The 144,179-nt window shown below is 43.9% G+C and overlaps 1 pseudogene; it reads left to right on the top strand.

Moving 5' to 3' along the window:
• Positions 1–31,254: 31,254 nt before the first annotated feature.
• On the top strand, positions 31,255–126,393 carry LOC128774158 (cytochrome c oxidase subunit 1-like; annotated as a pseudogene).
• The last annotated feature ends 17,786 nt before the right edge of the window (positions 126,394–144,179 follow it).

The following is a 144,179-nucleotide window of genomic DNA, read 5'->3' as shown; positions in this document are numbered from 1 at the left end:
ACTAACTTGGAAATGTGTGAAAACACAGGTGGGGCCTTGTCGGATAGTGCCATACACTCAACTTTGTGAAACAACACTGCAGGGAAAGCATCTTTCAACTAACATCTTGTTTCAACGTGTTGGAAATGTTTGGAAGACGTTGCCGGGAACGATGGTTGAAGTGACAAACACTCGACTCTGTGGAAACATACTGTGCAGAAACCATCTTTCAACTCACATCTGCTTTCCCTAAGTTAGAAGCGTCTGAAAACGTGTGCAGGGCCTAGGCGCAAATGCCCTACACTCCATGCTGTGAAACAACACTGTAGAGAAACAGTCTTTCAACTAATATCTGGTTTCGCTAAGTGGGAACTGTTTGCAAACCAATGCCGGGCCTACAGGGTAAGTGCCATAGACTCAACTCCGTCAAAGTGCACTTTCAGGAAACCATCTTTTAACTGACATCTCGTTTCACCGAGTTAGAATTGTTTGAAAACCACCCACTGTGTAAGAATCTTGTGCAGAAACCATCTTTAAGCATCCCTTTTTTCCAGCAAGTTAGAAGTGTTTGAAAACCTATGTGGGGTCTATGAGGATCGCGCCATATACTCACGTCTATCAAAGTGCACTTTGGGGAAACAATCTTTCAAATCACATCGTGTATCCCTAAGTTAGAATTGTTTGAATCCTATGAGGGGAACCGTGTGGAAAGTGACATTTACTCGACATTGTGAGAGAGTACTGAGGAGAAACCATCATTCATCTGACATCGTGTTTCAATACGTGAGAACTGTTTGAAAACCTATGTGGGGCCTACAAGGTCAGTGCCATACACTCACGTCTGTGAAAGAACACTGGGGAAACCACCTTTTAACTACTGTCTTGTTTCCCTCAGTTACAAGTGTTTGAAAACCTACGTGGGGACTCAGAGGAAAGGTGCCATATGCTCACTCAACTCTGTCCAGCTGCACTTGGGGGAAACCATCTTGTAACTAATATGCAACCACACAACCCACCAATTACAGACAAACACCACACATATATCACACACCACAATACACATACCCACAACACACAAACACAAAACATGAAAAATACACCACACACGAACACCTGTACATTACACTCAAGGCATGCATAACACACATACACGCACACCTTGCACATACCACACACCTTGCACGCCGCACTAGCCACGTTAACACTGCATGCACACCTACCTCACACATACACCATGTGCACAACCATACATTACACACACCACAGAAACACCACACACTCACCATGCATAGGCCACAACATATCCAACACAGATCCCACAAGCCCCAAACACCCACAGTTACAACCCTCCCACAGTATTACCACATTCAACACATACACACAATTTCCAAACAAACCACCTCTCCTATATCACACAAACACACTCCACTTACACACCACAGACACCAAACCTACACCACATATCCAGAAGACAGATGCCACTTCCTCTACCCACATAACCTACACATACGCCACACATACCCTGCCCATATCGCTGCAAATGTGACTCCTATACCATACAGCTACATCACTCTTACACCGAACACACAGCAACACCTACTACAAACACATCCCTCGCATGACACACGAATGCCACACAAACACCTCACCCCTTCACCACATACACACCACATACACATCACACAGATATCTTCCACACACCGTTTACTACACGCAATACACATTCCACACATACCCACACACATACACACATGCCCTACACCCGTAAGACACACAAACACACTCCCTAGGTACACCACACACACATGCCAGACCTACACCACACACAACACACGTACACTACGCAGATACCACATCTGCAATAAACACAGCATGATAATCCATACATGTATGACACAAAGACACCACAAACACCACACACACCACACTTATATATCACACATTCTTCACCTGTATGCCACACGCCAACACCACACCAGGCAGCACGTACAAAACACACACGCCATACATAGGTGGCACGCAAACATACATCATAAGTCTAGCATGCACACATGACATATATAGTACCATCCCAACACATATCCCACACCCAGAGCACACAGAAAGACACATCCACCACCTATAAACCACCCACACCAGGCACACACCACACTCACCACACCAATGCGATACACAGACACACAACACATATAGAACATACATACCATCCGTAAAGAACAGGATCATGCACCCAACCACAACCACTCCAAACGTACACCACACACGTACCCCTCGAGAACCCACCAGACGCCGCCCATGCATTGTGTTTTACTGCCTGAAACGACACTGCTCATGTGTCTTTCACATAAGCTTTCACATACATCTCAGACGCAGTTTGTTGAAACCTTCCTTATTAGTGTGTGTTGGGAGAGGTAGCACGGTAGGCCTGTAGTCTCATCCCTTGAACATAGCTAGATGACCAGCAAATCATTCCGAATACCCCAGAAAGCAACCAGAAGATGGACAGAACCAAGACCACAGCTACAGGAGGAGAAGAAGGCACATCAAAGAAAGGGAGGAAGTGCCAACAGGGCGTTTGGGGGAGAAATATATCGAGGGTGCTGCCGAGGAGACGAGCCCTCATTGAGGAAAGTGTGGGAGGGAGAGGAACACACAGGGGAACACACAAGGTGAAACTTTCCTCAAAGACACATGAAAAGAGTCTCCACATCAGTCATCATCAGGGAAATACAAATCAATACTACAGTGAGAGGCCACCACACGTCTGTCAGAAGGGCTAAATTTCACGACACAAGGAACTGGTGTTGGCAAGGATGTGGAGAACGGGAAACCCTCTGCCACTGTGGGTGGGAATGGAAACTGCTGTGGCCACTCTGGCACACAGTACAAAGTTCCGTCAAAAGTTTGCCAATAAGATGGCCCTGGGGCACCTGGATGGCACAGTTAGGTGACTGACTCAATATCCACTCAAGCCTGGATCCCACAGTCATGGGACAGAGCCCTCATTGGGCTCCTCACTGGCAGCATGGAGTTTGCATCGGAATCTCTCTCTGTCTCTCTCTCTGCCCCTCCCCATATCTCCGTCTCTCCCTCTCTCCCACTCAAATCAATTAACTAATGAAAACACTCACCACTTAAAACGTGGGGTTGCCCTATGATCCAGCACTTGCACTGCGAAGTATTTACCCAAAGGATACAAAAATACCGATTCAAAGGGATATAGGCACGCCAGTGTTTTTAGCAGCACAATGAAAACTAGCCAAAGATGGAAAGGGCTCACATGTCCACTGGCTGAGGAATGGATGGAGTTGTGGCATATGTATAAGTATACATACACACAAAAGAATATTGCGCAGCCAGGGAAGAGAATGTAATTTTCCTTACAACGATTTGGCTGGAGCTCGAGATTATAACGCCCAGTGAAATAAGTGTTAGAGAAAGGATGATACCGTATGATTTCACTCCTATGTGGAATGGAAGAAACAAAAGAAATATATAATCGTGGAGGAAAAAGAGAGTGGCAAAACAAGACACAGACTGTTAACTATAGACAACAAACTGATAGTTAAGAGAAGAGATGGGTGCGGGGATTGGGTTCTATAGGAGATGGGCATGGAAGAGTACACTTTGCGATGTGCACCGGGTGCTGTGGGGAAGGGTGCAACAACTGAAATCTACACTTGAAACTGTTATTGCACTGTGTGTTAACTACGTAGAACTTCCATAAAACACTTTAAAAAAACATTCTGTATTAACATTGGGAAAGTCCCCGTGCTGAAGTGCTCAGAGCATTACTGTGCTTCAACATTCTTTGTGACTCATAGAGAAATAGAGTAAGACTTTCCTCACCACCTCTCTGTGTAGACCCTTGTGCTTTACTGCTGAGAAGTAGCCTTTGCTCCCAGAGGGTTTTAGAAAGCTTCTTGGGGATCTGTAGTCAGAAGTATTCTTAAACCCTGGTGTAGAAGCACCAGGAAATGGCCTAGCGCCAGGTGCCTAAAAGTACAGTGTGACACACTGTATCGGACCTACACCACCGAGATCCCTGGTGTGTAGGTGAGTTTCCAAGCCATTTCTGACCCAATGCAGGGCTGTCGGGGTCTGATGTCCCAGAGGATGCCTAGCCCCCATGTCCCTGCTCCCCTGGCACTGGGCAGGCAAAAGTATTGTAGGAATGGGAGCCATGTGAACCCCTGCCTTATGGATGGGGCTAGCCTCATTCGGAAGAGCAGACAGTCTGCAAAAATATACCATGCTCCATGACGTGATCAGGGAACTAAAAGGCTTTTGCATAAATAGCGCACCAAGCTTCACTCCAACATCTTGATCATCATATGGAAGCACATTCTTCAAATGGCAGAGCCAGTGCTGACCTTCTCTACCAATACAACGGGCTGAAACACACGAGAATTCAAAGTTCTGCTCAATGTCCTAGGCGAGAACGTGGGCCTCTTGCTCACAGGGCTCCAAAGGGCATCCTGTGGAACCCTCCTGTAGTCAGAGACCCCAAAAGTTCTTTTGATACGTCGACTAGCCAGATCGTGAATATATTGTGCTGGTCAGACTCTTCTACACATGAAGAACACTGGCCCTGGGTGTATCCACTTTCAGCAAATTTCTTGATCATCTGTCAAGGTCCGTCTTGGAGTCCATAAAAAGTGAGTCCTAAAAGACTCTAAAAAGTTCTCTATCCGGCTGCAGATATCCCATGGGGACCAGCCATTGTGACTGCGTGACAAGTGGAGCTAGAGTCCCTGTCCTTGTGGTTTCAGGGACTACCTGAACATCCAGAGCCCTAGGGCATCAGAACGGGTCCAGCCGAGAACTGTGCACGGGGAGGATCCAGCAGCCATATAGGACGGGAGCTGGCTCCCTTGCTGGGCCTTGGGGAAACGAAGATAAACATCTCCATTTCACATTGATCGCCTTCCCATTGGATGGAAATATTGAGTGGCCTTTGCCTAGCTGCAGCCATCTCCACTGCCTCCTTGTGTTTCCAACTGCCTCTTGATTCACCCTTAGGAGCCATGGAGATGACACTCAGCCGGCACCCAAGGACGGACATCGGGTTCCCACTCCATCCTGAGCTCTGTTAGAGGCACCAGCATCGCATATCCCAAAGGAGGACACTCCTCCTAGCCGTGAGCTTGGTGTTTGGCTGTTTGCAGCAAGGGGTGGGGGATTGGAGCCAGCTCGCCTCCTTGCTCTGTCTGATTGAGGTGCCTTCCTCCTGAAAGGCAGACAGTTCACACAGGGCTCCAGAAGTAGGCTCCCGAAGTTGGTCAGCGGAGGAAGAGCCCTTCCTGTAGGAAGAGGGCACCAGTGTCCCTCTCTACCTTTTGGAGCCACCGCTGGTGGCACCTCCCAGGTACAGCATTGTCACTGCTCAGTCCATTCAATGATGCAAAAAGCAACAAACGCCGACCACGTCCCAGGGCTCTCTAGGTCCTTCTGAAGGAAGAAGGCAGATCTGGTGCTGACAGGGCTCCCAGATGGAGACTCTCCAGAGTGCTTTCGTTTAAGCCCACTGTAGTGTCTTCTCACAGCCAGCCAGGTTGCCAGGGGTTGGTGCTGGGCACTGCTTTCTCCATAGAATTCCCCTTCCAAGCTCTGAAGACCTGTGGCCCACCGTATCGACCTTATCTTTGCTCTCTTGTGGAAACAAGGCTCTTCCCGCAATCCCTTCAGAATCAGTGTCCCAAGAGTCTATCCTCCGTCTGCCACCTGGGAGTCGGATCCAGTCCTTCGGACTACAGGAGAGAGATTGCCACAGGGCTACTTCTTCATTAATTCACTGGGTTTCAGAAGTATGCAGCCATTCAGAGCTCAGGGATGTGAAGGGGACCAGTGGAGGATGTCTCGTGTTTAGGCTAAGCTGGAGATTTGGTCAGAGAGCAGGACTCCTTCTGGCCAGAGACAAATGAAGGAAGCCTTTTCTCCAAGTGGATCCACGTTCCCACCATAAATGTGGAGCTTTGGCCCACGTGGCACCCATTTCCTTTCCCTTGCTGTGTGTCTGACATTGTATTATTTTTTCTCCCTTAGGCGCCAAGGAGCCATCACTAACTCAGCTGGCAAACCTGGCTAGGCTGCAATCTCCCACTCTGCTCTTGTGTTCAGTCAGAAGTATCAGGTTCTGCTCTACCAAAGGAAAGCAGGCCTTGAGTGCCTGGTTGCTTAGTGCTTGGTCGGCTGTGCTATGGAGGGTGAGGAGGGCCAGCTTACCTCACTGACCCGGATGACTCAGTTGCCTTTACTCTGAGAAGCAGTTTGCACATGGGCAGTAACAATGAGGAGGGGGTCAGCATTGGGAGAGGCTTTGCCAGGAACGAGGGAACCAAGTCCTTGTTGCAGATTCCTGAGCAAGAGCCCTCAGAGCCTCAGAGCTACAGCTCAAACGCTGCTGCCTCCCTCAAGGGATGGGAAACGTGGCAGCGATCGACCAAGTCAGAAATCCCTGGCTCCTGAAGAAAGAAGGCAGGCTTCTTGCTGAAAGGCCTCCCAGGTGTAGTCCTTCAGAGGGCCCTTTGGCCTAATCCCACAGGCTTTTCTTACTCCGGATACAACCTGGTTGATAGGAGAGTGCGTTGGCTTCTTCACTGTCAACTTTCTCCAAATCTGTGTGGTGAAGAACCTTGGCAGTGTGTGTCTCCATTGCCACTCCTGAACATTGCAGATGAAAGAGGGCTTCGGTGAACACTGTTCCGGGACAGTGTTCCAGGGTAACATCCTTGTTTGGTGGTGTGCTTGTGATGGTGATATCGGTATTCAATTGGGCCCTTCTCAGTTTGGTTTCAGAATGATATGGGCATGCCTATACCAAGTGTGTGTGAGGATGCCCAGGGAGAATGCTCGTGGGTAGGCTAAGCCTGAAGTTAGGGGTGGATCCCACCTGCTTGCTGTGTGGGTCAAGGGGAAGGGAAAGTCATGGTCTCTTTCCTCGGTTCTCCCCGTGCCCACTTGCATGCACAGCTTTGACTCACCCTGGAATCAGTCTTCTCTAATTGCTGCTTTCTTAACTTGTTGTCAGTTATCACATGGAGACCCTGTGTCTGTCCCCTACAGCAACCCAGGTCCCCGATTTGCGGGTGACTTTCCAAGGCTTCCCTGACCTGACGTGTGGCTCTCAGAGTCTGATGTCCCAGAGGACATCTATTCCCCCTGTCCCTGAACGTTAGCTGGTGGGCAGGTTATAGGATCATGGGAATGGGTACCAACCGGGACCCCCTCCCTAAGGGGTAGGATTACCCTCAATCAAAAGAACAGAGCGTCGGGCAAGTGCAGTATGCTCCACAACCTGATCAGTGCACAAAAAGCCCTTTGAATAAACAGTGGACCAAGACCTCGTTCCCACCTCTTGATCGTTGCATGGAAGCACATTCTTCATTTCTCAGATCCAGTGCTGACCCTCTCGATGGATATGATGGGCAGAAATGCACTAGAAGCCAAAGTTCCCCTCTGTTTCTTAAGGGAGAATGTGGGCCTCCTGCTCACAGGGCTCCAACGTGTTTCCTTGGCAGAGCTCCTGGAGCCAAGCACACCAAAGTTGCTCGTGATTCCTGAGCAAGCCGGCTTGCAAATACATCGTGCTAGTCAGGTTCTTCTAAACAGGAAGAACTCTAGCCCTCGTTGTGTCCAGTTTCATGACGTTGCTTTATCATCCATCCAGGTTCGTCTTGGGGCCCATACAAATCCAGTCTTTCAGAGTACTCTTTCCGGCTTGCAAAGGTCCCACGGGAACAGTCCTTGTGACTGTGGGATAAGTGGAGCTAAAGTGGCTTTGGCCTTTTGGCTTCAGGTCTACACGGACATCGGAAGGGCATCGGAAGGTGTCCAGCCGAGAGGTATGTGTGGGAATGGCTCTTCCAGATGTATTAGCAGGGAACTGTCCCCCTTGCTGGGCCGAGTGGAAATGAAGAGAAACATCTCCATTCCACATTGATTGCATCCCCACTGGATGGAAATATTGAATGCCCTTTGGTCCTGGCTGTAGCCATATCCTCTCCCTTCCTGTGTTTCTGACTGCCTCTTCTTTCACCCTTAGGAGTCTCAGAGCTGGTACTCCCTCAGCAGGCACCGTTGGATGGGCATCGGCTTCCCACTCGGTTCCAGGCTCACTTATAGCCATCAGCACCTGATAGATATCCTAAAGTAGTTGTGCCTCCATACCCTGACCTTGGTGCTTGGCTGTTTGTAGCAAGGGATGGGTGGGTGGGTGGGTGGGTGGAGACAGCTCAACTCTCTACTCTGCCTGATTGATGTGCTTTCCTTCTGAAAATCAAAGAGTTCACACAGGAGCCGAAGGTTCCAGAAGTTGGTCTGCACAGGAAGAGCCTCTTACAGTTAGAGGGCACCAATGCCCCTCTCCACACTTTGGAGCCACAGCTGGGGGAACGTCGCAGCTAGAGCACAGTCACTGCTCACTCCATTCAATGTTGCAAAAACCACCAAAAGCTGACCAAGACCCAGGGTGCCCTAGGTCCTTCTGAAGGAAGAAGGCAGGCCTGGTGCTGAGTCGGCTCCCAATGGAGACACTAGGTGGCGCTTTTGCATAAGCTGTCTGGGGCTTCTTCTTCTAGCCAGGTTGCCAGGAGCTGGTGCAGGGCACCGCCTTCTCCATAGAATTCCCCTTCCAAGCTCTGAAGAGCTCTGGCCCTCCTCATCCCGCTTGATGCATTGTTGCTGTCTTGTAGAGACAAGGGTCTTCTCACAATCTTTTCAGAATCAGTGTCTCCAGAGTCCTATCTTCTGTCTTCGACCTGAGAGTGTGGTCCAGGGCCTGTGACTGTGGGAAGGTTTTTGCCACAGGACTGCCTTCCTCATTAAGTCACTGGGTTTCAGAAGTGTGCATGCGTTCAGAGGTCCCGGGCATTTGGAGGGACCCAGCAGAGGATGTTTGGTGTGTATGCTGGCCAGAGATTTGGGCAGGGAGCTGGTCTCCTTCTGGCCTGAAGGCAAATGAAGCAAAACATCTCTGCAAGGGGATGCCCATTCCCTTTTGAAAGGTGGAGCTTTGGCCCACCTGGTGCCCATTCCTATCGCCCTGCTGTGTTTTAGAGAATGTATTTTTTTCTCCGTTAGGCGCCATGGAGGCATCCCTCAGTCACTTGGCACCCCTGGGCAGGCCACAAATTCTCACTCTGCTCCTGTGTTCAGTGAAGAGCGATCAGGCTCTGCTCTACCAAAGGAAAATGGGCCTTGAGTGGCTGGGTGCTTGGTGCTTGGCCTGCGGTCCTATGGAGGGTGAAGGGGAGCCGGCTTGCCTCACTGTCCTGGATGACTGAGGTGTCTTCATTCTGAGAAGCCGACATTTGCACATGGGCACTAAGAACCGAGAGGGGGACAGCATTAGAAGAGCCCTTGCCAGGAATGAAGGAACCAAGTCCTTGCTGCAGATTCCTGAGCAAGAGCCCTCAGAACCCTATAGAACCCTCTGCTCAAGCACTACTACCTCCCTCAACTAAAGGGATAGGTGGCGGGGATGGACCAAGCCAGAAATCCCTGGCTCCTGAAGAAAGAAGGCAGGCTTCTTGCTGACAGGGCTCCCAAGTGTAGTCCTGCAGAAGACGCTTTTTGTCAAAGCCCACAGGCCTTTCTTATTCTGTGTACAACCTGATTGGAAAGAGACTGTGCTGGGTCCTTTGTTCTCTAGTTTCTCCAAATCATGTGTGATGAAGAACTCTAGCAGTGTGTGTCTTCTTTGCCACCCCTGAGCCCTTTGGATGAAAGCCTGTTTGTGGGGAAAGTATTCTGACACATTATTTCAGAGTACCATCGTCTTCTTCCGGCTTGGAGGTTTGGTTGGTGTTTTAGTGGTGGTGATAAAGATGGTGTTTAGTTGATGGTTTCATTGGGCAATTTTCAATATGGTTTCAGATGACGAGGCCCTTCCCAAAAACAGGGTGTGTGCAGGTGTCCAGAGACACTGCCTTGTGGGTAGGCTATGGCAGAGGTTGGGGGTGGATCCCGCCTCCTTTATGGGACAAGGGGAAGGTCGTGGTCTCTTTTCTCATTTTCCTCCATGCCAATTTGAAGGCACAGCTTTGACTCACCTATCGTCATTGCTGTCCCATTGCTGCTTTCCTAACTTGGTCTCAGTTCACACACGGAGACCCTGTGTCTGTCCCCTACAACAACCAAGGTCCCTGCAGGGAGATGCGTTTCCAAGCCTTTCCTGAACCAATGCAGGGCTCGCAGAGTCTGATATCCCAGAGGACACCAAGGCCCCCTGTCCCTGAGCCCTTGGTGCTGGCAGGCCACGGTATGAGAATGCGTAGCCATGTGGACCTGCCCCAAATGGATGGAGCTACCGTCTTTCGGAAGAATAGTCTGTGCGTGTGCAGCATGCTCCATGACCTGATGAACACACGAAAAGCCTTTTGAATATACACTGCACCAGGCCCTCATTCCCACCTCTTGGTCATCATATGGAAGCACCTTCTTCATATCTCAGAAGCTCTGCTGCCGCTCTCGATGGATACAAAGCACCCCAGAAGACATACTTCCTGTGTATGCCTTAAGGAAGAATGTGGGCCTCTTCCTCTCTGGGCTCCAACGAGCATCCTTGGCAGCACTCCTGTAGCGAAAGCACACAAAAGGTCCCTGTGATTCCTCAGCATGCCAGCTTGTGAATACATTGTGCTACTCAGGTTCTTCTAAACATGATGAACTCTGGCCCACGTTGTATCCAGTTTCAGGACATCTGTTAAGGTTCACCTTCTCCGTACAAAGTGAGGCTTTGAAGACTACTATCTCTGGCCTGCAGGTGCCTGATGGGGAAAGCCCTTATGAGTGCGGGAAAGGTGGAGACAAAGGAGTCCAGTCCTTTTGGTTTCAGAACTGCAAGGACATCCAGAGCCCTAGGGCATCAGAAGGGGTCCAGCGGAGAGCTGTTTTGGGGGAGGCTGGGCCAGATGGATTAGCTGGGAGCTGGCTCCCTTGCTGGGCCTCAGGGACACGAACATGTACATCTCCATTCCACACTGATGGCATTCCCATGGGATGGATTACTGAATACCCTTTGGTCCTGGCTGCAGCCATTCCCCTGTTTCTGACTGCCTCTTCATTCCTCCTTAGCAGCCATGGAGCTGACACTCACTTGGCAGGCATCCAGGGAGGGTTGTCGCGTTCCAACTGGGTCCCCTGGTCAGTAACAGCCATGAGCATCGGATATCCCAAAGGAGAACAGTCCTCCTATTCCTGACCTTGTTCCTTGGTGTTTGTAGCAAGCCGTAGGGGGAAGGGGGGTTCTTCTCAGGATCAGTTCAAATTCAGGGTCTCAAGAGTCCTATTCTCTGCCTTCCACCGGGAAGGCGGGTTCAATCCTGTGACTGGGCGTTCGGTATTGTCACAGTGCTGCATCTTCGCTAATTCACTGAGGTTCAAAAGTTTGTGGTCATTCAGAAGCCCAGGGCATTTGAAGCAGAGCAGCAGGGAGTGTCTGGTGTGTAGTTGGGCCTGCGATTTGGGCAGGGAGCTGGCTTCCTTCTGGGCTGAGGGCAAATGAAGCAAAGCATCTTCCGAATGTCGAGTTTTGGCCTATCTGGAGCCCAGTTCCTTCCTCTTGCTGTATTTGTGACAATTTATTTTGTCTCTCCTGGAGTGGCCATGGAGCCATCACTGAGTCAGCTGTCACCCCTGGGTTGCCTGCAAACTCCCACTCTGCTCCTGTGCTCAGTGAGAGCTCTCAGGCTCTGCTCCACCAAAGAATAGAAGGTCCTTAGTCCCTAGAGCTTGGTGCTTGGCCTGGTGGGCTATGGAGGGTGAAGTGGAGCCAGCTTGCCCCACTGACCTGATGAGAGAGTTGCCTTCATTCTGAGAAGCAGACAGTTTGCACATGGGCAGTATGAACCGGCAAGGGTCAGCACTGGAAGAACCCTTGCCAGGAATTAGGGAACAAAGGCCTCGTTGCAGATTCTCGAGCAAGAGCCCTCAGAACCCCATAGCTACAGCTCCAACACTGCTACCTCCCTCAACTGATGGGAAATGTGACAGCGATAGAACAATCCATAAATCCCTGGCTCCCCAAGAAAGAATGCAGGCTTTCTTGCTGACAGGGCTCTCGGGTGTAGTTGATCAGGGGACTCCCGTGCCTAAACTCACAGGACTTTCTTATTCCAGATACAACCTAGTTAATAGGAGACGGCCTTGGGTACTTCTCTCTCAACATTCTCCAAATCTGATGTGTGATGAACAACTCTGGCAGTGTGTGTCTCCACTGCCTCCCATTAGCCCTTTTGGTGAAAGTGGGTTTGCCTGGAGACAATTCCAAACAGAGTCTTCGAGTAGTGTCCTCTTTTTTCAGTGTGAGGGTTTCATGGTGTCCTTGTGATGGTAACAGAGATATTGCATTGGGTCCTTCTCAATTTGGGTTCAGAATGATGTGGCCTTCCCCAAACCTAAGGTGTGTGAAGGTGCCCAGGGAGAATGCTTGTGGGTAGGCTAAGCCAGAGGTTAGTGGTGCATCCCGCCTCCTTTGTGGGACAAAAGGAAGAGAAAGTAGAGGTCTCCTTCCTCAATTTCCCCCATGCCCATTTGAATGCATAGCTTTGACTCACCCTGTAGTCATTCCTCTCCCATTGCTGATTTTCTAAGTGGGTCTCACTTCACACCCTGAGACCATGTGACTCTCCCATACACAACTGAGTTAGAAGGATTGGAAGTGAGTTTCCAGTCAGTTCCTGAGCCAGTGGAGGGTTCTGAGGGTCTGATGTCCCAGAGACAATTGGTTGTCATGTCCCTGAGCTCTTGTTGTTTGCTAGTCTTTTATACTTTCCTGCTTCCAAGACCTGCTTCCGAACACTGCCATCATCGGGAACACAGCCCTCCTACAGCTGTATCACTGCTACCCCCACGTACCGATGGCAAGGGCAGGGCGCATACCCAGAGCCAGGTCTTTCCCTCTGATTCTGAAGGAAGAATCTGGGCAGGCTTCTTGATGAGGCCTACAGGGGGAACTTATGAATGCCACCATTTGCCAAAGCCCACAGGTACTTCTACCTGAGTCAGTCAGCGAGCTGCAGAAGACTGTGCCAGTCACCTCACGTCATTATCTCTGATACAGAACTCTGGCCCTCCCTCTCTCCATTCTCACCCCTTTGCTCTATTTTAACTCTTACTGTCATACCCTGAGCCCTGACCTGGGATTCTGGTCTAGTCATGGTGACTGTGGCAGATGTTTGGCCTAAGGGACCCTGGCTCTTTAGCAGGATAGTTTTCCCTGTATGATGGTTCATCTCTGCATGGGTCTCACAGAACTCTGACTGCTGGCCAAGTAGGCCTGTGTTGTTGTTTTTGTTTTTGTTTTGCCACGGAAGATCCTCAGAGCTTCTTGGCTTTCAAGCATCTTTGGAAGACAAGAATCACTATAAAATAGGAATTTGTTACAGTATCTGAATGATGCTCAGGGCAAGAAGTATATATTTTAAACCCGTGCAACCCTAATGATAGTTGAATAGACAAGGCAACTCAGCCCTAGTACCAACCTCTGCATTTCTTCCAGGCCTATTGTACACTGGCCAGGATCTTGACTCAGAACATCCTCATTTTAGGTTATCCTTGGCTTTCTTCCCTCCATCATATCATGCTTATCCGTTTCATCTGAGGGTACATATGTGAGAGCACGTTCATCTTGCAAACCAGGGCTGGGAGAAGTCAACTGGTAAGGAGACAAACACCAGGATCTGTTCTAATGGGTTCCACCCTATGTGCCAGGCCCTGCCTTCTGCCACGATCCTTTGAGCTGTTGAGAGCCTAGTCCTGCGAGCCAGGACGCTCAGTGTTGCTACTATGGAGAATGCTGAAGGAGGACAGCACTGCACAGGCCAATGCCATGCTTGCCACACCATGAACACAGGTGGTTTTTCTGGGCCAGTGAAGCTGTTTTGCCACTGCCTGATGCACAGGGCCCTCACACCTGACCGAGGAATCTCTATTGGTGGTGACAGGCACCCACTAATGATACCTGTGGTCCTGCGGCCCATCTGTGCCCCAGATGGAAGATCAATCCAAGACTGGGTAAGTGCAAGTGTGTCATTACTAGTGGGTGGGCTGCCTTGCTTGGGCCCCACCTACAACATGCACAGGCTGGTGTGATAATCTGTCCCTGGGCATGGGTTGAGTGAGTGACAGCTCTATGGCTCCTATGCCCAAACAGGGAAAGAGTTAGATAAAGAACTATGAGAGGGCCATAAACAGGGCCCCAGTTCCACATATCCAATGGCAATGGGAACAATTTGGAAAGGGGCTGTGTGATTCCTGTCCCGTCAGCCAAAAAAGATGTCTAGCTCCCTTTCCCAGTCATCTGGCCCAGCCTACGTGCAAATGGTTTAACCTGGGTGCTCCCAATGCCTTTGGCCTCTGAATGCCTGCCTGGTTTTGCCACCAACTTGCCAGGGTCCTGTGGCCAAACCAGTCACAAGGATGACACAGGAGTGTCCAGCTGAACTCCACGGATATTCCTCTGAGTGACTACAAGGAATGGACCTGAGAGAGGACCTATTGTGAAAATAGAGCAAGGGGGTGAAAATGGATCCACGGAGGGCCAGAGTTCTTCAATAGGAATGGCAATGGGATCATGTGGAGAATGAAGTGACTAGGGCCATCTCCTTGCATGCTGGCTCTCACAGGAATCAGCAGGACATGTGGACTTTGGTGAAGGGAACCCCTAAAGGCTAACCCACCCACCCACCCCCCACCTGGAGCCCTGTCAGCAATGGGTTTGCATTCTTCCTTCAGAAAAAGAGGGAAAGCCCTGGCTTGGGTCTGTTTCTCACCCTTTCCCAATAGAGGACAGGGGCGGCAGTGATTCACTTGTGGCTGTTTGGGGCTCCTGACTGATGGTCAAATGGTCAGCACCTTGTCTGCGTCCAATCCAATACTCACTTCAAAACCCTTTGGGCATTAACCACAGCCTGAATCGGAGGGCACATGCATGAACCATCTACCCTGCAGGATGAAGGCACCTCGTCAGCTAGGGGAGGGAGGCCAGCTGGCTACCCATTCCTGCCATGACTCTAGCTGACTAAGCATCAAGTCCTCAGAGAAAGAGGGACCTGCTTACCTCTGGGATACCAGACACTGAGTGCTGTCAATAGGCTCCGGAACTGACTGGGAGCTCCACACCAATATTTGCACCTGGGCTGTGTAGCTGACACAGACCTGTGGATCCTGCAATTTTCTAGTTCAAACAGAGTACATTCTTCGGAGGCTCGTGCTCTCAATGGCTCCCAGGTCGAAAGTACCTTGAAAACAAGAGCAATACAAAGCCAATAGGCAACCTGAGCACCAAAGGTCTTCATTACAGAAGAGAATGGGCTAAAGTTAGAATGAAGTGCCTACTCCTATCTCCTACCAGAAATGCTGTCTGGGGAGTGAAAAAGACCCGAGGGCTAGTGTACAAGGAAGTCTCCATTGGCGACACCCACGAGTGAAATTCTGCGGGAGGTCTGCATTGTTCATTAAGAAACAGGAAATGCTGGATTCGGTGGTTTTTCCTATCTTCCTCTCAGGAAAGAGAAGCACCACTGATTTGGAGGTAAGGGGTTCCTACACCTAGCTGGTGATCAAGTGTTTGGAGCCTCGACCAGATGACCTAGTTCTGGAAAAGTCCCTTTTGATTCCGACCAGATCATAAAGCATATTGTGCACATGGGAATCATGTTTGACTCAGGATGAAGGCATGTCTATCCTTCACTGCAGTTACCAGGGCTGGCCAAGCACCAAGCACTCAGGGACAAGAAGGCCATCCTTCCTTTGACTTGAAGTTATTGTTTACTGTCACAAAGCAAAGGACCAGGGTGGGAATTTAGCACCAATCCTTGGGCTCTGCTTGTGTGAAGTGAGTGGAAGCCCATCTGTCCATGAATGTGACCAAGGACTTTGAAAAGAGCAGGTGGGTGGGAATGGCTACAAGGGAGGTCAGGATCTACATGACAGATGGGAAGCGGGTAATGCTGGGCATGTATATGTACCTTAATTTCTCATTGCTTCATGTGTAAGGCCTGTCCCTCCCCAAACTTCAGGGATGTGCTACACCCATCCACCCATAGCCAACTAGGCACCTTCATATGCCCTAGCCCTCGCATTGTGAACACAGTTCTAATAGGAAGTTTCAAGAGGTCATGTTGCCAATCTATGCCAGAGTCACCAGGACTCAGAGTCCCCAGTTGGAAGTGGAGAATATTGCTCTGAGGCAGTGATTCTCAATGGGCTCCAGCAAGATCCTCATTTGAATTTTTTTTTACGTTTATTTATTTTTGAGAGACAGAGTGAGACAAAGTGAGCACGGGGGAGGGGCAGAGAGAGAGGGAGACACAGGATCGGAAGCAGGCTCCAGGCTCTACGCTGTCAGCACAGAGTCCGACGCGGGGCTCGACCCACACACCGTGAGATCATGACCTGAGACGAAGTCGGACGCTCAACCGACTGAGCCACCCAGGCGGCCCGCAAGATCCTCATTTGAACAAAAGAGCAAAACGAGGGAAATAAATAGACAGAGGGCCCGAATGCTTCATTACAAAGCAGAGCAGAATGAAGCTGACAAGGACGAGCCTAACACAATCTCTGGAGAAGGTGTAGTCTCTATAAGAAACACCTGTGGGCAGGGGAAAAAGGAAACATCCATTGCCTACACCGGGGTGCCCATTTGGCAAAAGCTTGCACTTTTCTTTCAGAAAGAGAAGGAAGGTTCCTGACCTTGGCTCCTTTCTAGGCCCTAAACTTCACGGAAGCAATTCACTGTTAACAGTCAGTGCTCTCGAGGGTGCTGTAGGTTTTTAAACCGAGTCCTGGTGCAGTATTCCTTGTAAGGCTTTCTTGGGTTGAATTGTATTGCAGTCTACTATGCATGCCACATCCTTCTGCCTTAGACAATGAAGACAATTCAATCAGCCGAACAAGTGAGGCAAGTGGCTACCATCCAAGAGATTACCTGGACCAGTAAATAACAAGAGGTCATGGACAGAAGGGTCATTCTTAGGTTAGACAGTAGCTACAGAAGAAACGGCTTCAGCGTTCTCCTGTAGAGTGCTGGGTTTCTGCAGAGTTCCATCTGATCATAATGGGTCAACTGGCCTGGGCTCTCCCTCAACGACTTATACCTCCATCACCCCTCCAGAGCCTCTCAGGTTTTCAAGCATCTGGAAGAGACAAGAACCAGTGTAAAATGGGAAGTTGTTACACTCTCTGAATGATGCTCAGGGCAAGATCTATTCATTTTAAACCAGAGCACCCTTAATGATATGTGAACAGACGAGGCAACGCTGCTCTGCATTTCTTGCAGGCATAATGCACACTGGCCAACAACGCGACTCAGTACATCCTTCTTACAGGTTAATGGTGGCTTTGTTCAACGCATCGCACCAAGCCTATCCATTTCCTGTTAAGAGACACATGTGAGAGCACTTTAATGCTCCAAATGGGGGCTGGGAAAAGTGACCTGGAGAGGAGGCAAACATCAGGTGCTGCACCAATGGGTTCCAACCTAGGTGCCAGTCCTGCCTTCTAGCACAGTCCTTGGGGCTGCTGTGGACCTAGGCCTGCCAGCCAGAACTCTCAAGGTGGCTATCGTGGAGTATGCTGAAGGAGGACAGCAGTGCACAGGCCAATGCCATGGTCGCCATACCATGAGCATCGAATGGCTTTGCTGGGCCATTGAGGTTTCTAGAGCACTGCCTTGATGCACAGGGCTGTTCGTGCCTTGGCACCTGAGCCAGGAACTTCCTTGTGCTGGTGACCTGCACCCACCACCAAATGCCTGTGGTCCCACTGGCCCCTCTGTGCCCCAGATGGAAGGTCAACCCATGTCTGAGTCAGTGCAAGTGCTGCCAATAGCAGAGGCTGGGCTGCCTGGCTTGGGGCCCATGTCCAACATGCACAGGCTGGTGTGAAAATCAATCCCTCATCGTGGGTTCAGTGAGTCACAGCTCCATGGCTCCTAAGTCTACACGGGGACATAGTTAGACATAGAGTCATCGGAAGGGAGTGGCCATAAGGAGGGCCAAAGTTCAATATTTCGATGAAAATGAGACCAATTTGGAAAGGGGCTGTGTAAGTTCACGTGCCCTCCGACAAGAAAGGAGGCCAGCCCCCTTCCCAGTCCTCTGGCCCTGGCTAAGTGCAAAGGTTCTAACCTGGGCTTTTACAAGGCCCTAATCCCCTGAATGCCTGCTTGGTTTTGACACCAACTTGCCAGGTGCTGGAAGCTGAGCTATCCCAGCCTGAGTGGCAAGGCCCGGGCTGTGGACGGATTGGTGACTGCAAGGAGGCCCACCAACAGTGAAGCTTCTTGTACTCCCGCTTTTAGGTAATTTGGCCTTAAAACTGCCTGGGGCATTGTCTGTTGGGGAATTGCCCTTGACAGGCCCCCTGGGAAAAGAACCATTAGGAAAGAAAATAAGGTTCCGTAAGAAATTGTGCAGCCTTACATTTAGCCCTTGCCATCCCCTATGGAGACTCCTCTACTTACAGGAAGGAGAACCTCACACATTTGCCAGCAAAGAGGGCCTGTAGAGGCGAGACATATGGATTTGAAAGTCTCACTCTAGCAACTGAGGAGTGTATCTCTGGGCACAGGTGACTTCAACCTCTAGGCCCACCTGGTCCCCCGGAGGCATTCCAGATGATGACTGAACCTAGTCGGTTAAGGTACAGAATGGTCCATTCGTTCCTAGGTGCATTGTCTCTCTGAGAATGTATGAGGCATGGGTTTCTAAGATCCTTTCGGCCCCTTCCTGGCACCTTGGACCAAGGCAAACACATTGTTCTTCTGGCCTCAGGTGGTTCGGTGGTCATGTCCCTGTAAGTGTTCCACTTGAGGTGTTGAGAAATGGAGGGCCTTTCATGCGAACAGCAAGGCGAATGTTTCATAGACTGTAGACAATTACTGAAAAACACAGATGCATAATGGAACAACGTAAGAAATGAATCAAATAATCAAAGGGTATGCGGGAACATTACGAGAAAATCGCCATGTTATTTCTTAAAGGTTGATTACACATAGGAACATTTTTAAAATTAGGTAATGTTAGAAAAACATAGATGACGTATGCTACAAGGAAATCACTAGCAAATATAATGCCACGTTGGCTACGATAAATCGGCCAGATCAACTCACAGCTCTTGCCTGTGTCCATTTTTATTTTTGTTTTTTATTGTACTTTTGTTTTATTTTCACTTTTTCACCGATGCCGTTCATCCTTCGACAACCCCTGGACCTGCTGGAGCTGGACTCTGGCAGCCAGGGGCCCTGTGACCAAACCTATGGCACAGTCACAAGGACGGGACTAGGATCCCCAGCTGAACACTGAGGATCGGCCTCTGAAAACATGGAAGATGGAATGCACCATGCTGGAAGCAGAGCTATCCAACCAGCTTGATGGCAGGGCCTGGGCGGTGGACAGATCAGGACTGCAGGGCGGCCAACCGACAGGGAAGCTTCTTGTACTCCCGCTTTTATGTAATTTGGCCTTAATAAAAGTACCTGGGGAATTGTCTTTGGGGGATTTGCCCTCAACAGGCGCCCGGGGAAAAAAAGCCATTGGGGAAAGAAAATAAGGTTCCACAACGAAATTGTGCGGCCCTACATTTAGGCCTTGCCACCCCTTATAAAGACTCCTCTACCTAAAGGGGGGATAGCCTCATACATTTGCCAGCAAAGGAGGAATAAATGGATTTAAAAGCCCCACTCCGGCAACAAAGGAGTGTATCTATGGGCACAAATTACTCCTACCCCTAGGCCCCCTTGGCCCCCAGGAGGCATTCCAGATGATGACTGAACCTAGGTGGTTAAAGTACAGAATGGTTCATTAGTTCCTAGGTGCATTGTCTCTCCGAGAAGATATATGGTGTGGGTTCCTAAGGCCCTCTTGGCCCCCTCCTGGCACCTCGCACCCAGGCGAATACTTTTGTTCCTCAAGCCACAAATGGTTCAGGGAAACAACTAAGAGGTCATGTCCCTGTAATTGCTCCACTTGAGGTATTGACAGATAGATGACCTTTCATGAAAACAGCAAAGCAAATGCTTTCTAGATTATAGATAAACGTAGATACATAGTGAACATAATATAAGAAATTAATCAATAAGCAAACGGCAGGAGGAAACGTTATGAGAAAATAACCATGTTATTCCTACAAGGGTGATTACACATAAGAACATTTATAGAATTGGGTAATGCCAGAAAACATAGATGATGCACGATATAAGGAAATTGCTCACAAATATAATGCCACCTTTGCCACAATAAAGCGGCCAGTTCAACACACTACTGTTGTCTGTGTCCCTTTCATTTTTAATTTTTATGTTTTTCACGTTTTCACTGGTGCCATTCCTCCTACGGGAACCCCTGGACCCGCTGGAGCTGAACCCTGGCAGCACGCCAAAGAGGAACTACTTTGAAAATAGAGCAAAGGGGTGGAAATAGATTCAGAGAGGGCCAGAGGCCTTCACTAAGAGTAAGAATTGGTTGATGTGGATAATGCAGGAACTAGGGCCAAATGCTAGCAAGCTGGCTCTCTCAGGAATAGGCGACACCTGTGGGCTTGGGTGAAGGGAGCCCTTTACAAGCTACACCCAGGAGCCCTGTGTGTAAGGGGCCTAGGTTCGTCCTTCAGAAAGAGAGGAAAAGCCCTGGACCTGGGTGTGTTTCTTCCCCTTTCCCATCAGAAAAGAGGGGCGGCAGTGATTCAGCTATGGCTCTTTGGGGCTCCTGGGTGATGCTCAAGTGGTTAGAACCAGGCCTGGCTCCAAGATTCACTTCAACGTCCCTATGGGCACTATCCAGGGCCTGGGGAAAAGTGCACATGCAAGAACCATCTAATCTGCAGGAGGAAGGCACGTCTGGTAGCCAGGGGAGGAATGCCAGCTGGCTACCTATCCCTCCAATGACTCTAGGTGAATAAGCACTAAGAACACAGGGACAGACGGGACTGCTTTCCTCTGGGATACCACACACAGAGTGCTGTTAATTGGCTCAGGAACTCACTGGCAACTCCACACCAATGTTTGGATGTGGGCTGTGCACCTGACACAGACCCATGGATCCTACAATATTCTAGTTCAGAGTATATTTCAGAGGCTCTGGCTCAGAATAGCCCCCAGGTAGAACTTAGTCTGAAAACAAGAGCAATAACATGCAAGTAGTCACCTTGAGGCCCAAAGGTTTTCATTGCACAAGTCAATGGGTAGAGTCAGAATTCAGGCCTCCTGATATCTCCTGGCACGCTGACTGGGAAGGAAGAAATACTTGAGGGCTGTGGTAAAAGGAAAACTTCATTGTCTAAAAGTCTAAAATTCTGAGAGGAATCAGGCTCACTTGTTGTCCATGTGCGGTCATTTTACTATCCAGTTTACTATCCCCACACGTGCCTTGGCACATACATACTGATGATGTTTTCAAGAAAAAGTAGACCCTAGGGAAGTGACAAGGGAGAAAGAAGCAAAGGGGTAGAGAGAGCTCTGCCAAGGGGCAGCCGCATCCATTTGCTTGGCTGCATGCTCAATGGCCCAAACATGGACAAGGAATGCCTGAAATGAGTAGGTGTCTGCTGGACCCAGGGCCATCCTTGGCGCAGCCTCCAGAAGAAAGGAAGAGGGTGCTCTGGGGGCACCTCGAATTATGATGAGCTAACTCTCCTTAGTTAGACAACAGCTACAGAACAAAAGCTTTCAGTGTTCTCCTGTAGAGTGTTGGGATTCTCCAGAGTTCCATCTAATCATAATGGGTCAATTGGCCTTGGCTCTCCCACAATGACTTATATCTCCGTCACCCCACCAGAGCCTCTCGCATTTTCAAGCCTCTGGAAAAGGCAAGAACTAACGTAAAATGGGAAGTTGTTACACTCTCTGAATGATACTCAGGGCAAGATCTATTCATTTTAAAACAGGGCAACCTGAATGATATGTGAACAGACGAGGCAACGCTGTGCTGCTACCAACCTCTGCATTTCCTGCAGGCATATTGCACACTGAACAACACCACGACTCAGTACATCCTTCTTATAGGTTAATCCTGGCTTTCATCAACACAACGCACCATAACAATCTATTTCCTGTGAGGGTACACTTGTGAGAGGCCTTTAATGCTCCAAACAGGGGCTGGGAGAAGTGAACTGGTAAGGAGGCAAACACAGGTGCTGCCCCAATGGGTTCCACCCTAGGTGCCAGTCCCTGCCTTCTACCACAGTCCTTGCAAGGGCGGCTGTGGACCTAGTCCTTGCAGCCAGAACTCTCACTATGGCTATTGTGGAGAATGCTGAAGGAGGACAGCAATGCACAGGCCAATGCCAAGGTTGCCACACCATGAGCACCGAATGGCTTTGCTGGACCACTGAGGTTGCTCGGGCACTGCCTTGATGCACAGGGCTGTTCATGCCTTGGCACCTGTCCCAGGAACCTCCTTGTGCTGGGGACCTGCACCCACCACCTATGCCCCCTGGGTCCCACTGGCCCCTCTGTGCCCCAGAAGGGAGGTAAACCCAAGTCTGAGTCAGTGCAAGTACAGCCATTAGCAGGGGCTGGCTTGCCTTCTTGGGGACCATGTCCAACACGCTTAGGGTGGTGTGAAAATCAATCCCTGGGTGTGGGCTCAGTGAGTCACAGCTCCAACGGCTCCTAAATCTACACGGGGACATAGTTAGACATAGAGCCTTGGGAAGGGAGTCGCCATAACCAGGGCCTCATTTTTCAATATTTCAATAGGAATGGGGTCAATCTGGAAAGGGGCTGTGTAGCTTCGTGTTCCCTCCACACAGTGGGTGGCCAGCCCCCTTTCCATCCTCTGGACCAGAAAAATTGCCAATGTTCTAATCTGGGCCTTTCCAATGGCCTAGGCCCCTGAATGACTGCATGGTTTTGACAGCAACTTGCCAGGGACCCTGTGACCTAACCTAGACACAGTCACAAAAATGGGACTAGGATACCCAGCTGAACACCAGGGACCAGCCTCTGAAAACATGGAAGATGGAATGCACCCAGCGAGGAACTACTTTGAAACTAGAGCAAAGTGGTGAAAATAGATTCACGGAGGGCCAGAGGTCTTAAGTAGGAATCAGAAAGGGCTGTGGTGGTAATGCAGTGACTACAGCAAAAGGCTAGCAAGCTGGCTGTCTCGGGAATAAGCAACACCCGCGGGCTTTGGTGAAGGGGCCCTTTACTGGCTATACCCGGGAGCTCTGTGAACAAGGGGCCTGCCTTCCTCCTTTAGAAAGAGAGGGAATTCCCTGGACCTGGGTCTGTTTCTTGCCCTTTCCTTCAGAGGACAGTGGCAGCAGTGATTCAGCTGTGGCTGTTTGGGGCCCCAGGCTGATGATCAACTGGTTAGAACCTGGCCTGGCTCCAACATTTACTACAACGTCCCTTTGGGCACCATCCAGTGGCTTAGGCAGAGTGCACATGCATGAACCATCTACTCAGCAGGAGGAAGGCACCTCTGGTAGCCAGGGGAGGGTGACCAGCTGGCTACCCATCCCTGCCATGACTCTAGCTGACTAAGCACCAAGCCCCCGGGGACAGACGGGCTACCGTGTGGGATACCAGACACTGATCGTGGTCAATTGGCTCAGGAACTCACTGGCAACCCCACACCAATTTTTGGACCTGGACTGTGTACCTGACACAGACCCATGGATCCTGCAAAAATGTAGTTCAGAGTACATTTCTGAGGCTCTGGCTCAGAATGGCCCCCAGACAGATCCTAGTTTGAACACAAGAGCAATAACATGCAAGTTGACACCCCGAGGACCAAAGCTTTTCATTACAGAAGTGAATGGGTAGGGTTAGAATTCAGGGCCTCCTGCTATTGCCTGGCAGGCTGACTGTGTGGGCAGGAAGAAACCCGTGAGGGTGTGGTAAAAGGAAACCTCCACTGGCTACACCTGAGCATGCAATTCTGCAGGAGGTGTGTTTTCTTCCTTCAGAAAGAGAGGCAGAAAGGGATTTGCTGGTTTGTCCTGTCCTTCCCATCAGGAAAGAGATGCACCATTGATGCAGAGGCAAGGGGTTCTGCTGCTAGATGTTTGGCACGTGTTTGGAACCTGGACCTGATGCAGTGGTCCTTGAAGGAGCCCCTTCTGTGCTGCCCAGGTCCAGAAGCATAGTGTGCCTAGGGGAACCATCTGTGAGTCGAAATGAAGGGAGGTCCACCCTTCACTGCCCTTACCCAGAGCTGGCCAAGCACCAAGCACTCAGGGAGAGACAAGAAGGACATCCTTCCTTACACTGGAAGTTACTGTTTGCTCTCACATAGCACGGGACCAGAGCAAGAGCCCAACCTTTGGGCTCGGCTTGGGTGAAGGCAGTGAAAGCCCAGGCATCCCTCAATATGTCCCAAGACGTAGAAACAGCAAATTGGCGGAAATGGCCCCAACGGAGACCAAGGCTCTACATTTCAGATGGGAATGGGATACTGCTTGGCCTGGACATCTACCTGATTTATCCTTGCTGCATGTGTAAGTCCTGTCTGTCCCCCAACATCTGGCACTGCCTCAAGACATGCATACATATCCTGTGTGGCAACTCCATATGCGCTAGGCCTCTCTTTGGGACAAGAGTTCTAATGGGGAGTAACAAGAGGTCCTGTTGGCAATCTGTGACTGAGTCACCAGGACGCACCCAGATCCCCCAGGTTAATGTGGAGGATATTGCTCTGAGACACTCAATGTGAATGCGGGCCAGCGAGATCCTCGTTTCAAAAAAAGAAGGCCAAAGAATGGTGATAAATTGACACAGGGACAAAGAGCTTCATGACAAAGGAGAGGAGAATGAGACTGAGAAGGACACACCTACCTCAATCTCCGGAGAAGTTAAATGTTGTCTCAGAAACACTCATGGGCAGAGACGAAGGAAGATATCCATGGCCTACACCTGGGTACTCAGCATTCGGCCTCCATCTTTCTTTTAAAGGAGAAGCAAGGCTCCCGACCTTGGTTCCTTTTATGCCATACCCCTCAGATCACAGAGAGCAGTGATTCAGTGGTAGAAGTTTAGGGGTCCAGTTTAGGCTTTAGGTGTTGTAACCAAGTCATGGTGCCCTATTGCTTCTAATCGCTTTTTTGGGCTGAAGCCTCCTGCAGTGTCTTGTGTAAGCCTGATCCACCCGCTGTAGAGGATGATGACATTTCTCTTGGCCACGGAGGGAGACAACTTGGCTCACCATCGTTTGTTTTATCAGCCAGCCAGATGGCAAGTACTCTCAGAAAGGCAATCTGTGCTTTCAGAATTTAAAAACTAGTTGTTCTTGGTTAGCACAGACCAGAGTGAGAACTCCTTAGGAATGGTTGGGAACTCACTATGTGGGAAACAACCTCATTAGCCTTGCCTGGGACCCAAATATAGTTATCATTGCAGCCAGGGAATTGGAATGGCTACACACAGGGCCAAAGGTTTTCATTTCAGCTGAGAATGGGATAAAGCTGAGAAGAAATTGCCCAGCTCCAAGTTCCTTTTGTCCCGGAAGTCAATATAGCTCCCTCCTGATACCTTTGACCCTGACTACACACAAGCAATCCTCGGGGCAGTGTGAATTGCCCTGGCCTTATCTTTGCCAACAGAGTACTTGAAGGCAAATCTGAGGACTCAGGGTATCCCAGAGTGACAAGACCTTGGTCAGACTGAAAGTTGGAATTGAAAGAGACCATTCAAGAACTACTGAACAACAGTCCAGTTCAAAACACTTGAGCACAAACTCACTGCCCTGGAAACGCTGCTGCCACTTTCCACTCATTGGATGGGAAGGGAAAACAGTGAACACCCGAAACTTTCCTTCTCTTTCTCAAGTAAGAATACAGGCATCTTGCCATGAGGGATCCCAGTATAAACACTGGAGGTTTCCCTTTGCCCTAGCCCATATGTGTTTCTTATTCCTGAGACAGTCATAACATCCTCAGACTTATCCCACTCACATGTCTGATAGGAACTCTGTCCCTCTGCGTATCTATTCCCACTGTGTTCCTCTTTTTGTGTTTATTTTTATTTCAGATTAAGAAGGAGGTAGAGACAAGAGACAGAGAGAGAGGAGAACGAAAGAGAAAGGGAGAGAGGGAGCGAGCCTGTGGTGAGTAGTAGAGAGGGACAGATGATCCCAAGTAGGCTCCCTGCTCACAGGAGAGAACCTGATGTGGGGGTTGAACTTGCAAACCATTAGATGATGACCTTAGTGATGAAACGATACTTAACCAATTGAGCTACCAAGAGCCCCATTAGCCTCATCCTTTTTCTCTTTTAATTTTTTAAAATATGTATTTAATTGTGTGTGTGTGTGTGTGTGTGCGTGCATGTGAGAGAGAGAGAGAGAGAGAGAGAGAGAGAGAACAGAGGAAGGGTTGAGAGAGATGGAGACACAGAAGTGAAGCAGGCTCCAGGCTTCGAGCTCTCAGCACAAAGCCCTACATGGGACCCAAACTCAAGGACTGTGAGACCATGAACTAAGCAGAAACTAAGAGTTGAGGTTTAGGCGAGTGAGTTACCCAGGTGCCCCATTTTACTCTTTTGAAAACCAGAATCTGTCATGGACACATCAGGGCCATGGTTCAGAGCAATTCCCTCTGACTGTATGTAATTGGGGATTCTGACTGAGTTCTTGTGATAGCAGAATAGGTTTGGCCCTAGGAGCCTTGCAACATGCCTTTCAGATCTATATTGACAACATTAGATGTAGGTCAGGGGAAAGTACCCAACAGAGAATATTTGTGTATAGTTAGGGCCAAAAGGTGTGGGGAGGCAGCTGACCTCACTTCTGGCACAAGGGCAATGGCACAACACATTTCCCTCTCAGCTTTCTCCCATTCTCATCTGAATGAAAATTTTGGCTGTCCTCAGAGCCATTCCATGCCCATGCTAGTTGCTAACTAGCACTTGGCTTGTAGGCTGTGTAGTCCAGTGAGGCTGTCAATCACTCAGTGAGCTCCCAGGCATGCATGGTGAGTTCTCAAGCTGATTCTGTGCCCACCAAGAGTAATTATTTTCTGACAACCCACAGGAAAGATAGCCCTGCTCTCAGAGAGCACGTACTTCTCGGCCTCAGATTCTGAGGAGAACATAATCCACGCATACGAGCTACATTCCAAGACCTAGCCAGTGGAGACAGTGGCCCTTTACAACCTAATGTGCCACAGGAACGGTTCCAAACACTTGAGCAACAGCCTGGAGCATTGACCCACTACCCGTGAATCCCTGCTGCCTCTATCTCCTGATGAGAATGGCAGGGAAAACATCCAAGGCCGGAAGCTGTCCCTCGCTTGCAGAACCATATTGGCAGACCCCTTGCAGACTAGGCTTTCAGGAGGTTTTCCCTTAGAGATTTAGTTTTTCTTTGGCCTCAGGTGTTGCTTCCTTCTTAGATAGGACATTGGGGGAAATTGTCATTCTGGACACTTCATTCTACCTTCATTCTGACCTACCAGGGTCAATAATAATGAACCACTTTGGCCTTCGGCATTTCCCTTTCAATGAATCTCTTTTGGTCTGTTTGCAAAGTGGTTTCTCCCTGGGTGCCACTCAGAGCCAGTGTCCCAGAGAAATATCCTTTCCTTAAGGGGGGAATCTGGCCAAGTCTGATGTCTCTGGCCTAGGTGGGACACAGGGTCCCTCATCATGTGCCTTTCAGACGCGTGTGGACAATGGGAGGCATATGGCCCTGGAAGGTGCCCAGCAGAGTGCCCATTGGTAGGCAATGCCAGGGTTTGAGGGGGAGCTGGCCTTCCTTCTGGTTGGAGGAGAAGCTATGTTAGTCTTTTCATTTCCCCTTTACCCTCATGTCCTGTGTCATGTAGAAACTTGGCCTTCCTTATAGCCCTTCCAATCCATTTTCTGTTTTCATAACTAGGTCATGGCTCATAACCAGGTGGACTTGGTCTGTCAGCCACATAACCAACATCCAGGATTAGTGATGGCTCTGTGCTAGGTCAGAAATACCAGTTTCTTAATCCCAAGAAGTAGGACCCTCCTGTCCATGAGTGCCTGTTCCTTGACTGGCCCAGTTATCTCTGTGAAGGGAAGCCAGCTTGCCTTTCTCCCCTGGCTGATTGAAGTGTCTTCACCCTCTAAGACAGATGGATCACGCATGCACAGTAGATTGCAGGTCAATTCAACCAAAAAAGCCCTTACAAGGAACCCTGCACCATGACTTGGTTACCACACCTAAAGCACCAGCGGAACCCATACCGTGCTACCACCGAATCACTGCTCTTTCTGTGTCCTGAGGGATAGGGCATACAAAGGAGCCAAGGTAAGGAGCCTACCTTCTCTTTCTAAAAGAAAGGTAGAGGCCTCATGCTGAGTACCCAGGTGTAGGCCATGGATGTTTCCCTTTGCCTCTGCCCATAGTTGTTTCTTACGATAGACGACAGTTAGCTCCTCGGGAGATTGTGCTAGGTGTGTGCTTCTCAGCCTCATTCTGCTCTGCTTTGTCATGAAGCATTTGCCCTGTGTCGATTTCTTTCCATTCTTTTGGCCTCTTTTTTTGAAACCAGGAAATCGCTGGCCCCCATTCACATTGAGTGTCTCAGAGCAATATCCTCCACTTTAACCTGGGACCCTTGGGTGAGTTTGGGTGACTCAGGCATAGATTGGCAGCAGGACGGCTTGTAACTCCCCATTGGAACTCTTGTCCAAACGAGAGGCCTAGCTCATATGATGTTGCCAAGCAGGATACATATGCATGTCTTCACGCTGTGCCAGAGTTTGGGGGACAGACTGGCCTTACACATGCAGCAAGGATAAATGAGGTAGATGACCATGCCAGCAGTATCCCATTCCCTTCTGTAATGTAGAGCCTTGGTCTCCCTTGGAGCCATTCCCACCAATTTGCTGTTTTCTACTTCTTGGGACACATTGAGGGATGCCTGGGCTTTCACTCCCTTCACACAAGCCGAGCCCAAAGATTGGTGCTAAACTCTCGCTCTGGTCCTGTGCTATATGAGAGCAAACAGTAACTTCCTGTCTAAGCAAGGCTGGGCTACTTGTCCCTCCCTGAGTGCTTGGTGCTTGGCCAGCTCTGGGTAAGTGGAGTGAAGGGTAGACCTCCCTTCATTCTGGCACACTATGCTTCTGGACCTGGGAAGCACAGAAAGGGCTCATTCAAGGACTACCGCCTCAAGTCCAGGTTCCAAAAACGTGACAAACTGCTGGGAGCAGCACCCCTTTGCCTCTTCATCAATGGTGCATCTAATTCCTGATGGGAACGACAGGAGAAACCTCCAAATCCCGTATTGTCTCTGTTTCTGAAGAAAAAAAAACACACCTCCTGCAGAATTACATGCTCAGGTGTAGCCAATGGAGGTTTCCTTTTACCACAGCGCTCACGAGTTTCTTCCTCCCCACACAGTCAGCCTGCCAGGAGATAGCAGGAGGCCCTGAATTTTAACTCTAGCCCATTATCTTCTGTAATGTAGAACTTTGGCCCTCAGGGTGCCTACTTGCCTGTTATTGCTCTTGTTTTTATACTAGGTTCTAACTGAGAGAGCCAGCGCCTCAGCAGAGTGTACTCTGTTTGAAGTAGAATATTGCAGGATCCATGAGTCTGTGTCAGGTACACAGTCCAGGTCCAAACATTGGTGTGGAGTTGCCAGTGATTTTCTGAACCAATTGACAGCACACGGTGTCTGTTGTCCCAGAGAAGAGCAGGCCTGTCTGTCCCTGGAAGCATGGTGCTTAGTCAGCTAGAGTCATGGAAGGGATGGGTAGCCAGCTGGCCTCCCTCCCCTGGCTGCCAGAGGTGCCTTCCTCATGCAGATTGGATGGTTCATGCATGTGCATTCTGCCCCCAGTCTTTGGATAGCGCCCAAAGGGACCTTGAAGTGAATCTTGGAACCAGGCCAGGTGCTAGCCACTTGACCATCAGCCAGGAGCCCCCAACAGCCACAGCTGAATCACTGCCACCCCTCTTTTCTGATGGGAAAGGGCAAGAAACAGACCCAGCTCCAGGGCATCCCCACTGTTTCTGAAGGAAGAATTCAGGCCCCTTCACAGCACTTCACAGCACAGTGGGGATGCAATCAATGTGGAATGGAGATGTTTCTCTTCATTTCCACTCGGCCCAGCAAGGGGGACAGTTCCCTGCTAATACATCTGGAAGAGCCATTCCCACACATACCTCTCGGCTGGACACCTTCCGATGCCCTTCTGATGTCCGTGTAGACCTGAAGCCAAAAGGCCAAAGCCACTTTAGCTCCACTTATCCCACAGTCACAAGGACTGTTCCCGTGGGACCTTTGCAAGCCGGAAAGAGTACTCTGAAAGACTGGATTTGTATGGGCCCCAAGACGAACCTGGATGGATGATAAAGCAACGTCATGAAACTGGACACAACGAGGGCTAGAGTTCTTCCTGTTTAGAAGAACCTGACTAGCACGATGTATTTGCAAGCCGGCTTGCTCAGGAATCACGAGCAACTTTGGTGTGCTTGGCTCCAGGAGCTCTGCCAAGGAAACACGTTGGAGCCCTGTGAGCAGGAGGCCCACATTCTCCCTTAAGAAACAGAGGGGAACTTTGGCTTCTAGTGCATTTCTGCCCATCATATCCATCGAGAGGGTCAGCACTGGATCTGAGAAATGAAGAATGTGCTTCCATGCAACGATCAAGAGGTGGGAACGAGGTCTTGGTCCACTGTTTATTCAAAGGGCTTTTTGTGCACTGATCAGGTTGTGGAGCATACTGCACTTGCCCGACGCTCTGTTCTTTTGATTGAGGGTAATCCTACCCCTTAGGGAGGGGGTCCCGGTTGGTACCCATTCCCATGATCCTATAACCTGCCCACCAGCTAACGTTCAGGGACAGGGGGAATAGATGTCCTCTGGGACATCAGACTCTGAGAGCCACACGTCAGGTCAGGGAAGCCTTGGAAAGTCACCCGCAAATCGGGGACCTGGGTTGCTGTAGGGGACAGACACAGGGTCTCCATGTGATAACTGACAACAAGTTAAGAAAGCAGCAATTAGAGAAGACTGATTCCAGGGTGAGTCAAAGCTGTGCATGCAAGTGGGCACGGGGAGAACCGAGGAAAGAGACCATGACTTTCCCTTCCCCTTGACCCACACAGCAAGCAGGTGGGATCCACCCCTAACTTCAGGCTTAGCCTACCCACGAGCATTCTCCCTGGGCATCCTCACACACACTTGGTATAGGCATGCCCATATCATTCTGAAACCAAACTGAGAAGGGCCCAATTGAATACCGATATCACCATCACAAGCACACCACCAAACAAGGATGTTACCCTGGAACACTGTCCCGGAACAGTGTTCACCGAAGCCCTCTTTCATCTGCAATGTTCAGGAGTGGCAATGGAGACACACACTGCCAAGGTTCTTCACCACACAGATTTGGAGAAAGTTGACAGTGAAGAAGCCAACGCACTCTCCTATCAACCAGGTTGTATCCGGAGTAAGAAAAGCCTGTGGGATTAGGCCAAAGGGCCCTCTGAAGGACTACACCTGGGAGGCCTTTCAGCAAGAAGCCTGCCTTCTTTCTTCAGGAGCCAGGGATTTCTGACTTGGTCGATCGCTGCCACGTTTCCCATCCCTTGAGGGAGGCAGCAGCGTTTGAGCTGTAGCTCTGAGGCTCTGAGGGCTCTTGCTCAGGAATCTGCAACAAGGACTTGGTTCCCTCGTTCCTGGCAAAGCCTCTCCCAATGCTGACCCCCTCCTCATTGTTACTGCCCATGTGCAAACTGCTTCTCAGAGTAAAGGCAACTGAGTCATCCGGGTCAGTGAGGTAAGCTGGCCCTCCTCACCCTCCATAGCACAGCCGACCAAGCACTAAGCAACCAGGCACTCAAGGCCTGCTTTCCTTTGGTAGAGCAGAACCTGATACTTCTGACTGAACACAAGAGCAGAGTGGGAGATTGCAGCCTAGCCAGGTTTGCCAGCTGAGTTAGTGATGGCTCCTTGGCGCCTAAGGGAGAAAAAATAATACAATGTCAGACACACAGCAAGGGAAAGGAAATGGGTGCCACGTGGGCCAAAGCTCCACATTTATGGTGGGAACGTGGATCCACTTGGAGAAAAGGCTTCCTTCATTTGTCTCTGGCCAGAAGGAGTCCTGCTCTCTGACCAAATCTCCAGCTTAGCCTAAACACGAGACATCCTCCACTGGTCCCCTTCACATCCCTGAGCTCTGAATGGCTGCATACTTCTGAAACCCAGTGAATTAATGAAGAAGTAGCCCTGTGGCAATCTCTCTCCTGTAGTCCGAAGGACTGGATCCGACTCCCAGGTGGCAGACGGAGGATAGACTCTTGGGACACTGATTCTGAAGGGATTGCGGGAAGAGCCTTGTTTCCACAAGAGAGCAAAGATAAGGTCGATACGGTGGGCCACAGGTCTTCAGAGCTTGGAAGGGGAATTCTATGGAGAAAGCAGTGCCCAGCACCAACCCCTGGCAACCTGGCTGGCTGTGAGAAGACACTACAGTGGGCTTAAACGAAAGCACTCTGGAGAGTCTCCATCTGGGAGCCCTGTCAGCACCAGATCTGCCTTCTTCCTTCAGAAGGACCTAGAGAGCCCTGGGACGTGGTCGGCGTTTGTTGCTTTTTGCATCATTGAATGGACTGAGCAGTGACAATGCTGTACCTGGGAGGTGCCACCAGCGGTGGCTCCAAAAGGTAGAGAGGGACACTGGTGCCCTCTTCCTACAGGAAGGGCTCTTCCTCCGCTGACCAACTTCGGGAGCCTACTTCTGGAGCCCTGTGTGAACTGTCTGCCTTTCAGGAGGAAGGCACCTCAATCAGACAGAGCAAGGAGGCGAGGTGGCTCCAATCCCCCACCCCTTGCTGCAAACAGCCAAACACCAAGCTCACGGCTAGGAGGAGTGTCCTCCTTTGGGATATGCGATGCTGGTGCCTCTAACAGAGCTCAGGATGGAGTGGGAACCCGATGTCCGTCCTTGGGTGCCGGCTGAGTGTCATCTCCATGGCTCCTAAGGGTGAATCAAGAGGCAGTTGGAAACACAAGGAGGCAGTGGAGATGGCTGCAGCTAGGCAAAGGCCACTCAATATTTCCATCCAATGGGAAGGCGATCAATGTGAAATGGAGATGTTTATCTTCGTTTCCCCAAGGCCCAGCAAGGGAGCCAGCTCCCGTCCTATATGGCTGCTGGATCCTCCCCGTGCACAGTTCTCGGCTGGACCCGTTCTGATGCCCTAGGGCTCTGGATGTTCAGGTAGTCCCTGAAACCACAAGGACAGGGACTCTAGCTCCACTTGTCACGCAGTCACAATGGCTGGTCCCCATGGGATATCTGCAGCCGGATAGAGAACTTTTTAGAGTCTTTTAGGACTCACTTTTTATGGACTCCAAGACGGACCTTGACAGATGATCAAGAAATTTGCTGAAAGTGGATACACCCAGGGCCAGTGTTCTTCATGTGTAGAAGAGTCTGACCAGCACAATATATTCACGATCTGGCTAGTCGACGTATCAAAAGAACTTTTGGGGTCTCTGACTACAGGAGGGTTCCACAGGATGCCCTTTGGAGCCCTGTGAGCAAGAGGCCCACGTTCTCGCCTAGGACATTGAGCAGAACTTTGAATTCTGGTATTTCAGCCTTCGTATTGGTAGAGAGGGTCAGCATTGGCTCTGCCATTTGAAGAATGTGCTTCCATGTGATGATCATGATGTTGAAATGAACTTTGGTGTGCTATTTACACAAAAGCCTTTTAGTGTGCTGATCATGTCATGGAGCGTGGTGCATTTTCACAGACAGTTCTGAATGAGGGTAGCTCCATCCATTAGGGCAGGGGCTCACATGGCTCCCATTCCTACAATACAGTTGCCTGCCCAGCACCAGGGGAGCAAGGACATCGGGGCTAGCTGTCCTCTGGGACATCAGACCATAAGAGCCCTGCATTGGGTCAGGAATGGCTTGGAAACTCACCTACAAACCAGGAATCTCGGGTGGTGTAGTGGACAGATACTGGGTGTCACACTGTACACACTTTAGGCACCTAGTGCTAAGCCATTTCCTCATGCTTCTACACAAGGGTTTAATAATACTTTTGACTACTTATCCCCAAGACGCTTTCTAAAACCCATTGGCAGCAAAGGGTACTTTTTCATTGGTAAAGCACGAGTCTATACAGAGAGGTGGTGAGGAATGTGTTACTCTATATGTTTATCAGGGACAAAGAATGTCATGGAAGCACAGTAATACTCTGGACACTAAGGTACAGGGCCTTTCCCCATACTAATACAGAATTTTTTTAAGTGTTTATGTAAATTCCAGATCATTATCATCCAGTGTAAAAATAGTTTCAGGTGTGGATTTCAGTTATTCCACCCTTCCCCACAACACCCGATGCACACCATGAAGTGTTCTCTTTCATTTCCATCTCCTATATAACCCAATCCCCGCACCCATCTTTCCTCTGGTAACTATCAGTTTGTTGTCTATAGTTAGTCTCTTGTTTTTCCACTCTCTTTTTCCACCATGATTACATATTTCTTTTGTTTCTTCCATTCCATATAGGAGTGAAATCATACAGTATAAGCCTTTCTCTGACAGATATTTCACTTAAAATGAAACTCTCGAGCTCCAGCCAAATCATTGCAACGGAAAATTTCATTCTCTTTCCTGGTTGTGTAATATTCCTATATATGTACTACATCTCCATCCATTCTTCAGCCAGTGGACATTTGAGCCCTTTCAATCATTGGGCTAGTTTTCATTGTGCTGCTAAAAACACTGGTGTGCCTATAACCCTTTGAATTTGTATTGTTGTATCCTTTGGGTCAATACCTCGCTGTGTAAATGCCGGATCATAGGGCACCTTCAAGTTTTAAAGGATAATTAGTTAATTAATTGATTTAATGGGAGAGAGGGAGAGAGGGAGAAATGGAGAAGGGCAGAGAGAGACAGAGAATCTCACATGAACTCCATGCTGCCAGTGCAGAGCCCAGTGAAGGCTCAGTCCCATGACAGCGATCCTGACTTGAGTGGATATCAAGAGTCACCTGACTGTGCCACCCAAATGCCCCAGGGCCATCTTATTGGTAAGATTTGATGAAACATTGTACTGTTTTCCAGAGTGGCTGCACCAGATTCCATTCCCACCCACAGTGGCAGAAGGTTTCCCGTTCTCCACATCCTTGCCAACACCAGTTATTCCTTGTGAAAATTAGCCCTTCTCACAGACATGTGGTGGCATCTCACTGTAGTATTGATTTGTATTTTCCTGATGATGAGTGATGTGCTGACTCTTTTCATGTGGTTTTGAGGATAGGTTCACCTTCTATGGTCCCTGTGTGCTCCTCTCCCTCCCACACTTCCCTCAATGAAGGTTCCCTCTCCTCTGCAGCACCCTTGATATACTTCTCCCCCAACTCCCTGTCTGCACTTCCTCCCTTTCTTTGATGTGGCTTCTCTCCGTGTAGCCCTAGACTTGGTTTTGTCCATCTTCAGGGTATTTTCTGGAGTATTTGGCATAGCTGGTCATCTAGCTATGTTCAAGGGATGAGACTGCATGCCTGCCATGCTACCTCTCCCAACACACACTAATGACGAGTATTTCAACAAACTGCGTCTGCGATGTATGTGAAAGGCTACATGAAAGACACTTGTGCAATGTCATTTCAGACAGTAAAGCACAAGGCGTGGGCGGCGTCTGATGGGTACACGAGGGGTTAGTGTGTGGTGTGTGTGGTGTACGTTTGGAGTGGTTGTGGTTGAGTGCATGATCTTGTTCTGTATGGATGGTATGTATGTTCTATGCATGGCTTGTGCCTGTGTATGGCATTTGTGTGGTGAGCGTGGTGTGTGCATGCTGTGGGTGGTTTATAGGTGGTGGATGTGTCTTTCTGTGTGCTCTAGGTGTGGGATATGGGTTGGGAATATACTACCATGCATATATGCCCCTCCTATAATGTAAGTTTTCATGCCGTCTATGTATGGTGTTTGTGTTTTGTATGTGGTGCATGTGTGGTGTTAGCGTGTGACATACAAGTGGAGAATGTGTAATATATAAGTGTGGTGTTTGTGGTGTGTGTGTCATATATGTATGGATATCATGGTGTGTTTATTGTAGAGATGCTATCTGTGTAGAGTGCGTTTTGGGTGTGGTATACGTTTGGCGTGTATGTGGTGTATATATGGAGTGTGTTTAATGTGTGTAGGGCTTGTGTGCATGTGTGTGTGGGGTGTGTGTAATGTGTATTGTATGCAGTAAGCGGTGTGTGGAAGATATCTGTGTGATGTGTATAGTGTGTATGTGGTGAATAGGTGAGGTGTTTTTGTGGTATTTGTGTGTCATGGAGGGATGTGTTTGTAGTATCTTTTTCTGTTGTTCGGTGTAAGAGTTGTGTAACTGTATGGTATATGTTTCACATTTGTATGTATACGTGCAGGGCTTATGTGGTGTATGTGTAGTTTATGTGCAGAGGAGGTAACATCTGTCTTCCTCATATGTGGTGTAGGTTTGTTGTCTGTGGTGTGTATGTGGAGTGTGTGTGATTTGGGAGAGGTGGTTTGGAAATCGTTTGTATGTGTTAAATGTGGTAATACTGTGGGAGGGCTATAACTGTGGGTGTTTGAGGCATGTGGGATCTGTGTTGGATATGTTGTGGCCTATGCCTGGTGTGTATGTGGTGTGTGTAATGTATGGACGTGTACATAGTGCATGTGTGATGGAGGTGTGCATATAGTATTAACCTGGCTAATGCAGTGTGCAAGGTGTGTGGTATGTTCAGGGTGTGCTTGTATGTGTGTTATGCGTGCCTTGAATGTAATGTATGGATGGTCATTTGTGGTGAATTTCTCATGTTTTGTGTTTGTGTGTTGTGTGTATGTGTATTGTGGTATGTGTGATATATGTGTGGTTGTCTGTAATTGGTAGGTTGTGTGGCTGCATATTAGTTGCAAGATGGTTTCCCCAACGTGCATTTGGACAAAGTTGAGTATATGGCCCTTTCCTCCTAGTCCCTACATAGGTTTTCCAACACTTGTAACTGAGGGAAACAAGATGTTAGTTAAAAGATGGTTTCCCCAGTGTTCTTTCACAGAGTTGGGTGTATGGCATTTACCTTGTATGCCCTGCATAGGTTTTCAAACAGTTCTCGCTTATTGAAACATGATGTCAGATGGAAGATGGTTTCTCAACAGTACTCTCTCACAATGTCAAGTGAATGTCACTTTCCTTATCGTTCCCCTCATAGGATTCAAACAATTCTAACTTAGTGATACACAATGTGATTTGAAAGGTGGTTTCCCCAAAGTGCACTTTGACAGGCTTGAGTATATGGTGCTTTCCTCATACATAGACCCAACATGGTTTTCAAACACTTCTAACTTGCTGAAACAAAATGATACAGATGGTTTCTGCACAAGATTCTTACACAGCGGGTGGTTTTCAAAGACTTGTAACTCAGTGAAATGAGATGTCAGTTAAAAAATTGTTTCCTGAAAGTGCACTTTGATGGAGTTGAGTCTATGGCACTTACGCTGTAGGCCCCGCATTGGTTTGCGAACAGTTCCCACTTAGTGAAACCAGATATTAGTTGAAAGACTTTTCCCTACAGCGTTGTTTCACAGCATGGAGTATAGGGCATTTCCGCCTAGGCCCTGCATAGGTTTTCAAACCCTTCTAACTTAGGGAAAACAGATGTGAGTTGAAAGATGCTTTCTCCACAGAGTTGAGTATATGTCACTTTACCCATCATTCCCAGAAACGTCTTCCAAACATTTCTAACATGGTGAAACGATATCAGTTAAAAGATGCCTTCCCCCACAGTGTTTCACAAAGTTGAGTGCATGGCACTTTTCTACCAGGTCCCACATGGGTTTTCACACACTTCCAATTTAGTTGAACCAGATGTTATTTGAAAGATGGTGTCCCCAAGTTCAATTCCACAGGGTTGATTATATGGCACTTTGCCCATAGTCCCCACAGTTTTCAAAGCATTCTGACTTAAGCCAGATGTTAGTGAAAAGATGATTTACCCAGATGATCTTTCCCACAGTTGATTAAATGATGCTTTTTCTGCCCCGCATAGGTTTTCAAACAGTTCTCCCTTGAAACAGCTTTGATGAAAGACTCTTTCATCACCGTGTTGTTTCACACGAGTATATGTCACTTTCTGCCTACGCCCTGCATAAGTTTTCAAACAGAGAAAACAGATGTGAGTTGACACATGGTGTCTCCACAGTATGTTTTCACAGAGTTGAGTGTATGTCACTTTCCTCATCGTTCCTAGTAAAGTGTTTGAAACAGTTCTGACAATGAAACAAGATGTTAGTTGAAAGATAGTTTGCCCACAGTGTTTCAGAGTATATGGCACTTTCCTCCTCAGCCCTGCATAGGTTTTGAAAGACTTCTAGCAGTGAAATACTTGAACATCTAAATGTTTGAAGGAGTTTAGGGAAAGACACTTTCCGTCTAGGCCCCACATGGGTATTCAAACACTTCCAAGTTAGTTGAATTAGATTTTACTTGAAAGGTGGTTTCCACAAAGTGCAGCTTGTCAGAGTTGAGAATATGGCATTTTCCACATAGTCTCCCCATGATTTTTCAAACCTTTCTAAATTAGTGAAACGATGTTAGTTAAAATATCTTTTAACCAGGGTTCTTTCACATAGTTGACTATATGGCTTTTACCTTGTAGGCCCAGCATTGGTTTTCCAACAGTTTTCACTTAGTGAAAGATTACGTCATTTGAAAGACTGTGGTTCACCACAGTGTTCTTTCACACAATTGAGCACATCGCGCTTTCTGCATAAGTCCCCATAGGCTTCAAACACTACTATCTTAGTGAAACGAGAGTGTAGATGCAAGATGGTTTCCTCACAGTGTTGTTTCATAGAATTGAGTAACTGGCACTTTCTGCATAGGCCCCTATACTTCGGGTTTCCAAATGTTCTCACTTTGTGAAACAAGATGTTAGTGGAAAGATGGTTTCTACACAGTATTTCTTCACAGATTCGAGTAAATGTCACATTCCACATCGTTGCCTGCATAGGATTTCAAGCAATTCCAGCCTAGTAATGCAAAATGTGATATGAAAGATGGTTTCCTCAAATGCAGATTGACAGAGGTGAGTGTAAGGCACTTTCAGTATAGGCCTCATAATTTTTCAACCTCTTCTAACTTAGCGAAAGGAGTTATTTGAAAGATGCTTTCCCCAGTGTTGTTTCAAACACTTGAGTATATAGCACTTACTGTATATTTTCGCATATATATTCAAACTCTTAACTTAGTCGAGATTTTTGTTGCAAGATTTTTTCTCTGCAGTATTCTCTCCGAGTATTGATTACATGTTACTTTCTACATCACTCCCCTCATAGGTTTTCAAACACTTCTATCTTAAACAAGATGTTATTTGAAAGTTGGTTTCCCAACTTGCAGTTTGAGAGAGTTGAGTATATCACCCTTTCTGCCTAAGCCCCACGGAGTTCTTCAAACACTTCTCACCTAGTGAAACATGATTTTAGTTGAAAGATGGTTTCTCCACAGTGTTTTTTCACAGTGGCTGGTATATGTCACCTTCTGTATTGTTCCCCACATAGTTCTTCAAACACTTCCAAATGAGTGAAACAAGATGTTAGTTAAAAGATGGTTTCCCCATCTTTTACAAATTTCTTCACAAATTTGAGTATAGGGCAGTTTGTAAGCCCTGTATAGGTTTTCAGACAGTTCTCAATGAAACAAAGTGTCAGTAGAAAGATGGTTTATCCCCAGTGCTCTCTCACAATGTCGAGTACATGTCACTTTCCCCATCGTTCACTGCATAGGGTTTCAAACATTTTTGACTTAGTGAAACGAGATGTTTCTTGAAAAATGGTTTTCCCACAGTGATCTTTCACAGAGTGGCTGAGCCCCTCATGGGCTTTCAAACACTTCCAAGTTAATTGAATCAGATGTTACTTGAAAGGTGGTTTTCCCAAAGTGCAGTTTGACAGAGTGGAGTATTTGTCCCTTTCAACATCATTCCCTGAATATGTTTTCAAAGAGTTCTATCATAGTGATACAATTTGTCAGTTGAAAGATGACTTTGCCAAACTGCAGTTTTACTGAGTTGAGTATATGGTACTTTCTGCATTGTCCCTGCATAGTTTTTCAAACGTAGTGAAACAAGTAAAGGATGCTTTACCCAGAGTGCTCTTTCACACAGCTGACTATATGGCACTTATCTTGTAGGCACTTCCTAGGTGGTAACACAGTTCAGTCTTAAACAAGATATTAGTTGAAAGACTGTTTTACCAGTGTTTTTTCTTTCACACAATTGAGTATATGCCACTATCTGCATAGGCCCCACTTAGGTTTTTACACAGTGTTTTTACACAGTGCATATAAGTGAGTATATGGCGTTTACCATGTTGGCCCTCAATAGTTTTTCAGAGTTGCCACTTATTGAAACCAGATGTTAATTGAAGGATAGTTTCACCAGAGTGTTACACAGAGTTGAGTATATGGCACTTTCGGCATAGGCCCCACATAGCTTTTCAGACACTTCTTAGTGATACAAGATGTTAGTCGAGAGACTTTTTGTCCAGAGTATTCTCTCTCAGTGTCGAGTATAAATCACTTTCCACATCGTTCACCACATATATTTTCAAAACACTTCTAAGTTGACACAAGATGTTAGTTGATGATTTCCACAAAGTGCAGTATGACAGAGTTGTGTACATGGCAGTTTGAGCATAGAACCTGCAGAGTTTTTCATACACTTCTCGTGAAACGAGATGATCGTTGAAAGGTTGTTTCACCACAGTGTTTCTTGGCAGAGTGGAGTCTATGGCACTTTATGTGTTGGTCCTTTAAGGGCTTTCAAGTACCTCTAACAAGAATAAAGCCAGATAGTGTTTGAAAGATTGTTTCACCACGTTGTTTCACAAATTTGCCTGTATTGCACTATCTTCCTAGGTTCGGCATGTGTATTCAAACACCTGACTTAGTGAAACTAGATTTTAGGTAAATGATGGTTCCCCCAGAGCGTAGTTTCACAGAGATGCGTATATGGCATTTTCCTTGTAGTTCATGCATAGATTTTCATACTATTTTAACTTTGTGAAACTCGAAGTTAGGTTAAAAAGTGCTTTCTCTCCAGTGGTTTTTCAGAGTTGAGTATATGGCACGTTCCCCATTAGCCACGCATAGGTTTTAAAACAATTGTAACTTATACAAGATTTTAGTTGAAAGATGGTCTCCCCACTGTGTTGTTTCACAGATGTGAAATAAGATGTTAATTGAAAGATTTGCCGCAATATTTTCTCACAGAGTCAAGAAAATATCACTTTCCTCATCGTTCCCTGCAGAGATTTTGTAACATTTTTAACTCATGTAAACAAGATGGTGGTTGAAAGATCGTTTCCCCACAGTGTTGTTGTTCCACAGATGTCTGTATGTGGCACTTTCCGCACAGGTCCCGCATAGGTTTTCAAATATTTCTAACAGTGATACAAGATGTTAGTTGAAAGATGGTTTCCACAAAGACCAATTTTACAGAGTTGAATCATGGCACTGTCGTCATAGCCTGTGCATAACTTTTCAGACACTTGTTAGTGAAACGAGATGTTAGCGGAAATATGGTTTGCCCACAGTGTCAATTCACAGAGTTGAGTGTATGACACTTACTCTGTAGGCCCTGCATACATTTTCAAAGACTTCTCAGTGAAACCAGAGGTTAATTGAAAATAGTTTCACCACAGTGTTGTTTCACAGAGTTGGCATTTTTAACATAGACTACACAGAGTTTTTCAAACTTCTAATTTAGTGAAACGAGATGTTATTGGAATATGGTTTCCCCACAGTGTTGTTTCACAGAGCACACGGTACTATCTTCCTAGGTCCCTCATGTGCATTCAAACACAGAACATAAACCAGATTTTAGGTGCAGGATCGTTTCCCCAGAGTGTTATTTCACAGAGTTGAATATATGGCACTTTCCTTGTAGGTCATGCATTAGTTTTTAAACTGCTTTAATTTTGTGAAACCACATATTAAGTGAAAGATGATTTCTCCACAGTGCTTTTTTCAAAGCATAGTGTATATGGCACTTTCCGCATAAGCCGCGCATAGCTTTTCAAACACTTCTTAGTGACAAAAGGTAGTCGAATGATGGTTTGTCCACTGCATTTTCTCACAGTATCCAGTATGTGTCACTTTCCTCATCGTTCCCACATAGGGTTTCAAACACTTCTAACTTGATACCAGATGTTGGTTGAAAGATGGTTTCCACAAAGTGCATTTTACAGAGTTTAGTATATGGCACTGTTGGCAGATGGACGGCACAGTTTTTGAAACACTTCTAGCTTAGTTAAATGAGATGTTAGTTGAAAGATCGTTTCAGCACAGTGTTGTTTTTCCACAGAGTTCAGTGTATGGCATTTTCGGCATAGGCTCTGCGTGGTTTTTCAAACAATTCTAACTTAATGAATAAGATGTTGGAGGGTTTCCCCAACAGTGGTGTTGGCCAAGTGGTGATATGGTCTTATTCACACAGGACCCGCTTGTAGTTTCAAACTCTTCAATCTTAGTGATACAAGCTATTAGTTTAAAGATGTTTTGCCCACACAAGATTTGTTCACAGAGTCGAGTATACAACACTTTCCCCAGAAGCTGAACATAGGTATTCAATCACCTCAACTTAGTGACACAAGATAGTTGAAAGATAGTTTGTCCACTCTATTTTCTTACAGTGTCTGGTATAAGTCGCTTTCCACATTGTTCCCCACAAAGGTTTTCCAACTCTTCTAATGTAGTGACACAAGATGTTACTTTAAAGATGGCTTCCTAAAAGTGCAGTTTGACAGAGTTGATAATATGGCACTTCTGGCATAGGTCCCGCATAGCTTTTCAAACACTTCTAACTTAGGGAAATGAAAGTTTAGTTGAAAGAGCATTTCCTCACAGTGTTTTTTCACAGAGTTCAGTATATGGCACCATGTATGTTGCGCATATGTTTTCAAAAGAGTTCACCCTAGGTGAAATCAGATGTTAGTTGAATCAATATTTTACCACAGTGTTGTTTCAGACTTGGGTACATGGCACTCGGCATGTAGGTCATGCATAGGTTTTCAAACTATTTTAAATTTATGAAACCATATGTTATTTGAAAGAAACTTTGTCCACAGGGTTTTTTCACAGAGTCGAGTATATGGCACTTTCCCCATAAGCCCATTGGTTTTCAAACACTTCTAAATTAGTTATCCAAGATGTTAATTGAAAAATGATTTCCCCACGTGTCACAGTTGAGTATATGGCCCTTTCTGCATAGACCCTGAATAGTCCTCAATTTTCAATTAGTGAAACCAGATGTTAGTTGAAAGCTCGGTTCACCACACTGTTGTTTCACACAATTGAGTATGTGGCCCTTAGTGGTTAGGCTTCTTATAGGTTTTCAAACACTCCTAACTTGAATGATATGGTAAGTGAAAGGTGGTTTCCCCAGTGTTGTTTCACAGCATTGAATATATGGCACCATCTGTCCACATAAGGCCTGTATGTGTTTTCCAACACTTGCAACTGAGTGAAACCAGACGTTAAGAGAAAGATTGTTTCCCGAAATTGCTGTTTCACAGAGTTGAGTATATGGCACTTCTCTCCATAGTTCCCTGCATAAGTTTTCCATCACTTAAATTAGTGAAACTGAATATTTGTTGAAAGATGGTTCCCCACAGTGTGGTTTCACAGATTTGAGTATAAGGCACTTTCTGCATAGGCCCCAACCTGGTCTTCACACAAGTCTAACTTCGTGAAACCACGTGTTAGGTGAAAGGTTGTTTCCCCACAGTGTTGTTTCATAGAGTTAATGTATGACACTTTGTACATCCTGCATAGGTTTTCAACCTCTTCAAACTTTGTGAAACGAGAGGTTAGTTGAATGATGGTTTCAGTTAGACACAATTGCGTGTATGGCACTTTCAGTATAAGCTCTGCATAGGTTTCCAAACACTTTTATCTGAGTGAAACAATATTTTCATGGAAGATGTTTCCCCACAGTGTTTCATACAGTTGTGTACATGGCACTTTCAGTGTTGGCCCCACATGGGTCTTCAAACATTTCTAACTTAGTGAAACTAGATGAAAGTTTCACCACACAGTTTTTTCACAATGTTGAGTACATGGCACTTTTGTTGTCGGCCCTGAATGGGTTTTCAACACTTCACATTTCCTAGTGAAATAGGATGATTGAAAGATGATTTTTGCACAGTGTTATTTGCAAGAGTTGGGTATACAGCACTTTATACATAGCCCCCCATAATGTTTTCAGATACCTGTAACCTAGCAAAACCTGATGTTAGTTGAAAGATGGTTTGTCCACAATAATTTTTCAGCGTTGAGTACAAATCGTCTTCCTCATAGTTTCCCTCATAGGTTTTTCAAACACTTCTCAGTGAAACAAGACGGTAGTTGAAAATGGTATACTTATGGAAAATGCCTCATACTCAATGCTCTGTAAAATTACTATGGAGAAAAATCTTTCAACTAACAACTTGTTTCAGTTAGAAGTGTTGAAATCTTAGACACAGAAGTATAACAAAAGTGCCCTTTACTTACCTTCTCAAACATAATTGTAGACAAACCACTTTTCAAATATCTGGTTCAGCTAAGTTAGAAGTTTTTGAAAACGCTTGCAGGACCAACACCAAAAGTGCCATCTACTCAACCTTGTGAAACACCAGAGTGGTGATGCCCTCTCTCAACTAATATCTGGTTTCACTATGTTAGAAGTGTTTGAAATCCCATGCGGGGACAAAACCGAAAGTGCCATACACTGAAGTATGAAGCACTGCAGGGAAACCATCTTTCAACTAAAATCTTGTTTCAGTAAGTTAGAAGTGTTTGAAAAGCTATGCGGGGCTTATGAGGAAATGCTTATACTCAACTCTGAAATAACCATGTGTCGATAGTATCTTTCAACTAACATCTTGTTTCACTAAGAAGAGTCTGAAAACATATGCAGAGCCTATGTGGAAAGTTCAATATATTCAACTTTACCAGGCAGCACTTTAGAGAAACTTTCAACTAACAGCTCATTTCACAAAGTTAGAAATGTTAGTAACATAAAGTGCCAATACTGAACACTGAAAAAAGAGTGCAGTGAAACTGAGTGAAAATTGTTTGCAAACTATGTGGGACCTATGCGGAAAGGGCCATATAGGCAACTCTGAGACCACTGTGGGGAATCCATCTTCCTACTCATCTCTTGCTTCACTAAGAGGTGTTTCAAAAACATGCGTGGCTTAAACTGAAGTGCAACATACTCTGTGAAAGTGCACTGTTGGAAAACAATCTTCCTCCTAACATGTGGTTTCACTCAGTTACTAGTGCTTAAAACACATGCTGGGCTTGTGTGGACAGTGCCATACACTCAATTGTGAGAAACAGTACTGTGGGGAAACTGCTTTTCAACTACCATCTGGGATCTCTGAGGTAGAAGTGTTTGAAAATCTATGAGAAAGCCTAACTAGGTGCCACATACTTAACTGTGGGAAACAACAGTGTGGGAAAAGATCTTTCAACTAACATCTGGCTTCACTAATTGAAAAGGGTTTGAAAACTATCAAGGTCTATGAGGAAAGTGCCATATACTCAACTATGTGACACAAGACTTTGGGGAACCATCTTCTAACTAACGTGTTGTTTCTCGAAGATAGAAGTGTTTGAAAACCAGGGGGAGACTACACCAAAAGTGCCATATAGTCAACTCTGTGAGTCACTGTGGGGAAACCATTTTTCAAAAACCATCTCTGTTCTCAAAGTCTGAACACCCATGCAACAGCTGCATCAAAAGTGTTGTGTAGTCAACTCTGTGAAACAATACTATGGGGAATCCACGCTTCAAGTAACGTCTTGTTCCATTAGTTAGAAGTTTTTGAAAACCTATGCCAGTACTATGCAGAAAGTGCTATAGTCTCAACTCGGTAAAAAACGTGGTGAAGCCATCATTCAAAGGACATCTGGGTTCATTTGTTAGAAGTATTTGAAAACCTATAGGGGCTTATGCGGAAAGTGCCTTATACTCAAGTCTGTCAAGAAGATTTTGGGAAAAACCACCTTTCAACTAACATCTTGTTTCACCATGTTAGAAGTGTCTCAAACACTCTGCTAGGAATGATGAGGAAAGTGACATATACTCGACAGTGAAAACATACTGTGGAGAAACCATCTTTCAACTCACGTCTGGCTTCTTTAAGTTAGAAGTGGTTGAAAACCTAAGTGGGGCCTATGCAGAAAGTAGCATATAGTCAATTCTGTGAAAAAAAAGTGGTGAAAGTCTTTCAACAGATATCTTGTTTAAGTGCGAACTGTTTGAAAACCTAATTTGTGCCTATAAGTGCCATATAATCAACTGTGTGAAAGAGCACTATGGGTTAAGCATCTTTTAACATCTAGTTTCACTAAGAAGCATTTGAAAAACAATGAGGTGTTGTGCAGATAGTACCGGATACTCAACTCTTTCAAACTGTACTTTGGGGAAACCATCTTTCAAGTCACATCCTGTACCACTACATTGGAATTGTTTCAAATCCTATGCGGGGAACGATGTAGCAAATGATATTTCTTGATTCTGTGAAGGAATACTGTGGAGAAACAATCTTCCAACTACCATGTTGTTTCACAAAGTTAGAACTGTTTTGAAAACTTTGTATACACAGGAGCCTATGCAGGAAGTGCCATATATTCAACTCTGTGAAACAGCACTTTCAGGAAACCATCTTTCAACTAACATCTCATTTCACTAAGTTAGAAGTGTTTGTAACCTACGGGGACTTATGCAGAAACCACCATATGCTCAATTATGTGAAAAAACTATGTGGTGAACCACAGTCTTTCAATAATATCTTGTTTCACTATGTGAAAACTCTCTGAAAACCAATTCGGGGCCTGAAAGGTAAGTGCCATATAGTCAACTGTGTGAAAGAATTTAGTTTCACTGAGAAGTGTTTGAAAAGCTATGTGGGGACTATGTGGAAAGTGCCATATACTCAACTCTGACAAACTGCACTTTTGGAAAACCACCTGTCAAGTAACATCTGATTCAACTAACTTGTGTTTGAAAACCCATGTGGGGCCTAGGTGGAAAGTGCCTTTCCTTCAACTCCTTCAAACAACACTTCGGGAAAACCATCCTTCAACCAACATCGTATTTCACTAAAGTTAGAAGTCTTTGAAAACCTATGCGGGGCCTAGGAGGAAAGTGCCATATATTCAACTCTGTGAAACAACACTGTGGGCAAACCATCTTTCAACTAACATCTTGTTTCACTCTGTCAGAAGTATTTCAAACACTGCTAGGAACGATGAGGAAAGTGACATATACTGGACTCTGTGAAGTACTGTGGAGACACCATGTTTCAACTCACATCTGGTGTCTCTAAGCAGTAGAGTTTGAAAACTTAGGCGGGGACTAGGGGGAAAGTGACATATGCTCAGTTATGTGAAAAAACACGGTGATGAAACAGTCTTTCAATTAGGCTTTTGTTACACTAAAGGAGAACTGTTTGAAAATCTATACGGGGCTGACAAAGTGTCATTTAGTTAACTGTGTGAAAGAACGCTCTGGGTAACTAACATATGGTTTAACTAAGGCAGAAATGCTTGAAAAACTGCAGGGACTGTGAGCAAAGTGGCATATACTCAACCCTGTCGAACTGTATTTGGGGAAACCATCTTTCAAATAACATCTTGTTTGAGGTCCTATGAGGGTAACAATGTGGAAAGTGACATATACCAGCCACTGTGGAAGAATCCTGTGGAGAAACCATCTTTCAAGTAACATCTTCTACAAGTATGTTAGTTCTGTTGGAAGCCCTAGGCAGTGCCTATGTGGAAAGGGCCATATGCTCATCTCTGTCATACTGCACTTTGGGGAAACCACCTTTCCAAAAATATCTGGTTCAAATAATTTGGAAGTGTGTGAAAACCCATGTGGGGCCAGGACAGAAAGTGCCATACACTCACCTTTGTGAAAAAAAACTGCGGGGAAAGCATCTTTCAACTAACATCTTGTCTCAACGTGTTGGAAATGTTTGGTAGACGTTGCTGGGAACGATGAGTGAAGTGACATATACTCTGTGGAAACATACTGTGGAAAAACCATCTTTCAACTTACATCTGCTTTCCCTAAGTTAGAAGGGTTTGAAAACCTATGCAGGGCCTAGGCGCAAATGCCCTTACTCCATGCTGTGAAACAACACTGTAGAGAAACAGTCTTTCAACTAATATGTGGTTTCACTAAGTGGGAACTCTTTGCAAACCAATGCGGGGCCTACAGGGTAAGTGCCATAGACTCAACTTCGTCAAAGTGCACTTTCAGGAAACCATCTTTTAACTGACGTCTCGTTTCACTGAGTTAGAAGCGTTTGAAAACCACTGTGTAAGACTCTTGTGCAGAAACCATCTTTGAGTATCATTTTGTTTCAGTAAGTTAGAAGTGTTTGAAAACCTCTGTGGGGTCTATGAGGAAAGTGCCATATATTCAAGCCTGTCAAAGTGCACTTTGGAGAAACCACCTTTCAAATCACATCGTGTATCACTCAGAATTGTTTGAATCCTATGAGGGGAATGGTGTGGGAAGTGACATTTACTCGACATTGTGAGAGTACTGTGGAGAAACCATCTTCCATCTGACATCATGTTTCAATAAGAGAACTGTTGGAAAACCTATGAGGGGAGTACAAGGTCAGTGCCATACACTCAATTCTGTGAAAGAACACTGGGGAAACCACCTTTTAACTACCATCTTGTTTCCCTCAGTTACAAGTGTTTGAAAACCTACGCAGGGACTAGGAGGAAAGTGTCGTATACTCAACTCTGTCCAAATGCACTTTGGGGAAACCATCTTGCAACTAATATGCAACCACACAACCCACCAATTACAGACAAACACCATACATATATCACACATACCACAATACACATACGCACAATACACAAACACAAAATATGAAAAATACACCACAAACGACCACAGTACATTACACTCAAGGCACGTATAACACACATACACGTACACGCTGCACATACCACACACCTTGCACGCCGCATTAGCCACATTAATACTACATACAAACCTACATCACACATACACCACGTACACGTCCATACATTACATACACCACATACACACCACACACCATGCATAGGCCACAACATATCCAACGCAGATCCCACATGCCCCAAACACCCACAGTTATAACCCTCCCACAGTATTACCACATTCAACACATACGCAAAATTTTGAAACATACCACCGCTCCCAAATCACACAAACACACTCCACATACACACCACGGACACCAAACCTACACCACATATCCAGAAGACAGATGCCACTTCCTCTGCACATAATCTACACATACACCACATATGCACTGCACATATAGATACAAATGTGACACATATACCATACAGCTACATCACTCTTACACCGAACAATGAAACAGATACTACAAACTCATCCCTCACATAACACACGAATACCATACAAATACCTCACCCATTCACCGCATACACACCACATACACATCACAGAGATATCTTCCACACACCATTTACTGCATACAATACACATTCCTCACACACCACACACATACACACACGCCCTACACCCATAAAACACACACACTCCATTATAGGCACCACATACACGGCAAATGTACACCACACACAACACATGTACACTACACAGACACCACATCTACAATAAACACACCATGATAATTCATACATATATGACATAAACCACAAACACCACACACACCACACTTTTATATTACACATTCTCCACCTGTATGTCACACGTTAACACCACACCAGGCAGCACGTACAAAACACACGCCATACATAGACAGCATGCAAACATACATTATAGGTGGGGCATACATGCATGATATATATAGTATATTCCCAACATATATCCCACACCTAGAGCACACAGAAAGACACATCCACCACCTATAAACCACCCACACCATGCACACACAACGCTCACCACACAAATGCCATACACAAACACAACCACATATACAAATGCATGCCATCCATACAGAACAGGAACATGCACTCAACAACAACCACTCCAAACATACACCAAACACACCACACGTGTAACCCTCACACACCCACCAGACGCCATCCACACTGTGTGCTTTACTGCCTGAAATGACACTGCTCAAGTGTCTTTCATGTAACCTTTCACATACATCTCAGAGGCAGTTTGTTGAAACTTCGTTATTAGTGTGTGATGGGAGAGGTAACATGGTAGGCATGTGGTCTCATCCCTTGAACATAAGCTAGATGACCAGCAAATCATTCCAAATACCCCAGAAAGCAACCTGAAGATGGACAAAACCAAGTCCACAGCTCCAGGGAGAGAAGAAGGCACATCAAAGAAAAGGAGGAAGTGCCGACAGGGCGTTTGGAGGAGAAATATATCGAGGGTGCTGTAGAGGAGAGGGAACCCTCAATGAGGAAAGTGTGGGAGGGAGAGGAGCACACAGGGGAACACACAAGGTGAACATTTCCTCAAAGACACATGAAAAGAGTCTCCACATCACTCATCATCAGGGAAATACAAATCAATGCTACAGTGAGATGTCACCACACATTGTCGGAAGGGCTAAATTTCACAACACAAGGAACAGCTGGTGTTGGCAAGGATGTGGAAAATGGGAAACCTTCTGCCGCTGTGGGTGGGAATGGAATCTGGTGCGGCCACTCTGGCAAACAGTACAAAGTTTCGTCAAAACTTTCGCCAATAAGATGGCCCTGGGGCACCTGGATGGCACAATTAAGTGACTGACTCGATATCCACTCAAGTCTGGATCTCACAGCCATGGGACTGAGCCTTCGTTGGGCTCCTCACTGGCAGCATGGAGTTTGCATCGGATTCTCTGTCTCTCTCTGCCCCTCCCCATATCTCCGTCTCTCCCTCTCTCCCACTCAAATCAATTAACTAATGAAAACAATTACTTACCCTTTAAAACCTGGAGTTGGCTATGACCCAGCATTTGCACTGCGAGGTATTTACCCAAAGGATACAAAAATACCAATTCAAAGGGATATAGGCCTGCCAGTGTTTTTAGCAGCACAATGAAAACTAGCCAAAGATGGAAAGGGCCTAAATGTCCACTGGCTGAGGAATGGATGAAGTTGTGGTGTATATATATATATAATAGACTATTATGCAGCCAAGAAAGAGAATGAAATTTTTCTTTGCAATGATTTGGCTGACACTCAAGAATATTATGCTAAGTGAAGTAAGTCTGTCAGAGAAAGGCTGATACCGTACGATTTCACTCCTATGTGGAATGGAAGAAATAAAAGAAGTAATCATGGTGAAAAAAGTGGCAAAACAGGAAACAGACTCTTAACTATAGAGAACAAACTGATAGTTACCAGAGGAGAGATGGGTGTGAGGATTTGGTTATATAGGAGGTGAGAATGGAAGAGTACACTGTGTAGTGCACCACGTGTTGTGCGGAAGGATGGAACAACTGAAATCTACACCTGAAACTATTACACTGTATGTTAGCTATCTGGAATTTACATAAAGACTTTAAAAAACATTCTGTATTAGCGTAGGGAGAGGCCCCTTGCTGAAGTGCCCAGAGCATTACTGTGATCCAAGTGACATCCTTTGTCCCTCATAGACATATAGAGGAACACTTTCTTCAACACCTCTCTGTGTGGACCCTTGTGCTTTACTGCTGAAAAGTACCCTTTGCTGCCAGAGTGTTTTTGAAAAAGTCTTGGGGATAAGTAGTCAGAAGTAATCTTAAACCCTTGTGTAGAAGCACGAGGAAATGGCCTAGAGCTAGGTGTCTAAAAGTACAGTGTAGCACACTGTATCCGTCCCCTACACCACTGAGATCCCTGGTGTAGGTAAGTTTCCAAGCCATTCCTGACCCAATGCAGGGCTCTCAGGGTCTGATGTCCCAGAGGAAAGCTACCCCCCATGTCCCTGCTCCCCTGGTACTCGGCAGGCAACAGTATTGTAGGACGGGAGCCACATGGACCCCTGCGGTAATGGATGGAGCTACCCTCATCCAGAAGAACAGGGTGTGAAAATACACCATGCCCCATGACATGATCAGCATGAAAAGAGGATTTTGCATAAATAGCACACCAAGGTTCATTCCAACATCTTGGTCATCACATGGAAGCACATTGTTCATATCACAGAGCGACTGCTGATGCTTTCTACCAATACGACGGGCTGAAACACACCAGAATTCAAAGTTCTGCTCAATGTCGTAGGGGAGAATGTGGGCTTCTTGCTCACAGGGCTCCAAATGGCATCTTGTGGAACACTCCTGTAGCCAGAGACCCAAAAATTTCTTTTGATTCCTGGGCTAGCCAGATTATGAATACATTGCGCTTGTCAGGTTCTTCTACACATGAAGTACACTGGCTCTTGGGGTATCGAGTTTCACAAAATTGCTTGATCATCCATCAAGCTCCATCTAGAGGTCCATAAAAAATCAGTCTTTTAGAGTACTATATCCTGCTATAGAGTACTATATAAACTGCTGCAGTTTTCCCATGGGGACCAGCCCTTGTGACTGTGTAACATGTGGAGACAATGTCCCTGGCCTTGTGGTTTCAGGACTACCTGAACATCCAGAGGCCTAGGGCATCAGAAGGGGTCCAGCCAAGAGCTGTGCATGGGAAGGTTCCAGCAGACATGTAGGCATGGATCTGGCTCCCTTGCTGGGCCTCAGGGAAATGATAAACATCTTTCCACATTGATCGCATTCCCATTGGATGGAAATACTGAATGTCATTTGGTCCTGGCTACAGCCATCTCCTCTGCCTCCTTGCGTATCTGATGGCCTCTTGATTCACTCTTAGAAATCACAGAGCTGACACTCACTCAGCAGGCACCCAGGGGCAGACATTGGGTTCCCACTCCATCCCGTGCTCAGTTATAGCCACCAGCATCGCATATCCCAAAGGAGAACACTCCTTGTATCCAGGAGCTTGGTGTTTGGCTGTTTGTAGCAAGGGGTGGAGGGATTGGAGCCAGGTCGCCTCCCTATTCTGCCTGATTGAGGTGCCTTCCTCCTGAAAAGGAGACAGTTCACACAGGACTCCAGAAGTAGTCTCCAGAAGTTGGTCAGCAGAGAAACAGCCTTTTACAGGAAAAGGGCACCAGTGTCCCTCTCCACTCTTTGGAGACACCACTGGCAACAGCTCCCATCTACAGCACTGTCACTGCTCACTCCATTGAATGATGCAAAAAGCAACAAAAGCCCACTAAATCCCAGGGCTCTCTAGGTCTTTCTGAAGGAAGAATACATGTCTGTTGCTGACAGAGCTCCCAGTGGAGACTCTAGAGGACGTTTTTGCCTAGGCACTCTGTTGTGTGTTTCTTCTTCTTATAACCAGCTAGGTTGCCAGGAGTTGGTGTTGTACACCATAGAATTCCCCTTCCAAGCTCTGAAGATCTCGGGCCCTCCTCATCCACCATGACACATCTTGCTCTCTTGTGGAAACAAGGCTCTTCCTGCAATCCCTTCAGAATCAGTGTTTCAAGAGTCTATCCTCCATCTTCCACCTGGGAGTCGGATCCAGTCCTTCGGACTACAAAAGAGACATTGCCACAGGGCTACTTCATTAATTCACTGGATTTCAGATGTATGCAGCCATTCAGAGCTCAGGGGTTTGAAGACACCACCAGAGGATGTCTCATGTTTAGACTAGGCCAGAGATGGTCCGAGAGCAGACCTCCTTCTGGCCAGAGGCAAATGAAGGAAACCATCTTTCCAAGTGGATCCACATTTGGACCATAAATGTGGACCCTGGCTCACCTTGCGCCCATTTCCTTTCCCTGCTGTGTGTCTGACAATGTATTTTTTTCTCCCTTAAGCACCAAAGAGCCATCACTAACTCAGCTGGGAAACTTGTCTAGGCTGCAATCTCCAACTCTGCTCCTGTGTTCAGTGAGAACTATCAAGCTCTGTTCTACCAAAGGAAAGCAGGCTTTGAGTGCCTGGGTGCTTGGTGCTTGGCCTGCAGTGGTATGGAGGGTGAAGGGGAGCTGGCTCTCCTCACTGTCCTGGAAGACTGAGGTGCCTTCATTCGGAGAAGCAGACAGAATGCACATGGGCACTATGAACCAAGAGGGGGACAGCATTGGAAGAGCCCTTGCTAGGAATGAAGGAACAAGGTCCTCGTTGCATATCCCTGAGCAAGAACCCTCAGAACCCTATAGCTACTGCTCAAGCACTGCTAGTTCCCTCAACTGATAGGAAACATGGCGGGGATAGACCAAGCCGGAAATCCCTGGCTCCTTAAGAAAGAAGGCAGGCTTCTTGCTGACAGGGCACCCTGGTGTAGTCCTTCAGAGTACTCTTTTGGTCTAAGCCCACAGGCCTTTCTTATCTGTGTACAATCTGGTTGAAAGGAGACTGTGGTGTGTCCTTTGTTCTCTAGTTTCTCCAAATCATGTGTGGTGAAGAACTCTGTCTCCATTGCCAACCATGAGCCCTTTGGATGAAAGACTGTTTGCAGGGAAACTATTCTGAAACAGTATCTCAGAGTACTATCCTCTTCTTTTGGCTTGGGGGTTTGGTGGTGATGTGATAGAGGTGTTGATATAGGTGGTGATGGTGTAGAGGTGTTGCATTGGGCACTTCTCAATATGCTTTCAGAACGATGAGGTCCTCCCCAAACCCAGGGTGTGTGCAGATGCCCAGGGTGAATGCCTTGCGGGTAGGCTATGTCAAAGGTTTTAGGTGGATCCTGACTCCTGTATGGGACAAGGGGTAGGAAAGGTCATGGTCTCTTTCCTCGATTTCCTCCATGCCAATTTTAAGGCACAGCTTTGACTCACCTTACCGTCATTCCTCTCCCATTGCTGCTTTCCTAACCTGGTCTCAGTGCACACATGGAGACCCTGTGTCTGTCCCCTACAACAACCAAGGTCTTGCAGTGGATGTGCATTTCCAAGCCTTTCCTGAGCCAAAGCAGGGCTCACAGAGCGATATCCCAGAGGACACCAAGGCCCCCTATCCCTTAGTCCTTAGTGCTGGGCAGGCAACGGTATAGTGAGAATAGGTAGTCACGTGGACCCTGCCCCTAATGGATGGAGCTACTCTCATTCAGAACAGTCTGTGCATGTGCAGCATGCTCCATGACCTGATCAGCACATGAAAAGCCTTTTGAATATACACTGCATGAAGCCCTCATTCCCACCTCTTGATCATCATATGGAAGCACCTTCTTCATATCTCAGAAGCTCTGCTGCCCCTCTCAATTGATACTATGGGCATAAGCACAGCAGAAGACAAAGTTCCTGTGTATGTCTTAAAGAAGAATGTGGGCATCTTCCTCACAGGGCTCCAATGAGCATCCTTTGTAGCACTCCTGTAGTGAAAGGACACAAAAGGTCCCTGTGATTCCTGAGCAAGCCAGCTTGTGAATACATTGTGCTAGTCAGGTTCTTGTAAACATGAAGAACTCTGGCCCACATTATCCTTACGACATAGCTTTATCATCTATTAAAGTTTGTCTTCTCCGTACTAATTGAGGCTTTGAGAGTACTATCTCTGGCCTGCAGGTGCCCGATGGGGAAAGCCCTTATGAGTGTGTGAAAGGTGGAGACAAAGGAGTCCAGTCCTTTTGGTTTCAGAACTGCATGGACATCCAGAGCCCTAGGCATCAAAAGGGGTCCAGCCGAGAGCTGTTTTGGGGGAGGCTGAGCCAGGTGGATTAGCTGGGAGCTGGCTCCCTTGCTGAGCCTCAGGGACATGAAGATAAACATCTCCATTCCACACTCATTGCATACTCATGGGATGGAATTATCGAATACCCTTTTGTCCTGGCTGCAGCCATTCCCCTGTTTTTGACTGCCTCTTCATTCCTCCTTCACAGCCATGGAGCTGACACTCAGCAAGCATCCAGGGAGGGTTGTCCCATTCCAACAGGGTCCTCTGGTCAGTAACAGCCATGAGCATCGGATATCCCAAAGGAGAATAGTCCTCCTATTCCTGACCTTTGTCCTTGGTGTTTGTAGCAAGCGGTGGTCGGTGGGGAGTGGAGCCAGATCGCCTCCTTCCTTTGCCTGCTTGAGGTGTTTTCCTTCTGACAAGCAGACAAGTCACACAGGAGCAGTAGGCTCCAGAAGCTGGCCAGGTCAGAAAAGCACTGTACAGGAATAGGGCACGAATGCCCCTCTCCACACTTTGGGGCCACAGATGGGGGAAGCGCCCAGCTGCAGGAGTGTCACTCCTCACTCCATTCTACAATGAGAAAAGCAAGAAAAACAGACCAAGTCCCAGGGCATTCTATGTCCTTTTGAAAGTAGAAATCAGGCCTGTAGCTAACAGGGCTCCCAGATGCAGACACTAGAGGGCGACATTGCCTTAGCTCTCTTGTGCTTCTTCTCAGGGCCAGGTTGCCAGCAGCTGGTGCTGGGCCCGCCCTTCTCCATAGATTTCCCCATCCAACGTCTGTAGAACTCTTGCCCACCTTTTCCACCTGGACACATCTTTGCTGTCTTGTAGAAATAAGGTTCTTCTCAGGATAGGTTCAGAGTCAGGGTCTCAAGAGTCCTATCTTCTGACTTTCACTTGGAAGTGTGGTTCAGCCCTTGTGACTGGGGGTGAGGTTTTGTCACAGTGCTGCATCTTTGCTAATGCACTGGGTTTCAAAAGTATGTGGTCATTCAGAAGCCCAGGGCGTTTGAAGCAGACCAGCAGGGAATGTTTGGTGTGTAGACTGGGCCAGAGATTTGGGCAGGGAGCTGGCTTCCTTCTGGGCTGAGGGCAAATGAAGCAAAACATCTTCTGAAATGTTGAGATTTGGCCTCTCTGGTGCCCAGTTCCTTCCTTTTGCTATATTTCTGACAATTTATTTTTTCAACTGTAGTGGCCATGGACCCATCACTCACCTGGCACCATGGATTGGCTTCAAACTCTCACTCTGCTCCTGTGCTCAGTGAGAGCTCTCAGGCTCTGCTCTACCAAAGAAAAGAAGGTCCTTAGTCCCTAGGAGCTTGGTCCTTGGCCTGGTGTACTATGGAAGGTGAAGTGGAGACAGCTTGCCCCACTGACCTGATGATTGATTTGCCTTCATTCTGAGAAGCAGTTTGCACATGCGTAGTATGAACCGGCAGGGGTCATCATTGGAAGAGCGTTTGTCAGTATTTAAATGAAATCCTTGTTGCATATTCCTGACTAGAGGCCTCAGAGCCCCATAGCTACAGCTCAAACACTGCTATCTCCCTCAACTGATGGGAAATGTGGCAGCAATAGAAAAATCCAGAAATCCCTGGCTCCCAAAGAAAGAATGCAGGCTTCTTGCTGACAGGGCTCTCACGTGTAGTTGATCAGGGGACTCCCATGGCTAAACCCACAGGACTTTCTTATTCTAAGTACAACCCAGGTGATAGGAGACTGCACTGGGTACTTCACTTTCAACCTTTTCCAAATCTGACGCATGATGAACAACTCTGGCAGTGTGTGTCTCCACTGCCTCCCATTAGACCTTTTGATTAAAGAGGGTTTGCATAAAGTCAATTCCAAACAGAGTCTTCGAGTAGTGTCCTCTTTTTTCCAGTTGGCAGGTTTTGTGGTGTCATGATGGTAACAGAGATATTGCATTGGGTCCTTCTCAATTTGGGTTCAGAATGATGTGGCCTTCCCCAAACCTAAGGTGTGTGAAGGTGCCCAGGGAGAATGCTTGTGGGTAGGCTAAGCCAGAGGTTAGTGGTGCATCCCGCCTCCTTTGTGGGACAAAAGGAAGAGAAAGTAGAGTTCTTCTTTGATTTCCCCCGCGCCCATTTGAATGCATAGCTTTGACTCACCTTGTAGTCATTCCTCTCCCATTGCTGATTTTCTAAGTTGATCTCACTTCACACACTGAGACCATGTGACTATCCCATACACAACTGAGTTAGAAGGATTGGAAGTGAGTTTCCAGTCAGTTCCTGAGCCAGTGGAGGGTTCTGAGGGTCTGATGTCCCAGAGGACAATTGGTTATCATGTCCCTGAGCTCTTGTTGCTTACTAGGCTTTTAAAGTTTCCTGCTTCCAAGGACTGCTTCCAAACACAGCCATCATTGGGGAGCACAGCCCACCTACAGCTGTATCACTGCTACCACTATGTATTGATAGCAAGGGCAGGACACATACCCAGAGCCAGGTCTTTCCCTCTGATTCAGAAGGAAGAATCAGGGTAGGCTTCTTGCTGACGAGGCCTACAGGGGGAACTTATGGACGCCACCATTTGCCAAAGCCCACAGGTGCTTCTCCTTCCTGAGCCAGTGAGCTGCAGAAGACTGTGCCAGTCACCTCACTTCATTATCCCTGACACAGAATTCGGGCCCTCCCTCTCTCCATTCTCATCTCTTTGCTCTATTTTAACTCTTACAGTCATACCCTGGGCCTTGACCTGGGGATTCTGGTCTAGTCATGGTGACTGTGGCAGATGTTTGGCATAAGGGCCCCTGACTCTTCAGCAGGGTAATTTTCCCTGTATGATGTTTCATGTCTGCATGGGTCTTACAGAACTCGGATTTTGTCCAAGTAGGCCTGTGTTTTGGTTTTTGTTTTGCCATGGAAGATGCTCAGAGGCTCTTGGCTTTCAAGCATTGAGAAGACAAGAATATAAAATTTGTTACAGTATCTCAATGATGCTCAGGGAAAGAAGTATTTATTTGAAACCCATGTAACCCTTATAATATTTGAATAAACAAGGCAATCCTGCTCTAGTACCAACCTCTGAATTTATTGCAGGCATATTGCACACTGGCCAGCATCTTGACTCAGTACATCCTTGTTATCGGTTATCCCTGGCTTTCTTCACCACATCATATCATTCTTACCCATTTCATCTGAGGGTACATGTGTGAGAGCACGTTCATCTTCAAAACGAGGGCTGGGAGAGGTGAACTGGTAAGGAGACAAACACCAGGATCTACTCTAATGGGGTCCACCCTATGTGCCAGGCCCTGCCTTCTGCCACGATCCTTTGGGCTGTTGAGAGCCTAGTCCTGCGAGCCAGGACTCTCAGTATTGCTACTATGGAGTATGCTGAAGGAAGACAGCACTTTATAGGCCAATGCCATGCTTGCCACACCATGAACATAGGTGGTTTTTCTGGACCAGTGAAGCTGTTTTGGCACTGCCTGATGCACAGGGTTGTTCGTGCCCTCGCACCTGACCGAGGAATCTCTATTGGTGGTGACAGGCACCCACTAATGATACCTGTGGTCCTGAAGCCCATCTGTTCCCCAGATGGAAGATCAATCCAAGACGGGGTAAGTGCAAGTGTGTCATTACTAGTGGGTGGGCTGCCTTGCTTGGGCCCCACCTGCAACATCCACAGGCTGGTGTGATAATCTATCCCTGGGCACGGGTTGAGTGAGTGACAGCTCTATGGCTCCTAAGTTCAAACAGGGAAAGAGTTAGATAAAGAACCATGGGAGGGCCATAAGCAGGGCCCCAGTTCCCCATATCCAATGGCAATGGGAACAATTTGGAAAGGGGCTGTGTGATTCCTGTCCCCTCAGCCAACAAAGGTGTTTAGCTCCCTTTCCCAGTCATCTGGCCCAGCCTACTTGCAATTGACTTAACCTGGGCACTCCCAATGCCTTTGCCCTCTGAATGCTTGCCTGGCTTTGCCTCCAACTTGCCAGGGTCCTGTGGCCAAACCTATAACACAGTCACAAGGATGACACAGGAGTGTCCAGCTGAACTCCATGGATATTCCTCTAAGTGACTACATGGAATGGACCTCAGAGGGGACGTATTGTGGAAACAGAGCAAGGGGGTGAAAATGGATCCACAGAGGGCCAGAATTCTTCAATAGGAATGACAATGGGATCATGTGGGGAATGAAGTGACTAGGGCCATCTCCTTGCATGCTGGCTCTCACAGGAATCAGCAGGACATGTGGACTTTGGTGAAGGGAGCCCCTAAATAGGGCTAACCCGCACCCCCAGGAGCCCTGTCAGCAATGGGTTTGTATTTTTCCTTCAGAAAAAGAGGGAAAGCCCTGGCTTGGGTCTTTTTCTCACCCTTTCTTAATAGAGGACAGGGGTGGCAGTGGTTCACTTGTAGCTGTTTGGGGCTTCTGACCAATGGTCAAATGGTCAGCACCCGGTCTGGGTCCAACACTCACTTCAAAGCCCTTTGGGCACTAACCACAGCCTGAATCAGAGGGCACATGCGTGAACCACCTAAACTGCAGGATGAAGGCACCTCGTCAGCTAGGGGAGGGAGGCCAGCTGGCTACCCATACCTACCATGACTCTAGCTGACTAAGCACCAAGTCCCCAGAGAAAGAGGGACCTGCTTACCCCTGGGATACTAGACAATGAGAGCTGTCAATAGGCTCAGGAACTGGCTGGGAACTCCACACCAATGTTTGGGCCTGTGCTCTGTATCTGACACAGACCCGTGGATCCTGCAATATTCTAGTTCAAACAGAGTACATTTTTCTGAGGCTTGTGCTCTGAACTGCTCCCAGGTAGAACCTACTTTGAAAAAAGGAGCATTAAAATGCAAATTGGTAACCTGGGCTCCAAAGGATTTCATTACAGAAGAGAATGGGCTAAAGTTAGAATTCAGGGCCTACTCCTGTCTCCTGGCAGGATGGCTCTCTGGGGAGTAATAAAGACCTGAGGGCTAGTGTAAAAGTAAAACTCCATTGGCGATACCCAAGAGTGAAATTCTGCAGGAGGTCTGCATTGTTCATTAAGAAACAGGAAATGCTGGATTTGGTGCTTTTTCCTGTCCTTCGTCTCAGGAAAGAGAAGCACCATTGATTTGGAGGTAAGGGGTTCTTACACCTTGCTGGTGATCGAGTGTTTGCAGCCTGTACCTGATGCCATAATTCTTGAAAGGTCCCTTTTGGTTCTGACCAGGTCCTAAAACATATGGTGTATATGGGAATCATGTTTGACTCAGAATGAAGGCATGTCTATCCTTCACTGCACTTACCAGGGCTGGCCAAGCACCAAGCACTCAGGGACAAGAAGGCCATCCTTCCTTTGACTGGAAGTTACTGTTTGCTCTCACATAGAAAAGGACCAGAGTGGGAGTGCAGCACCAATCCTTGGATTCTGCTTGAGTGAAGTCAGTGGAAGCCCAGTGGTCCATGAATGTGACCAAGCACTTAGAAAATAGCAGATGGATGGGAATGGCTACAAAGAAGGCCAGGATCTACATGACAGATGGGAAGGGGGTAATGCTGGGCATGTATATTTACCTTAATTTCTCATTGCTGCATGTGTAAGACCAGTGCCTCCCCAAACTTCTGGGACCTCCTACACACATAGCCAAATTGGCACCTTCATGTGCCCATACGTGAGGGCTACTCTCATTGTGAACAGAGTGGGAAGTTACAAGAGGTCCTGTTGCCAATCTATGCCAGTCACCAGGACTCACACAGAGTCCCCAGTTTAAAGTGGAGGATATTGCTCTGAGGCACTGATTCTGAATGGACTCCAGAAAGATACTCGTTTGAAAAAAAAAAAAGAGCAAAAGGAGGGAAATAGAGGGCCAAAATGCTTCATTACAAAGGAGAGCAGAATGAAGCTGACAATGACGTGCATAACACAATCTCTGCACAAGGTTCTAATTTTTTTTTACAGCTAAAGCCACATACTTTTATTTTGTTTTTTTTTTTTTGTTTTAATTTTATTTTTTAGTTTTTAAAATTTACATCCAAATTATTTAGCCTATAGTGAAACAGTGATTTCAGGAGTAGATTCCTTAATGCCCCTTACCCATTATGCCCTTCCCCCTCCCACAACCCCTCCAGTAACCCTCAGTTTTTTCTCCATATTTATGAGTCTCTTCTGTTTTGTGCCCCTCTCTATTTTTGTATTATTTTTGTTTCCCTTCCCTTATGTTCATCTGTTCTGTCTCTTAAAATCTTCATATGAGGGAAGTCATATGATTTTTGTCTTTCTCTGACTAATTTTGCTTAGCATAATACTCTAATTCCATCCACGTAGTTGCAAATGGCAAGATTTCATTCTTTTTGCTTCCCGACTTATACTCCATTATATGTATACCACACCTTCTTTATCCGTTCATCCATCGATGGACATTTGGGCTCTTTCCATACTTTGGCTATTGTTGATAGTGCTTCTCTAAACATGGGGGTTCATGTGTCCCTTCAAAACAGCACACCTGTTCCCGTGGATAAGTGCCTAGTAGTGCAATTGCTGGATTGTCGGGTAGTTCTATCTTTAGTTTTTTGAGGAAACTCCAGACTGTTTTCCAGAGTGGCTGCACCAGCTTGCATTCCCACCAGCAATGCAAAAGAGATCCTCTTTATCCGCATCCTCATCAACATCTGTTGTTGCCTGAGTTGTTAATGTTATCCATTCTGACAGGTGTCAGATGGTATCTCATTGTGGTTTTGATTTGCATTTCCCTGATGATGAGCGATGTGGAGCATTTTTTCATGTGTCAGTTGGCCATCTGGATGTCTTCTTTGGAGAAGTCTCCATTCATGTCTTTTGTCCATTTCTTCTCTGGATTATTTGTTTTTTGGGTGTTGAGTTTGATAAGTTCTTTATAGATTTTGAATACTAACTCTTTATCTGATATGTCATTTGCAAATGTCTTCTCCCTTTCTGTTGGTTGCCTTTTAGTTTTGCTGATTGTTTCCTTCGCTGTGCAGAAGCTTTTTATTTTGATGAGGTCGCAGTAATTCACTTTTTGCTTTTGTTTCCCTTGCCTCCGGAGACGTGTTGAGTAAGAAGTTGCTGTGGCCAAGATCAAAGAGGTTTTTGACTGCTTTCTCCTTGAGTATTTTGATGGCTTCCTGTCTAACATTTAGGTCTTTCATCCATTTCGAGTTTATTTTTGTGTATGGTGTAAGAAAGTGGTCCAGGTTCATTCTTCTGCACGTCGCTGTCCAGTTTTCCCAGTACCACTTGCTGAAGAGATGTTATTCCATTAGATATTCCTTCCTGCTTTGTCAAAGATTAGTTGGCCATATGTTTGTGAGTCCATTTCTGGGTTCTCTATTCTGTTCCATTGATCTGAGTGTCTGTTCTTGTGCCAGTGCCATATTGTCTTTATGATTACAGCTTTGTACTATAGCTTGAAGTCGGGGTATAGCTTGAAGTGATGCCTCCTGCTTTGGTTTTCCTTTTCAAGATTGCTTTGTGTATTCGGGGTCTTTTCTGGTTCCATAAAAATTTTGGGATTGTTTCTTCTAGCTCTGCGAAGAATGATGGTGTCATTTTGACAGGGGTTGCATTGAATATGTAGATTGCTTTGGGTAGTATCGACATTGTAACAATATTTGTTCTTCCTATCCAGGAGCATAGAATCTTTTTCCATTTTTTTGTGTCTTCTTCAATTTCTTTCATAAGCTTTCTATAGTTTTCAGTGTATAGATTTTTCACCTCTTTTTAGATTTAGTGCTAGGTAATTTATGGTTTTTTGTGCAGCTGTAAATGGGATCGATTCCTTGATTTCTCTTTCTGTTGCTTCATTGTTGGTTTATAGGAATGCAACCGATTTCTGTGCATTGATTTTGAATCCTGCAACTTTGCTGAATTCATGTCATCTGCGAAGAATGAAAGTTTGACCTCCTCCTGGCCAATTTGGATGCCTTTTATTTCTTTGTGTTGTCTGATTGCAGAGGCTAAACCTTCCAATACTGTGTTGAATAACAGTGGCGAGAGTGGACATCCCTTCTTGTTCCTGACTTTAGGGGGAAAGCTCTCAGTTTTTCCCCATTGAGGATGATATTAGTGTTGGGTCATTCATATATGACTTTTATGATCTCAAGGTATGCTCCTTCTATCCCTACTTTCTTGAGTGTTTTTATCAAGAAAGGATGCTGTATTTTGTCAAATGCTTTCTCTAAATCTATTGAGAGGATCCTATGGTTTTTGTCCTTTCTTATATTGATGTGATGAATCTCGTTAATTGTTTTGTGGATATTGAACCAGCCCTGCATCCTAGGTATAAATCCTGCTTGGTCGTGGTGAATAATTTTGTAATGTATTGTTGGATCTGGTTGGCTAATATCTTGTTGAGGATTTTTGCATCCATGTTCATCAGGGAAATTGGTCTATAGTTCTCCTATTTTAGTGTTGTCTCTGTCTGGTTTTGGAATCAAGGTAATGCTGTCTTCATAGAAAGAGTTTGGAAGTTTTCCTTCCATTTCTATTTTTTGGAACAGTTTCAAGAGAATAGGTGTTAACTCTTCCTTAAATATTTGGTAGAATTCCCCTGGAAAGCCATATGGCCCTGTATTCTTGCTTTTTGGAAGATTATTGATTACTAGTTTGATTTCCTTACTTGTTATGGGTCTGTTCAAATTTTCTATTTCTTCCTGTTTCAGTTTTGGTAGTGTATATGTTTCTAGGAATTTGTCCATTTCTTCCAGATTACCCATTTTATTGGCATGTAATTGCTCGTAATATTCTCTTATTGTTTTTATTTCTGTTGTGTTGGTTGTGATCTCTCCTCTTTCATTCTCGATTTTATTTATTTGGGTCCTTTCCTTTTTCTTTTTGATCAAACTGCCTATTGGTTTATCAATTTTGTTAATTCTTCCAAAGAACCAGCTTCTGGTTTCTTTGATCTGTTCTACTCGTTTTGTTTTGTTTTGTTTTGTTTTTTGGCTTTGATAGCATTAATTTTTGTTCTAATCTTTATTATTTCCTGTCTTCTTCTGGTTTGGGGTTTTATTTGCTGTATTTTTTCCAGCTCCTTAAGGCGTAAGGTTAGGTTGTGTATCTGAGATCTTTCTTCCTTCTTTAGGAAGCCCTGGATTGCTATATTCTTTCCTCTTATGACCGCCTTTGCTGTGTCCCAGAGGTTTGGGGTTGTGGTGTTATCATTTTCACTGACTTCCATATACTTTTTAATTTCCTCTTTAACTGCTTGGTTAGCCCCTTCATTCTTTAGTCGGATGTTCTTTAGTCTCCAAGTATTTGTTACGTTTCCAATTTTTTTCTTGTGGTTGATTTTGAGTTTCGTAGCGTTGTGGTCTGAAAATATGCACGGTATGATCTCAATCTTTTTGTACTTACTTAGGGGTGATTTGTGTCCCACTATATGGTCTATTCTGAAGAATGTTCCATGTGCACTGGAGAAGAATGTATATTCTGCTGCTTTAGGAAGAAATGTTCTGAATATATCTATTAAGTCCATCTGGTCCAGTTGTCATTCAAAGCCATTGTTTCCTTGTTGAGTTTCTGATTAGATGATCTGTCCATTGCTAGAAGTGGGGTGTTGAAGTCCCCTACTATTATGGTATTATTATCAATGAGTTTCTTTATGTTTGTGATTAACTGATTTATATATATGGGTGCTTTCACATTTGGAGCATAAATTTTTGCAATTGTTAGGTCTTCTTGGTGGATAGACCCCTTAATTATGATATAATGCCCTTCATCTCTTGTTACAGTCTTTATTTTAAAGTCTAGATGGTCTGATATAAATATGGCTACTCCAGCTTTCTTTTGTTGGCCATTAGCATGAGCATAGCATCCCCTCACTTTTAATCTGAAGGTGTCTTTACTTCTACAGTGGGTCTCTTGTAAATGTCATATAGATGGATTTTGTTTTCTTATCCATTCTGTTACCTTATGTCTTTTGATTGGAGCATTTAGTCCATTGACGTTTAGAGTGAGTACTGAAAGATATGAATTTTTTGCCATTATCTTACTTGTAGAGTTGGAGTTTCTGGCAGTGTTCTCTGGTCCTTACTAGTCTTTATTGCTTTTGGTATTTATTTATTTATTTATTTATTTATTTATTTATGTAGAAAGTCCCCCTTAAAATTACTTGCAGGGATGATTTAGTAGTTATGAACTCCTTCAATTTTTGTTTGTCTGTGAAACTTTTAATCTGTCCTACTGTTTTGAATAGCAGACATGCTGGATAAAAAATTCTTGGCTGCATATTTTTCTGATTCAGCACATTGAACATATCCTGCCACTCCTTTCTGGCCTGCGAAGTTTCTGTGGATAAGTCTGGCGCAAACCTGATCTGCCTTCCCTTATAGGTTAAGGACTTTTTTCCCCATGGCTGCATTAATGATTCTTTCCTTGCCTGAGTATTTTGTGATTTTGACTATCATATGCCTTGTTTATGGTCAGTTTTTGTTGAGTCTAATAGGAGTCCTCTGTGCTCCCTGGATTTTGATGTCTGCGTGTTTCCCCAGTTTGGGAAACTTTTCTGCTATGATTTGCTCACATAACACTTCTATCCCTTTTTCTCTCTCTTCATATTCTGGGACCTCTACGATTCTGATGTTGTTCCTTTTTAAAGAATCACAGATTTCTCTAATTCTTAAATCATGCTCTTCTGCCTTAGTCTCCCTTTCTTTTTCTGCTTCATTATTCTGCATGTTTTTCCTCTATATCGATGATTCCTCATCCATTCTTGCTGCCATAGCATCCTTTTGAGATTGCAGCTCAGTTGTAGCATTTTTTATTTTTTTTTATCCTGACTAGCTTTTACTTCTTTTTTTTATTTTTTTATTTCATCCTGACTAGCTTTTACTTCTTTTATCTCTGCAGAAAGGGATTCTAATCTATTTTAGACTCCAGCTAGTATTCTTATGATCGTGATTCTAAATTCTGGTTCAGACATCTTGCTTGTATCCTTGTTAGTTAAGTCCCTGGCTGTTGTTTCTTCCTGCTCTTTTCTTTTCTTTTCTTTTTTGAGGCTTCCTTTTTTTTATTAAATAGAATTTATTGTCAGATTGGTTTTCATACAACACCCAGTGCTCATTCCAACAGGTGACCTCCTCAATGCCCATCACCCACTTTCCCCTCTCCCCCACCCCCCATCAACCCTCAGTTTGTTCTCAGTATTTAAGAGTCTCTTATGCTTTGCCTCCCTACATCTCTGTAACTTTCTCCCCCCATCCCCTCCCCCCCGGTCTTCTGTTAAGTTTCTCAGGATCCACATATGAGTGAAAACATATGGTATCTGTCTTTCTCTGCCTGACTTATTTCACTTAGTATAATACTCTCCATTTCCATCCTCGTTGCTAAAAATGGCCAGATTTCATTCTTTCTCATTGCCAAATAGTATTCCATTGTATATATAAACCACATCTTATTCATCCATTCGTCAGTTGATGGACATTTAGGCTTTTTCCATAATTTGGCTATTGTTGAAAGTGCTGCTATAAACATTGGGGTACAAGTGCCCTTATGCATCAGCACTCCTGTATCCCTTGGGTAAATTCTTAGCAGTGCTATTGCTGGGTCATAGGGTAGATCTATTTGTAATTTTTTGAGGAACCCCCACACTGTTTTCCAGAGTGGCTGTAACAGTTTGCATTCCCACCAACAGTGCAAGAGGGTTCCCATTTCTCCACCTCCTCTCCAGCATCTACAGTCTCATAATTTGTTCATTTTAGACCCTCTGACCAGCGTGAGGTGGTATGTGAGTGTGGTTTTGATTTGTATTTCCCTGATGAAGAGCGACACTGAGCATCTTTCGTGTGTCTGTTGGCCATCTGGATGTCTTCTTTAGAAAAGTGTCTATTCATGTCTTTTGCCCATTTCTTCACTGGATTATTTGTTTTTTGGGGTGTGGAGTTTGGTGAGTTCTTCATAGATTTTAGATACTAACCCTTTATCCGATATGTCATTTGCAAATATCTTTTCCTATTCCGTTGGTTTCCTTTTAGTTTTGTTGATTGTTTCCTTTGCAATGCAGAAGCTTTTTATCTTCGTGAGATCCCAATAGTTCATTTTTGCTTTTAATTCCCTTGCCTTTGGGGATGTGTTGAGTAAGAAATTGCTGAGGCTGAGGTCAAAGAGGTTTTTTTTCCTGCTTTCTCCTCTAAGGTTTTGATGGTTTCATGTCTCACATTCAGGTCCTTTATCCATTTCGAGTTTATTTTTGTGAATTGTGTAAGAAATTGATCTACTTTTATTCTTCTGCATGTTGCTGTCCAGTTCTCCCAGCACCATGTGTTAAAGATACTGTTGTTTTTTTCTATTGGAAACTCCTTCCTGCTTTGTCAAAGATCAGTTGGCCATACATTTGTAGGTTCAATTCTGGGAGTCTCTATTTTATTCTATTGGTCTATTGTCTGTTTTTGTGCCAATACCATGCTGTCTTGGTGATTACAGCTTTGTAGTAGAGGCTAAGGTCTGGGATTGTGATGCCTCCCACTTTGGTCTTCTTCTTCAAAATTAATTTGGCTATTTGGGGTCTTTTGTGGTTCCATAAAAGTCTTAGGATTGCTTTTTCTAGCTTTGAGAAGATACTGGTGCAATTTTGATTGGGGTTGCATTGAATGTGTAGATTACTTTTGGGAGTATTGACATTTTAACAATATCTTTCTTCCAATCCATGAGCAGGGAATATTTTTCCATTTCTTTGTATCTTCTTCAATTTCCTTCATAAACTTTCTGTAGTTTTCAGCATACAGATCTTTTACATCTTTGGTTAGGTTTATTCCTAGGTGATTTTATGATTGTTGGTGCAATTGTGAATGGGATCAGATTCTTTATTTCTCTTTCTCTTGCATCATTATTGGTGTATAAAAATGCAACTGATTTCTATACATTGATTTTGTACCCTGCAACTTTGATGAATTCATGTATCAGTTCTAGAAGACACTTGGTGGAATCTGTCAGGTTTTCCATGTAGAGTATCATGTCTTCTGCAAATAGTGAAAGTTTGACTTCATCTTTGCCAATTTTGATGCCTTTGATTTCATTTTGTTGTCTGATTGCTGATGCTAGAACTTCCAACACTATGTGAAACAACAGTGGCGACAGTGGACATCCCTGTCGTGTTCCTGATCTCAGGGGGAAAGCTCTCAGTTTTTCCCCATTGAGGATGATATTAGCTGTGGGTTTTTCACAAATGGCTTTTATGATGTTTAAGTATATTCTTTCTATCCCGACTTTCTCTAAGGTTTTTATTACGAAATGATGCTGAATTTTGTCAAATGTTTTTCTGCATCTGTTGACAGGATCATATGGTTCTTTTCTTTTGTTAATGTGATGTATCACATTGATTTATTTGTGAATATTGAACCAGCCCTGCTTCCCAGGAATGAATCCCTCTTGATCATGGTGAATAATTCTTTTTATGTGTTGTTGGATTTGATTTGCTAGTATCTTGTTGAGAAATTTTGCATCCCTGCATTCATCAGGGCTATTGGCCTGTAGTTCTCTTTTTTTGCTGGGTCTCTTGTTTGGGAATCAAAGTAATTCTGGCTTCATAGAATGAGTCTGGAAGTTTTCCTTCCCTTTCTATTTTTTTGAACAGCTTGAGAAGAATAAGTATTACCTCTACTTTAAATGTCTGGTAGAATTCCCCAGGGAAGGCATCTGGTCCAGGACTCTTATATGTTGAGATTTTTGATAACTGATTGAATTTCTTCACTAGTTATGGATCCGTTCAAATTTTCTATTTTTTCCCATTTGGGTTTTGGTAGTGTGTGGGGGTTTAGGAATTTGTCCATTTCTTCTAGGTTGTCCAGTTTGTTGGCATATAATTTTTCATAGTATTGCCTGATAATTCCTTGTATTTCTAAGGGATTGGATGTAATAATTCCATTTTCATTCGTGATTTTATTTATTTGCATCTTCTCTTTTTTATTTTTGAGAAGCCTGGCTAGAGGTTTATCAATTTTTTTTATTGTTTCAAAAAACCAACTCTTGGTTTCATTGACCTGCTCTACTTTTTTTTTGGATTCTATATTGTTTATTTCTGCTCTGATCTTTTTTATTTCTCTTCTTCTGCTGGGCTTGGGGTGTCTTTGCTGCTCTGCTTCCATTTCCTTTAGGTGTGCTGTTAGATTTTGTATTTGGGGTTTTTCTTATTTCTTGAGATAGGCCTGGATTGCAATGTATTGCAACCCCTTCTCAGGACTGCCTTTGCTGCATCCCAAAGCATTTGGATTGTTGTATTTTCAGTTTCATTTTTTTCCATATATTTTTAAATTTCTTCTCTAATTGCCTGGTTGGCCCATTCATTCTTTAGTAGGATGTTCTTAACCTCCATGCTTTCGGAGGTTTTCCAGACTTTTTCCTGTGTGTGACTTCAAGCTACATAGTATTGTGACCTGAAATTGTGCATGGTATGATCTCAAATCTTTTATATTTATTGAGGGCTGTTTTGTGACCCAGTATGTGATATACCTTGTAGAATGTTCTGTGTGAACTTGAGAAGAAAGTATATTCTGTTGCTTTGGGATGCAGAGTTCTAAATATATCTGTCAAGTCCATCTGTTCCAATGTATCAATCAGGGCCCTTGTTTCTTTATTGATCCTGTGTCTAGATGATCTATCCATTGTTTAAGTGGAGTATTAAGGTCCCCTGCAATTACCACATTCTCATCAATAAGGTTGCTTATGTTTGTGATTAATTGTTTTATATATTTGGGGGCTCCCATATTCGGCGCATAGACATTTATAATTGTTAGCTCTTCCTGATGGATAGACCCTGTAATTATTATATAATGCTCTTCTTCATCTCTTGTTACAGCCTTCAATTTAAAGTCTAGTTTGTCTGATATAAGTATGGCTATCCCAGCTTTCTTTTGACTTCCAGTAGTATGATAGATAATTCTCCATCCCCTCACTTTCAATCTGAAGGTGTCCTCAGGTCTAAAATGAGTCTCTTGTAGACAGCAAATAGATGGGTCTTGCTTTTTATCCAACCTGATACCCTATTTCCTTTGATTGGCACATTTCGTCCACTTATATTCTGTGTTGTTACTGAAAGATATGAATTCAGAGTCATTGTGTTATCTGTAGGTTTCATGCTTGTAGTGATGTCTCTGGTACTTTGTGGTCCTTGCAACATTTCACTCACAGAGTCTCCCTTAGGATCTCTTGTAGGGCTGGTTTAGTGGCGATGAATTCCTTCAGTTTTTGTTTGTTTTGGAAAACCTTTATCTCTCCTTCTATTCTGAATGACAGACTTGCTGGATAAAGGATTCTCAGCTGCATATTTTTTTCTGTTCATCACATTGAAGATTTCCTGCCATTTCTTTCTGGCCTGCCAAGTTTCAGTAGATAGGTCTGCCACTACCCTTATGTGTCTACCTTTGTATGTTAAGGCCCGTTTATCCCTAGCTGCTTTCAGAATTCTCTCTTCATCCTTGTATTTTCCCAGTTTCACTATGATATGTGGTGCAGAAGATCAATTCAAGTTACATCTGAAGGGAGCTCTGTGTGACTTGGATTTCAATGTCTTCTTCCTTCCACAGATCGGGGAAGTTCTCAGCTATGATTTGTTCAAATATACTTTCAGCCCCTTTCTCTCTCTTTTTCTTCTGGAATTCTTATGGATATTGTTCCGTTTGATTGCATCACTTAGTTTTCTAATTCTCCCCTCATACTCCTGGATTTTTTTACCTCTCTTTTTCTCAGCTTCCTCTTTTTCCATAATTTTATCTTCTAATTCACATATTCTCCCCTCTGCCTCTTCAATCCGTGCTATGGCTACCTCCATTTTACTTTGTACCACATTCATAGCATTTTTAAATTCATCATGACTATTTTTTAGTCCCTTGATCTCTGTAGCAATAGATTCTGCTGTCCTCTATGCTTCTTTCAAGCCAGAAATTAATTTTATAACTATTATTCTAAATTCTTGTTCAGTTATAATGCTTAAGTAGGTTTTGATCAGTTTGTTAGCTGTCGCTACTTCCTCAAATTTCTTTTGAGAATTCTTCCGTTTCATCATTTTGTCTAGTGTTCTGTCCCTTATGCATTTTAAAAGTTTGTAGCATTTTCTGCACCTGCGAACACTGCTATATTAAAAGGGGGTCAAAAACTCTCCAGGGACTGGCCCCTCAGGAGGTGTTTTTTTGGAGATTGTTACTTGCTCTCTGTTGTGACTTTGGTTATTTTATTATCCTACCTGTAGTGATATTTTGGACCCTCCAGCAGGTGTGCTTTGATTGGTTCCTTGGAGTACTCCTATCTTTTCTCCAGTTGACCCATTTTATTCCTGGTAGATTCTGTCTCTTTTCCTCCCAGACTCGGGGGTTCAAAGTCCTTTGGCTTCAGCACTTCTTTGAGAGACGGAAGAGGTATGAATCCCCTACTTCTCCACCATGTTGGCCCCAATTCGACCTGTATTCTGCTCTTTCTTTTGGGGTGAATTACTTCATTTCATCGTTTTGAAAGGAGAAAAAGAATGAGGTTAAATTTTTTAATTAAAATTAAAAAATTAAAATTAAAAATTAAAAACACACACACACAAATCAAATAAGTGATGCTAGATACTAGGTGTGTTTTGGTCTGGATGTTGAGAGGGGCTTGATAGATTAGAGAAAAAAAAGGGGAAAAAAGAAAAGGAAATCATTTGAAAATTTTAAAAAATGAATACACTGAAATAGAATAAAATGAAATGATGGAAGTAAATAGAATTTGAAAACCTTTACAGAAAAGTAAAAAAATATAGTAGAAAAAATTAAAGAATATTTTTAATAAAAATTGAAAATAAAAATAAATTCTTTTTACTGTATTCAAGATAAAGAAAACAAACAAAAAAGAGGGGGGAGGGGGAAGAAAATTGAATAGATGGACCAGTGACCAGACTGAAATTACTTCTTTTTCCCCTAGGGGTCAAACTATGAAGTGCTTTATAGTCTGTAAACTAAGAAGGCAGGGAGACTTGTGTTCCTGAAGAGCGAAGTTGGTCCAGTTGGGCAGGGCTTAGCGCAGTGGCTCCATTCTCCACTAGATGGTGTCGCTTAGCACTGGGTGGATTGTTGTGGTGCTTGTAGGTGTGTATGTGCATGCATGGTAGCGTGAAATTGGTGAAAATGGTAGTGTGAAATGAGACCCAGCTATGCAGTCTCTAGTATCAGAACTCTGCTCTCCCCGATCAGCAATCACGCACCTGTCCTTTGTCTTCAGCTTCTATCCATTCCCCACTTTACAATGTCCATGACCAAGCCTCAGGCAGCACCTCCATCCTGAGTTTTATCTCAGATGTGGCTGTGTTTCCTGATCCTTTATTTCTGAGGGACTGTGGTTTTGACCCATTCTGTCCCTCTGAGGGAGGGTCTCACCAAGCAATGTCCAGGTGCTGGCTGCACCCAGGAACATTCAGAGGACCATGCTGCTGAAGATGCCCACAGACTGTGGCTGGGTGCCAGCCTGCCCCAGGAAAAGTTCATGTGATCATGTAGCATGTGATCATGCAGCTTTTCAGGGATTATGACAAATCACAACACAAATGGCACCAGTCTTCACCCCCAACTACCTTGTTTCAGCACCAGCGAATGTGGTTGTTCACCCAGATCCACTGGGGCCTTTGCCTTTGAGGGAGCCACACAGCCTCTACCAGATGTCCACCCAGCAGAGGAACCACTTCTCCCCATATGGCCCGAAGACCCATGGACTTCACTCTGCACCTGGGGATTCGCCCTTCTCACTAGAGCACCACCAGGTATCGAGATGCAGAGTTTCAGACTCTGTGCTCCCCCTGTTTATAGAGTCTCAATGGAATATAAGCCCTCTCCTTTCTCCTTTCTCCCTTTTTAAGTTCAGTCCCTGTGGCTATTTCCACTTTTCCATTTCTCTCCAGCTGCTTTTGGAGGTGTGCTTTTCCTGTATTCTTCCCCCATCTCCATCCTCTCTCCACATGCAAAAATAGCTCCCTGCCTTCTGTGGCTTCTGTATTCCCCAGTTCACCTCTCTGTGCCATGCACCTGCTAATTTCTGTGGTTCAGGTTGTGCAGACTGTTGTGTTAATCTCAAATCAGTTTTCTAGGTGTGCAGGATGGTTTGTGTTGGTCTGGCTATATTTAATGAATGCAAAACACAAAAAAAACCATGCTGTTTTGCCATCTTGGCTCCTCCCCTGTAACGTGAAATTGTGATGGATATATGCCTGTGGTGTATATTTGGCATGGTTGTTGTATATGTAGGATGTGTGGGAGGTATATTTATGGTGTCTGTGTGGCATACGTCTATTTGTGTTGTATGGGTGATGTTTGGTGTGTGTGCAATGCATGTGTAGGATATATATTTGGTATATGTATGATGTGTGTTTGGCATGTGTGTTTTATGTTTGCTATTTGGCTTAGGTGTTTTGTTTCTGTGATGTGTATGTATTATGTGAGTGCTGTTTCTGTAGTTTATGTGAATGTGGGAATGTATCTGTGGTGTGTTTTTGCTTTAGAGTTTGTATGTGTGGTCTTTATGTGGGATGCGTGTGGTTACTATGTGATTTATGTGTCATGTGTGTGGTATATATATGTATAGTATGTGTGTGTAATGTTTCCAGTATGTGAATTGTGGGTAATGTCTGGGTATGTGTGTGTAGTGTATGCATGTTAATGACTGGTGCATGTGTATTTGTGTCTGGTATTGGCAGTGTGTGTCGTGTCTGTAGTGCATGTATTGTGTGTCTGTTCTGTTTATGTCATGTATGTTTGTTTAATATATGCCTTGTTTGTGTGGTGTGGTTTTTCAACTTTATTATTTCCCAAGGCAGAGTATATGCGCTTCCCTTACATTCCCCCTATAGGTTTTCAAACACTTCTTAGTAAAACAAGATGTTAGTTTAAAGATAGTTTTTCATTACATTTTTAACACTTCTAACTTAGTGAAACAAGATGTTAGGTGAAAGATTGTTTCTCCATAGTGTTGTTTATATGTTGTTATATGTTTATAGAGTTGAGTTATAATTCTACACCTAGGTTTTCAACCACTTCCAACTTAGAGAAAAAGATGTTTGTTGAAAGATAGTTTCTTCAGTGTTTTACAGAGTGGACCATATGGTACTTTCCTTATAATTCCCTGTAAAAATCTTCAAACACTCCTAACTTGGTGACACAAGATGTTAGTAGAAATTTGCTTTCTCCATAGAGATGTTTCACAGAGTTGAATATATGACACTTTCCTTATAGTTCTCCACATATGTTCTCAAAAGCTTTTCCTTTAGTTGAAAGATTGTTTCTCCACAGTGTTAAGTCACAGAATAGAGTTATGACACTTTAGTTATACTTCGAGGCCTAAGTTTTTAAACATTTCCAACTTAGTGAAACAAGATGTTAGTTGAAAGATTGTCTCTCCACAGTGTTCCTTCACAGAGTTGAGTATATTGCACTTTAATTATAGTCTAGGCCTAGGTTTTCAAGCACTTCTAATTTTGTGAAATAATATGTTAGTTTAAAGATGGTTTCTCCACAGTGTTGTTTCACAGAATTGAGTATATGGCACTTTCCTTATAGTTCCTTTCCCGGGATTTCAAACAACTCTTAGTGAAACAAGATGTTAGTTGATAGATTGTTTCTCCACAGTGTTGTTTCACAGAGCTGAATACTTTCCTTAAATTTCCTTCATAGGGTTTTAAACACTTCTAAATTAATAAACAAGATGTTAGTTGAGAGATGGTTTATCCACAATGTCGTTTCATAGAATTGAGTACATGGCAATTTAGTTAAACTTCTAGGCCTAGGATTTCAAACACTTCAAACTTAGTGACAGAAGAGGTTCTTTGAAAAATGGATTCTCCACAGTGTTTACAGAGCTTGAATTATGGTACTTTAATGATAATTTTATGGCTTGGTTTTCAAACACTTATACCTTGGTGAAAGAAGATGTTAGTTGAAAGATGGTTTCTTCCCATGTTTTTTAAGAGTTGAACATATAACATATTCTTTCCAGCTCCCCACTGAGGTTTGCAAACACATCTACCTTAGTGAAACAAGAGGTTAGTTGAAAGATCATTCTCCACAGTGTTGTTTCTCTTTCACATAGTTCAATATGTGACACTTTTATAATACTTCCAGGCCAATATTTTCAAACCCTTCTAACTTTGTAAAACAAGATGTTAGTCAAAAGATGGGTTCCACATAGGGAAGCAGAGTTGACTATATAGTATTTTTGTTTCAGTTCCCCACTTAGATTTTCAAACACTTTTGTCTTCATGAAACATGATGTTAGTTGAAAGATTGTATCTCAACACAGATTGTTTACCAGAATTGAGTATACGGCACTCTCCTTTTAATTCCATGAATAAGTTTGCAAACCCCTCTAACTTAGTGATACAAGATGTTAGTTGAAAGATAGTTTCTCCACAGTGTTGTTTCTCAGAGTTCAGTATATGGCAGTTTTGTGATATCTCCATAGGCCTAGGTTTTCACACTCTTCTAACTTGCTGAAAATGTTATTCAAAAGATAATTCCTCCTCCATGTCTTTTCCCAAAGTGGAGTATACTGAACTTTCTGCGAATTCAATGCAGAGGTTGTCAAACATTTCTCACTTATGTAAGCAAGTTGTTAGTTTAAAGATGTCACCTCCACAGTGTTTTTGCTTAGATTTGCATATAGAGTACTTTCCTTGTATTTCTACGAGTATGTTTTCAAAAACTGAAATATTAGTTGCAAGATGGTTTCTCAAAGTTGGGAACAAACCTACACAGGCTGAATGTCATGTGATCTTGGTCACCAATTGGTGGGCACCCTGCAAAAGCCAGAACTCAGAAAAGGCCAAGACACATTCCTGGTGGGAAACGAGGCCCAGAGGTCCTTTTCTAAGGATACAGTACTGTGCAGAAAACACCTGCTTTCCTGAAAGCCTGAATTCCACTTGGAAACAGCTCCCTTAACATGGGCAAATATCGTGAGATCTCAGGCCAAATCTCCCAAGACATCAGGAACCATCTGGTTGACACCTTGCAAAACCTGGAACTGCCTAGAGGAGGCTCATTCCTGGAGGCAAAGGAGGCTGTGAATTCCTTTTCCATAGATGCGAGATTGTTGAGAACACCCATGCTCCACTGAAACGCAGACTGGCTCCATTTGGTCATGCTTCACAAGACCCAAGGGCAAATCTCACAAGATCTCAGGAGAAATCTCATGAGATCACTGTCGTCATCTAGCAGGCACCCTGCAAGTGCTGGAATTCCCTGGCGAGCCTCATTCCTGAGGTGAAAAAGCCCTGAAATTGCTTTTCCGAGGATTTGAGAATGTTGGGAGCACCCCTTATCCCCTGAAGGACAGCCTGGCTTCCATTTTGACACACATCTCAATTTCCAGGGGCAAATCTCATGAGATAAAGGGCAATTCTCCAAAGACCTTGGGCACCTTCTGGCAGTAACCCTGCAAGAGCCAAAACTAGCAAAGCCTCTTTTTCTGGAGGGAAAAATGCCTGGAAGAGCTTTTTGCAGATTCTAGATGGTTGGGATCACCCTGCTCCCTTGAAATGTAACCTGGCTTCCATTTTCACAAAACTAAGGTGACCCTGTGGTAAATCTCATGGGATCTCAGGACAAATCTCATAGATCTTGGGCACCACTAGGCAGACACCAGGCAAAAACTGGAATTCCCTAGCCAAACCTCATTCTGAGTCATGGAAAAAGTCCAGATTTCCATTTCTGCTAATTCAGGAATATTGGGAACACCACTGCTTTCTTGAAAGTCAGACTAGGGGGGAGGGAAGATGGTGGCGTAGGAGGACGCTGGGCTCACCGCGCGTCCTGCTGATCACTTAGATTCCACCTACACCAGCCTAAATAACCCAGAAAACCGCCAGAGGATTAGCAGAATGGAGTCTTTGGAGCCAAGCGCAGACGAGAGGCCCACGGAAGAGGGTAGGAAGGGCGGCGAGGCGGTGCGCACTCCATGGACTGGCGGGAGGGAGCCAGGGCGGAGGGGCAGCTCGCCGGCCAAGCAGATCCCCCGAGTCTGGCTGGCAAAAGCGGAGGGGCCTGACGGACTGTGTTCCGACAGCAAACGCGACTTAGCGTCTGGGAGGTCATAAGTTAACAGCTCTGCTCAGAAAGCGGGAAGGCTGGAGGACAAAGGGAGGGAGAGCTGCTGAGCCCCCGGATGACAGAGCTCAGCTTGGTGGGGAACAAAGGCGCTCGCCAGCGCCATCTCCCCCGCCCATCCCCCAGCCAAAATCCCAAAGAGAACCAGTTCCTGCCAGGGAACTTGCTCCTCTGTGCAAACACCCAACTCTGTGCTTCTGCGGAGCCAAACCTCCGGCAGCGGATCTGACTCCCTCCCGCTGCCACAGGGCCCCTCCTGAAGTGGATCACCTAAGGAGAAGCGAGCTAACCCTGCACCTCCTGCCCCCGTGCACCTTGCCTACCCACACCAGCTAATACGCCAGATCTCCAGCACCACAAGCCTGGCAGTGTGCAAGTAGCCCAGACGGGCCACGCCACCCCACAGTGAATCCCGCCCCTAGGAGAGGGGAAGAGAAGGCACACACCAGTCTGACTGTGGCCCCAGCGGTGGGCTGGGGGCAGACATCAGGTCGGACTGCGGCCCCGCCCACCAACTCCAGTTATACACCACAGCACAGGGGAAGTGCCCTGCAGGTCCTCACCACTCCAGGGACTATCCAAAATGACCAAACGGAAGAATTCCCCTCAGAAGAATCTCCAGGAAATAACAACAGCTAATGAACTGATCAAAAAGGATTTAAATAATATAACAGAAAGTGAATTTAGAATAATAGTCATAAAATTAATCGCTGGGCTTGAAAACAGTATAGAGGACAGCAGACAATCTCTTGCCACAGAGATCAAGGGACTAAGGAGCAGTCACGAGGAGCTGAAAAGCGCTTTAAACGAAATGCAAAACAAAATGGAAACGACGACAGCTCGGATTGAAGAGGCAGAGGAGAGAATAGGTGAACTAGAAGACAAAGTTATGGAAAAAGAGGAAGCTGAGAGAGAGAGATAAAAAAATCCAGGAGTATGAGGGGAAAATTAGAGAACTAAGTGATACACTAAAAAGAAATAATATACGCATAATTGGTATCCCAGAGGAGGAAGAGAGAGGGAAAGGTGCTGAAGGGGTACTTGAACAAATTATAGCTGAGAACTTCCCTGAACTGGGGAAGGAAAAAGGCATTGAAATCCAAGAGGCACAGAGAACTCCCTTCAGACGTAACTTGAATCGATCTTCTGCATGACATATCATAGTGAAACTGGCAAAATACAAGGATAAAGAGAAAATTCTGAAAGCAGCAAAGGATAAACGTGCCCTCACATATAAAGGGAGACCTATAAGACTTGTGACTGATCTCTCTTTTGAAACTTGGCAGGCCAGAAAGGATTGGCACGATATCTTCAGTGTGCTAAACAGAAAAAATATGCAGCCGAGAATCCTTTATCCAGCAAGTCTGTCATTTAGAATAGAAGGAGAGATAAAGGTCTTCCCAAACAAACAAAAACTGAAGGAATTTGTCACCACTAAACCAGCCCTACAAGAGATCCTAAGGGGGATCCTGTGAGACAAAGTACCAGAAACGTCACTACAAGCATAAAACATACAGACATCACAATGACTCTAAACCCGTATCTTTCTATAATAACACTGAATGTAAATGGATTAACTGCGCCAACCAAAAGACATAGGGTATCAGAATGGATAAAAATACAAGACCCATCTATTTGCTGTCTACAAGAGACTCATTTTAGATCTGAGGACACCTTTAGATTGAGAGTGAGGGGATGGAGAACTATTTATCATGCTACTGGAAGCCAAAAGAAAGCTGGAGTAGCCATACTTATATCAGACAAACTAGACTTTAAATTAAAGGCTGTAACAAGAGATGAAGAAGGGCATTATATATTAATTACAGGGTCTATCCATCAGGAAGAGCTAACAATTATAAATGTCTATGCACCGAATACCAGAACCCCCAAATATATAAAACAATTACTCATAAACATAAGCAACCTTATTGATAAGAATGTGGTCATTGCAGGGGACTTTAACACCCCACTTACAGAAATGGATAGATCATCTAGACACATGGTCAATAAAGAAACAAGGGCCCTGAATGATACATTGGATCAGATGGACTTGACAGATATATTTAGAACTCTGCATCCCAAAGCAACAGAATATACTTTCTTCTCGAGTGCACATGGAATATTCTCCAAAATAGATCATATACTGGGTCACAAAACAGCCCTTCATAAGTTTACAAGAATTGAAATTATACCATGCATACTTTCAGACCACAATGCTATGAAGCTTGAAATCAACCACAGGAAAAAGTCTGGAAAACCTCCAAAAGCATGGAGGTTAAAGAACACCCTACTAACGAATGAGTGGGTCAACCAGGCAATTAGAGGAGAAATTAAAAAATATATGGAAACAAACGAAAATGAAAATACAACAATCCAAACGCTTTGGGACGCAGCGAAGGCAGTCCTGAGAGGAAAATACATTGCAATGCAGGCCTATCTCAAGAAACAAGAAAAATCCCAAATACAAAATCTAACAGCACACCTAAAGGAAATAGAAGCAGAACAGCAAAGGCAGCCTAAACCCAGCAGAAGAAGAGAAATAATAAAGATCAGAGCAGAAATAAACAATATAGAATCTAAAAAAAACTGTAGAGCAGATCAACGAAACCAAGAGTTGGTTTTTTGAAAAAATAAACAAAATTGACAAACCTCTAGCCAGGCTTCTCAAAAAGAAAAGGGAGATGACCCAAATAGATAAAATCATGAATGAAAATGGAATGATTACAACCAATCCCTCAGAGATACAAACAATTATCAGGGAATACTATGAAAAATTATATGCCAACAAATTGGACAACCTGGAAGAAATGGACAAATTCCTAAACACCCACACTCTTCCAAATCTCAATCAGGAGGAAATAGAAAGCTTGAACAGACCCATAACCAGCGAAGAAATTGAATCAGTCATCAAAAATCTCCCAACAAATAAGAGTCCAGGGCCAGATGGCTTCCCAGGGGAGTTCTACCAGACGTTTAAAGCAGAGATAATAACTATCCTTCTCAAGCTATTCCAAGAAATAGAAAGGGAAGGAAAACTTCCAGACTCATTCTATGAAGCCAGTATTACTTTGATTCCTAAACCAGACAGAGACCCAGTAAAAAAAAGAGAACCACAGGCCAATATCCCTGATGAATATGGTGCAAAAATTCTCAATAAGATACTAGTAAATCAAATTCAACAGCATATAAAAAGAATTATTCACCATGATCAAGTGGGATTCATTCCTGGGATGCAGGGCTGGTTCAACATTCGCAAATCAATCAACGTGATACATCACATCAACAAAAAAAAAAGATAAGAACCATATGATCCTGTCAATTGATGCAGAAAAGGCCTTTGACAAAATCCAACACCCTTTCTTAATAAAAACCCTTGAGAAAGTCGGGATAGAAGGAACATACTTAAAGATCATAAAAGCCATTTATGAAAAGCCCACAGCTAACATCATCCTCAATGGGGAAAAACTGAGAGCTTTTTCCCTGAGATCAGGAACACGACAGGGTTGCCCACTCTCACCGCTGTTGTTTAACATAGTGCTGGAAGTTCTAGCATCAGCAATCAGACAACAAAAGGAAATCAAAGGCATCCAAATTGGCAAAGATGAAGTCAAGCTTTCGCTTTTTGCAGATGACATATTATACATGGAAAATCCGATAGACTCCACCAAAAGTCTGCTAGAACTGATACATGAATTCAGCAAAGTTGCAGGATACAAAATCAATGTACAGAAATCAGCTGCATTCTTATACACTAACAATGAAGCAACAGTAAGACAAATAAAGAAACTGATCCCATTCACAATTGCACCAAGAAGCATAAAATACCTAGGAATAAATCTAACCAAAGATGTAAAAGATCTGTATGCTGAAAACTATAGAAAGCTTATGAAGGTAATTGAAGAAGATAAAAAGAAATGGAAAGACATTCCCTGCTCATGGATTGGAAGGATAAATATTGTCAAAATGTCAATACTACCCAAAGCTATCTACACATTCAATGCGATCCCAATCAAAATTGCACCAGCATTCTTCTCGAAACTAGAACAAGCAATCCTAAAATTCATATGGAACCACAAAATGCCCCAAATAGCCAAAGTAATTTTGAAGAAGAAGACCAAAGCAGGAGGCATCACAATCCCAGACTTTAGCCTCTACTACAAAGCTGTCATCATCAAGACAGCATGGTATTGGCATAAAAACAGACACATAGACCAATGGAATAGAATAGAAACCCCAGAACTAGACCCACAAACATATGGCCAACTCATCTTTGACAAAGCAGGAAAGAACATCCAGTGGAAAAAAGACAGTCTCTTTAACAAATGGTGTTGGGAGAACTGGACAGCAACATGCAGAAGGTTGAAACTAGACCACTTTCTGACACCATTCACAAAAATAAACTCAAAATGGATAAAGGACCTGAATGTGAGACAGGAAACCATCAAAACCTTAGAGGAGAAAGCAGGAAAAGACCTCTCTGACCTCAGCCGTAGCAATCTCTTACTCGACACATCCCCAAAGGCAAGGGAATTAAAAGCAATAGTGAATTACTGGGACCTTATGAAGATAAACAGCTTCTGCACAGCAAAGGAAACAACCAACAAAACTAAAAGGCAGCCAACGGAATGGGAAAAGATATTTGCAAATGACATATTGGACAAAGGGCTAGTATCCAAAATCTATAAAGAGCTCACCAAACTCCACACCCGAAAAACAAATAACCCAGTGAAGAAATGGGCAGAAAACATGAATAGACACTTCTCTAAAGAAGACATCCAGATGGCCAACAGGCACATGAAAAGATGTTCAACATCGCTCCTCATCAGGGAAATACAAATCAAAACCACACTCAGATATCACCTCACGCCAGTGAGAGTGGCCAAAATGAACAAATCAGGAGACTATAGATGCTGGAGAGGATGTGGAGAAACGGGAACCCTCTTGCACTGTTGGTGGGAATGCAAATTGGTGCAGCCGCTCTGGAAAGCAGTGTGGAGGTTCCTCATAAAATTAAAAATAGACCTACCCTATGACCCAGCAATAGCACTGCTAGGAATTTACCCAAGGGATACAGGAGTACTGATGCATAGGGGCACTTGTACCCCAATGTTTATAGCGGCACTCTCAACAATAGCCAAATTATGGAAAGAGCCTAAATGTCCATCAACTGATGAATGGATAAAGAAATTGTGGTTTATAGACACAATGGAATACTATGTGGCAATGAGAAAGAATGAAATATGGCCTTTTGTAACAACGTGGATGGAACTGGAGAGTGTGATGCTAAGTGAAATAAGCCATACAGAGAAAGACAGATACCATATGGTTTCACTCTTATGTGGATCCTGAGAAACGTAACAGAAACCCATGGGGGAGGGGAAGGGAAAAAAAAAAGAGGTTAGAGTGGGAGAGAGCCAAAGCATAAGAGACTGTTAAAAACTGAGAACAAACTGAGGGTTGATGGGGGGTGGGAGGGAGGGTAGGGTGGGTGATGGGTATTGAGGAGGGCACCTTTTGGGATGAGCACTGAGTGTTGTATGGAAACCAATTTGACAGTAAATTTCATCTATTAAAAAATAAATAAATAAATAAAATAAACATCATAAAAAAAAAAAAGAAAGTCAGACTAGCTTCCATTTTGACACACTTGGCATGCCCCAGGGTCAAATCTCATCACATCACAGGCCAAATCTTGTGAGACCTCAATCCCCACTGGCAGACACCCAGAAAGTGCCAGAACTGCATGGCCAAGCTTTGTTCCTGGAAGAGAAAAAGTCAAGTAATTGCTTTTCTGTGGATTTGGGATTGTTGGGAGCACCCATGATCCCCTGAACCACAGCTTGGCTTCCACTTAGTCACATTTCACATGACCCAGGGGCAAATTGTTGCAAGATGTCAGGACAAATCTCGTGTAATCGCTGTGGCCATTTGGCAGGCACCAGGCAAGTGACAGAATTCCATGGTGAGCCATATTTCTAGAGGTGAAATAGCCCTGCAATTGCTGTTCTGCAGAATCAGGACCATGGGGAACACCCCTGCGCTCCTGAAACACAGCCTGGCTTCCGTTTGGACACAACTCATGTGACCCGGGGGCAAATCTCAAGAGATCTAGGGCACCATCAGGCAGCAGACAGCAAGGCCAGAACTCCACAGCTGAACCGGGTTCCTAGAGGCAACAAATAACCTCAAGAACATTTTCTCAGAATTGGGACCATTGGGAATTCACCTACTCCCTTGAAACACAGCCAGGCTTCCATGTGAACACACCTAGAGTGATCCAGGATCAAATTGCACAAGATATCAGGGGCCCTCTGGCAGGTACCTGGAACGCAGTAATTCCCTAGCCAAGCCTTGTTCCTCGAAGTAAAAATGTCCTGCAAGGAATTTTTGGCAGATCCAGGATCATGGGGAACACCCGTAATCCCCTGAAAGTCAGTCTGGATTCCACTTGGAAGCAGTTTGCTTTAGCCAGGAGAAAATCTCATGATATCTCAGGGCAAATCTCCTGAGATCTCAAGAGACACCTGGCAAGATATGGAACCAACTTAGCCGAGGCTCATTCATGGAGACAAAAGGAGGCCCTGACTTGGGAATTGTTGGGAACACTCCTGATCCCCTGAAACACAGCCTGTTTTCCATTTGGACACAGGTCGCCTGACCCAGGGATAAATCTCACGAGATCCAGGACAAAACTCGCCAAACCTGGGGCACCTCCTGGTGGTCACACTGCAAGAGCTGGGATAGCCATGCCAACTATGGTTTTTGGAGAGAAAGAAGGCAAAAAGGCCTATTCAGCACTTACAACACAATTGAGTACAACCAACTCCTGCTCCCAAGAAAGGCAGACTGGCTTCCATTTTGAAAAACGTTGGGTGACCCAGGGCTAAATCCTGTGAGTTCTCAGGCCAAATATTAGAAGATCTCAGTGCCAAATTCGTGGGCACCAGAGAACAAGAATTTGCCAGCCAAGCCTATTTCCTGGAAGTGACAAAGGTCCAGAATTCCTTTTCCACACAGTTGGGACCATTGGGAACACAGTTGCTGTCCTGGAAGGCAGCCTCTCTTCCAGTTTGACACATGTCATGTACTCTAGGGGGAAATCACATGAGACCTCCAGCCAGACCTCGGGGAAACATGGCCACCATCTGGTGTGAAACCTGCAAGAGCCAGAACTCCCTAACAGAACCTCCTTCCTGCAGGGAAAAATGCCCACAAGGCCTTTTCAGAATTTTGACAAGGTTGCAATCTCCCTGCTCTCCTGGAAGGCAGACAGGCTTCAGTTTGGAAGTGACTTGCAAGACCGAGGGAAAACCTCATGGGACCTCAGGCCAAATATCATGAGATCTAGGGCACAAATAGGTAGAAACAAGAGAAACGCTGGAAATCCCAAACCAAGCCTCATTCCTGGGTGTGGAAAAGGCCCAGAATTCATTTTCTTCTCTTTCAGGAACCTTGAGACCACAGCTTTCCTGAAAGTCAGCCTGGCTTCCGTGTTAACATACATAGTGTGCCCCTGGGGCAAACCTCATGACATCACAGGCTAAATATCCCGATACTCAGTGGCCAATGGCAGGCCCCCAGTAAGTGCTAGAACTCCATAGCCTAGCCTCTTTCCTGGAGGTGAAAAAGTCCTGCAATTGCTTTTCTGTTGATTTGGGACCATTGGGAGCACCTCTGATCCCTTGAAATGCAGCCTCAATTCCCTTTTGACACACCTTGCATGACCCATGGGCAAATCTCCCAAGATCTCAGGTGCACTCTGGCACTTAACCATTAAGCACTGGGACACAGAGCCTGGCTTCTGGAGGGAAAGAAGGCCCAGAAGTCCTGTTCAGAAGATTCCACACAGTTGGGAACACTCGAATCCTGTTCCCCCAAAATGCTCCCTGGCCAGCTTCCATTTTGACAAACCTTACCTGACCCAGGCCTAAATATTACAAGATCTCAGGCCAAATATCATGAGAACTCAGGTGCCATTGGGCAGTCACCCGACAAAAACCTGAATTTCCTAGCCAAGCCTTTTTCCAAGAGAAGAAAAGGGTCCAGAATTACTTTTCCGTAGGGTCTGGACCATTGGGAACATGGTTGCTTTCCTAAAACGCTGTCTGGCTCACAGTTTGACACACATCACCTGCCCCAGGGGCAAATCTCGTGAGACCTCAGCTCACATCTCCCCATACCTTGGCCGCCAACTAGTGTGCACCCTGCATGAGCTGGAACACCCTAGCAGAGCCTCCTTCATGGGGGAAAATGCCCACCCGGGCTTTTGGGCAGATTAGACAGGATTCCAAACCCCCTGATCACCTGACAAGATACCAAGCTTCCATTTGGACATGCCTGGCATGAGCAGAGAGTTAATCTCGTGGATCTCACATCAAATCTTGTGACCTAGGGAGCCAATGGGTGGATGCCAGGGTAACTCCAGAATTCCTTAGCCAAGCCTTTTTCCTGGTTGTCAAAGAGGTCCTAAATTACTTTCCTGCTCTTTCAGAAACTTTGGGAGCACTGACTTCCTGAAATGCAGCCTGGTTTCCTTTGTGACACACTTGGCATGCACCAGGGGCAGTCCTCATGACATCACAGGCCAAATCATGTGAGACCCCAGTGGCCAACTGGTGGGTCCCCAGCAAGTGTAGGAACTCCAGAGCCAAGCCTCGTTGCTGGAGGGAAAAAGTCCTGCAATCTCTTTTCTGCTGATTTGGGACCATTAAGGGCACCTCTGATCCCGGAAATGCAGCCTGGCTTCCCTTTTGACACACCTTGCATGACCCTTGGGCAAATCTCATGAGATCTTGGGCACCCTCTGACACTTACCCCTCAAGTGTGGGGACATGCTAGCCAAGCCTGGCTCCTGGAGGGAAAGAAGGCCCAGAAGACCTATTCAGCAGGTCCCACACAGTTGGTAATACCCAACTCCTGCTCACTTTAAATGTCACCTGGATTCCATTTTGACAACAATTGCATGACCCAGAGCGAAATCTGGGGAGATCACAGGCCAAGATCATGAGATCTCTGGCACCCATCAGGCGGGCATGCAACAGAACCGGAATTCCCTAGCTGATATTCTTTCCAGGAGTAGAAAAGCCCCAGAATTCCCTTTCTGCAGGGCCGAGACGATTGGGAACATGGCTGATTTCCTGAAATGCAGCCTGGCTTCCAGGTTGACACACCTTGCGTGCCCCAAGGGCAAATTGCATGAGACCTCAGGCCACATCTGATGATACCTTGACCACCATCTGGTTTGCATCCTGCATGAGCTGGAACTCCCTAGCAGAGCCTCCTTCCTGAATGTAAAAATGCCAACAAGCCCTTTTCAGCAGATTGGACATGGTTGCAATTCCCCTGCTCTCATGAAGTGCAGCCTGGCCTCCAGTTTTTCAAACACTGAGTGACCTTGTTGTAAAATCATGGGATCTCAGACCAAAAATCATGAAATCCAGGGCACTGATGGGAGGGCCCCAGGTAAAACCCAGAATTCCTAGAGCAGAGCCTCGTTCCTAGATGCCATAAAGGTCCTTTTTCTCTCTGTCAAGAACATTGGGACAACTACTTTCCTAAAATGTAGCCTGGCTTACGTTAGTTGAAAGATGTTTTCTTTACAGTGTTCTTTTACAACCTTGAGTCCATGGAACTTTTGTTATACTTCCAGCCAAAGATTTTCGAAATCATCTATCTTAGTAAAGCAAGATATTAGTGAAAAGATATTGTACTGTCTTGTTTCAAAAAGTTCTGTATATGGCACTTTACCAAAGGCCATAGGTGCTTCTATTTCTTGAGAGAGTCAACTTGCTAAAAGTTTGTACTAGTCGCTTCATTAACAACAGTCTCCATTCTAGTCTCTAATGAAGAGCTCTAGCTGCTGGCAATAATTTTGAACCCCTTTACTCTATTTTCAAAGTAGCATCTCCCTGGAGTTCCTTCCTAGTGAGTTTCTCAGAATAATATCCTCTGCTTCTCAAGTGGTGAAGTCCTTGTGACTGTGGAATAGGTATTGTAACAGGACAGCCCCTTAATTTGGTTTCAGAAGTATACGGACATCCAGAGGCCTGAGTCATTGGAAGATGCCCAGTAGAGAATGTTTCTATGTATGCTGGACCAGAGGTTTCTGGGGAGAACTGGCCTCCTTTATGGACTGAGAGGAAATGAAGTGAGTCATCTCCTTTCCAGACTGATCCTATTCCAACTTGAAGTGTCGAGCTTTAGTCCTCCTCCTAGCCATTTCCTTACCATGGCTGTGTGTCTAAAAAAATTTTGTTCACACATAGAAGCCATAGAACTGTCACTCACTAAGCTGGCACCCTGGGGTAGGCCACGAGCTCCCACTTTGATCTTGTGCCCAGTGAGAGCCATCAGTGTCTGCTCAACAAAAGTAATGATGGCCTTTAGCCCCTGAGTGCATGGCGCTTGGCCTGCTCTGGTATAGAAGGTGAAGGGGAGCCAGCTTTATTCACTCACCTGGTTGACTGAGTTGCTTTCATCCTGAGAAGCAGACTGTTTGTACATGGGCTGTATGAACCAGGAGAGGATCGGCACAGGAAAGGCCCATTTCAGGAACAGGGAATGAAGTCCTTGTTCCAGCAAGAGCCAGGAAAACCCGATAACTACAGCTCAAGCACTGCTGCCTCTGAAAATTGAAGGAAATAGTGGGAAGGACAGACAAAATTAGAAAATTGTGGCTCCTGAAGAAAGAATAGTGGTTTCTTGCTGACAATGCTCCCTGGTGTAGCTCTGTAGAGGGATCCTTTGCCTAAGCCCAGGCATTTCTTACTCCTGATACAACCAGGTTGGTAGGGCATTGTGCTGGGTACTTCAATCTCAACATTCCCCATATGTCAACTCTAAAGAAGAACACTATCACTCTGGGTCTCCATTTACACAAATTTGCTCTTTTTTTTTTTTTTTTTTTTTTGAGAAAAGGCTCTGCCTGGAATCTGTTCAGATCCAGTGTTTGAGAGTAATATCACCTTTTTTCAATTTGGGAGTCTGGTGATGTCCACGTGATGGTGATATAGGTTTTGCATTGGGCCCTTCTCAACTTGGTTCTAGAGGCATGTGGCCATCCAAACACCTAGGGTATATGAAGGTCCCAGGGAGAATGTGTGTGGGCAGCCTAAGCCAGAGGTTAGAGGAGGATCCCGCCTCCCTTGTGGGACAAGAGAAAGGGACTATAGCTATCTCCTTCCTAGATTTACCCATGCCAGTTTGAAATGCAGAACTATGACTCACCTCATAGTCATTCCTATCCCATTTCTGCTATTCTAACTTGGTGTCAGTTCACACTCCAAGACCATGGAGGCTGTCACATACACATCCAGGGTCCAAGTATTGGTGGCGACATTTCAGTCAGTTCCTGAGCTAGAGGGCTCTTGGAGTCTAATATCCCAGAGGACAGTTGACCCTCCCAGCCCTGACCTCTCAGTGCTTAGCAGGCTACAGTCATCGTGGGAATGGTTAGTCACATTAACTCCTGCCCATAACTGATGGAGATACCCTCATTCAGAAGAACAGACACTCTGTGCATATGCAGTATTCTCCAGGACCTGATCAGCACACAAATTGCCTTTTGAAGAAATAGTGCACCAAGGCCTCATCCCCACCACTTGGTCATCAGATGGAAGCACATACTTAATACCCCATAATCACTGCTGATCTGATGAACAGAAGCATGCCAAAACCCAAAGGTTTCCCTTTCTTTCTTAAGGTAGAATGTAGGCCTCTTGCTCACAGGGAGCCAAGAGACAGTCCGTAGAAGACTCGTTAGCCAAAGCCCACCAAAGGTTCTTCTGATTCCTGAGCCAGCCACCTTGCTAATACATTCTGCTACACACTTTATTCTCAACATTAGCTAATTCTCACCCATAATGAAGAACTCTGGACCTGCATATATCCATTTTTACCACATTGCTTTATTATCAATCTAGGTTTTCCTTGGGGTGCATAAATTCAGGCTTTTAGAGTAATATCTTCTGCTTGCAAATGTCAATCTTGGCCCAGCCCTTGTGACTGTGAGATAGGTTGAGTTGAAGTGCCCCTGGCATTTTACTTTCATGACTACATGGACATTCAGAGCCCTAGGCATTAGAAGAGATCTAGCTGAGATCTTTTTGTGTGGAGACTGAGCCAAGGGTATTAGGTGGGAGGTGGCCCATTTTCTAGGATGAGGGGGAATGAAGTTAAACATCTCCTTTCCACATTGATCACATTCCCATTGGAAGGAAATGGCAAACAAACTTTTGTCCCCTGTGCAGCCATTCTCTTCCCATTACTACACTTGTGGCCATATCTTTCTTTGCCCTTTGGAGCCAAGAAGCTGGCACTCAATTACCCAGCACCAAGGGATGGGCGGATTTTTCCCACTCTGTTCTGCACTTGGTGACAGCCATCACTGTCTTAATCCCAAAGGAAAATGACCCTCCTATCCCTGAGCTTGGTGGTAGGCTCTCTCTGGAATGGGGCTGGGGGTAGGGAAGGGGAGCCAGCTTGCCTCATTACTTTGTCTGATTGCAGTGACTTCATCCTGATAGCAGACAGTTCACACAGGAGTTGTAAGCTCAGGACCTGGTCAGCAAAGAAAGAGCTCTTTAGAAGGAGATGGCACCAATGCCCATTCTCACACTTTGGATCAGCAGCTGGACTCAACTCACAGGTGCAGCACAGTCACTGCTCACTCCACTCCCTGATGGGAAAAGCAAGAAAACAGACAAAGCTCCAGTGCTCTCCAGGCCTTTCTGAGTGAAGACAGGTCAGTTGCTGACAGGACACCCACATGGAGACTGTAGAGGACATTTTCCCCTAAGCCCACTGGTGTTTCTTCTTCGTCTTCACACAGCCAGGTTGTTAGGAGCTTGTGTTGGGCACTGGCTCCACACAACTCCCTTCCAATCTCTGAAGAGCTCTTTCCTTCCATATACACCTTTACATTTCTTTGCAATTTTTAAAGCATAAAGTCCTTCCCTGAATCCATTGAGAGGGAGTGTCTCAGAGTCATATCCTCTGCCTTCAACCTAGGAGTTGGGTCCAGTCCTTGTGACTGTGGGAGAGGTTTTGCCACAGGGCCCACTCTTAATTAATTAATTTGATTTCAAAACTATGTGGATATCCAGATGCTCAAGGCATTTTCAACTTGCCAAGCAGAGGAAGTTTGTGTGTAGGCTGCGCCAGAACTTGGGGGAGATAGTTGGCCTCCCCTCCGGGCTGAGGGGAAATGTAGTTAGCTCCTTTCCAAGTTGATCCCAATTTCCATTGGAAATTTCAAGCTTTGGCCTTGTTTTATTTCTTAATATGTTTTTCCTCCCTGAAAAGCCATGGAACTGTCAGTCACTCAGCTGACACCTTGGGGTAGGAGGAGTGCTCTCATTCTGGTCCTGTGATCACTGAGAGCTAGTAGCATCTGCTATACAAAGGAAAGATGGCCTTTAGTCCCCAAGTGATTGCCGCTTGCCATTCTATGGTATGGAAGGTGAAAGGGAGTCAGCTTATTTTACTCACCTGGTTGATGGAGTTGCCTTCATTCTGCAAAGCAGACAGTTTGCCCATAGGCAGTATGGACCAGGAGGGGGTCGGCACATGAAAGAGCCCTTTCCAGGAATAGGGAAGGAAGTTCTTGTATCAGACTTCTAAGAAGCAGAACCCAATAGCTACATCTCAACCACTACTGTTTCCATCAACTGATAGAAAAAGTGGGGCAGAGACAGCCATAATTCCTGGCTTCTAACAGAATGAAGGCTCCTTGCTGATAGGGCTCCCAGGTGTGGCCCTGTAAAGGACTCCCTTTGCTGAAGGCTGCATGCATTTCTCATCCCAGATATAACTAAGTTGATAGGAGAATGTCCTGAATACTTCATTCTCCACATTATCCAAATCTCATGTGTGATGAAGAACTCGCACTGTGTGTCTTTGTTTCCACCCCTTATCCCTTTTTTGAAAAATTGTTCTGCATGAAATGTATTCAGAGAGTGTTTTAGAGTACTATAGTCTTCTTTTAACTTGGGAGTCTGGTGGTGTCCTTGTGATGGTGCTATAGGCATTGCATTGGGCCCTTCATAATTTGAATTCAGAATTATATGGCCATTCCCAAACCTAGGGTGTATGAAGGTGCCCAGGTAGAATCCTCATGGGTTAGCTAAACCAGAGGTGAGGGGGGGATCCTGCATCCTGGGTGGGTTAAGAGGAAAAGAAGATAGATATCTCCTATCTCAATTTGACCTATGCTCATTGGAATGCAGAACTTGACTCACCTTGTAGTTATTCCTATCCAATTGCTGCTTTTCTGACTTGGTGTCACTTCACACTCCAAAACCATGGGGCTATCCCTTACACAACCAAGGTCCACGGATTGGAGTCAAGTTTTCAGGCAGTTCCTGAACCAATGGAGTCATCTCAGAGTCTGATATCCCAGAAGAGCCTTCAGTGCTTAGCAGGCTACAGTACTTGTGGGAATGGATAGCCACATGGATTCCTGACCCTTAATAAATGAAGATACCCTCATTTTGAAGAACAGACCATTTGTGCATGTATAGTATGCTCCATGACCTGATCAGCGCACAAAAATCCCTTTGAATAAATAGTGCACAAAGGCCTCATTCCTGTCTTTTGATCATCACATGGAAGCACACTCTTCATATCTCTATCATTGATGTCACAGTAGATATACTGATACAATGGGCAGAAGCACTGTGAAAGCCAAAGTTTCACTCTATTCCTTAAGGTAGAATGTGGGTCTCTTGCCTACAAGGCTCTAAACAGCATCCTTTGGAGTATTCCTGTAGACAAAGCCCACAAAAAATTCTTTTGCTCCTGAGAAAGCCAGCTTGCTAATATATTGTGGTAGTCAGTTTATTCTAAACATTATCCAATTCTCATCCTTAATGAAGAACTCTGGCCCTCTGCATATCAATTTTCACCAATTTCATTTTCATCTATCAAAAATCCTCTTGGAATACATGCCATTCAGTATTTCAAATAATATCCTCTGCTTGCAAATGTCCAATCTGGACCAGCCCTTGAGACTGTGAGACAGGTTGTGCCAAAGGGGACGTGGCATCTTGGTTTCATGACTACATGAAAAGCTAGAGCCTTAGGGTATTGGAAGCTGTCCAGCTGAGAACTGTTTATGTGGAGGCTGGGCCAGAGGTATTAAGGGAGGATATAGCTTCTTTGCTGGGCCTAAGAGAAATGATGTTAAACATCTCCTTTCCACACAGATCACATTCCCATGGGATGGAAATATTGAGCAAACGTTGCCTTCAGCAACGGCTCCCTTCAGCCATTCACTTTCTCTTATTGTATTTATGATTATGTGTTTCTATATGCTTGGGAGCCATGGAGCTGGCACTCACTCAGTGGGCACCAAGGAATGGCCATTGGGTTCCCACTTTCCCCACACTCCATGACAGCTATCAGCATCTGATATCTCAAAGGAGAACAGCCCTCCTATCCTTGAGATTGGTTCTTGGTTATTTGCAGCAAGAGTTGGGGGAAAGGGAGCCAGCTTGCCTCATTGCCCTGCTTGATTGAGGTGCCTTCATTCTGAAAAGCAGACATTTCACACAGCAGTACGCTTCAGAAGCTAGTCAGCACAGAAAGATTACTGAAGATTGCACAAATGCTCATTTCCACACTTTTTAAAAAATATTTTTAATGTTCATTTATGTATGAGAGACAGAGAAACCAAGCACGAGTGAAGGAGAGGCATAGAGAGAGGGAGACACAGAATCCAAAGCAGGCTCCAGGCTCTGACCTCTCAGGACAGACACGTGGCTTGAACTCACAAGCTGTGAGACCATGACCTGAGCCTGTCAGCCACTTAACTGACTGAACCACCCAGGAGTCCCTCATTTCCACCCTTTTGAGCAGCAGATGGTGGCACCTCACAGTCACCACACACTCACTGTTCACTCCATTCCCAGATGGGAAAAACAAAAAAAATGGACAAAGCCTCAGGATTCTCCAGGTCCTTCTGAAGGAAAAAGGAAGGCTTTGATGACATGGCTCCCAGATGGAGACTGTAGAGGCCTTTTTTGCTAAGCACACATGTGTTTCTCCTTCACACAGCCAGGTTGCCAGGAGCTGTGGCTGGGCAGTTCCTTCTCCACATAATTTCACTGAAGAGCTCTGGCCTTCCTTATACATTTTTACACATATTTTCTCTTTTTTTGGAAACAAGGTCTTCCCAGAATTCATTAGGAGTCATGTCTCAGAGTCACACCCACTGCCTTCCACCTGGGAGTCTGGTCTAGTCCTTGTAACTGTGGGAGATATTTTGCCACAGAGCCACATAATTATTTAACTGCGCTTCAGAAGTATGTGAACATCCAGAGGCCCAGGGCATTTGAAGGTGTCCTACAGAAAATTTTTGTGTGTAGATTGGGGAGAGATTTTGGGAGGGAACTGGCCTCCTTCTGGTCTGAGGGGAATTGAGGTAAGACATGCCCTCATCAAGTTTATCCTAATTACCACTTGAAATGTTGATCTTTGGTCCTCCTTGTATTCATTCCATTCCCCTTGCTGCTGAAGTTTTGGCTATGGATTTTTTTCTGCCTTAGGAAACATGGAGCCATCACTCACACAGTTGGCAGTCCCTCCTGCATAGGCCGCAACTCCCACTCTGGTCCTTTGCTGAGTAAGAACTATCAGTGTCTGCTCTAACGAAGGAAATATGGCCCTTAGTCCCTGAATGCTTCATTCTTGGCCTGGTGTAGTATGGAAGGTGAAGGGGAGGCAGCTTGACTCACCAATATGAGTGAGTTGCCTTCATTTAGAGTAGGAGACAGTTTGCACATGGGCAGTATGGACCAGGAGATTGTCAGCAAAGCATGAGCCCTTTGCAGGAATAGGGAATTAAGTTTTTTCCAGACGCCTGAGAAAGAGCCAGCAGAACCCAATAACTTCAGCTCAACCATTGCTGCCTCCAACTGATGGAAAAAGTGGGAGAGATAGACAAAGCCAGATGTATCTGGCTCCTAAAGAAAGAATGCAGGCTTCTCACTGACAGGGCTCTCAGGTGTGGTCCTTCAGAGGGCTCCCTTTGCCTAAGCCCACAGGGATTTCTTATTTCGGATACAACCAGGTTGATAGGAGACTGTGCTGGGTATTTCATTGTCAATGTTCTCCAAATTTCATGTGTGATGAAGAACTCTGGCAGTGTGTATCTCCATTTCCATCACTTAGCCCTTTTTTGGAAAATTGTATCTGCCTGAATCTTTTCAGAACCAGTGTATTAGAGTACTATCCTCTTCTTTCTGATTCGGAGTCTGCTGGTGTCCTTGTGATGGTGCTATAGGTATTGCATCGGGTCTTTCTCTATTTGGTTTTAGAATTCTGTGGCCATCCCCCAAACCTAGAGTGTGTGAAGGTGCCAAGGGGAAATGCTTGTGGGTGGGGTAAACCAAAATTTTGTAAGGATCCCACCTCCTATGTGGGAAAAGAGGAAGGGAAGATATATATCTCCTTCCTTGACTGGACCCATGCCCATTTGAATGCAGAACTTTCACTCACCTTGTAATTCCTTTCCCATTGCTGCATTTATAACAAGGTTTCAGTTTACACTCCAAAACCATAGGGCTATCCCTTACGTGACCAATGTCCAAGTATTGGAGGTGAATTTTCAGGCTGTTCCCTAGCCAATGGAGGGCTCTCAGAGACTGATTTTCCAGAAAACAGCTAGCCCTCCTGTCCCTCAGCCCTAAGTACTTAGCAGGCTCCAGTAATTGTGGGAATAGGTAGACACATGGAATCCCATCCCTAATTGTAGGATATACCCTCATTTTGAAGAACAGGTAGTCTGTGCATGTGTAGTATGCTCCATGACATGATCAGTGCACAAAAAACCCTTTGAATAAATAATGCACAAAGACGTCGTTCCCATCTTTTGATCATCACATGGAAACACATTTTTCATATCTCAGTGTCACTGATGCCCCTATCTACTGATAAGATGGGTAGAAGCACTGCAAAGTCTAAAGTTTCCCTCTATTCCTTAAGGTAGAATGTGAGTCTCTTGCCCACAGGGCTCCAAGCAGCATCCTTTGGAGTTCTCCTGTAGCCAAAGCCCACAAAAAGTTCTTCTGATTCCTGAGCAAGCCAGATCGCTAGTATATTATGCTAGTCTGTTCATTCTAAACATTATCAAATTTTCATCCTTAGTGAAGAACTCTGGCCTTACGTGCATCAATTTTCACCACATTGCTATTTATCCATCAAGAATCCTCTTTGGTTCCATCCAAATTCAGTCTTTCAGAGTAATATCTCCAGCTTCCAAATGTCCTATCTGGACAAACTCTTGTGATTATGGGACAGGTTGGGCCAAAGGGGATTTTGGTTTCATGACTACATGGACATCCAGAGCCCTAAGGCATTGGAAGGTATCCAATCGAAAACTACTTGTGTGGAGGCAGGGTTCTGATGGGTATTAGATGGGAGCTGGCCTCCTTGCTGGGCCTAGTGGAAATGAAGTTAAACATCTGTCCACATTGATCACATTCCTATTGGATGGAAATATTGAATGAACTTTGGTCCTCCATGCAGCCATTCACTTTACATTCCTGTATTTCTGACTATGTATCTCTTCACCCTTAGGAGTCCTGGAGCTGGTACTCATTCAGCAGGCACCAAGGGATGGGCGTGATGTTCCCACTCTGTCCTGTGTTCAGTGACAACCATCAGCATCATATATCCCAAAGGAGAACAGCCAACCTATCCCTGAGCTTGATGCTGGCTGTTTGTAGTAAGGGGAGGAGGGGGAGACAGCTTGCCTCATTTCCCTACCTGAGTTACATTCCTTCTTTAAAAATTTTTTTTTTGTTTTAACATTTTTTTTCATTTTTTGAGACAGACAAACCATGAGTGGGGGAGTGGCACAGAGAGAGGGAGACACAGAATCTGAAGCAGGTTCCAGGCTCTGAGCTGTCAGCACAGAACCTGATGAGGGGCTCAAACTCACAAGCCTCTGGATCATGAACTGAGCTGAAGTCGACCACTTAACTGACTGAGCCACCCAGGCGAAGCGAGGTGCATTCCTTCTGAAAAGCAGACAGTGAACACAGGAGCAGTAGACTCCAATTTTCTCCTTTACAAGAAGATGACACCAACACCCATTTCCACACTTTTGAGTAACAGGTTGGTGCACCTTAAAGATTCAGCACAGTCACTGCTCACTTGTTTCCCTGATGGGAAAAGCAAGAAAATCAGGCAAAGCCCCAGGGCTCTCTAGGTCCTTCTGAAGGAAGAAGGCAGGCCTGTTGCTGACAGGGCTCCCAGGTGGAGACTGTAGAGGGCTCTTGTGCTAAGCCCTCAGGTGTTTCTTCTTTTTCTTCACACAGCTAGGTTCCAGGAGCTGGAGCTGGAAGATACTTCTCCAAATAATTCCCCTTCCATTCACTGAAGAACTCTGGCCTTACTTATACTTCTTAACACATCTTTTCTCTTTTGTAGAAACAAGGTCTCCTCTACCCCCAATGTTTATAGCAGTGCTTTCAACAATAGCCAAATTATGGAAAGAGCCTAAATGTCCATCAACTGCTGAATGGATAAAGAAGATGTGGTTTATATATACAATAGAATACTGCCTGGCAATGAGAATGAAATCTGGCCATTTTTAGCAATGAGGATGGAACTGGAGAGTATTATGCTAAGTGAAATAAGTCAGTCAGAGAAAGATGTATACCATGTTTTCACTCATATGTGGATCTTGTGAAACTTTTTTTAATATGAAATTTATTGTCCAATTGGTTTCATACAACACCCAGTGCTCATCCCAACAGGTGCCCTCATCAATACTAATCACCCACCCTCTCGTCCCTCCCACCCCCCATATACCCTCAGTTTGTTCTCAGTTTTTAAGAGTATCTTATGGTTTGCCTCCCTCTCTCTCTCTAACTTTTTCCCCCCCTTCCCCTCCTCCAGGGTCTTCTGTTAAGTTTCTCAAGATCCACATATGAGTCAAAACATATGGTATCTGTCTTTCTCTGCCTGACTTATTTCACTTAGTATAATACCTTCCAGTTCCATCCAGGTTGCTACAAAAGGCCATGTTTCATTCTTTCTCATTGGCACATAGTATTCCATTGTGTATATAAACCACAATTTCTTTATCCATTCAGCAGTTGATGGACATTTAGGCTCTTTCCATAACTTGGCTATTGTTGAAAATGCTGCTATAAACATTGGGGTACAAGTGCCCCTATGCATCAGCACTCCTGTATCCCTTGGGTAAATTTCTAGCAGTGCTATTGCTGGGTCATAGGGTAGGTCTATTTTTAATTTTTTGAGGAACCTCCACACTGTTTTCCAGAGCAGATGCACCAGTCTGCATTCCCACCAACAGTGCAAGAGTGTTCCCGTTTCTCCACATCCTCGCCAGCCTCTATGGTCTCCTGATTTGTTCATTTTAGCCACTCTCACTGGCGTGAGGTGGTATCTGAGTGTGGTTTTGATTTGTATTTCCCTCATGAGTAGCGACGCTGAGCATCTTTTCATGTGCCTGTTGGCCATCTGGATGGCTTCTTTAGAGAAGTGTCTATTCATGTTTTCTGCCCATTTCTTCACTGGGTTATTTGTTTTTTGGGTGTGGAGTTTGGTGAGCTCTTTATAGATTTTGGATACTAGCCCTTTGTCCAATATGTCATTTGCGAATATCTTTTCCCATTCTGTCAGTTGCCTTTTAGTTTTGTTGATTGTTTCCTTGGCAGTGCAGAAGATTTTTATCTTCATGAGGTCCCAATAGTTCATTTTTGCATTTAATTCCCTTGCCTTTAGGGGTGTGTCAAGTAAGAAATTGCTGTGGCTGAGGTCAGAGAGGTTTTTTCCTGCTTTCTCCTCTAGGGTTTTGATGGTTTCCTGTCTCACATTCAGGTCCTTTATCCATTTTGAGTTTACGTTTGTGAACGGTATAAGAAAGTGGTGTAGCTTCATCCTTCTGCATGTTGCTGTCCAGTTCTCCCAGCACCATTTGTTAAAAAGACTGTCTTTTTTCCCATTGGATATTCTTTCCTGTTTTGTCAAAGATTAGTTGGCCATACTTTGTGGGTCCAATTCTGGAGACTATTCTATTCCATTGGTCTATGTGTCTGTTTTTGTGTCAATACCATGCCGTCTTGATTATAGCTTTGTAGTAGAGGCTAAAGTCTGGGATTGTGATGCCTCCCACTTTGGTATTCTTCTTCAAAATTACTTTGGCTATTTGGGGTCTTTTGTGGTTCCATACAAATTTTAGGATTGCTTGTTCTAGCTTCGAGAAGAATGCTGGTGCAATTTTGATTGGGATTGCATTGAATGTGTAGATAGCTTTGGGTATTATTGACATTTTAACAATATTTATTCTTCCAATCCATGAGCACGGCATGTTTTGCCATTTCTTTATATCTTCTTCAATTTCCTTCATAAGCTTTCTATAGTTTTCTGCATACAGATCATTTACATCTTTGGTTAGGTTTATTCCTAGGTATTTTATGCTTCTTGGTGCAATTGTGAATGGGATCAGTTTCTTTATTTGTCTGTTGCTTCATTGTTAGTGTATAAGAATGCAACTGATTTCTGTACATTGATTTTGTATCCTGCGACTTTTCTTTTTTTTTTTTATTTTTTATTTTTTATTTTTGGGACAGAGAGAGACAGAGCATGAACGGGGGAGGGGCAGAGAGAGAGGGAGACACAGAATCGGAAACAGTCTCCAGGCTCCGAGCCATCAGCCCAGAGCCTGACGCGGGGCTCGAACTCACGGACCGCGAGATCGTGACCTGGCTGAAGTCGGACGCTTAACCGACTGCGCCACCCAGGCGCCCCTCCTGCGACTTTTCTTAATTCATGTATCAGTTCTAGAAGACTTTTGGTGGAGTCCATCGGGTTTCCATGTATAATATCATGTCATCTGCAAAACGTGAAAGCTTGACTTCATCTTTGCGAATTTGGATGCCTTTGATTTCCTTTTGTTGTCTGCTGATGCTAGCACTTCCAGCACTATGTGAAACAACAGCGGTGAGAATGGACATCCCTGTTGTGTTCCTGATCTCAGGGGGAAAGCTCTCAGTTTTTCCCCATTGAGGATGATATTAGCTGTGGGCTTTTCATAAATGGCTTTTATGATGTTTAAGTATGTTCCTTCTATCCCGACTTTCTTGAGGGTTTTTAGTAAGAAAGGATGCTGAATTTTGTCAAATGCTTTTTCTGCATCGATTGACAGGATCATATAGTTCTTTTCTTTTCTTTATTAATGTGATGTATCACATTGATTGATTTGCCAATGTTGAACCAGGCCTGCAGCCCAGGAATGAATCCCACTTGATCATGGGAATAATTCTTTTTATATGCTCTTGAATTCAACTTGCTAGTATCTTATTAAGAATTCTTGAATCCATATTCATCAGGATATTGGCCTCTCTCTCTCTCTCTCTCTCTTTTCTGGGTCTCTGTCTGGTTTAGGAATCAAAGTAATCGCTTCTCGGCCTTTTGGCTAAGATCAAGTGTGGTTTAGGAATCAAAGTAATGCTGGCTTCATAGAATGAGTCTGGAAGTTTTCCTTTCTACTTTTTGGAACAGCTTGAGAAGAATAGGTATTACCTCTGCTTTAAATGTCTGGTAGAATTCTCCTCGGAAGCCATCTGGTCCTGGACTCTTATTTGTTGGGAGATTTTTGATAACTGATTCAATTTCTTCGGTGGATATGGGTCTGTTCAAGTTTTCTATTTCTTCCTGTTTGAGTTTTGGAAGTGTGTGGATGCTTAGGAATTTGTCCATTTCTTCCAGGTTGTCCAGTTTCTGGCATATAATTTTTCATAGTATTCCCTGATAATTGCTTGTATTTCTGAGGGATTGGTTGTAATAATTCCATGCTCATTCATGATTTTATCTATTTGGGTCATCTCCCTTTTCTTTTGAGAAGCCTGGTTAGAGGTTTATCAATTTTGTTTATTTTTCAAAAACCAACTCTTGGTTTCATTGATCTGCTCTACAGTTTTTTTAGATTCTATATTGTTTATTTCTGCTCTGATCTTTATTATTTCTCTTCTTCTTCTGGGTTTGGTGTGTCTTTGCTGCTCTGCTTCTATTTCCTTTAAGTGTGCTGTTAGATTTTGTATTTGGGATTTTTCTTGTTTCTTGAGATAGGCCTGGATTGCAATGCATTTTCCTCTCAGGACTGCCATTGCTGGATCCCAAGGCATTTGGATTGTTGTATTTTCATTTTCATTTGTTTCCATATATTTTTAAATTTATTTTCTAGTTGCCTGGTTGACTCATTCATTCTTTAGTAGGGTGTTCTTTAGCCTCCATGCTTTTGGAGGTTTTCCAGACTTTTTCCTGTGGTTGATTTCAAGTTTCATAGCATTGTGGTCTGAAAGTGTGCATGGTATGATCTCAATTCTTTTATACTTATGAATGGCTGCTTTATGACCCAGTATGTGATCTATCTTGGAGAATGTTCCATGTGCACTCGAGAAGAAAGTATATTCTGTTGCTTTGGGATGCAGAGTTCTGAATATATCTGTCAAGTCCATCTGATCCAATGTATCATTCAGGGCCCTTGTTTCTTTTTTTATCCTGTGTCTAGATGATCTATCTATTGTCGTAAGTGGAGTATTAAGTTCCCCCGCAATTACCACATTCTCATCAATAAGGGTGCTTCTGTTTGTGATTAATTGTTTTATATATTTGGGGGCTCCCATATTCAGCGCATGGACATTTATAATTGTTAGCTCTTCCTGATGGATAGACCCTGTAAATATTATATAATGCCCTTCTTCATCTCTTGTTACAGCCTTTAATTTAAAGTCTAGTTTGTCTGATATAAGTATGGCTACTCCAGCTTTCTTTTGACTTCCAGTAGCATGATAGATAGTTCTCCATCCCCTCACTTTCAATCTGAAGGTGTCCTCAGGTCTAAAATGAGTCTCTTGTAGACAGCAAATAGATGGGTATTGTTTTTTTATCCATTCTGATACCCTATGTCTTTTGGTTGGAGAATTTAGTCCATTTACATTCACTGTTATTATTGAAAGATATGGGTTTAGAGTCATTGTGATGTCTGTAGATTTCATGCTTGTAGTGATGTCTCTGGTACTTTGTGGTCCTTGCAACATTTCACTCACAGAATCCCCCTTAGGATCTCTTGTAGGGCTGGTTTAGTGGTGATGAATTCCTTCAGTTTTTGTTTTGGAAGACCTTTATCTCTCCTTCTATTCTGAATGACAGACTTGCTGGATAAAGGATTCTCAGCTGCATATTTTTTCTGTTCATCACATTGAAGATTTCCTGCCATTCCTTTCTGGCCTGCCAAGTTTCAGTAGATAGGTCTGCCACTACTCTTATGGGCCTCCCTCTGTAAGTTAGAGCCTGTTTATCCCTAGCTGCTTTCAGAATTTTCTCTTTATCCTTGTATTTTGCCAGTTTCACTATGATATGTCATGCAGATCGATTCAAGTTATGTCTGAAGGGAGTTCTCTGTGCCTCTTGGATTTTAATGCCTTTTTCCTTCCCCAGGTCAGGGAATTCTCAGCTATGATTTGTTCAAGTACACCTTCAGCCCCTTTCTCTCTCTCTTCCTCTTCTGGAATTCCTACTATACGTATATTGTTCTGTTTCATTGCACCACTTAGTTCTCTAATTCTCCCTTCATACTCCTGGAATTTTTTTTATCTCTCTTTTTCTCAGCTCCTCTTTTTCCATAATTTTATCTTCTAATTCACTTATTGTCTCCTCTGCCCCTTCAATCCGTGCTATGGCCACCTCCATTTTATTTTGGACTTCATTTATAGCATTTTTTTAGCTCCTCATGACTGTTTCTTAGTCCCTTGATGTCTGTAGCAATAGATTCTCTGCTGTCATCTATGCTTTTTTCAAGCCCAGTGATTAATTTTATGACTATTATTCTAAATTCTTGTTCCGTTATATTGCTTAAATCTTTTTTGATCTATTTGTTAGCTGTCGCCACTTCCTGGAGTTTCTTTTGAGGAGAGTTCTTCTGTTTCATCATTTTGGGTAGTCCCTGGGGTGGCTCCCAACTGCAGGGCACTTCCCTGTGCTGTCCGGAGTAACTTGTGTTGGTGGGCGGGGCTGCAGTCAGACCCAGTGTCTGCATTGTGTACCATATCTTCCCCTCTCCCAGAGGCAGGACTCACTCTGGAGTGGTGTGGCCCCTGTCTGGGCTACTTGCTCACTGCCAGGCTTGTGGTGCCTCTTTGATGGGATCTGGAATATTAGCCAGGGTGGATCCGCAAGGGGCGCAGGGGCGGGAGGGGCAGACTTAGCTCACTTTGCCATCAGTGGTCCCCTGTGGGAAGAGCCCTGCAGCACCGGGAGGGAGGAATATGCTTGGCTCCAGAGACTCCGTTCTGCTAGTCTTCTGGTGATTTTCTTGGTTTTTAGGCCAATGTGGGTGGAATGTAAATGATCAGCAGGATGAGGTGAGCCGAGTGTTCTCCTATGCCACCATCTTCCCTTGAGTCCTAAATAAATGTAAATAATATAAAACAGGGGCACCTGGGTGGCTCAGTCGGTTGAGTGTCCAACTTCAGCTCAGGTCATGATCTCATGGTGTGAGTTCGAGCCCCGCATCGGGCTCTGTGCTGTCAGTTCAGATCCTGGAGCCTGCTTCCGATTCTGTGTCTCCCTCTCTCTCTGCCCCTCCCCTGCTCATGCTCTGTCTCTCTCTCTGTCAAAAATACATAACCATTTAAAAAAAAATAAATAAATAATATAAAACATTTAAATAAAAGAACAGAGCACACTGACATATTTCAGAATGGTTCCATTTTTCCTCTCTGTGCTGGCAGCATGAGGAGATTTTTCTCTCAGCCTCTCTAAGAGAATTTGGTGGATCTCTTGAAGGTAAAACTCACAAAAGTGTGAGCACACTTCCCTAAGACTTCCCCTCCCCGCCTCAAGTTATTAAGTCTCAGACTTGTCCTCATGGAACCTCCAACAATTTATCAATTATCTAATTCCAACAGTTTCTGCTCTTGTAAGTCATGAGTCTATGTATCTGCCTGTCTGTCTCTGCAGTTTTGGGAGTAGTTTGCCCTGTGACCTCAATTCTATGATGAATTTAGAAGACTTGTTGATTTCAGTTTGTCCAGCCTTGTACTGATTAACATAGAGTGGTGACTTCCACGTCCCTTACATATGGAATTGAAAACCAGAAGTCTCAGTGCAACTTTATAGACTCATGAACTTGAAAGCCTACACAAGCAACTCTGCCAACACCCAACATCTTTGCTTTTTGAAGCACACTGCTTTTATTTTGGACTCAATTATGTCTAAAGTAACTAGATGTTTTGTAAACATTGGAATTTGGGACACAGAACCAATGCAAGATTACTCGCCAGGAACATGGGAGGAATAGATGCCATTTGCAATGATCATGATAGAGCGAGAGAGTAGGATTCAGAGGGCAACCCTAACTTTAACCCACAGCAACAGACAAACACTGAATGTGAACCTTAAGCCTGACCTTCACACTGACCATTGCCCTCAATTCAGCCCTCTATGGAGGGTTCTGCATGCTGGCGGATCAACCACTACTATCTGCCAGGCACTAACCCTAATTCTAGTCATGACTCTGTCCCTTCCTGGGCCCATATCCCTGGAAATTGTGCCATTTGCAATGGGACTGGGGGATGGTAGTGGCCTGTCCACCAGTACCTGGAAGTACTACCCAAAGGGTTGAGTTGAGGGCAAGTGTTAGGATGTGGGTCAGGAATATGGATCATGTTCAGGACTAGGCTGATGGTATCGGTTATGATTAAGTGTTTGCCCACAATCCTACACTTGAATTCCATCCCAGTCATTGCAAATGTCACACCTTCCTTTTCTGTTCCTGGCTGAGTAATCTTGCATCAGTCATGTGTCCCAAATGCGTTGTGTCCTCAGAACTAGCATTCATGCACAAGTAGGGTCAGAGCCATGGCTAGGGTTACAATTAGGGTGAGGAAAATGTTAAAGGTGTATCTGATGGCAGTTGAAAGATCTACAGGGAGGGCTCATTTAAAGTGAGTGTCAGTGTAAGGGTCAACCTTAGGGTTGACTTTAGAGGTAGGCTGATGATGTGGCTTAGCATTAGGTTTTCACTCAGAATCATACTCTCTGGTTCTATGCCAGTCTTTTTGAATGTCACCATTTTGTCTTATAAGCCTGGCTGAGCAGTGCTGCATCAGTCATGTGTCCCATATCTATTGTTCCCTTAGTCCTGGCATTCTGGCTTTGGTAGGGACAGAGCCATGGCCAAAGTTAACATTAGGGAATAGGAGATGGTAGTGACCACATTGCCAGTAGTGCTGAACACTCCCCAAAGGGCTGAGTTGAGGGAGAGTGTTAGGTGAGTGTGAGGTTTATGGATTGTGTTTCCTAGGCCTCTTGGGTGATGGTGAGGGTTAGGTTTGGGTGCTTCTCACAATCCTACACTTGAGCTCCATTCCAGTCATTGCAAACAGTACAACTGCCTTTTCTATTTTTGACTGAGTAATCTTGCATCAGTCTTTTGTCCAAAATTTCTTGGTTGGTCAGACCTGGTATTTGGGCCCAGGTAGGGACAGAGTCATGACTAGAGTTAGGATTAGGACCTGGCAGTTTGTAGGAGTCAATTCGCCAGCGGTGCAGAACCCTCCCTGGAGGACTGAGTTGAGGGCAAAAGTCAGGATTTGTGACAGGCTTTGGTTTTGTTTCAAGGGCTAGGCTGATTATTTGCTCTAGAGTTAGGATTTTGTTCATAATCCTATTCTTTGTATCCTGGTCCTTGAAAATTGCACTGTATCCTTCTTTGTTCCTGGCTGACTCATCTTGCATCACTCATGTGTCACAAATCAGTTGTGTTCTCAGAACTAGAACTCAGGCCCAAATAGGGCCAGTGCAATGGCTAAGATTAGGTTAGGGCATGGAAAATGGTAAAGGCCCATCTTCTGGCAGTGCAAAGACTCCACACAGAGAGCTAAGTTGAGGCCAAGTGTCAGGGTCTCCACCAGGGTTTGGTTTTGGGTAAAGAACCAGGTTGATTGTGTGGTCTAGGTTAAGGTTTTCACCCAGAATCATACTCTCTGGCTCCATTGTGGTCTTTGTCAATGGCACCATTTCCTCTTACGTGCCTGGCTGAGCAATCTTGGGTCAGTCATGTCTCCTACATCCATTGCTTCCTCAGACCTAGCATTCAGGTCTATGTAGGGCCAAGGGCTGTGCCTAAGGTTATGGTTAGGGTGAATAAAAATGGTAAAGGCTTATCTGCTGATGGTGTGAAGAAGTACACAAGGGCTCAGTTGATGGTGAGTGTCTGCATGAGGGTCAACCTTAGGGTCTGCTTCGGTAGTAGTCTGATGGGGGGGGGGTTACTCAGTATCATACTCTCTGGTTCCATCCTGATCTTTGCAACCAGCACCATTTCTTCTTATGGGTCTAGCTGAGCCATCTTGAGTCAGTAATTTGTCCCAAATCCATTGTTTCCTTCATCCTGTGATTCAGACTTGGATAGGGAAAGAGCTATGCCCAGGTTTAGGGTTCAGGTCCAGACAATAGTAGGGATCTATCTGCCAGCAGTGCCCAGCCCTCCTCAGAGAGCTCAGTTGAGGACAACACTAAAGGTAAGGGTGAGGCTTAGTTTTCAGCCTTAGGAGCTAGGCGGATTGTGTGGCTTAAGGTCAGGTTTTCACACAAAATCGTATGTTCTAGCTCCATCCTCATAGCTAATGGCACAGTTTCCCACTGTGTCCCTGGCTGCATCAACTTCAATCAGTCTTGTGTCCCAAATCCATTGTCTCCTGAGGATTGAAATGTGGGCCTGGGAGGACCACATCCATGGGAAGGGTCAGGGTTGAGGCCCAGGAGACAGTAGGACCCTATCCACAAGTAGGGCATGATACCCTTTCTGAAGAGGTCATTTGAGGGCAAGGGTGAGGGTGAGGGTCAGCCATAGTGTTGGGGTGCAGAGACTGATGGCATGCAGTCCAGTTAGATTTTCAGCCTGAATCATACCCTTTTGCTCTATCCCAGTGATGGCCAGGGCACGGAATCCTGCTGTGTTCCTGGCTGAATAATCTCGCGATGGTCGTGTATCCCAAATCGTTATTTTTTTCCTCAGACATAGGTTTGGGGCCAGGTTAGAACCAGTGCCAATGCTAGATAGTAAGATTAGGGGCCAGGAAATTGTAGGGGCCTATCTGCTGGCAGGGAGAAGCCCTACATGGGGGACTGAGTTGAGGGCGATGGTCAGGGTGAAAGTCAGGCTTAAGGTTTACATTAGGGGCTAGGCTGTTTGTGTGGATTAAGGTTCAGGTTTCTCTCTGAATCCTACTCTCTCACTTGATCCAGTCATTGGAAGTGGCATTAATTCCTACTATGTAACTGGCCGAGTAATCTTGTATCAGTTCTGTGTCCCCAAATCATTGTTTCCTCAGATCTGGAATCTGGAACCAATTTGGTAGGGCCAAAGCCATGGTTAGGGTTAGGGTTAGGGCCCATCAGATGATAGGGGAGTATCCGTCAACAATGCAGAGCCCTCCCTGGAGGGCTCAGTTGAGGGGGAGTTTTGGGGGGGAGGGTAATGCTTAAGATTTGGTTCAGGGGCTAGGCTGATGGTGGGGGTTAGGGTAAGATTCTCCCTCATAATCAAACTCTCTGGCTCCATCCTGGTTGTTGCAAATGGCACGATTTTTTTCTGAGTCAGTCATTTGCCCCATTTCTACTGTTACCTTCCAAACTGAGGTCTGAGCCTGGGTAGGGCCAGAGGCATGGCTCAAGTTAGCTTTAGGGTCCAAAAGATGGTAGTGGCCTGTTGGCAGTAGTGTGGAGCACTCCCCAAAGGGCTGACTTGAGGGCAAGTGTTAGGGTGAGGGTCAGGCTTATGGATCATGTTCAGTGCTAGGGTGATGGTGGGGTTAGTGTTATGTGTTTGCCCACAATCTTACACTCAAGCTCCATCCCTGTCATTGCAAATAGCAGAACTTACTTTTCCATTCCTGGCAGAGTAATCTTGTATTAGTCATGTTCCCCAAATTCCTTGTTTGGTCAGACCTGGGTAGGAACAGAGTCATGATTAGGGTTGCACTTAGGGCCCAGCAGATGGTAGTTGTCTAAATGCCTGCAGTGCAGAACCCCCCACAGAGGACTGAATTGAGGGCAAAAGTCAGGATTTGCAACAGGTCTTGGTTTCAGGCGCAAGGGCTAGGCTGATTGTATGGTCTAGGGTTAGGATTTCACTCAGAACCTTACTCTTTGGTTGCATCATGGTCATTGAAAATGGCACCATTTCCTCTTTTGTTTCTGGCCAAGTCATGTTGCATCAGTCATGTGTCCCAAATCCACTGTTTCCTCAGAACTAGCATTCAAGTCCTATTAGGGTCAGAGCCATGATTTGGGTTATGGTTAGTTCATGGAAAATGGTAAGGGCCGACTTGGAAGGCTCAGTTGAGAGAAGTTGTTAGGGTGAAGGTCAGCATTAGGGTCAGGTTCTGCAGTCAAGAATACTCTATCCAGCATGAGAATCATTCAGAGTATGAGGAGAGTTTCCCAGATGACCAAAACTAAACCAGATCCTCAAGAAATATTAAAAAGGACTCTTTCAGTGGAATGGAGAGATGAAAGTATCAGTATAGAGATAGGAAACACAAAGAAGTTAAGTGAATTTTTCTGTAAATAAACCAAAAAAGTCACCAAAAAAAAGGATATAAAACATAACAACATATACCTCAAATGTATGGAGGAAAGGAGAAAAGAAAGGTTTCAGTTAAATGATGATCAACATAATCATAATCATATGTAGTAGAGGTTATATATAAACCTAAACATTACCATATCTGAAAACCACTAATACGCAAAGAATTAAGATAAAGGAATCCAAGTATATCACTAAAAAAATCAGACCTAAAAACATCTGCAGATTAAAAGTGAGAGGATGGAGTAGCATTTGTCATGCAAGTGGTTGTCAAAAGAAGGCTGGAGTAGCAATTCTTATATTAGACAAAATAGACTTTAAAACCAAGATTGTAGCAAGAGACAAAAAGGATACTGTATCATAATCAAAAGGACATTCCAACCAGAATTTATAATAATTGTAAATATTTATGCACCCAATTTAGAAGCACCCAAATACATTAAACAGTTAATAACCATAGGGGACTTTAACACCCCACTTACATCAATGGACAGATCATCTAAACAGAATATAGACAAGGAAATATGACTTTGAATGACACACTGGCCCAGATGGACTTAACAGATATATTCAGATCATTCCATCCTAAACACATTCTTTACAACTGCACATGGGACATTCTCAGAACACGTCACATGTTAAGTCACAAAATAGATCTGAACAAATAGAAAAAGGCTGAAGTCATTCTATGCACCTTTTTTGACCACAGCATTATGAAACTAGAAGTCAAACACAAGAAAAAATCTGGAAAAAACACAAAATACATGGAGGTTAAATAAATAACATGCTACTAAGCAATGAATGTGTCAATCAGGGAGAAAAAGGAGAAGGAGAGGGAGAAGAAGGAGTAGGAGGAGGGGAGGAGGAGGAGGAAGGGGAGAGGAGGAGGAAGAGGAAGAAGAGGAGGAGAAATTTTAAAAGTGCATTGAAAAATACAAAATCTATAAAGAACTTATCAAACAACACACCAAAAACAAATAATCCATTAAAGAAATGAACAAAAGACATGAATTTTTCTGAAGAAGAAAATTCTTCAGATCACTCATCATCAGGGATATACAAATCAAAACCACAATGAGATACCACATCACACCTGTCAGAATGGCTGAAATTAACAACTCAGGAAACAACAGATGTTGGTGTGGATGTGGAGAAGGAGGAACCCTTTTGTACTGCTGATGGGAATGCAATCTGTTGCAGCCACTCTGGAAAACAGTATGGAGTCTCCTCAAAAAAATCAAAAACAGAACTACACTACAACCCAGAAATTGCACTACTAGGAATTTATCCAAAGGCTATGAAAGTGCTAATTTGAAGGGGCACACGCACCCCAATGTTGATAGCAGCACTGTCAACAATAGCCAAAGTATGGAAAGAGCCTGAATGTCCATCGACTGATGAATGGATAAAGAAGATGTGGTGTGTATATACAATGGAATACTACTCAGCGATCAAAAAAAGAATGAAACCTTGCCATTTGCAACAATGTGGATGGAACTAGAGTGTATTATGGTAAGCGAAATAAATCAGTCTGAGAAAGACAAATATCATATGATTTAAATCATATGTGGAATTTAAGAAACATAACAGATGAAACTAGGGGAAGAAAAGCAAAAATAAGATAAAAACAGAGAGGGAGACATATAAGATAAGGGAGACAAAAATAAGATAAAAATAGTGAGGGTTGCTGGTGGGGTGTCAGGTTGGGGGGATGGGCTAAATGGGTGATGAGCACTAAGGAGACCACTTGTTGGGTTGAGCACTAGGTGTTATATGTAAGTGATAAATCACCAAATTCTATTCCTGAAATCATTATTATACTATTATGTTAACTAACTTGGATTTAAATTTTTAAAATGTGCATGGAAAACAACGGGAATGAAAATATAATGATCCAAAACTTCTGAATGCAGCAAAATCGATTCTAAGAGGGAAATTATACCAATACAGCCCTACCTCAAGGTTCAAGAGAAATCTCAAATAAACAGCCTAATCTTGCACCTAAAGAAACTAGAAAAAGAACAACAAACAAACCTAGAACCAAAAGAAGGAAGGAAATAATGAAGACTGGAGCAGATATAAATGATATAGAAATTAAAGAGAAGAAAGAAAGAAAGAAAGAAAGAAAGAAAGAAAGAAAGAAAGAAAGAAAGGGAGGGAGGAAGAAAACAAAAACCATAGAAGGGATCAATGAAACCAGAAGCTGGTTCTTTGAAAAAATCAATAAAATTGATAAACCTCTAGCCGGGCATTTACAGAAAAAAAAAAAAGACATAAAATAAGAAAGGAGAAATAAAATGAGAAAGGAGAAATAACAACCAACACCACAGAAACACAATTATAAGGGAATATTGCAAAAACAAAAAACAAAACAGCAAACTGCCAACTTAGAAGAAATGATTAAATTCCTAGAAACATATAAATGACCAAAACTGACACAGGAGGAAATAGAAAATTGGAACAGACTGATACGCAGAAAAAAAAAAAAAATCAGTCGGTATTTAAAAAACTTCCAACAAACAATATCCAGGACCAGATGGCTTCACGGGCAAAATCTACCAAGCCATTAAAGATTTCATACCTGTTCTTCTTAAACTATTCCCAAAAATAGAAAAGGAAGGAAAGATGAATTCATTCTATGAGACCAGCATTATCCTGACACCAACACCAGGTAAAGAGAAGTACAGGCCAATATGCTTGATGAACATACATACAAAAATTCTCATTGCAAGAATAGTAAACATAATTCAACAACCCATTACAAAAATCATTCACCATGATCAACTGGGATTTATTCCTGGGTCACAAGTGCAGTTCAATATTCACAAGTCAATCATTGTAATACATCGCATCAATAAGAGAAAGGTTAAGAACCATAAGATCATTTCAATAGATTCAGAAAAAGCATTTGGCAACATACAATATCCATTCATGATAATAATTAAAAAAAAACCTTTCAATAAAGTAGGTCTAGAGGGAACAAACCTCAACCTAATAAAGGCCATCTATGAAAAATATAGCTAACATCATCCTTAATAAGAAAATACTAAGGCCTTTTCCCCTAAGGCAAGAACAACACAAGGATGTCCACACTCACCGCTTTCATTCAACATAGCACTGAAAGACATAGCCAAAGCAATCAGACAACAACAATAAAAAAGGAAATCCAAATCAATATGGAAGAAGTAAATCTCTCACTATTTGCAGGTTATAGGAGACTATAGTATCCTATAGAAAACCCTAAAGACTCCACAATAAAAAATGACTAGAATTGATCAATGAATTCAGTAAAATCTCAGGATCCAAAAATCAATGTACAGAAATTTGTTGCCTTTATATAGACTAATGGAAAGAGAAATTAAGAAATTAAGAAAACAATCTTGGGTGTTGTATGGAAGTGATGAATCACTGAATTCTGCTTCTGAAATAATATGTTAATTAACTAAAATTTAAATTAAACAAAGAAAAAAATCTTAGTCCACTCACTTGGTCATGGTCTATTAAAGGGTTTTGACAACAGTGTGAGATATACTGTCTAACACCATCATTTTAAATGGCTGTATCATGTCCTGCTACCAGAGGAAACAGATCCTCTCCATCTGAGAAAGAGGCATCCTATTCAGAGATCTTAGTGTCAAAGCAGAGATGACACATCCCTACATGAATTCTTTGTGCAATTCTCTAATCACTGTCTTTTGTTTCTAGAAGCCGACTCCTCCCTACCAGAACCAAAGGTAATGGCAGCTGAAATCACAGCAACAATCGCCCTCCAATGAAAGAGTTGAGGCCCCTCTCACTACTGAAAAATGAGTGCCCTTATCTCTAAAGGGCTCTAGTTTCAGGAGTTTGGTGAAATATTTTTTCTGGTTTGATGGATGAGAAACTACACCAAATCTATTGTCCTATTTTCACTTTTCTAAGGATGAGTGAGGCTGGATGTTCGTCACTTACAGCCATTTCCAAAATGTAGCCACTGCTCTCAGTTCTGGGGTAAGCCTGCTGGACACACAGTCTCCTGGACATCCCAGGGGATGCAGACTGTGATCTATGTCCAGTCAGGAAACTTCACTCCTTGTAAAACCACTAACCTGTTAGTTACTGGCTTCTAACCAGCAGAATTCAGCTGGAATGATGGGAGGTCATTTTCAAGATTTCATGACACAAATTCTGTCATTTTCTTCTTACTTGTTTTGTCCTGTGTTCCATCTCTATGTCTCTCTACTCCCCTCTCCCTCCCTCCCCTCTCTCTCTATTTCCTTACCTTCTCTCTCTCTCTCTCTCTCTCTCTCTCTCTCTCTCTCTCTCTCCCCCCCCCCCCACTTTCTGTCCTCATGTCCTCCTTCTGTTTCTCCTCTACCCCTGGAAATGTGGAACCAAGCACTTAAGTTTGGGGCTACCAAGGTCTCCTATATAGGAGAGACACAAACAAGCTCCCAGGTCAACAGATTGAAATAGGCTCCCAGTTCAAACTGAATTCTGACATTGCCATGGGAGTGAACTTGGGAGTAAAGTATCACCCTGTTGAGTCTCGGTTAAGACCACAGCCCTGGATTCATAGAGACTGTGAGACAGTGTCATGCAGCAATGCTGTGCCTGGATTCCTCTCCCACAAAAATTGTGAGCTTTTAAATATTTGTAGTCTTAAGATTCAAGGCATTTAGACAATGTTGTCATAGAGGAATGGACAACTAACAGTCTACCAGGTCTCAACATCTGGTCTATCCTCTGCCTCCTCCCTGCCTCTCCCCTCCCACGATCCCACAGCCACATTTTTCACCTTTCTAATGTTTCTGGACAAGCTAAGTTCCATCACCTATTCTCTGCAACAGCAATATCTTCTCCCTGACACAAAGCAGACATGTGCAGGGTGGTTTCCTCTTGCCTCTTGTCATTCTGGCCCCAACAAATGCCACCTCAGTGAGGCCTCTCATACCTTTCAGTGACTCCCCAGCCTATCCTCACAGCACACTCATTATTTTTGCTATTACAGTTCTTGCCCTTTTTTTCACGTCTTGTCTTTCATACTTTTGTTCATCTCCCCTCCAGACTGTTAAGACCTGGCAGGCAGGGACCACTCAGTCATTGTGAGCCTTGCACTTAGGCCCACCAGATCCCCAGCACAAGGTGAGTGCTTGAAGAAGTTACTGAATGAATAAATAGAAGTACTTTGTATCACTCATCTAGATTTTCACCAGTTTATTCAATTGAGATAACTATTAGTAATAGGAAACATATGTTGGATCTGAGGCAGGCGAAATCCAGAATGACTTCTGCATGACATTTCCCTTGTTCAGTTGCTCCAGCAAAACTCAGTGGGCATGACTGACACAGGAAGCTGCCTGTTCTCTGGGATCCATCACTCACACTGGAGCCACAGTCATAAAGATGACCAAACAATATCAGTACCTTTATGTGGCTGACATGAAGGCAGTTGCCCTTTAAGGTCCCAGGGTAAATCTCAGGACTTACAGGCTCCAGGGCTGTGCAAGGGATCTCAGGATTCTGCCCTTCCCCTTTCTCTGTCCATACCCAGTGTATACTCTTTACTCAGGAGGCCAGGAAAATGACACCCTATTTCCAAATGAAGATCCTGGGGGTCCAACAAGGACAGGTATTGTACTTGGACTCCAGACTCAGCATACAGTGCTCTGACATGCCCTTCCCTATTCCAAGTCCTCACCAATCCAAGTCCCCAAGCCTCTCTAAAGTCTAAAAGACTCCCAGCCAGTATAAAGCATTGCTCTAATATCTCAGAACACAGTGAGTCATTGATGGAGAGCCAAGGCCAATTGACACTTAATGATTATATGGAACTCTGGAGAAATCCACTGGGAATGCAATATTATACAGGAGAACACTGAAGTCTTTTCTTCTGTAGCTATTGACTAAACTAAATCATAAACCCAGGAAGCCACAGAGTTGGACTGCAGTACCATAGTCCTTTCCTCTGGAGCCTGGGCCAGTGACGGCCCTGGGTCCAGCAGAAACCTACAAACTTCAGGAATTCCTTGCCCATCATTGGGCCTTTGAGCATGCAGCTATGAAAATGGATGCTGCTGCCCCATGGCGGGGCTCTCTGTAACCTCTTTCTTCTTTCTCTCTTGTCACAGTGTCAGCTCTTTCTTAAACAGAACTTTAGAATGTGTGTTCCAGAGCACATTTGGGGATTTGGACAGTAAAATGACCCCAAATCAAGTGGACATGATTCCTCCCAGAATATTAGAGTCTCTCATTTCTAAAGCAAACATGATGGGAGGGGCTTGAGCCATGGCCTAAAATGACAGACGCCAGCCTTATCCTCTGGACTCTTCCACCTCCTGTTATCTGGGGAGGTTCTATTCTCTTGATCATAGCAACCACCCCAAAGTACAATGAGAGATTGCATACATAACTACAAAAGCCAGTTCTCAAGAGGATGTGATGTCAGGCTCCGTTAATACTGGATGGGGTGTCAGGTGGGGAGTGCTCAGCCACACCTGCATACTTTATACAGGTATGGAGTATATTCGTTTACTTTAGATAGGCATAAAAATCTGCATAAAACAGGCAAATGTTTGGAGCCAATGAAAAAAAATCAAGTCTGTGTCCACCACCATGTATGCAGGACATCACTAATCCAACAGTGCATGAGTGTGCTCCCTGCCTTATGAGGCATGGTAATGCAGCAAAGACTCTGCTCAAGAAGTAGGTCTGAAGCAAACACCCCACCTCAATACCACCCACTGTTCAACCAGACAGAAGGACTATATCTCAGAATTACACAATCTGCTTCCACATCTGCCTCTGCTGCTAGCCATACAGGGATTTGTCCTTCAGAAAGACAGATATCCTTTCCAAAGTCACACAGTGCTCCAATGGTAAAGTTCTTTCTTTGGTTAGGATTAGATTTGGGCACATGTAGTAGGTGTCAAAGTAATAGTGGCACAAACAGGATACTGAGGTGTTTCTTTTTCATATAAATAAAACTGGATGTGGCTAGTCTATAACTGATTATGGATTGTCTACCATAAGAGATCTCATACCATTGATCTCCCTGCCCTAACACCTTAGTATATGATTTCCCTTTTTAAAACTTAAAAAAGCAGAATCTATACTTAATGCACTATGGTAACAATCAGTATTAATCAACCCTACTTTGCATTGCTACACATTTGCACACATGCATTTTTCAAAGCCATACTGTTCATATGTTCTAAATCAATTATTCACAACTTAAACGATGAGCAAGATATCTGAAAAATAGACAGCTTATATAAATCAATACCATTCACCACTACCTCCTTCATTATTGGAAGGCTTGCATCCCCAGGAATACCTTTCCTAACAGGCTTTTATTCTAAAGACCTAATCATCGAGACTGACAACACATCGTATACCAACACCTGAGCCCTACTAATAACTCTCATCGCCACATCCCTGACAGCCACCTATCGTACCCGAATCATATTCTTCACACTTCTAGGACAGCATCGTTTCAATTCCTTAATTTTAATCAATGAAAATAATCCCCTCCTAATCAACTCCATCAAATGTCTTTCAATTGAAAGTATTTTTCCGGGGTATCTAATTTCTTATAATATCCTCCCAACAACAATTCCACAGATAACTATGCCCCATTATCTGAAATTAACTACCCTTGCTGTGACTATTATAGATTTCATTCTGGCATTAGAACACAACCTTGCAACTAAGAACCTAAAATTTAAATATCCTTCAAACCTTTTCAAGTTCTCTAATCTCCTGGGATACTTCCCAATCATTATGCACTGCCTCCCACCAATAGCAAACCCAACTCTAAGCCAAAAATTTGCATCAATGTTACTAGACATAATATGATTAGAAAATTTATTACCAAAATCCATCTCCTATTTTCAGATAAAAATATCAACTGCTGTATCTAGCCAAAAAGGATTAATTAAACTATATTTCCTTTCTTTTATGATTACCTTAATTCTTGGCCTATTCCTACTTAATTTCCATAGTAACCTCCATAATCACCAATACACCAGTAAGCAAGGATCAACCAGTGACAATAACTAATCAGGTTCTGTAGCTATATAAAGCTGCTATTCCCATAGCTTTTTTACTAAGAAATCCTGAATCACCTGTATCACTCAATCATCTGCATTATTAAACTTAAACACAACCTCAACCTCATCTTTTTAAAAATATAGGAAGCCATTAACAACTCTGCCAATACCCCTGTAATAAACATTCCTAACACAGTCTTATTAGATGCTCAAACCGCAGGGTACAGTTCAGTAGCCATAGCTGTAGTATAACCAAACACCACAAGTAACCCCCCTAAATAAATTAATAAGATTATTAAACCTAAAAAGGATCCCCCCAAATTTAATACAATTCCACAACCAATACCACCAGCCACAATTAAACCAAACCCACCATAAATTGGAGAAGGCTTTGAAGAAAAACTAACAAAGCTAATCACAAAAATAGTACTTAAAATAAATACAACGTACGTTATCATTATTTCCATATGGAATCTAACCATGACCAATGATATGAAAAGCCATTGTTGCATTTCAACTATAAGAATTTAATGACCAACATCCGAAAATCCCTCCCACTCATCAAAATCATCAATGAGTCATTCATTAACCTCCCTGCTCCATCCAACATTTCAACATGATGAAATTTCGTCTCCTTACTAGGAGTTTGCCTCATTCTATAGATTCTGACAGGTCTATTCCTAGCCATACACTATATGTCAGATACAGCAACCGCCTTTTCATCAGTAACTCGTATCTGTCAAAACATCAACTTTGGCTGAATCATTCGATACATACATGCCAACGGAGCTTCCATATTTTTCATCTGTCTATTCATGCATGTAGGCCAAGGCATGTACTATGGCTCTTACACCTTCTCAGAAACATGAAACATCAGAATCATATTATTTACACTCATGTCTATAGCCTTCATAGGCTACATCCTACCATGAGGCTGAATAACCTTCTGAGGAGCTACCGTCATCACCAACCTCCTGTCAGCAATCCCATACATCGGAACTAACTTGGTATAATGAATCTGATGAGGGTTCTCAGTAGATAAACCCTAACACGATTTTTTGCCTTTCACTTTATCCTCCCATTCATTATTTCAGCTCTAGCAGCAGTCCACCTTTTATTCCTACATTAAACAGGATCTAACAACCCCTCAGGAATAGTATCTAATTCAGATAAAATCCCATTTCACCCATACTATAAAATCAAAGACATTCTAGGTCTTCCATTCCTAATCCTAACACTAATATTACTTGTCCTATTTTCACCAGACCTTCTAGGAGATCCAGACAACTACACCCCTGCCAACCCCCTAAACACTTCACCACACATTAAGCCCGAATGATGCTTCTTATTCACATATGCAATCCTTCAATCTATCCCTAATAAACTAGGAGGAGTCCTAGACCTAATTCTCTCTACTTTAATTCTGTAAGTCATTCCGCTATCCCACACTTCAAAACAAGGAGGAATGATATTCTGACCACTAAGCCAATGCCTATTCTGAGTCCTAGTAGCAGACTTACTAACCCTAACATGAATTGGAGGACAACTAGTAGAATACCCTTTCATTACTATTGGTCAATTAGCCTCTATCCTATACTTCTCAACCCTCATAATCTTCATACCTATTTCTGGCATCATCAAAAATCGTCTTTCAAAATGAAGAGTCCTTGTAGTATATAAAATACCTTGGTCTTGTAAACCGAAAAAGGAGAAAGCCCTCCCTAAGACTTCAAGGAAGAAGCAGCAGCCACACCATCAGCACCCAAAGCTGAAATTCTTTTTAAACTATTCCTTGCAATACCAGAAATCGACCCCACAACTTTCATAATTCATATATTGCATACTTTCATACTGTGCTTGTCCAGTATGTCATTTTCCCATTATGATGCAAACCAAAGCATGTACAATGCATCTATTAATATTATATAAGACATACTATGTATAATTGTGCATTGGACAGCTTTATGAGCAGTCTCTCTATGGATCTCAACTGTTCAAAAAAGCTTAATCACCTAGCCTCGAGAAACTAGCAATCCTTGCTTGAATATGTACCTCTTCTCAGTCAGGGTCCATTTCAACATGGGGGTTTCTATTCTGGACCTATACTGGCACCTGGTTCTTACCTCAGGGCCATTCTAATTCTTTAATCCTACAGCCATCTCAAATAGGACATCTCAATTGACTAATGACTAATTAGCCAATTTCACACATAACTGTGGTGTCATGCATTTGGTATCTTTTAATTTTTAGGAGGGGGTATTGCTATGACTCAGCTATGACCGTAAAGGTCTTGATGCAGTCAAATAACTTGTAGCTGGGTTTATTCACTATGCTGTGTCTCTATGCTCACACAAATAAGGTGCAATTCAGTCAATGGTTACTGGACATACACTTTAACTTCAATGCTTCAACAGGATGCACACACGCACACACATATGTACACACATGGATGTAAACATACACACGCACATGCACATGTATACACATACACACACGTACACATACACACACACACACACATATACACGTATTTATCCAACAGATAAGCAATTAGTTTAACCAACCCCACTTATGCCCAGTAACCCTATGGTGAGAATACATATTTATTATTGTCCTGCCAAACCCCAAAAACAAGACTAAATTCGCATCCAAACATAAGGCCTAAGTATGTCTTTATAAATACACCAAAAACATCCCAACTAAATATTAGCTAAAAATACCAGTGTTACACATCGATTCACAGCTATCTATATATACAAAACCTTAAGCTCTAATTCGTCCTTATTGAGCAATATTCTCTCACAACTAATTCCATTAAACCAATTAACTAACCCAATATATCCCTTGTTAATGTAACTTAAACACACAAAGCAAAGCACTGAAAATGCCTAGATGAGTTGTCAGACTCCATAAACACAAAAGTTTTGCCCTAGCCTTTCCATTAGGTATTAATAGGATTACACATGCAAGCTTCCTCGCCCTGGTGAAATGCCCTCTAAATCGTTAATGATCCAAAAGACCGGGTATCAAGTATACAACAATGTAGCTCATGATACTTGCTTAGCCACACCTCCCACAGGATACAGCAGTGATAAAAATTAAACCATGAATGAAAGGTCGACTAAGTCATATTAAACAAGGGTTGGTAAATTTCGTGCCAGCCTCCAAGGTCATATGATTAACCCGATCTAACAGACCTACGGTGTAAAGTGTGTTATAGAGGCATTCCACGTTAAAGTTAAATGTTAACTAGGCAGTAAAAAGCTACAGTTAACATAAAAATATAGCACGAAAGTAACTGTAACACCTTTGACCACACGATAGCTAAGACCCAAACTGGGATTAGATACCCCACCATGCTTATCCCTAAACTTAGCTAACTAAATAAATCTATCCACCAGAGAACTACTAGCAACAGCTTAAAACTCAAAGAACTTTATATCCCTCTACAGAAATCTGTTCTATAATTGATAAACCCTGATGCGCCTCATCACCCCTTGCTAATCCAGTCTATATACCACCGTCTTCAGCAAACCCTAAAAAGAAAGAAAAGTAAGCACAAGTATCTTAACCTAAAAAAGTTAGGTCAAGGTATAACTTATGAGGTGGGAAGTAATGGGCTACATTTTCTATATTAGAACACTTTTCAGCGAAAGTTCTTATGAAATTAAGAACAAAGGGAGGATTCAGTAGTAAATTTAGAATAGAGAGCTCAATTGAACTGGGCCATGAAGCACGCACACCCCTCCCATCACCCTGCTCAAGTGAAAAAACTCAAAGGCAATCTATTCAAATTATAAAAAACGCAAGAGGAGACAAGTCATAACGGCAAGCATACTGGAAAGTGTGCTTGGATAAACAAGATGTAGCTTAAATAAAGCATCTGGTTTACACCCAGAATATTTCATATCAAACTGACCATCTTGAGCCAAAACTAGCCCAAACAACCATAAATTCAACTAACATAAAACACTAAATCAAAACATTTAGTTAATTCTTAAAAGTATAGGAGATAGAAAGTTAAGTTGAGGCTAAATAGAAAATATCATAAGGGAAAGATGAAAGAAAAATTGAAAGCACTATACAGCAAAGATTACCCCTTGTACCTTTTGCATAATGAATTATCTAGAATAACCTAACAAAGAGAACTTAAGCTAGGCTCCCCAAAACCAGATGAGCTGCCTATGAACAATCCTTACAAGATGAACTCAGCTATGTTGCAAAATAGTGAGAAGATTTGTAGGTAGAAGTGAAAAGCCTAACAGGCCTAGTGATAGCTGGTTACCCAGAACAGAATTTTAGTTCTTTAATTTTTTTAACGTTTATTTTTGAAGGGGAGAAAGACAGACTGTGAGTGGGGGAGGGGCAGAGAGAGAGGGAGACACAGAATCCGAAACAGGCTACAGGCTCTGAGCCATCAGCACAGAGTCCGATGCGGGGCTTGAACCCACAAACTGTGAGATCATGACCTGGGCCGAAGTCTGACACTTAACCGACTGAGCCACCCAGGCGCCCCTGGTTCAACTTTAAACTTACCTAAAACACCAAAAATTCTTTTTTTCTTAAATTTTTTAACATTTATTCAATCTTAGAGACAGAGAGAGACAGAGTGTGAGTGGGGGAGGGGCAGAGAGAGAGGGAGACACTCTGAAGCAGGCTTCAGGCTCTAAACTGTCAGCACAGAGCCCGATGTGGGGCTCGAACTCACAGACCATGAGATCATGACCCGAGCTGAAGTCAGACACCTAACCAGCTGAGCCACCCAGGTGCCCCAAAACCCCAAAAATTATAATGTAAGTTTAAAATATAATCTTAAAAGGTACAGCATTTTAGAACTAGGATACAACCATTTTTAGAGAGTAAGCATAAACATAACCATAGTTGGCTTAAAAGCAGCCATCAAGAAAGCATTCAAGCTCAATAATTAAAACATCTTAATATCAAAAATATGCAATCAACTCCTAACTCAATACTGGGTTAATCTATCTAGCAATAGAAGCAATAATGCTAATATGAGTAACAAGAAATATTTCCCCTGCTCCTTATGCCAGAGCAGATAACCACTGGTAGCTAGCAACAAGATAAAAATAATCTAGCCTATAAACTAAATATCAAACCAATTGTTGATCCAACACAGGCATGCAACCAAGGAAAGATTAAAAGAAGTAAAAGGAACCTGGCAAACATTAAACCCTTCCTGTTTACTAAAAACATCACCTCTAGCACTTCTAGTATTAGAGGCACTGCCTGCCCAGTGACATTCATTAAATGGCTGCAGTATCCTGACTGTACAAAGGTATCATAATCACTTGTGCCCTAAATAGGGACTTGTATGAACAGCACCACGAGGGTTTTACTCTCTTACTTCCAATCCGTGAAATTGACTTCCTGTGAAGAAGCGGAAATACAACAATAAGATGAGAAGACCCTATGGAGCTTTAATTAATTGGCTCAAGGAGACTACACCAACACAGCTGACAGGGACAATAAACCTCCACATGAGCCAACAATTTAGGTTGGGGTGACCTCGTAGAATAAAACAACCTCCAAGTGATTCAGGTCTAGACTAACCAGTCAAAAGTATAACATCACTTATTGATCCAAACTATTTGATAAATGGAACAAGTTACCCTAGGGGTAACAGCGCAATCCTATTTTAGAGTCTATATTGACAACAGGGTTTATGACCTCAATGTTGGATCAGGACATCCCGATGGTGCAGCAGCTATCAAAGATTCGTTTGTTCAATGATTAAAGTCCAATGTGATCTGAGTTCAGAATGCAGCAATCCAGGTGGCTTCTATCTATTAAACAATTTCTCCCAGTACAAAAGGACAAGAGAAATGAGGCCTACTTTACCAAAGCACCTTCAACCCAATAGATGATATAATCTTAATCTCCAAAGTTTATCTATTTACATCTCCGGAGAGTTTGGGTTTGTTGGTGTGGCAGAGCCCCGTAATTGCCTAAAACTTAAACCTTCATAATCAGAGGTTCAACTCCTCTCCCTAATAACATGTTTATAATCAATATTCTTTCATTAATTATCCCTATTCTCCTCACCATAGCTCTCCTAACATTAGTCGAACGTAAGGTACTAGTGTATATACAACTTCGCAAAGGACCAAACATTGTGGGGTCACATGGTCTGCTCCAACCCATTGCAGATGCCATAAAAGTCTTCACCAAAGAACCCTTACATCCTCTATATCTATATTCATCATAGCACCTATCCTGGCTCTCTCATTAGCCCTAACCATGTGAATTCCTCTCCCCATGCCATACGCACTCATCAACATAAATTTAGGAGTACTATTCATATTAGCTATGTCAAGCCTCACTGTCTACTCAATACTATGGTCAGGATGAACCTCAAATTCTAAGTATGCTTTAATTGGAGCCCTACAAGCCATAGCCCAAACAATTTCATACAAAGTTACACTAGCCATTATTCTCCCATCAGTATTACTAATAAATGGGTCTTTCACACTAGCCACACTAATTACTACCCAAGAACACATATGACTAATTCTTCCCACATGGCCCCTAGCCATAATATGATTCATCTCAACATTAGCAGAAACCAACTGAGCCCCTTTCGATCTAACAGGAGAATCAGAGCTTGTTTCCAGATTCAACATAGAATATGCAACAGGTCCCCTTGCCCTATTTTTCCTAGCGGAATATGTTAGCATCATCATAATGAATATTCTCACAACAATTCTATTCTTTGGAGTATCCCACAACCCGTATATACCAGAACTATATACCATCAATTTCACCATTAAAACTCTACTCCTAACAATCGCCTTCCTATGAATTTGAGCATCCTACCCACGATTCTGATATAACCAACTGATACACCTTTTATGAAAAAACTTCCTACCCCTCACCCTAGTCCTATGCATGTGACATGTATCCTTGCCCATCATCACAGCAAGCATTCCACCTCAAACATAAGACATATGTCTGATAAAAGAGTTACTTTGATAGAGTAAATACTAGAGGTTTAAATCTTATTTCTAGAATTACAGGACTTGAACCTAATCCTAAGAATTCAAAAATCTTCTTCTACCATATTACACCATATTCTACAGTAAGGTCAGCTAAATAATCTATCAGGCCCATACCCCGAAAATGTTGGTTTATATCCTTCCCATACTAACTAAACCCCCTATTCTCATTATTATGATTCAACTGTCATCTCAGGAACCATAATCACAATAACAAGCTCTCACTGACTAATAATCTGAATTGGCTTTGAAATAAATATACTAGCCACTATCCCTATTCTCATAAAAAGATATTTAACCCATGAGCCATAGAAGCATCTACAAAATATTTCCTAACACAAATAACTGCATCTATACTCCTAATGACAGGAATAATTATCAATGTTCTATATTCAGGACAATGAATAATATAAAAAAAACTCAACCCCATAGCATAAATTATAATAACCACTGCTTTGGCAATAAAACTGGGCTTGGCTCCATTTTACCTCTGAGTTCCTGAAGTTACACAAGGAATCTCCCTATCTTCAGGTCTAATTCTATTGACATGACAAAAAAAATCACACCACTATCCGTCCTCTACCAAATCTCACCTGCCATTAACCCCAATTTACCACTAACAAGAGCTATTATACCAGTCCTAATCGGAGGATGAGGGGGACTCAACCAAACACGACTACAAAAAATCCTAGCATACTCCTCAATCGCCCATATAGATTGAATAACAGCTATCATACTATACATCCCTACAATAACAATTCTAAACCTAGCTATTTACATCATTATAACACCCACCAGCTTCATACTATTCATACACAGCTCCACCACAACAACACTATCCCTATGACAAACAGGAAATAAAACACCCCTGATCACCTCACTCATTCTGATATTAATATTATCTTTAGGAGGTCTCCCGCCACCCTCAGGATTGATCTCCAAATGAATAATTATCCAAGAATTAACAAAATGGGATAATTATTATACCCACACTACTAGCTATCACAGCATTACTCAACCTATACTTCTATATACAACTAACATACGCCACAGCACTAACCATATTCCCCTCAACGAACAATACACAAATAAAATGACAATTTGAAAGTAAAAAAAAATAACTTTTTTATCCCCTCTCATCATAATCTCAACCATACTACTCCCATTCACACCAATATTATCCATCCTGGATTAGGAGTTTAGGTCCAAACAGACCAAGAGCCTTCAAAGCCCTAAGTAAGTCATATCGATTTAACTCCTGCACACCTTATTCTAAGGACTGCAAGAATCTATATTACATCAATTGATTTCAAATAAAACACTTTAATTAAGCTAAGCCCTTACTAGATTTGTGGGCTTCCATCCCTTGGAATTTTAGTTAACAGCTAAATACCCTAATCAACTGGCTTCAATCTACTTCTCCCACCACCTAGGAAAAAAAGGCAGGAGAAGCCCCGGCAGCGTTGAAGCTACTGCTTTGAATTTTCAATTCAATATGATACTTTACCAAAGAGCTTGGCAAAAAGAGGACTTAAACCTCTGTTCTTAGATTTATAGTCTAATGCTTTACTCGGCCATTTTACCTAAGTTTATAAACCGCTATTTTCCACTAACCAAAAAGATATTGGCACTCTCTATCTCCTATTTGGTGCCTAAGCTGGCATAAGTAGGAACCACCCTTAGGCTTATAATTCAAGCTGGACTTGGCACCGGGCACTCTATTGGGAGATGATCAAATCTATAATGTAATTGTCACTGCCCATGCATTCGTAATAATCTTCTTTATGGTAATACCAAGCATGATTGGAGGCTTTGGGAATTGATGAGTACCATTAATAATTGGAGCACCTGATATGGCACTCCCCCCAATAAATAACACAAGCTTCTGACTTCTCCCTCCATCCTTCCTACTCCTGCTCACATCATTGATAGTAGAGGCCAGCTCAGGAACCTGGTGAATTGTATATCCCCCTCTAGCTGTCAACCTAGCCCATGAAGGAGCATCCGTGGATCTAACAATTTTTTCCTTACATTTTTTAGGTGTCTTTTCAGGCTTAGGTGCTATTAACTTCATTACTACAATCATTAATATAAAAACCCCTGCCATATCTCAATATAAGACACCCCTTTTTGTCTGATCCATCTTAATTACTGCTGTCCTTTTACTCCTATCATTGCCAGTATTAGCGGCTGGAATTACCATATTACTAACAGATCAAAACCTAAATACCACTTCCTTTGATCCTGCTGGAGGAGGATGTCGCATCTTATATCAACACTTATTGTGATTCTTCAGACACCCAGAGGTTTATATTCCAATTTTACCAGGCTTCGGAATAATTTCACATATTGTTACTTACTATTCAGGCAAGAAGGAACCCTTTGGTTATATGGGAATAGTATGAGCAGAAATATCTATTGGTTTCTTAGGTTTTATTGTATCAGCCCATCATACATTTACTGTAGGAATAGACATTGACATATGAGCATACTTTACATCAGCCACCATAATTATTGCCATTCTTACTGGAGTAAAAGTATTTATCTGACTTGCTACTCTTCATGGAGGAAACATTGAATGATCCCCTGCTATATTATGAGTCCTGGGCTTTATCTTCCTATTTACCGTAGGGGGCCTAACAGTCTTGCAAACTCTTCATTAGACATTTTTCTTCATGATATATACCATGTAGTAGCCCATTTCCATTATGTATTATCAATAGAAGCAGTATTCACTATTATAGGAGGTTTTGTTCACTAATTCCCCCTATTCTCAGGATATACTGTTGATAATACCTGAACAAAAATTCATTTCACAATTATATTTGTAGGTGTTAATATAACATTTTCCGCTCAACATTTCCTTGGATTATCTGAAATACCTCGTTATTCTGATTATCCAGACGCATACACAACTTGAAACACAATCTCCTCAATAGGCTCTTTCATTTCACTAACAGAAGTAATATTAATAATATTTATAGTTTGAGAAGCCTTTGCATCCAAACGAGAAGTAGCAATAGTAGAATTAACGAAACTAATCTCGAATGATTACATGGATGTCCCCCTCCATACCATATATTTGAAGACCCAACCTACATGTCCTTAAAATAAGAAAGGAAGGAATTGAACCCTCTAGAACTGGTTTCAAGTCAATGTCATAACCACTATGTCTTTCTCAATAAAGAGACATTAATAAAAAGATTACATAACTTTGTAAAAGTTAAATTATAGGTTTAAATCCTTTGTGTCTCCATGCCATATCCCTTTCAACTAAGTTTTCAAGATGTTACATCCCCTAGTATAGAAGAACTTCTGCACTTTCATGATCACACATTAATAATTGTATTTCTAATTAGCTCCCTAGTTCTCTACATCATTTCACTAATACTAACAACCAAACTTATACATACAAGCACAATAGATGCCCCCAAAGTAGAAACTGTATGAACAATCCTGCTGGCTATTATTTTAATTCTTATTGCCCTACGCTCTCTAAAAATCCTTTACATAATAGACAAAATCAACAACCCTTCTCTAACCGTAAAAACTGTAGGGCATCAATGATACTAAAGTTATGAGTATACAGATTACGAAGACCTAAATTTTGATTCCTACATAATCCCCACTCAAGGATTAAAACCTGGAGAACTGCGACTGCTAGAAGTTGACAATCAAGTAGTACTGCCAACAAAAATAACCATTCATATACTAATCTCATCAGAAAATGTCCTGCACTCATGGCCCTCCCATCCCTAGATCTAAAACCTGATGCCATCCCAGGCTGACTAAATCAAACAACACTAATGGGCACACAACCTGGACTATATTATGGCCAATGCTCTGAAATCTGTGACTCAAACCACAGCTTTATACCTATTGTTCTTGAATTGGCTCCATTAACATACTTCGAAAAATGATCAGCATCTATACTAGAAAATTATTAAGAAGCTAAATAAGTATTAACCATTTAAGTTAAAGATTGGGAGTTTAAATCTCTTAATGATATGCCACAACTAGATACATCAGCTTGATTCATCACTATCATATCAATATTCATAATGCTATTTATTATATTTCAACTAAAAATTTCAAAACATTCACACCCAGGAAATTTAGGACCCGAATCTTCAGTAACACTAAAACAACCTAACTCTTGAGAAAAAAAATGAATAAAAATGTATTCACCTCTTTCATTACCCCAATAATAATAGGACTACCTATTATCCTAATTATTCTATTCCCAGTCATTCTATTTCCTCACCTAATCGACTAGTCAATTACCATCTGATTTCATTACAACAATGATTAGTTCAACTGACATCAAAACAAATACTAGCTATCCATAGCTACAAAGGACAAAACTGAGCTCTAATATTAACATCCTTAATCCTATTCATTGGCTCAACAAATTTACTAGGCCTATCACCACACTCATTCACACCTATCACCCAACTATCAATAAACCTAGGAATAGCCATTTTCCTGTGAGCTGGCACCGTAGTCACCAGGTTCCAATATAAAACGAAAGCACCCTTAGCTCACTACTTCAGGGAACACCTTTCCCCTAATCCCTATACTTGTAGTCATCAAAACCATTAGTCTCCTTATCCAGCCAATAGCTTTGGCCATACAACTCACAGCTAATATCACAGCAGATCACCTGTTAATTCACTGAGTTGGACGGGCTACTCTAGCCCTAATAAATATCAGCACCACTATCACTCTCATTACCTTTATTATTCTTGTCTTACTAACAATTCTTGAATTTGCTATGGCCCTTATTCAAGCCTATGTCTTTACCCTGTTAGTAAGCCTATACCTACATGACAACACCTAATGATCCACCAAACCCACACATATCACATAGTTAACCCAAGCCCATGACAACTCATGGGAGCTCTCTCAGACCTACTAATAACTTCAGTACTGGCAATATGATTTCACTTCAACTCAACATCATTATTAACTATAGGACTGACAACCAACCTGCTAACAATATATCAGTGGTGATGGGATATTGTCCAAGAAAGCACATTTCAAGGCCCCCATACACCTATTGTTCAAAAGGGCTTGTGGTATGCAGTAATTATCTTCATCATTTCAGAAGTATTTTTCTGGAGATTCAGGGAGGAGCCAAGATGGTGGAACAGCATGGAAGTTTTTGTGTGTCTCATGTCCATGAAATCCAGCCAGACCAACACTAAACCATCCTACACACCTAGAAAACTTACTGGAGTATTAACACAACAATCTACACAACCTGAACCACAAAATTCAGCAGGCACATGATGCAGAGAGCTGAACTTGGGGAGCGAGAAGCCGTGAAAGGTAGGGAACTACTTTTGCGGCAGAGAGAGGACAGAGACTGGGGGTGGGGGAGAGTATGGGAAAAGCACCCCTCCCCAAAAGCAGCTGGAGAGAAAATGGAGAATTGGAAACAGCCGCAGAGACTAAACTAAAAAGGGAGAAAGGAGAGGGTTTAAATTCCATTAAAACTGTAAACAAGGGGACCACAAAGGCTGCAACTCCACAGCTTGATACCTGGTGGTGATCTGGTGGGAAGGGCGAATCCCCAGGAAAAGAGTGGGGTCCACGAAGTTCTTGGGCCACACAGGGAAAAGCGGTTCCACTGCTGGAAGGACATTTGGTAGAGACTGTTGAAGCCATCTGGTCCCAGCATACCCCAGAAGGCAGCCACATTCGCTGGTGCTGGGTCAAGTCGTTAAGGGTGAAGCCTGGTGCCAGATGTGTGCTGTGATTTTCCATAGTCCCTGAAACGCTGCTGCTACACTGTCTCTCAAACATTTTCTGGGACAGGCTGGCACCTGGCCACAGTCTCAGGGCACCGGCAACAACAGGGTCCAGAGGGCATTCCTTGGTGCAGCCAATTCCTTGGCCATTGCTCGGTGAGACCCTCCTGCAGAGGGGCAGAACAGGTCAAAGCCACAGTCCTTCAGAATTAAGGGGCCAGGGAAAAAAAACAAACCTTGGGAGAGAGGTACTGCCTGAGACCTGGTCATGGAGAGTGAAAAAGATGGAAGTGGACATCTTTTTGAGATGAAAAAGATGAAAAAGAGCTGAAGACAGAGGATGGGTGCGCAATTGCTGATCCAGAGAACAGACTGGGTAGCTGGGTGGCGCCATTTTCACTGCTCCCGTGCATGTGCATACCCACCTACCAGCACCTCAACAATCCACCCCAGTAGACTAGCAGCACCACCTAGTGGAGAGCAGAGCTGTTACACTGAGCCCCGCCCAACTGGGCCAACTTCGCTCGTCAAGAACACAAGTCTCACTCCTGGCTTAATTTATGGACTATAAAAAGCTACATAGACTGACTTCTAGGGGGAAACGAAGCAATTTCAGTCCTACTTCAATCTGTTAGCAGTTTCATCTATTCAATTTTCTTTCTTTTTTATTTTTCTCTTTTACAATTCTTTTCTTTTTCTTGGATACAGAAAGAGAAAAAATTCATTTTTATTTTCAGTTTTTATTAAAAATATATTCCTTTAATTTGTATTACTATATTTTTTAGTTTTGTGTAAATTTTTTCAAATTCTACATTACTTTCATCATTTTATTTTAGTCTACTTCAGTGTATTCACCTTTTCAAATTTTCAAACAATTTCCTGTTTTCTTTCTTTTTCTTTTTTTCTTTTTCATTTCTTTTTCTTGAATGCAGAAAGAGAAAAACTTCATTTTTACTTTCAATTTCTATTAAAAATATTTTTATTTAATTTTTATTACTATATTTTTTGCTTTTATGTAAATGTTTTCAAATTCTATTTTACTTTGATACTAGCAAATCGAATTCAAGAGCATATAAAAAGAATTATTCACCATGATCAAGTGGGATTCATCCCTGGGCTGCAGGCCTGGTTCAACATTCACAAATCAATCAATGTGATACATCACATTAATAAAGAAAAGAAAAGAAAAGAAAAGAAAAGAAAAGAAAAGAAAAGAAAAGAAAAGAACTATATGATCCTGTCAATCGATGCAGAAAAAGCATTTGACAAAATTCAGCATCCTTTCTTACTAAAAACCCTCAAGAAAGTCGGGATAGAAGGAACATACTTAAACATCATAAAAGCCATTTATGAAAAGCCCACAGCTAATATCATCCTCAATGGGGAAAAGCTGAGAGCTTTCCCCCTGAGATCAGGAACACGACAGGGATGTCCACTCTCACCGCTGTTGTTTCACATAGTGTTGGAAGTGCTAGCATCAGCAGACAACAAAAGGAAATCAAAGGCATCCAAATTGGCAAAGATGAAGTCAAGCTTTCACGTTTTGCAGATGATATGATATTATACATGGAAAATCTGATAGACTCTACCAAAAGTCTGCTATAACTGATACATGAATTAAGAAAAGTCACAGGATATAAAATCAATGTACAGAAATCAGTTGCATTCTTATACACTAACAATGAAGCAACAGAAAGACAAATAAAGAAACTGATCCCATTCACAATTGCACCAAGAAGCATAAAATACCTAGGAATAAACCTAACCAAAGATGTAAAAGATCTGTATGCTGAAAACTATAGAAAGCTTATGAAGGAAATTGAAGAAGATACAAAGAAATGGCAAAACATTCCATGCTCATGGATTGGAAGAATAAATATTAAAATGTCAATACTACCCAAAGCTATCTACACATTCACTGCAATCCCAATAAAAATTGCACCAGCATTCTTCTCGAAGCTAGAACAAGCAATCCTAAAATTTGTATGGAACCACAAAAGACCCCAAATAGCCAAAGTAATTTTGAAGAAGACCAAAGTGGGAGGCATCACAATCCCAGACTTTAGCCTCTACTACAAAGCTATAATCAAGACGGCATGGTATTGGCACAAAAACAGACACATAGACCAATGGAATAGAATAGAGTCTCCAGAATTGGACCCATAAAAGTATGGCCAACTAATCTTTGACAAAACAGGAAAGAATATCCAATGGAAAAAAAGACAGTCTCTTTAACAAATGGTGCTGGGAGAACTGGACAGCAACATGCAGAAGGATGAAACTACACCACTTTCTTACACCGTTCAAAAAAAAAACAAAAAAACAAAAAAAAACCAAGAAAACTCAAAATGGATGAAGGACCTAAACGTGAGACAGGAAATCATCAAAACCCTAAAGGAGAAAGCAGGAAAAAACCTCTCTGACCTCAGCCACAGCAATTTCTTACTTGACACATCCCCAAAAGCAAGGGAATTAAAAGCAAAAATGAGGGGCGCCTGGGTGGCTCAGTTGGTTAAGCGGCCGACTTCGGCTCAGGTCACGATCTCGCGGTCCGTGAGTTCGAGCCCCGCGTCGGGCTCTGTGCTGACAGCTCAGAGCCTGGAGCCTGTTTCCGATTCTGTGTCTCCCTCTCTCTCTGCCCCTCCCCTGTTCATGCTCTGTCTCTCTCTGTCTCAAAAATAAATAAACATTAAAAATAAATAAATAAATAAATAAATAAATAAATAAATAAAAAATAAAAGCAAAAATGAACTGTTGGGACCTCATGAAGATAAAAAGCTTCTGCACTGCCAAAGAAACAATCAACAAAACTAAAAGGCAACCGACAGAATGGGAAAAGATATCTGCAAATGACATATCGGACAAAGGGCTAGTATCCAAAATCTATAAAGAGCTCACCAAACTCCACACCCGAAAAACAAATAATCCAGTGAAGAAATGGGCAGAAGACGTGAATAGACACTTCTCTAAAGAAGACATCCAGATGGCCAACAGGCACATGAAAAGATGCTCAATGTCACTCCTCACCAGGGAAATACAAATCAAAATCACACTCACATACCACCTCACGCCAGTCAGAGTTGCTAAAATGAACAAATCAGGAAACCATAGATGCTGGCGATGATGTGGAGAAATGGGAACCCTCTTGTCCTGTTGGTGGGAATGCAAATTGGTGCAGCCACTCTGGAAAACAGTGTGGAGGTTCCTCAAAAAATTAAAAATAGATCTATCCTATGACCCAGCAATAGCACTGCTAGGAATTTACCCAAGGGATACAGGAGTGCTGATGCATAAGGGTACTTGTACCCCAATGTTTATAGCAGCACTTTCAACAATAGCCAAATTATGGAAAAAGCCTAAATGCCCATCAACTGACGAATGGATAAAGAAGATGTGGTTTATATATACAATGGAATACTATGTAGCAATGAGAAAGAATGAAACATGGCCGTTTGTAGCAACATGGATGGAACTGGAGAGTGTTATGCTAAGTGAAATAAGTCATACAGAGAAAGATACCATTATGTTTTCACTCTTATGTGGATCCTGAGAAACTTAACAGAAGACCATGGGGAGAGTAAGGGGGAAAAAAGGTTAGAAAGGGAGGGAGCCAAAACGTAAGAGAGTCTTAACTGAGAACAAACTGAGGGTTGATGGGTGGGAGGGAGGGGAGGGTGGGTGATGAGTATTGAGGAGGGCACCTGTTGGGATGAGCACTGGGTGTTGTATGGAAACCAATTTGACAATGAATTTCATATTAAATAAATAAACAAACAAACAAACAAACAAAACCAAAATAACAACAAAAACAAAGTTCTACCTGGGAGCCATTCAGAGCTATATACTGTGTTTAAATTAGAACATTCCAGCATCCATGGGGCTGTGTCAGCTCCACAACCCATGTCCAAAAACCAATGTGGAGATCCCAGTCAGTTCACAGTCAGGGTCTTGCATCCCAGAGAAAAGCAGACCCCTTTGTCCCTGGGGGAGTGGCTATTAGCCAGCTAGGGTAATTTTGGAGATGGGTACCCAGCTGGCCTCCCTCCCCTGGCTAACAGAGTTGCCTTTATCCTGCAGAGTAGATGGTTCATGCATGTGCACTCTGCTCCAGGCCATGATCAGTGCACAAAGGGACTTTGAATGAAATACTGCACCTAGACTGGGTTCTAACCACTTGACCATCAGCCAGGAGCCCCAAACAGCCACAACTGAATCACTGCCACCCCTGTCTACTAATGGGAAGGGCGAGATACATACCCAAAGCTAGGGCTTTTCCTCCCTTTCTGGAGGGAGAATGCAGTCCCCTTGCTGACAGGGCTCCCAGATGTAGCCTCTATGAGGCTCCCTTCACCAAAGCCCACAGGTGTTGCTTCTTCCTGAGACAGCCGGCTTGCTGGGAGATGGCACTGGTCACTTCATTCTCCACATCATCCCATTTTTATAACTAATGAAGAACTCTGGCCCCCTCTGGATCTTTTTCACCCCTTTGCTCTATTTTCAAACTAGGTCTTCTCTGGGGTCCATTCCATGTAGTCTCTCAGTAGCTGGGGATCCTAGTCCAGTCTTTGCAACTGTGTGATAGGTTTGGCCACAGGGCCCCTGTAAGGTTGGTGTTAAAAACTATGCAGGCATCTAGAGGTCTAGGGCACTTGAACGACCCAGAAGACAGCATTTGCCCTTAGGCTGGGTGAGAGGGCTGGGAAGGGAGCTGTCCTCCTTTCCTGGCTGAAGGGACATAAGTTACATAGCCCTTTCCAGAATGGTCCCATTCCTATTGGAAATATTGAACTTTGGCCCTCCCTATGACCATTCCCTTCCCATGGCTCAATGTCTAATGATGTCCCTGTTCAGACTTAGGACAATGGGGGTGTCACTCACTCAGCCAGGGCCCAGGGGTAGTTCTTCACACAAGCCTGTGCATGTTGGAGGTGGGCAGCAACCAAGGCAGGACAGCCACTACTAATGGCAGCACTTGCACTTACTCAGACTTGGATTAGCCTTCCAGCTGGGGCACAGAGGGGACAGGGGGACCACAGGCATCTGTGGTGGGTACAGGTCATAGCTACAAGGAGTTTTCTGTGTCGGGTGCCAAGGCATGAAAAGCCCTGTGCATCAGGCAGTTCCATAGCAGCCTCAGTGGCCCAGCAAAGCCACTCTGTGGCCATGGTGTGGCAACCATGGCATTGGCCTGTGTAGTACTGTCTTCCTTCAGCATACTCAACAGTAGCAACAGTGACAGTTCTGGCTTGCAGGACCAGTTCCACAACAGCCCTAAGGACAATGGCAGAAGGCAGGGACTGGCATATAGAGCAGCACCTGGTGTTTGCCTCCTTACCCATTCACTTCTCCCAGCCCACATTTGTAGGATTATGGTGCCTTCACATGTTTACCCTCACATGAAATGGGAATAATGTGATGTGTTGAACAAAGCCAAAAATAACGTATAATGAGGATGTGCCGAGTAAAGATGCTGGCTAGTGTCCAATATGCCTGGAAGAAATTCAGAGGGAGGCTCTACAACAGGGTTGCCTTGTCTATCCCTATATCATTAAGGTTGCATTGGTTTAAAATAAATAGATCTTTCTTTGAGCATCTTTCAGATATTATAACAACTTCCCATTTTACAGTTATTCTTGTCTTTTCAAGATGCTTGAAAACCTGGGAGGATCTGTGGATATGTCCCTGGAAAAACAAAAACAAAAACAAAACAAAGGCCTACTTGGCCATAAATCTGAGCTATGCAAGACTCATGCAGAGATGAGCAATCATATAGGGGAAAATATCCTGCTGAAGAACCAGGAGCCCTTTGGGCAAACATGCCACCGTCATAAGGAATGGACCAGAATCCCCAGTTGAGGGCCAATGGTATGACTCTGAGACAATCACATGGAATGAACCCCAGGGAGGGCTCAGAGTTAGAGCAAAGGGGTACAAATGGATACAGGGAGGGCTAGAGTTCCGCATCAGGGATAAGAATGAGATAATGTGGAGAGTGACTATAATTAGCACAGTCTTCCCCAGATCGCTGACTCAGGAATGAGAAACAGCTGTGGACTTGACCAAGGGTGCCCACTATAAGTTCCACCTGGGAGCCCAGACAGCAAGAAGTCTTCTCAGATTCTTCTTCATAATCAGAGGGAAATCCCTGGCTTTGGGTATGTGTCCTGACCTTTCCCTCAGTACATAGGGGCAGCAGTGATACAGTAGTATCACAGTGTGCTTGTGGCTGATGGGTAAGTATTTGGAAGTGGGACTTGGTGCAGTATTCCATCTAAAGGTGATTTCTGTGATGAGCAGATCCTGGAACATCCTGCCCACATGAAAACCTGCTGCTCTTCAGAATGAAGGGATCTCCATTATTGAGGGTAGGGAGGCCAACAGGCTACCCATGTTCATGCATACCCTGGCCAGCTAAGCAAGAACATGTACTATGGAACTGAAGGGCCACCTCTCTCTGAACTATCAGACTCAGAGAGCCTTCAATTTTCTTAGGAATGGACTTGGAAACCACCACCATTCATACAGACATGGCTGTGTAAGTGACCCCATGCTTCTGGAATATGAACTGAGACCTAGCTAGAAAAGCAGCAATGGGATGGGGAAGAGTACAAGCAGTGCCAAAGTTCTGCATCTCTAATGGGACTGGGATCCACCTGGGAAGAATATATCTCTCTTAATTTCCTCTCACCCAGACAGGAGGCCATCTCCCTTCCTAAAACCTCTGGCTTAGCCTACACACAAGCATTCTCCACTGGGCACCTGCAGATGCCCTAGGCCTGGTGATGTCCACAAATTCTGAAACCAAATTGCAGGGGTCCTGTGGCCAAACCTCCCACCCACTCACCACGATTGTACCAGATTCCCCACTTAATAGGAGAGGATATGAGGGGAGCCTGTGTGGCTCAGTTGGTTAAGCATCTGACTTCATCTCCAATCATGATCTCAGTGTTCATGGGTTTGAGCCCCACACTGGGCTCTGTGCTGACAGCTCAGAGCCTGGAGCCTACTTCAGATTCTCTCTCTCTCTCTCTCTCTCTGCTCTTCCCCCCATTCATGCTCTATCTCTCCCTCTCTCTCAAAAACAAACCTTTTAAAAAATAGAAGCTATGACTCTGAGTCACTGGCTCTGACAGGATTCTAGGGAGAACCTTGTTTACAAGCAAGGGCAATTATTTACAAATGCTATAGTAGCCTGCTAAGCTACAAGAGCTCAAGGACAGTAGGACCAGCAGTCCTCTGGGATATCAGACTCTGAGATCCCTTTATTTCCTCAGGAACTGCCTAAAAACTTGCCTTCAAAACTTGAACATGGGTTGTGTTCAGACAGCCCCGTGGTCTTGGAGTGTGAACTGTGACCAAGGTAGAAAAGCAGAAAAGGGATATGAATGACTGAGTACAAGGTGAGTAGAAGTCCTGCATCAAATGGTCAAAGTCAAATTGAGGAAGGACATATCTATCTTGCCCTCCTCTTGTTCCACACAGAATGTGGGGTCTCCCCTAACCTCTGACTTAGGCTATCCACAAGCATTCTCCATGGGCACCTTCACCACAGACTCTAGGTTTGAGGATGACCACATAATTCTGAAACCAAATTGAGAAGGGCCCACTGCAATACCCATATCACCACTGCAAAGGCACAACCAGACTCCCAGCTGAAAGATGAAGATATTACTCTAAGGCACTGACTTTGAATAGATTCCAAGCAGAACCATTTTTTTTTTGACAAAAGGGATAAGTAATGGAAATGGAGACACTCATTGCCAGAGTTCTTCATCACATATGGGATTTGGATAGCGTTGAGAACGAAGTACCCAGCGCAGTCTCCTATCAACATGGTTGCACCTGGAATAAAAAATGCTTGTGGGCTTAGGCAAAGGAAGCCCTCTGAAAGACTACACCTAGGAGACCTGTCAGCAAGAACCTGCATTCTTTTATTAGGAGCCAGAGATACCTGGCTTTGTCTGTCCCTCCCACTATTTCCACCAGTTGATGGAGGCAGCAATTGTTGAACTGTAACTATTGGGTTCTGCTGGCTCTTACTCAGGGAGTCTGGAACAAGAAATTTTTTTCCTATTCCTGGAAAAAGCTCAGCCTGTGCTGATGACCTCCTGGTCCATACTGCCCATGTACAAACTGCATCTCACAATGAAGGTCACTCAATCATCCAGGTGAATGAGGGAAGCTGGCACCCTTCACCTTCCATACCACAACAGGCCAAGCACCAAGCACTCAGGGACTAAAGGCCATTATTCCTTTGGTATAGCAGACACTGATAGGTCTCATTGAGCACAGAACCAGAGTGGGAGTTTGCAGCATACCCTGGGGTGCCAGCTGAGTGAGTGATGGCTTCATAATCCTAAGGGAGAAAAAAACAGAGTGAAAAATACAGCAAGATGAAAGGAATTGATGCAAGGAGGGCCAAAGCTCAACATTTCCAATGGGAATTGGGATCAAAATGAAAAAAAGATACCTTAATTCATTTCCCCCATTGCCCAGAAGGAAGCCAGCTCCCTTCCCCAAATCTCTGTCCCAGCCTACATACAAACATCTGCTGGGCACCTAAAAATTCCCTGGGCCTCTAGATGGCTATAGACTTCTGAAACCCAATTAACTAAGAGGGACCCCTGTAGCAAAATATCTCCCACAGTCACAAGGACTGGACTAGACTCCCAGGTGGAACACAGAGAATATGACTCTGAGACACTAACTCTGAATGGATTCTGGTAAGAACCTTGTTTCTACAAAAGAGTAAAGATGTATAAAGGTGTATAAGGAGAGCCAGAGATCTTCAGAAATTGGAAGGGGAATTACGTGAAGAAGGAAGTACCTAGGACTGGAGTGAGCAGTGACTGTGCTATAGCTGTGAGGTGCCCCCTGGTGTTGCTCAAAAGTGTGGAAACGGACATTGATGCCATCTTCCTGTAAAGGGCTCTTTCTGTGCTGACCAGCTTCTGAAGCCTACTGCTCCTCTGTGAAGTGTCTGCTTTTCAGAAGGAAGGCACCTCAATCAGGCAGGGCAATGAGGCAAATGCCTCCCTTTGCCACCCCTTGCTACAAATAGCCAAGCACCAAGGTCTAGGCTAGGAGGGCTATTCTCCTTCATGATATCAGATGCTGATGGCTGTACCTGAGTGCAGGACATAGTGGGAACCCAATGCCCATTCCTTGCTGCTTGTTAAGTGACTGCCAGCTCCATGGTTCCTATGAGGGAATAACCACATAGTCAGAAATACGGTAAGGGAAAGGGAATGGTTACAGAGAGAACCAAACTTCATTCATATTTCCATCCAATGGGAATGTGATCAATGTAAAAATGAGATATTTAACTTATTTCCCCCTAGGCCTATCAAGAAGGCCAGCTCCCCCTTAATACTTCTGGCCCAGCCTCCATACAAACAGTTCTCAGCTAGATCCCTTCCAATGCCTTAGGGCTCTGGATGTCCATATAGTCATGAAACAAAATGCCAGGGCACCTTTAGGTCAACCTGTCCTACAGTCACAGGGGCTGGTCCAGAGTGGACATTTGCAAACAGGAGATATTACTCTGAAGGACAGAATTTGTATGGAACCCAACAGGAACTTTGATGGATAATAAAGCAATGTGGTCAAAATTGATATACAGAGGGCCTGGGTTCTTCATGAAGGATGAGAGTTGGATGTCTAGAATAAATTGACTACCACGATATATTAGCAAACTGGTCTGCTCAGGAATCAGAAGAACCATTTGTGGAATTAGGCTACAGAAGTACTCCAAAGGATGCCCCTTAGAGCCCTGTGAGCAAGAGACCCACATTCTATCCTAAGAAATAAAGGGAAACTCTGGATTTCAGTGTGCTTCTGCCCATGATATCAGTAGATAAGGACAGCAGCCCTGTGAGATATGAAGAATGTGCTTCCATGTGATGATCAAGAGGTGGGAATGAGGCCTTGCTACACTATTTATTCAAAGGGCTTTTTGTGCGCAGATCAGGTCATGGAGCATACTGCACATGCATAAACTGTCTCTTCTTCAGAAAGAGAGAAAAGGAGCAGGAGCCATGAGGCTACCCACTCCCAGGATTACTGTAGCTTGCTAAGCACCAAGGGCTCAGGGACAGGAGGGCTAGCTGTCCTCTGGGATATCAGACTCTGAGAGGCCTCTATTGACTCAGGAACTTCCTGAAAACTCGCTTCCAATCCTTGAACCTTGGTTGTGTATGAAACAGCCCCATGGTCTTGGAGTGTGAACTGAGACCAAGTTAGAAAATCAGCAATGGGATAGAAATGACTACAAAGTGAGTCAAAGTTCTACATTTAATGGGACACGGGTCAAATATAGTAAGGAGGTATCTGTCTTCCCTTCCTCTTCCCACACAGGAGGTGGGATCCTCCCCCAACCTCTGGCTTAGCCTACCTACAAGTGTACTCCCTGGGCACCTTCACAGTCCCTACATTTATATATTACCACATAATACAGAAACCAAATTGAAAAGGGCCAAATGCAGTAACTATATCACCATCACAAGGACATGCCCTGACTGACAAACTGAAAGATGAAGATATTACTCTAAGACACTGAATTTGAATAGATTCCAGGCAGAACTACTTAAAAAAAAAAAAAGCTTGGGATGTCTGGGTGGCTCAGTCAGTTAAGCGTCCGACTTCGGCTCAGGTCATGATCTCATGGTTCGTGAGTTCGAGCCCCGCGTCGGGCTCTGTGCTGACAGCTCAGAGCCTGGAACCTGCTTCAGATTCTGTGTCTCCTCCTCTCTCTGCCCCTCTCCTGCTCATATTCTGTCTCTGCCTCTCAATAATAAATAAATGTTAAAAAAATTTTTTTTAAAGGCTAAGTGATGGAAATGGAGACACAGACTGCCAGAGTTCCTCATCAGACCTGAGATTTAGAGATTGTTGACAATGGAGTATTCAGCACAGATTCCTATCAACATTTTTGTTCCATAATAAGAAATATCTGTGGGCTTAGGCAAGGGTAGTCCTCTGAAGGACTATACCAGGGAGCCCCATCAGCAATAAGCTTGCATTCTTTCTTCAGGAGCCAGAAATTCCTGATGTTCTGTGTCCCTCCCACATTTTGCATCAGTTGAGGGAGGCAGCAACAGTTCAGCTGTAGCTATTGGGTTCTGCTGGCACTAGCTCAGGAGTGTGGAACAAGGACTTCGTTCCCTATCCCGAAAAGGGCTGTACTTTTAATCAGTTAAACACTTGGCCTTTTCCTATTCCTCAAATAGAGTGTTTCAATGAGTTTATTTGAAAGTCATTAACCAGTCTTGAAATAGGGTAGTTTTAAGCTGTTAAGGATAAGTGTTTATACAAAGAAATTTGAGAACACTGGTTACTTCATGTATTTTAAAAAATATTTGGGGGGCGCCTGGGTGGCTTGGTCGGTTAAGCGTCCGACTTCGGCTCAGGTCACGATCTCGCGGTCCGTGAGTTCGAGCCCCGCATCGGGCTCTGTGCCGACAGCTCAGAGCCTGGAGCCTGTTTCAGATTCTGTGTCTCCCTCTCTCTGTGACCCTCCCCCGTTCATGCTCTGTCTCTCTCTGTCTCAAAAATAAATAAACGTTAAAAAAAATATTTGGATATTTTACTGAGCACATGGCTGTTTCAGGCAGTTAAGCACCTGTACATTCCCTAGTGATTATACAGAAGGATATAAGCACACTTCTTATTGGATAAATCTAAGGAGCTAACTCAAAGATGCCTTAGCCACAATGGTGTTTGTGGCAATTAAGTGCATGGCCATTCCCTTTTGATAATAAAGAGATTTTAAACAAATACCCAGTTATACCCAGCCATTCCCTTTTGATAATAAAGAGATTTTAAACAAATACCCAGTTATATCCACGTTAAAAGCCAAATGAAAGACATATCAAGCACTGTATAGTTAGTCCCTTCCATAGCGTTTATACAAACAAGTTTAAGAACAGTTGTGATTACAGGTATTTAAAAGGAATTTGAAATCCTCATTTACAACACAGATATTTCAAGCAGTTCAGCACATGGGTATTCCCATGTTCATACAAATGGATGTAAGCACACTTCTTACTGGATGTTTATGAGATGCTAATTCACAAATGTGTTAAGAAAATCTTTTTTTCTAGGAATTAAGAACATGGACATTCCCTCATATGAATATAGAGGGTTTAAACAAAAGTTACTCCTAGATATACACTTAAAGCTACATTAAGAATGTTTAATTACACTGTGCTTTTAGGCACCTAATGGTAAGCCATTTCCTAGTGCTTCTACACAAGGGTTTAAGAATACTTCTAACTACACTTCCCAAAGGCTTTTGAAAACCCTCTTGGGGTATAGGGTACTTTTCAACAGTAAAACCCAAGTGTTTATACAGAGAGGTTGTGAGGAAAGTGTTACTATGTATGTCTATGGGGGACAGGATTGTCACTTGAAGCACAGTGATGCTTTGATCTTAAGCACGGGGCCTTTCCTTATGGCTTATATAGAATACTTTTTAAAGTTTTAAATTCCAGTTAGTTAACATATAGTGTAATATTAGTTTCGGGTGTAGAATTCAGTAATTCCATCCACCCTTCCATACCACACCCAGTGCACATCACAAAGCGCACTCTATAATCCCCATCCCCTGTATAACCCAATCCCCACCCATGTCTCCTCTGATAACCACGTTTGTTCTCTAGAGTTAAGAGTATATTTCTTGGTTTGCTGATCTCTTTTTTCTCCCATGATCATTTATTTGTTTTGATTCTTACATTCCATACATGAGTGAAATCATACGGTATAAGTCTTCCCTGACTGACTTATACTGCTTAGCATAATACTCTAACTCCATCCACATCATTGCAAAGGACAAGATTTCATTCTCTTTCATGGCTAATATTCCACTGTGTGTGTATGTGTGTGTGTGTGTGTGTGTGTGTGTGTGTGTGTATCACATCTATATCCATTCATCATTAAATGGACATTTGAGCCCTTTCCATAATTGGCTATTGTTCATAATGCTGCAAAAAAACATCAGGGTGCATGTATCCATTTGAATTGGTATTTTTGAATCCTTTGGGTAAATACCAGGTAGTGCAATTGCTGGATCATAGGGGAGCTCTACTTTTTAAATGGCAATTGTTGTAAATTAATTTATTTGAGATGGGGGGTCAGAGAGAGGGAGGGAGAGAGAATCCCAAGCAAGCTCCACACTGCTAGTGCAGAGCCCAACAATGGCTCAAACACATGACTCTAAGGAGTCCATGTTTTTAACATTTGAGGAAACTTCATACTGTTTTTCAGAGTGGCTGCACCAGTTTGCATTCCCACCAACAGTGTAAGAGCATTTTCCTTTCTTCCCATCCTTGCCAACACCTGTTGTTTCTTGTGTTGTAGCCCTTCTGACAGGTGTGAGTTGATGTCTCATTGTAGTTGATTTGTATTTCCCTGATGATGAGTGATGTTGAGCATCTTTTCATGTGTATTTGGGGAAATGCTCACCTTGTGTGTTCCCCTGTGTGCTCCTTTTCCTCTCACCCTTTTCCCCAGTGAGGGCTCCCTCTCCTCTGCAGCACCCTTGATCTGTTCCTCCCCCAAACTACCTTTCTGTACTTTCTACCTTCTTTGATGTAGCTTCTTTTTCCCCCGTGTTGTGTACTTGTGTACTTTGTTCTTTCAGTCTTCACATTGGTTTCTGGAATATTTAGAATGATTTCCTAGTTATTAGCTATGTTCAAGGGACAAGACTACACTGCTTCCATACTAGCTCTCCCAACACACACTAATAAAGAATGTTTCAACAAAATTTCTATAAGATGTGAAAGGCTACATGAAAGGCACTTGAACAGTGTAGTCTTGGGCGGTTAACCACAAGGTGTGTATGGTGTCTACAATGTGTGTCAGGGGGTACATGTGTGGTGTGGTATACATTTGGGGTGGTTGTGGTTGAGTGCATTTGTCTGTTCGGTATGTATGGTATGCATGGTGTATATGTGGTTTGTGTCTGTGTATGGCATTTGTGTGGTGTGTGTATGGTGTGTCAGTGGTTTTTAGGTGGTATATGTGTCTTTGTGTGTGCTGTAAGTGTGGTATGCATCTTGTGATTGTGGTATATGTGTCATGTGTGTATGCTCTACATAAAATATATGCTTGTGTGTGGTCTTTGTATGGCATGTGTGTTGTATATGTGGTGTATGTGTGCTTTTGTGGAGTTTGTGTAATATAAGTGTGATGTGTGTGGTGTGTGTGATGTCTGTATGTCATGTATGTAAGGATTATCATGGTGTGTCTGTTGTATATGTGGTATCTGTGTACTATAAGTGTGTTTTGTGTGGTATATGTTTGGTGTGTATATAGTGTATGTATAGAGTGCGTTTGTGTGGTATATGTGTGGGGTGTATTTGTGTTTGTGTTGTATGTGTATAGCGTGTAGTAAATTGTGGAAGATATCTGTCTGGTGTGTATGTGACATATGTGTGATGTGTTTGTGTGGTAATCATGTATCATATGAGGTGTTTGTACTATATGTGTGCTGTGTGTTCAGTGCAGGTGTGGTGTAGTTGTGTGGTATATGTGTTATGCTTCTGTCTATATGTGCAGTGTGTGTGGCATACATGTAGTTTATATGTGAAGGAGGTGGCATGTATCATCTGTATATGTGGTGTATGTTTGGTGTGTGTGGTGTATATGTGGAGTGTGTGTGTATATGGTATATGTGTGGTGGTTTGGTAATTGTGTGTTATATATATGTTGAGTGTGGTAATAGTGTTTGAGGGGATATAACTGTGGGTATATTGGGCACATATGATCTGTGTTGGATATATTTGTGGTATATGCATAATGAGTGTGTGGTGTATTGCATTTGTGGTGTATATGCATATGTGGTGTGTGTAATGTATGCATGGTGTGCCTCATGTATGTGTGATGTAGGTGTGTATGTAGTATTCGTGTGGCTAATGTGTGTGTGGTAGTGCAGGGTGTGTGTATATGAGTTTGAAGTGTCTTGAGTATGTTGTATGTGTGGTCGTGTGGTATATTTTTGATAAATGTTTTGTGTTTGTGTGTTATGTTTGTGTAACGTGGTATGTGTGGTAAATGTGTGGTGTTTGTGTGTAATTTGTATGCTGTGTGTTGCAGGTATTACATGTGTGTGTTATATCTGTGCTGTGTATGTGGTGTATATATGGT

The sequence above is a fragment of the Panthera pardus genome, unplaced genomic scaffold (genome assembly GCF_024362965.1).
Source record: "Panthera pardus isolate Hobbes unplaced genomic scaffold, ASM2436296v1 HiC_scaffold_3, whole genome shotgun sequence".
Classification (NCBI taxonomy): Eukaryota; Metazoa; Chordata; class Mammalia; order Carnivora; family Felidae; genus Panthera; species Panthera pardus.
Note: the sequence above shows the minus strand (reverse complement) of the source record. Positions and strands in the feature narration are given on the sequence as shown.